At 36.0% G+C, this 144,179-nt stretch overlaps 11 protein-coding genes across 11 annotated transcripts; 5 read left to right on the forward strand and 6 right to left on the reverse strand.

Annotated features, from left to right (window-relative positions):
* Window positions 1–27,740: 27,740 nt before the first annotated feature.
* On the reverse strand, window positions 27,741–28,286 carry LOC137580607 (SAGA-associated factor 11 homolog 1-like). The gene has a single exon (XM_068294705.1). The coding sequence runs from the start codon at window positions 28,284–28,286 to the stop codon at window positions 27,741–27,743; it is 546 nt and encodes a 181-aa protein (XP_068150806.1).
* A 1,836-nt stretch (window positions 28,287–30,122) lies between these two features.
* Window positions 30,123–33,771, reverse strand: LOC137580608 (glutamic acid-rich protein-like). Its single transcript, XM_068294707.1, has 2 exons — window positions 30,483–33,771; window positions 30,123–30,145 (listed from the first exon to the last, which is right to left on the reverse strand). The coding sequence occupies exons 1-2, from the start codon at window positions 33,769–33,771 to the stop codon at window positions 30,123–30,125; spliced, it is 3,312 nt and encodes a 1,103-aa protein (XP_068150808.1).
* Window positions 33,772–42,392: 8,621 nt separating this feature from the next.
* On the forward strand, window positions 42,393–44,633 carry LOC137581084 (uncharacterized). Its single transcript, XM_068295251.1, has 6 exons — window positions 42,393–42,609; window positions 42,669–43,010; window positions 43,073–43,355; window positions 43,414–43,652; window positions 43,719–44,405; window positions 44,472–44,633. Exons 1-6 carry the CDS (start codon window positions 42,479–42,481, stop codon window positions 44,572–44,574), a joined length of 1,785 nt encoding a protein of 594 aa, XP_068151352.1. The 5' UTR covers window positions 42,393–42,478; the 3' UTR covers window positions 44,575–44,633.
* Window positions 44,634–46,985: 2,352 nt separating this feature from the next.
* On the forward strand, window positions 46,986–48,336 carry Cks30A (Cyclin-dependent kinase subunit 30A). Its single transcript, XM_068294599.1, has 2 exons — window positions 46,986–47,324; window positions 47,444–48,336. Exons 1-2 carry the CDS (start codon window positions 47,269–47,271, stop codon window positions 47,613–47,615), a joined length of 228 nt encoding a protein of 75 aa, XP_068150700.1. The 5' UTR covers window positions 46,986–47,268; the 3' UTR covers window positions 47,616–48,336.
* Window positions 48,337–50,992: 2,656 nt separating this feature from the next.
* Window positions 50,993–63,523, forward strand: Eaat1 (Excitatory amino acid transporter 1). The gene is made up of 11 exons (XM_068295307.1): window positions 50,993–51,196; window positions 58,554–58,920; window positions 58,986–59,081; window positions 59,135–59,302; window positions 59,370–59,412; window positions 60,496–60,538; window positions 60,612–60,795; window positions 60,855–60,985; window positions 61,053–61,482; window positions 61,544–61,640; window positions 62,120–63,523. Exons 2-11 carry the CDS (start codon window positions 58,736–58,738, stop codon window positions 62,180–62,182), a joined length of 1,440 nt encoding a protein of 479 aa, XP_068151408.1. The 5' UTR covers window positions 50,993–51,196; window positions 58,554–58,735; the 3' UTR covers window positions 62,183–63,523.
* A 16,848-nt stretch (window positions 63,524–80,371) lies between these two features.
* On the reverse strand, window positions 80,372–93,921 carry LOC137580896 (neural cell adhesion molecule 2). The gene is made up of 7 exons (XM_068295041.1): window positions 93,041–93,921; window positions 87,512–87,757; window positions 87,245–87,361; window positions 86,309–86,440; window positions 86,031–86,192; window positions 81,325–81,813; window positions 80,372–81,245 (listed from the first exon to the last, which is right to left on the reverse strand). The coding sequence occupies exons 1-7, from the start codon at window positions 93,096–93,098 to the stop codon at window positions 81,052–81,054; spliced, it is 1,398 nt and encodes a 465-aa protein (XP_068151142.1). The 5' UTR covers window positions 93,099–93,921; the 3' UTR covers window positions 80,372–81,051.
* Window positions 82,313–84,387, reverse strand: LOC137581143 (uncharacterized). Its single transcript, XM_068295322.1, has 2 exons — window positions 84,156–84,387; window positions 82,313–84,092 (listed from the first exon to the last, which is right to left on the reverse strand). The coding sequence occupies exons 1-2, from the start codon at window positions 84,178–84,180 to the stop codon at window positions 82,456–82,458; spliced, it is 1,662 nt and encodes a 553-aa protein (XP_068151423.1). The 5' UTR covers window positions 84,181–84,387; the 3' UTR covers window positions 82,313–82,455.
* Window positions 93,922–95,252: 1,331 nt separating the features above from the next.
* On the reverse strand, window positions 95,253–98,092 carry LOC137580811 (uncharacterized). The gene is made up of 2 exons (XM_068294934.1): window positions 96,292–98,092; window positions 95,253–96,214 (listed from the first exon to the last, which is right to left on the reverse strand). Exons 1-2 carry the CDS (start codon window positions 96,327–96,329, stop codon window positions 95,335–95,337), a joined length of 918 nt encoding a protein of 305 aa, XP_068151035.1. The 5' UTR covers window positions 96,330–98,092; the 3' UTR covers window positions 95,253–95,334.
* Window positions 98,093–100,219: 2,127 nt separating this feature from the next.
* Nplp4 (Neuropeptide-like precursor 4) lies at window positions 100,220–100,674 on the forward strand. Its single transcript, XM_068295670.1, has 2 exons — window positions 100,220–100,266; window positions 100,343–100,674. The coding sequence occupies exons 1-2, from the start codon at window positions 100,255–100,257 to the stop codon at window positions 100,526–100,528; spliced, it is 198 nt and encodes a 65-aa protein (XP_068151771.1). The 5' UTR covers window positions 100,220–100,254; the 3' UTR covers window positions 100,529–100,674.
* A 1,205-nt stretch (window positions 100,675–101,879) lies between these two features.
* LOC137581259 (cytochrome c oxidase subunit 6B1-like) lies at window positions 101,880–102,404 on the forward strand. Its single transcript, XM_068295463.1, has one exon. The coding sequence runs from the start codon at window positions 101,981–101,983 to the stop codon at window positions 102,212–102,214; it is 234 nt and encodes a 77-aa protein (XP_068151564.1). The 5' UTR covers window positions 101,880–101,980; the 3' UTR covers window positions 102,215–102,404.
* Window positions 102,405–111,328: 8,924 nt separating this feature from the next.
* LOC137581067 (cytosolic non-specific dipeptidase-like) lies at window positions 111,329–113,134 on the reverse strand. Its single transcript, XM_068295231.1, is given in 3 exon segments — window positions 111,329–112,121; window positions 112,123–112,742; window positions 112,798–113,134. Coding segments are annotated over 3 exon segments (1,533 nt in total). The 5' UTR covers window positions 113,036–113,134; the 3' UTR covers window positions 111,329–111,446.
* Window positions 113,135–144,179: the final 31,045 nt, after the last annotated feature.

Raw genomic sequence — 144,179 nt, forward strand, 5'->3', positions numbered from 1 at the left:
TGTATTAACATATTTCCATTTGGGGGTCAGTGTCATTCTTCTGCCCAACCATGCATGGAAAATTTCATGTTGATAATGTTATTAAAGAGTCGAACAATCTTCTATAATGTCTGCGGTTGCACTTGGGCATGGGATAAAGGGTCCTGCAAGGAAATGAGAGTCCTACTGTCAATGGCTTAGGCTAGAAGCCATAAATCTGCCATAGCAGAGTTTTAAGTGCAGCGCAAATATTCGCATAAAGTTTGTACTTTTCTGCTCTCTGAAGCTTTTGGCTATGACTTGAGCAAATAAATACACACAAAATACTATATATAAACTGATTTCCAACTATAATTTACTACCCTCTAGTCAATAGAAAGACAGAGTGTATCGAACATGTCGAAGGAAAGCGTCGGAGTAAGGTGTAATACAAGGCAAGGGGTATTTAAGGGTCGACCCATTAGGAAAGGACACGAAACTTTTCGTTAAAGTGTTATGCAAATAAACCAAAAGAAGGAAAAGAAAAGCGAGAAATAATGAAAAGTAGAGACATGGCCTAAAGGCAAAGTTTTCAATGGATTAAAGTTAGATAGATTTAATATTATTAAAATATTTTTAAAATGAAATTTTTTGCTATTATAATTTGATTTCTCTTTACGCACAACGAAATATGCAAATTATCAGGATGAAAGCCAGCAAAAATAACAGGACATGGTCCATTGGCCATGTTTCAGAGTAAAAGCTGAAAACTGGTTTGCGATATTAATTGCAAAAATAATAATAAAAAAAAAACCAAAAGTCATACATACATACTTTCCAACAATGCCCTAACATGGCATTTATTTTCGACCTTTCCGTTTTTCTAATGATTTCAAAATCCTTTATACAAGATCCTTTTATTATATACCTGTTAAAAGTTCAAAATTGAATTAAGAAAATATCAGTTACAAATATTAAAATCTTTTAGAACTATAATATTCCTAATAAATTAAAGTAATTCAAATCATCTAAGATAGAAATTAAATAAATTTGATTATATGTATATAAATAATCAAAAATTTATGGATATATTTTCTTGAAGAGTATTTTCAAATTCTTGAAAGCTTAAAAGTTTCTGGTAACCTTTTCATTACGCAGTTTTCAGTGAAATGTTTTAATAAATCTGCACACACACACACACACACCCTCGTAGGGAAACAGAAGTTGCCATAAAAAGCATATTTTTTATAGGCTTTTTCTTAACACCCTCAACTCCCAACTCTCGTCCTTGTGCTACCCCCTTGTTAATATACACCAAATGGTTAAATAAATGTGAGAAAAATAAAGGCAAGGCTGATTAAGAAAGGCATATTTTTTAACCAGGCTGAATTTTACGAGGCAACGGATGGAATGAAATGTTTAAATTGAAGTCCCAGTCGTAGTTGCTTTAATTAACAATTTCCTTAAATGAGAAAATGGTGCAAGGAAATGGTTGTCTGACTTGCAAATATATTTCATTTCAACTTTCCACACTCGCATTCGTCATTTTCTTTTCATTATTTCTTGTTCTGTTGCAGTTAACAGCAAGAAATTTCTTTTCAAATGCCCGCAAGCTGCGAGGTCGGCTTTTAGAGTAATTGACCGACTTTTGGAAAGGTTTTCTGTCAGCGGATATTTTTGCATTCACAAAATGAAACAAAATTATTGACAGGATATACCAAGAAGTCTTGCAAAGACCTTCTTAAGAACTCTTATCCTTAATAAAACAATAACTAACTTAAAATTATATCGATTACTTCTAGTTACTTTTATTATTTTTGAACAACTCATTTGGGCGTGTGTATACGTTTTAGGGGGTGTGACTGTGTATTTGTGTGTGTGTGTGTATATGTACTAAATGCACTTGTCCTAGATAATTAAAAATGTCAAGCAAGCTGTTCTTGCTGTGGCTGAATTTTTGCTTGGTTTTCTGTTTTTTTTTTTTCGTTGGTTGACTTGTTTTTCCGCTTAATTTTATTTAGCTTCATATTTGGTTTCGCATTTGGTATTCAGCAACTGAGCTCGCCCCCTTGACTTTTCATTACTTGTTAGTGGACTTTTTGATGGTTGAATAGTTTTTGCCAACATGTCAATTTGAATTTATTTATCTGTAGATTTTTGTTTATTTTTTAGGGATTTGCGTTTTGTGAGTTTGTGTGGAAAAGTAAACGGATTTCGGTTTATGTGCATACAAAATATTCTTACACTTGATTGGACAAGGATATGTATGTGAGTTGAATACGTTTGTTCTCTTTGCTTTATATTTTTAAGGGTTTTAAAGTTTCCTCAAGTAACTGTTTTGGATTATGGGTTGGTTTTTAATTTGAGTTTGAGTAACATTTATATGAGAACAAATTGAAAGGGTGGCGGACATAGATATTTGAAATATAGATTGAATAAGAGCTCTAAGGGAAAGTAAATTTACTGTGCACTAGTACCTATATTATTCAATGTAGAGGGAGTAAAAATATCTTTTAGACCAAGTCATAAAGTTAACTAATAACAGAGTGTTATAACACTTTAAACTTTGAATTTTATGTGCTAGCAAAGAACTTCTTAAATTTACTTAATTGCCTGAGAAACATCCTTAAAGCGAGTAAGCTGGTAACCAAATCCCAATTTATATAGTAACTCACTGTTGAGATATATGCTTTATGGATACGTCACCTGATAACTCATCTATCCAATTTGAGGGTTCTCGAAATGACGCAAATGCCGCCATTGGCTAGCTTTGTTAAGAAAGAAAACATTTAGGTATTTTTATTTTCTTTATCATTTGGCCATTTTTTCTTTGTTTTCATGACCTCATCCAAGTGTAATAGCCTCCCCATTTCAGATACTTCATTACACCAAAGACTATCAATTTGATGGTCTTGTAACCTCGAAGCACATTTCCCTTAATTTCTCTAGTTTCCCCCTCAGCCACAAGAGGTCGTGCGTCTCATCTCAGCAAGGAAAAACTATTGCCAGAATTTGTTGGCAAATGAAACCACAAAAAGCAAATACACAAACCACACAGATGAAACCAGCTCTGCTCCAACTTTCACTGCTCGGCATCTCCATCGCACCCCAATCTCCTTTGGCTTCACTCTTTTGCTTATCGCTCATGAAATTTACCAACTTGTAGCAGAGAGAAATTAATTGAAAGAGCTTGGAATGGGTGTTTGAGACGGTGGCATTTCGAGTTGGAAATTAATTTGCTCACGCAATGAATTCGTTTGAAAATTTGGCGCTAAACAAATTTCGCTTTATTCTCTGTCTTTCTGTTTAGTTTTGGTTTCGAGAAAACTTTTTCTAATGCCGCGGATAACAATTGGGTGTTAAGTGTTAGGGACTAAAATAGGTGCTCTAATTTTTCTCACCTCTAATTGAGTGAAGCCAAGAAAAAAAAGGGTAAAACCAAAAGGAGAAGATCCGAAAAGTAATTTGCATAATTGTTCAAAGAACATGGGCATCATCAACAAGATGACAGGTCACCGAATACATTATTTGGTGACGAAGGCGCGAGGTTAAGTTAACTGCAATTAATTTTAATGAGAATTAATGATTATAGAATTTGAGTTTCTGCCACCATTTTACGACAGGCTGCTCCTTGCTTATCCCTGACATACATATGTTTTCAAAGAGAAACGTGCCCTTTTACATAAACCCAACATCAGCACACTGTAAATCATATTTTCATATATACAGAAGGGTCTGGGTGCTTTAAAGCGACCTTTCTTTTTAACATTTCTACAAAAATTTAAAATATTTTCAGCAAGCTTCAACCATTTCAGCTGAATTTCATTTAAGTGAAATAGAAAAATCCAGGAACAATAACAAAAATTAATATTCATTTAGAATTTGGAGTAAACGTGTATGGAAAATGGCACTGAGAGATGAATGAGAGCAATGTCCGAGCTTTCTGGACATATTAAACGTATAATGTATAAATACAGAATATAAAAGAAATCGTCAAAAAGTTTTTCGATAACTAATCAGAGATTTAAAGTCAACCCCCAAAACAGTCGTTAAGGTTTTCCACAGTTGAGATAAGGTTTTCACGTGACACATGACATGTAAATTGCTGAGGCACCTCAGTCTTAATTAACAGAGTATTACAGAAAGTAGTTAATTGTTAATGTTAATGCTTTAAAATAAAGAAATAAGAATAAGTTTAAAAAAATAAGTTTTAACTTTGCAGTCCCATTTAGGCAACTGAACAACGAGGATCCGGGTTTAATCCCAGGCCAGTGTATAGATGTAGTTTTCATCTAAGCCGAAGTCCTTAGTTTAGCTAAATTAAGATTAATTCAATCAGTAAAGAATAAAAATCATATAGGACTAAATTGTCCCTCAATTGAAATCACCAAAATGTATATAAGTACTTATTTCGATATGCAATCCCTAAAATGCTCTTTATTAATCAAAACAATTTGCTATTGATTGAAAAAATTTAGGTCCATTAAGTAACATTTTGATAAACGCAAACATTTTTTTTAACCCTTTTGCATTTAGTCAATAAAAGCTACTATGGACATCAAAGATTCTTGACAATTGTCTGTAAGAGATTTTAAGTTGGAAGAAACGTTAAAAATGTTTGTAAAGTTTTAATTTTATTTGTTTTTTCATATCTCCAAGTTCAACAAATTTTCGGTTTTTCATCAACGAAAAATTTACATTGGCTTTCGTTATTCATATTTAAATTTCACTTAAACTTGCTGCAACTTTTCGAAAATCTTCATTCGCCTTCGCGTTGCCATTCTCTTTGCCATTCATCGTTTTGTCTCATACCAAAGAAGAAACTTTGCCAGGTCAGGCAAAAAGCGCAAAAGCAACCGCAAGATAAACGCGGGAAAATAAAACTTTGTTCAAGCCGAACCAAAGAGCCTTGGCAAACAAACAAACAAACCTGATCATTTTTTTTTTATTTTATAAAAATAAATCTAGACACGTGCCAGAAACAGAGGTCTGAGTTGGGTTGCGGTTACAGTGTGTCAAGCAGTCAGTGAGTCAGTCAGTCAGTCAGTCACTCAGTCAGATAGTAACTCAGCCTGAATGTCAAAGAAATCTCTGTGCCGACAGTTTCATTTCTCTCTCCCTCACTTTCGTATCTGTTGTAGCTCACTTGGCTGATAAAAATGCCCCAAAGAGGGAAAAAACTCATCCTGGCATGTTAATTAGTGTGACTTTTTGGCGAAAATGTAAGATAAAGTCTACGGCTTAAAGCCCTGGCTTTTGCATAAATCAACTCTGCCTGTCGCAACGAGTTCATTTTCATAATCAAACACAACAGCGAATTGAAAATCACACGGCACACGGCACAGCTACCCAGAGTTGATGGGCAAAGAAAAAAAAATACAAGGACAACCGAGCCACGTCAATTGCATTAGAAATTGCATTTAATGAGCGTTTGCTGACACAAGTGGAGAGTGAATAGCGGCAGGATGAACCGGGCGGGTGAAGGGAAATCAACCTGCCAAGCAAATGGCATAGAAAATGGCGACACTAAGGCGCCAAAATGGCGTACGTACATAGTTTCCATGGATGTACATACATACCAATGTACACGTACACGTTCACGAAGGCAGAAATGAAATGTGAGCACAAAAGGCTTAAGTACACGTTTCTCGCAATGCTCGACGACTATGCAAATCTAAATCAGAAGACCCTTCTAAGCAACTACAATTAACCGAAGTTTGTATGCTCTTTGAAGATAGGTACTTAAGTTACACTATGAACTTGAATTAACGTCCGATTTCAATTTGTAAGGGTAAACAAGCATTCGTATCTGCCACAAAAGCTTCGTATCCTGTTTTTTTGTGGAGTTTAGATTTTTTAACGCGCTATTTACTCGACTCAGCCGAGCAAGCCCTAAATTTAAATTTATCGAGCGAGTTGCATGGAAAGAATAAGAACGAACGAAGATGTTTTTGCTTAGTAATTTACTAAAATCTGTATTTGTTGCCCCCAGGGTTTTTACTCGATTATTTTAAAAGGTTTTTGTCAACAAACGCTGGTCAGGAATTTTTGCATATACATGCATACAATGTATATTCATTCATTCAATTGCAATGATAATGCACATTTGCCTCACCCAGTCGCCTCTTCTCGTGCCCCCTGTCTGAGCTGAAGCTCACTTTCTTATGGTGTATGGTCTCTGGTTCTCGTTCTAGCATTGTTGTCCCGCCAAATGTTATGCTGTCAAATGCCTGTCAGTATGCAATGTTTTCTGTTTTCATTTTCTTCCTTCAGTATTTCAGTATTCTCTCACCTGGCACATATCTCTGGCTCTTGCTTTTGCTTTTGCCTTAGCTGTGCGGCTCAGACATGGGCTCGCTCTCATTCATGCCCATTATACACACATCCAAGAAGTAAGTAGTAGTAGAAAGAGCAACAGCAGTGAAAGCAGGAGCAGGAGCAGAGCTGCCAGTTCTTTTCTCTATGCTATGTGCAGGTTTTTCTTCTTGTTTTTTTTTTCCTTTCACTCGCTTGACAATCACATTAAGACCCATGGACAGGCGACAGGCATGTGGCGGGCAGGGAGTCTGTGAGGCAAGGCAAGGCAAGGCGAGGCACGGCACGGCACGGTTCCCGACTAACAATGATTGCAATGACTGTGAGTAGGTGATGGGAGAGGGTATCCGCAGTCAAACTGTGGCACTAACCGTAATTGTCGACTATGTCTGCAATGTCTCTTCTGTGTTGCTTTCTCTCTCTCTCCATCATTCCCTACTGTAGTCGCTGTCATTTGTACAATTGACAATTGTGATTGCATATGTTATAATGCAGTTGTTCAAGGTGGGCGGAATCTGTCTCTCTGTCTGCGTTTCTGTGTATGTGTGTGATTGTGTGACTGTATTGTGGTTGTAGCTGGATTGACATTGAGCCATTGCATTTTTACTGATTACTGATTACATTGTGGCGATAAAGCTGATGATGTCATATGCAGGATGCTGTCAATTCAATAAACCGACAATCAGACTTTTGCACAGATTTATATTATACCATTAATAATCCTATATTCTGGATGCAAATCACCACATACATACCTCGAACTCATTTGCATTCCATTCGTCTATCCACTCATTCTTGGGCTCTGTCCCATCCCCGATGGCATTGCGGAGCACGTATTTTGACCGTTCGTCAGTGAACACAATGGCAATCCCCTTTGTGACCATCGACCGTTGCAATTTCGTTGGCTTTGACTTGAGAATGCGTTCAACGTTTGCTGTGTGCGTGCCGCGCCCAGACAGAAGGACATTCGACCCGCCAAACCCAATATGGGCAAACAAGAAAATAAGACCAAAACTCACCAACCAAGCCCAAAAATGGTCTAGGCTTGGTTCTGCCAAATATTCCTGGGCCATCATAAAATTCTTCTGCAAGTATCGAATCGCACTGTCCACTCCCTTCTGTTTGCACACTTTCTGCCAATTCTTGCCAAAAGCCAAAACTTGTGGCCAAAACATGGGCGTCCTTTCGAAAATTTAAAATAAATATACATAAAAGCAGAATATGTATGTAACAGAAATCTAAAGCCATGATAAGCACTAGACAACATAAATAAAATACTTAACTTTTCTTCGCACACTGAACATTCCCCAATTTTATTGTAATAACTTTTCCCAAATCAAACGTTTATAGTGTTTATCTAAAAAAAGTGCATATAGTTTAATAAAAATAATCAATTTATTGTGTGGGTTTCATTTTTTGGATTATTACCTACCGTTAATTTGAATAAATATTTTTGTAATAATAATAAACCTAAACTTCTTCATTAAGAGTCAAAAATTTGTAAAAATTTCTTCAGTATTGTTCATCTATTATTATTGGCATTTTTACAGGATATATTAACTTATTTTAATTTTATAAATTAAATATTTTTAAACAATCAATATTAAACATATCATATTTGCCTTTTACAACAATTTGTCTTTCGCATATTCTCAATTGATTTTTGCTTGAACTCGATTTGAAACTTGACATAATTTTAAAGAAATTTGTTAGAAAATCGATTATGAAGAGTCAGAAACTTCTCCTTTCATCAAGGATTCTAAAATTGTTTGTGAGTTTTGGTTTCATATTAAAAGTGTGTAAAATAAAATGTTATTTTAGCTTCTCCAAGTGTTACGCCCATGTGGCCATGGCAAAGTTCAATTTGTTCGCTCGGCCAAAACCGAAAAGTTTAGATCGTCCAATTGGCATAACTTTTGATGGAGGGTGCGGTTGGTGTTGGGGTTCTGCTCTCTAAGCATTTGCCACCAAACACACAAACACACACACCTGCAGAGGCCACTTTTCAATCAAGCCTTTTCATGCCCTTTGCGATTTCCAGGGACAAATGGAGCGCTAACTAGCCGCATTCACATTGAACTTTTTTTCATTGTTTGCCTTTGGTTTCGAGAGTTCCATTGTTGAGTGTAAGAAAAAGGTTGAGCGTAATAGTGGGCATAAGAACCAGAGAAGAAAATTTCATTTGCAGGCAAACACTTGAATCAGTAGAGAGAATAATAGAGGAAATTATGAAATTACTTTAAAAAGGATCGTGATAAACAGATTAGAAATAAGTTTGTTGGGGAATATTAAAAAGTGTAAAAATTGAAAAAAAAAAAATGTATTTAAACAATCTATAGACATCAAAATGTAAAATTATACGATTACAAATTAATTTTGTAGTGTTCAAAGGTTATAACTAATGGTATTTTATACTTAGCAATTCCTTTTTGAAATGATTTAGTTTGTTAGAATGGACTTTTTAACGTGCCACAACCACCACGAAGGAATCTTAAGCCAAAAAATTAACGTCATTTAAAGGAAGTAAAAAAAACTTTTTTAAATAAACTATAAAATCTTCAAATATTAATACGAAATTCAAACTTCATTTATTTCAGTTATATATAAATATTTTCGTGTGAAATTTAAAAGTTTTTGAATTGAGGAACACATTTGCCTTCAACACTTATTTCTAATGCCAGCCGCGTAGTCACGACAGCCTCCTTCAACTACATTTTATGAGCAAGCTACTTTAGTTTCTATTCTCCTCCATTTTTTCTAGTTTTCTATATGTTTTCTTCTTCTCTTTTTTTTCGCCAGCAGAACAATTGCTCACAAAATTCTTGACACATTTTCGTTATGGTCATGTAAAAGTCAACGGCTATGAGAAAATAAATGAGGACATGTTTCTTTTTTTCCTTCTTTTCTTTTATATTCTTACTCGTGCTGTAACAAGTTGGCAACAGTGTGGTAACAAATGTGATTACGTATACGCAGTGTGTGTGATGGGTGATTCGTGATGTTAAGAACAATCTATAAATATGTCTCGTGCTTAGCTTGATTATACATGTTTTTTGTTAACAAATATCAAAGAAGTTAAATTCGGCTATGCCGAAGTTTATATACCCTTGCAGTCCTTGACAATAATAATTTCACATGTTCAAAATTTGTTTTCTGCAACTCAATTCATTAATATACAAACAAAACAATTTTACTCTTCATACTATGTACAATTTGTTCTTCTTCTTCCCTCATTCCCTAAGCAAAGCAACGCACGCATACACATACAGTTTATGTAGCGTTGCGTCTGTGTGTGTATGCATGTGCTCTGTTGATTTGATGATGACGTAGTAGGCAGCAAGCAGAGCTGCCGGCAGCGATTGAACCGATTTATATAGACTGTAACTTGTGTTCTATTTATCCGATCAGGGTCAAATCTGGGATCTGAGATTTTATATCAAATTCTATTATATTGGTAAATTTCATGGGGATACTCCAATTTTTGCAAAAACTTTTGTTCCAGAGCTATATGATATAGTAGTCCGATCCCAAAGATTTTCATACTTTATCTCACCCGGGTAAAAAAAAGCTCCCAAAAAAAATTTCATCCCGATAGCTCTTAAGATGGCTGAGTAAAACGCGTACGCACCGACGGACAGACGGACAGACGGACAGACGGACAGACGGACAGACGGACATGGCTATATCGACTTAGCTTCTCATGCTGATCAAGAATATATATACTTTATGGGGTCGGAAACGTCTCCTTCTGTGCGTTACAAACATCTGACCAATTTTATAATACCCTCTGCAAGGGTATAAAAAAAGAGGACGATGAAGAAATTTTTAGAGATATAGAACGATTTAAATTTAATGACTTTAAATCAACATACATACATAAGGGAAAAAGAAAATAATTATAAAATTCCTTAAAAAATGTTTTTTATTTTAACATTTGTCTGCTGAGCATAAAATGGCAGGAAGAATAACTATCTCACCAAAACGCTTATTAAATGTAATTTAATATTATTTACATATTGAAATATCGCTGTCCGCCATTGATAAAGCCTTTCGTTCATTTGTTTCAGAAATGGCAATCAAAAGGTCCATAACAAGGGTTGAGAGCCAGTTAAGAGATGGTTATAAGCCATTTATTGAATATGCAAACTGACCTGTTACTTTTTCCTGTCTGTAATCGGAGCTGACTCGAGTTGTAAAACTGCCAGTGAAGGGGATAACACAATAAAAGCATTAGCTTTACGCTTGAACGGATGGTGGGACTTTAAAGTGTACGATTTCATACAAATCCCTAGGGCATTGTGGTCAATTTGTTATCGACAAGAACTTAAGTTTAATGCAGCAAATAATCTAGCATTTATTTGAAATACCATTGGCAATGCCGCATTGGCACTTATCAGAAGGTTGCCAATTCGGTATCATAAACTCAGTCGTTTTACTCTCCGCACATATTCAAAGCATTAAGCCAGACAGCTATGGCATATGCCATGTGCCACATGCAGGAATCAGAAAGCTACGAAAAACGGGCACATAAATCGCCTTGAAATCTGTGTCAGGCCCCGGTTAGTGAGTGGGTGGGAACATTGAACACGAAACGATTTTAAGCATTTTCCTTTCCTTTTTGTGTGTCATATGAAAATGGAAAATGCGAACCGCACAATGAAAGCCACGCTTCCAACTCGTTCTTATCTGCCGCATACCACCGACCCACGATCCGCCGACTTCACCACTCATCCACACTGCCAACTCTTGTCAGTTAAAGCCCTGCAGCTGCTTTTGGCATATTCAAATGTGTCACACATCTGAGAAGGAAGCGAAAACAGAAAAAAGGGTAACCGAAAAAACGAAAACCGTTGCCACAGGTGTGAAAAGTTGTCATTAAAAATAAAGTTGGTGAAATACCTGAGGAAATGTTTCATAATCAAAATTAAGAGACATTATTTCAATCCCATTGCTATAATAACACAGAAAAGGGTATCAAATTTCATATAGAAACCACTTCAACTACCCTTTCTCACAAGGGACATAATGACAATGCCGTGTAAAGTAGGCGAAGCGTGAGAACATATTCCTATCACGGCTACAATATATGTATATACATATCGAGGTATGTTTTTGTGTGTGTGTGTGTCCCGGGGTCTATATCCTCCGTGTTATGTTAAGTGAAATGGAAAGCTTTGGAATTGCAGAAAGGAAACGATAAACTAACACAGGTGCAGCACAGAATCTAATGGTGTCAGTGGAGGACTGCCTCAGAGAGGGATAGACTTTGATTTTATGCTGACATTTTATTGGCATCTCTTACACACAAACCTCACTGCTAGGTATATCCCATTTCTCTGCTCCCTCGCACTCTCTTTCTCACTCTTTGATACCAAACCGATATATACCTCAACTCATTTCACAGCTGAATGACACGAGGCTACATTCCATTCCATACTATCATTAGATTTTTATGCATTGCCTTCGAGCGAGTGGTATGAGGATTAAGTGTGTATGTGTGTGAGTGTGTGTGTGGGTGTAAATGCAAAACCAAATTCTATAGAAGACAACTTTCTGCATGACTTTCTGCAATGGGAAAAGTTGTAAAATTAAAGTTTCTTAATTACTTCAAATGTAGCTGGAGAATTTTTTAATTGCCTGTCCCCGGAGCAAGAGAAAAAGAGACATGGTTGGGAAAGGACGTAGAAAATATGAAAATTGCAGAAAAAAATATGAATTATTAAGCAAAAACAATTTAGTTAGTTTTAACTAATTTCAATATCAAAAAGAATTTGACTAAATATGTGGCCAACTTTATGTCGTTTATAGATACTTTCATTTAAGCTGCCCAATGTAGACAACAATTCCATTAAATACACATAAAGATTAATATAAAATCCAAATGACGAAAAGAAATATCTCCTTTAATAAACTTTTTAAGAATTTTTGAAAAATACAATAAGAACAAGCCTTAAATCGGCACAGATCAGAATTCAGAGAAGCATTTCTCAAAATTTCTTGCCAAGTTAGAACATGTGCAAGTTTTTGCTATGTGGTTGCGTATTTAAGAGGAGTGTTAACATAAGATCGTTTCATAATACTTGTGTACTGAAATCCGATTAAACATTTGAAGCAACACTCAATCAGTCAGAACCATACTCATTTAAATTCACGTTTCTTATATTTTAATGTTGTTCGACTGAGTGCTATATCAACTGTTGTATTGATTCAAATTCCGTTTTTAAAACTTTATTCATTTGCCTACCTTAAAATGTCTAATTCATGTTAATATCTATAGTATAGATTCTATACTATTGTACTTTTACTTAATGGATTATGGTCAGCAAATATTGAAGGTTAGTGTAGTTATCATGTTACCGAATCAACGTTGAAATTTTCATTCGATATACCTTTGGGGCCGTCAATTTGTTTGCCAAAGCGCAAAGCGGAAACCATTAATTGTCCGCCCCCAATTGCTCCTCCTCGTTTTGCTTGTTGGTTTGTTTTCCCTTAGGGTGAACCATTGAGGATGACATTGAAGCTTGACCAGCAACAGCAGCAGCGCCAGCATCATCATTAAGAACCAGCAAGGACAGCAACTAGTCTACCATCGACCTTGGCGTTTCATTTTAATTGTTTTTGGCCATGGAGCACGTGTTTTGCATGCCAAACGGACGAAAATTGTCGAGGCTTCTAATTTGGCATTGCATACACGTAGGCGCGACCGCCTTTTAATTAGCCAGAACTAGCCATCGTCAGAGCCATCGACACCACGGCTTAATTAACCTGGCCGAGCAGGTGTGTGGGTACACAGCAAATAGCCATATACTTTACGGTGTCAGCGCATTTTCTACACGCGTGTCGAGTAACAATTCAATTTTCTACTTCAATTTTCACACAAACGAAAAAGTTTCATGCAAATTCGTACAGTCACGCTAGTGGAGAAAAACTGAAACACTCGTTCAGGTACAGTCACTGCCAAAAGGTTAAATTGCACAGGTTTGACCTCGCTGGCCAGGTTAACCCCATTTTTTTCTCCCTCCCACACTTCTTGTTTTTGCGTTGCTTTCTTATTTTCTACAGCTTTGAGGCATCTTTTGTGGCTGCACTCAAAACTGCGTAAAAAATTAGCCAACTATACAGGAAACCTTACACTACCCTCGCCTGCGTTCGCATTCTTCCTCTCCTGCTTTCTCTGTGCGCCAATTCTCAAAATAAAGAAAGAAAAAAAATGTAGTTCTCTCTTTTTTTTGACTGCGCTTTTGTCATGATTGTGTGCGTCCGTGTGCGTGTGTGTTAGGATGTGGGTGGATGTGCCACATACTTCTCTAGGCGGTGTATAAAAAAAAAAAGCAGCTTAGCTTGCCGCACATTTTGTGGCTTTGGCATGTAAGAAGAAAAGCAGCGCAAATGGAGGTGGGAAAATGCGGTCACGGGAGGACTACAGAAGGGGGACATTGGCTAATAAAATCCCCGAAATTGTATGTGTTTGCTATTTTATAAGTTTTTTTTTTTTCACTGGCATTGGCCAGTCAAGCTTTCGCTTTCGATTCAAGAAGTTTTTCAGAATTGCCAGAACGAAGGGGGACAAAAAATGGCAACCATCTGGCAATGTTATTTATGAGAATTTTTTTAAAGCTTCTGTAAACAGCTAAAAATAAGTAGTAAAACTTTTGTAGTTGTAAAATAACGTGAAATTGTGTTTCTTTTTGTCTGCGATTGATCGATTTTTTGCCTGAGAAGACGCAAGATACTAGGGAATTCCTACTCCCTGTGGAGCAATAAAAATATTAATCAAAACGTAAATATTTTCCCCAAAAAGCTATTCTCCCAAAAAATAGATAAAAAGGCAAATTCTTTCAATCTAAGATGAGCATTTCGACTGAACAAGAATATATGAATTTATATTCCAACAGTGGCGAGAAAAAGTGAGTGGATGCTTGCAAGTGTCCTAAAAATGATTTAAATATACTCCTTACACACATACATATGTGAATAAAACGAAACATTTAACTTCAAACTGATGATCCCAACTAAGTAGCCCGTCAGTAAATAGAACACATTCATTTAATTTACTTTTCTAAGTGAAAAGTCTTATTCTTTGTTTAAGTTAATGTTTCTTCAAGTCTTTTGCTTTGTTGTTGAGGTAAAACTTTATTATTAGTAGCTAAAGTCTCTTAAGTAACCCTATCTGCTAATTAGTCCTATTACTTAAATAATCTTATAAATCGGGACTATCATTTTATTTATCTTTTATGCAGTTTCACTTTTCAACTGAGTTTATCAAACTGCAGAATTTTCCTTTACCATAATTGCAATGAAAGCAATCATAGCCATAACTAACTTCCCAGCCAGAGAAAATTGTAAATCAAACACACACGAACACACATATTGTATATATGTACATACACATATGTATGTAAAAGAAAGAATAAGAAAAAACCAAATGGTTACAGATTTTTTAGCCAACAACAACTTCACATGAACAGGGTCGTAACATTTGGGTGGGAAATTTTATTTAAATAATTTCATTTTTAACTTTTAATTTTAAAGTTAAGTTAAGTTCTTTAAAGTTCATCTTTAATGAAGTTTTCTTATAAGCTTTTTTTTGTCGAGTTTCTCAACTTCAGGTTCTTACTGATATGTCCTTAAATCGGACGTTCACATTTAGTGTAAAGTGTAATTAAGGGAAAAAATGTCAGAAAATGCCCTACTAACCCATGATTTAACTATAATCTTAAAACTATCTATATCGATAATAGCAAATTTATTTCTATCTATGTATATTTACCAGTGAATTGAACAACAATTATCGATTCATATTTCCATTTTTAAACTTTACTTGGATTGATAGAGTACTTGATTGTGAGTTCTAAAGAGTGTTTAAAAGAGTATTTCTTTCCCCCTTACTCCTTTTAAAGTTCCTTCTACGCCCACGAGGATGTGCAAACGTTCATACGGACATACATACTTGTATACACAGAACTGTGGACCCCAGAAACATAAAAAAGAGAAATCTGCGACATATTTGCCCTCGCTTCCTTTCACCCTCATAACCATTTCTCATCGCTTTCTCTCTCAATCTTATAGGGATTCAAGTGCATGGCGCGTACCTTTTTGCATACTCCTGAGAATTCGGAGAATTTCACCTGAAATCTCGTATCTTTATCTACCTCAGTGTGCGTGCGTTTGTGTCTGTGTCAGTGTATGCATATATGTGTTGTTTTTGCATTTGTCATCGAAAAATGTTCTTCAGCCAATTTAAAAGGGGAACTTTTCCTTTTCAGATGCTGTGTGCGATGAAAGCAAAATAACGAAAGCAACGAAAAATGAAGAAAACGTTACTGAACATTTATTGTAAACCACATACGATTTCAAAACGGTAAACAATGTGCCACAGATGAGCACAGAATCAGGTAAAAGGAGCAGAGCCATGGGTGGTGAAAGTTTGTGTATATGGTAGATGGTAGAAAGTGGGATGGAGATGATGCTGATGATGTGGGTGGGGTACACACGCCCTTGGGCAAATCCAATTAAATTTGTTCTGAAATGAAAATTGGACACACAAATTGAGTTTACCTGGACCTCAATGAACATTTATTTCTTTTAGTCCAGCCCTTGGCCACACACAATTCTCATATTAATTAGAATACAAGAGTAACGCAAAAACAAAACAAAAAAATATATGTAAAAATGTTTAAGTGAAAAAATTCTTTGAGGGCATGACCAAATTGATGAGGCAGTTTCAATTCAATCAATTAATCATTTATGAAACGAAAAGGTTCAATAAGTTGGGTCAAACAGAGATCAGTTCAGATCAGTTTATAAAAAGGAACATTATTTTGTTTATTTCTATTTATTATATATTATAGTTATGAAAGTAGTAAGAGCTGTCGATTCAATAAACCTAAACGACAACACACAGAAACCTGATTTATTTATATTCATTGATCAGTAAAACACAAATTTTAAAAACTTGTACAATTATTGCGTTAACATTAGTCGTTTTAAAAATGTCTAAAGTTACCTAACATGTCGCTCTTTGCTCTTTTTATCACGCCCTTTCCACCCATTCAATTCTCTTGGCCTGCTTTTGATTTCAATTTCCAATACCTTTATCGCAGGTCGATACGATGTTCAAATTGGTAAAATGGTGTTATGTGGGGCTTGATGGGGCTTTTGCTTGAATCCACACACAGGCTGAGTTCAGTCTGACAGAAAGCCTCTAGTAGCGTACACGAACAGACACACCTACACAGATACACGCACACACACACACACATAGAGTCAAAGGACTGCATATATACCAGAGAGAACAAAGAGAGAGGACATGGTCAGTCAAGTGAAAGAACAAAGTACTCGAGGCCATATAACCACTACACAGACTGCTATATATACATACATACCAGAGCCAAGGAATTTGAGGACACTTTGCTCTCGACTCCCACCTGAGCATATTGACATATATAAAGTAGCTTAGTGATTGACAAATAGACAAATGGCCAAATGCTTGGATGGACGCCTGGTGGCAACGAGACGGGCCACACCAAACACTGATTTGATTAACTTCTGATACGGCGACCCAAGCTAGATAACCCTAGGAAGTTACTAAGTAAAGAGTTGCAAATATTCTTAACCTTTTTCTTTTTGTTGTTGTTGTTGGTTCTTCTTGGCAGCCAAGTTTGATTTTTCCACAAAATTTTTCAATCTATTGTTGTTATTATTGTTGTGTGTGTGTGTGTTTTTCTTTCACATACTAGAATTCCCCTAGGCGTAGTTGAACGACTGGGTGTGTGTGTTGTGTGTGTTTATATATGTGCTCAGTATTGGCCACTTGGGCATAAATATAATTAAAAGCGGGATTTCATTTTGGATTTTGTTTGCCTAGAGTTTTTTCTTTTTACTTTCTTTAGCTTTAGCTTCCTTGGGAAAGGGTTAAGGCTGTTTGCCATGCGAACAACGAGTTGAGTCATCACCCAAATGCTTGAGTATGGGTCTGCGGCTCTGTGCGTGTGTGGAAAGCAAGAAGAGCAAGGAAGGATAAGGATCTTACATTCACCATGTTTGTCTTACATGTGCTCTGAATGGTATTCCCATAGTAATGAACCTAAACAGTTCCAGTCAGCTTAAACAAGAAACTTTCTGCTTCCAAATAGATAAAAACAAAGTCTCAACTTGATGAAAAGAAGAACGAACGATGCCAATGAATAGCTAAAAGAGGATTTCCAGTATTAAAAACTTGACCCAAAAAAGAAAACTAAAAATGTAAAGAAAATTAAGAAATTCCTTTTAAATGATGGCTTCTAGAGCAATTCATATCAAATTTATCAACTTTTGTTAATGTAACACACTGCGTATACGTTTTTTGTATAAATGAGTTGAATTGGTACTACTATCATTTATATTTAAATTATACTATGACTAATGCCAAACTATAGTTAACCACAGTTGCGTTAAAGCTGTGGTCCCAAGACCTGGACAGAAAAGGTTTTCAAACGATTAAAGAATTAGAATTGAAATAATAGCCCCATATTCCGTGTGTTGCCCCCCTAATCTCTCACATCAATAGATCATCAATATTTGTCCATGGGCAGAGTGGTCCCAGTTTCGTTTTAAATCTAATTATCTTCTACCAGCTTGCGAGTCACCCATGTTATATCTATGCCTATAAAAAGTCCGAAATGTAGGTCAACATAATATGTATGGAGAGCTTACGATAATTTTAGTCAAGTACTTAATGCAAATGTTCCACAATCTTAATTTGTTCTCCACCCTTAGCGAACTTATGTTTATTTCTTCCATTAAATGAAGAAAACTATGAGACGAAAAAAAAAGTATCAAAAAGAAGAGAAAAATGAAATGGTTGAAGAAGTTGAGAAGGACACTTTAGAATCTCGTTGTCGTTGACTTTTGTGGAATAAAGACGAGGCCCTAGCCCTAGCCAAAAGACCAAGCCAAGGCCATGGTTCCCACTCTCTTGTTCTCTTTTCTCTCTATCTCTTTCGCTCTGTATCTCTCTTTCTTTGCCTTTCACTGTGTCAGCCATTGTAGTTGAAGGCGCCAAAGCAAGATAAATGGCGCAGAAGTAAACACATTTGGTGTGAAAAGTGTGTGTATGGGGGAGAAGATGGTGAAGTAAAATCACGAGCACACAGTCGAAACAAGGGAAACAATAGTCGCATTGGCACCGACGAAAAGAAAAAATGAAGGAGCAGTCAACTGCCAGTACAAAGAAAGGAAGGAAAGACGGAAGGATGACGCCTCGCCAACAAGGAGCAGCTGCTTTTGATGCCGCTACTGCTCCAGTTGATGATGATGATGATGATAATGATGATGGCGGTGATGATGACATGACTGCCCCAAATGAGCCAGACAACTGTGTGGAGGTAGGCGACCACGCCCACTTTCTGACAAGTGTTGTGTGGCAGATTAATTTATTTTATAGCAACTTTTCTTTTAGCCAAATTTCGCTTTGCCGACTGCATCATAAATTACGCACATCGAGCGCATAAATATTTGTTGTTTTTTCTTTTTTCTTTTCAGATCCGGTGCTTTATCCTAGGCTATTACGATTTGAATGGCATCAACCATCGGGTGGAGCGAGATGCGATTTGGAGGGACATTAACTATATATGTATATATGTATTTGTATTTGGTATGCTTTTTGAATATCAATGCCATTTCAATTTCTGTGCAGCTGCACTCATGATTTATGACTGACATTCGTTAGCCGAAAGTCAGTCAAGATTAGCTAACCTGTCAGGTTTGTTATCCCCATTCAATTTTTAATATTTAGTTGTAGTCAATCGTTTTTTTATACTAATTGGTTTAAATATCTATGTACATATATACATACATATTTATATGTTAAATGATAAAAAGTCTCATCTATTTATTAATACATATATATAAATATAAATAAATATATCAAATATACATCTGAAACTATCATTATAGCCTAGAAAGTCCTTTGGACATCCTTCTGTCTTACTTTCTTTAATATCAAAAGGTGAAATTAACAAATGAAGAAAAAGGATTCCACATTGAATTGGAATCGTTTGCAGTCCATCATCATACAATGGATCTCATTAGAAATTATCTATCTATTTATAACACAAATTCTTCTTCTTCCAAGTGTTAATATTTATATTCATTAACACTTGGTTTTCGAACACTTATTCAATTAACTGCGATATCTTTGTAGAATGTAATACAAAAGCAAGTACATATAACTTATGGCTAAAACAAATGAATCTGTAGTATTTGAAACGCCTGCTAAGTTTTTAATAACACAATTTCTTAAATTAAAAAGCAAAATTAAAACCTCTCCACCAATTAAGAATCGGTTTATTTTGCGTTTTTAATAGCAAATTCTAATTCCAAAAACACAATTATCCTTTGATTTCTACAGCAAAACGATTATGGCCAAATGTCATGTGAAATACTAAATCATGTTGTTCATTTTCCCATTAGCTTGGTGTAGCCAACAGGCAGCTTTAAGCTTTGTCATCATAAAAATGGTTAGAAGCAATATCTTTTTATGCCTAATACAAGCTCTCTTAATGCTTTTACATACAACATTGGACGGCTAATAGCTACTTAAATGACAACCAAGTTTTATTGCCCACTAAACCACTAGTTAAACATGCAACAAAGCAAACATAAGCCACTTTCAGGCTTCTGAACTGCACTTTTATGTACATCATACGCTTTGGTGGGAACACAATAATCTATTGACATGGCTAATATCCACTAACCGAATGCCAGAGCGAGCTAGCATTAACTCGATGCAGGCAATGACTTTTGATACAGACACATCAATCAGTAAGTAGGACAATTTGCAGAGTTTTAAAGAGTCCTGAGACAAAATGAGTGCCACTGACAGTGATTTACTGACACTGTAGAGTAAGCAAGCATTTATATTTATTAACTGGACCATGACCTGGTCCAGAAATGCCTTTTCCACTTATACACAGACACATATGTACTATTTTGGTAGGTTTGTCTTTTTTTTTTTTATTTGGGCTACCAAAACTAAAACCTGACCTTGCCTGACGACAAATCTCACTTCAATCAAGTGGGCGTTGGGCCATTGGGGCGGGGTATCAATCAATAGCCATTGAATCGAATCAGTTTTGCTGAAACCAGGAACTGGTATGGGAGGCGTGGTCTCGTTGGCGCCAATTAAGTGCCCATAAAAAACGAGCTCAAGCACTAAGCAAGAGTGCGAGGGCACTGAAAGCAGTTGCCAGTTTCGGCGCTTGTTGCCTCTGATTGTCTCAAATATTCTCCATGTGTCCGTGTATACTGCGACTGTTGTATGTGTGTGTGTGTGTGTGTGAGAGTGTACCCCGGGAGCCCCAAGTAGCCGTTAGGGGAATACTCACGGAATGCTTCATGAAAACAAAATGTAGGATGTTCCAAAAAGAAAAATTAAATTGAAGAAGAAAGTAAATTTATGCAGCTTTTTACAATTTAGACAAAACCGAGCAAAATTTTTTAAATTGCTTTGCATTTTAGGCTCATCAACCTATCAGAAATTATAAATTGACTCACTAGATGACGAGGCAGTATCTTAAAAGACCATCTAACATGTAAAAAGACCATCATACGAAAATTTAACAAAAAGTCATATTAAAAATTGTTAACTCTATACAATATTACATAAAAATGAATTCAAAAGCAAATGCGAAACAATTTAACAACGACAGGATTCATTAATGATTATGATAATGTTTGATTACCGACACTAAAATATAAAATTATGGGTAATCAATATTAATAAGCTTATACTAAAGTTGTCCTTAATATATGTATATTTATCGCAGCAGATTAGTTTGAATGGAATGGACTCTTAAATATCATGGATGTTTTTAATTACCAAAAATACGAATCAATCAATTTCGTTTTCTATTTGAATTTCTTGTGAGAATGGATTACATAGTTATACAATATAAAAGTGAGTTTAAAAAGTTTATAGAATGTAAAGGATCCATTGATATTGACCTAAAAATCAGACATCAAATGTAATTGCATTTGGCTGTGACTTTCTCTTTCAATTTGCCATGACATTATATTTGTCTGTGTGTGTGTATATAGGATGTATAAGTAAGGATATAAATATCAGTATTGGTATACTAGACTGTACTTGCCTTTCAGTCATTTAACGCAGAGAGACAAATTCATTTTCCGGAACATGTCAAATGACTGACTATATGACTCCCCGCATCAGTCTAGCGTTAAATGCTTGCTCGAGCAGACTCTCGCCCTCAAGTGCTTCGCAAGGGGTGGAGAAGTAAAAGGGGAGCAGGACGAGCTGCAGAAGAAAAAATGGAAAAAAAAAACAAGTGTGTCAACCCGCATACACACCCCACAACAGAAACACCCACACATATGCACACACATAGTTAGTCAACATTAGCAGCATGTTGTGTAGTGTTGCATACTTTTTGGCGCCTCAACTGTTTGCTTAAGGCTGCTTTAAATAACTGTTGCATATTCGGTTCTCCCTGTCTCTCTTTTGGTACTTTATACTCCAACGAAATGTAAATGTACAAATGTAATTAGCAAAGTCATTTCAAGGGAAAAAAAAACCACCGAGGCAAGGATAAAAGAAATGAAAACCTGGCTCATTAGCCATGCGCATATGCAATGAAATTTAATAGCAATGGAAGCTGAAACAAAAAAAAAAAAAAAGACAAAAAAAAAAAAAAAAATAGGCGAAAATAATTGTTAAAGTATGCAAAAGAATTTGTAGATTTTACTTTATGGTCCTTTGGGAGAGATTTTGGCATTATTATCATAATTATGTGAATGCAGGGGAAAGTTAAGTGAATGATGGAAAATACTTTTACCTCAAGTTTCCTTGCCTTCGTTTGGGTAGGAATTAAACTTTTTGCCGTTCTGTCTGCTTAATTTATTTTTTGGTTTAAGGCAATTTCTATTATTTTCAGTTTATTTTTAGCTTCTATCGCCCTGAAGCCTTCCGTTGGCCTAAACCCGCCCCAAGGTTCGGGCACATTGATTTAGTTACCCTAAAAAAGAAAAACCAAAGCCCATTGACCTTTTCCTCTTTGACGGGTGGGATGACTGGGTGGTGGCACACACATACAAACAGCTTTCCACTTTGATAGGAAAAGGGACAAGACAGCCTGGACAGCTTGGTTTAACCCTCAGGTAGGTGAAAGAACGTAATTCGCAAATTGACTGACAATCAATGGGCGTCACGAAGCGTATAACACCTACTTTCAAGCAGTTTGCATTTCGGCCAAAAACGGAATATATCCCAATCCCCAATCAAATCCAGCTAAACTGGACCCTAAGCAGATTTGACACTTCGTTAACATTGAAGAAGGCCAGCTGCATAATTCTCGACATGCGAATGAACTGTTTTAAAGCCTCTCTAATCAGTTGCAATTCACCTCGGTAAGTCTTTGCTAACAAAAGAGGCGCCATCCCCCATTTCCAGCTTTAAGTTAATACAAAAAAAAGGTTGAAACTCCCTTTTTAAAGACGCCACAAAGGCGGGCAGGCCATTATGAAGCAAAACAGCGAAGAGAAGGCAAAACAAAGTCCCTTTAGGCAAAAGCATGCTACATTTTTATGGCAAAGCAGGAGAGAGACTGTCTCTCCTTCTTTCATGGCCTTTTCAGATTGTTCTCTCGGGCCAAAGAGAGAAAACTGTGTCTCTCTCTCTCTGGCTGTTACCCGGTTATTCGCTTCGTGCAACTAGAAGTGGCTCTATTCACCATTTAGGCTTAAAACTTCACTTACTCATTAAGATTAAACAAATTAACTCAAAATCATTAAAAATAAACAACGAGTAATAACAATTTTTAAAAATTTTTTAAATGAACTAAATAAGACAATGTCCCATAAACATTGTAAACATTTTTACAATGAATTCAAACAACTTATGGAATTGGCTAACATTAGCAAAGACACAAACCCAATTTCAGAATGTTATCTCTAAATTGTTGCATGCGAGAAATCTAAAGTTAACAGAAAAGATTGATATTTTTGTTCCTCAAAACTTTTAGTGTAAATATTTGACATATTTATTAACAAATCGACTTCCCAAAGTATATATATTTTAAAATAAAAATATTTAGATTAAAGACCATGTTAATACTTTTATAAAGTGTTATATTTTTGCAAGACAATTAAAGAAACTTAAAAACTTAACTCAAGTAAATTAATTAGAACATTATTTCTTTTATCTTTTGCTTAGAAATATTATATAGAAACATCAAACATAATTTAATGTTAAATAGTTTAGTTCATTACAGAATCCAGAATCATTCTGTGAAAATTGTTTAAGGACTATTTCACATTATTTTATTCACTGTTTGAATTGACCCGACATCATTCTAAATCCTTATTATTAGATGTGTAGGTTGGGTTCATCCCCGCATGGTTGTCCAATGAAAAGTAATTTAATTTACCACTCGACTTACTCATAACATTATTAATCCGACCAACAAAAAAAGTAAAGTTGAAAACAAAATGTAATTTCCTCCTTCATAATAATTATAAATAATATTCCAATTTTTCATACCCTTAATGGCTAGAAACCCTAACGAGCAAGAGTTTATCCCATCAACAAGCAGCTGTTGCTATCATCTACCTCTACCTCACCGCCCCCGCTGCCGATCCCGCCATCCACATCCTCTCATCTACTACCCACTTCCCATCTCATGTGCTGTGAAAATCTGTGAGTCACTTTGTTGGTTAGCTGATTTTTTGGCTTATGGTTTATATTTTTACGGTATTTTAATTTAATGCCTGTTGACATTTGGTTACACGCTTATGGCCTTGCCAGCGAGACAACAATGTCCCTTTTCACCTTCCGCTCCCCATCCTGCCGACCAACTTCTCACAAAAATTACGCAACTTCCCGAGTCTCAACCTCAACAGTTGTTGCGCCAAATTTACGTTGAGATAAATTGTTTGGTTTCCCTGTCATGGGCAGGACTAGATGATGAGAATGAGAACGAAAGACATGGCATGATGAGTAACAGGAGGAGATTGGAGGAGCAATTCCTGACTCTTAATAATGTTTTTCGTATGCATGACAACGACTCTAAATTGAGTTGCAACTGCAGGGAATGGTGGTGTAAGGAAGACACCAGGTAGGAACGATGGACAGACAGCTCATTAGACCAAAAAGTTGACTGAGTGTGTGTGTAGCTGAAATTTTAGAAACTTTATGTCTTGTAACTTTTGCAATGTAAGCAAGACAAATGGCAATTGTATGACAAGTATAATTAACGCTAACGTAGGAAGGGCATCCACTTTGAATAACATTGGTAAAAAGCAAAGAAATAGTTTACAGCAAATGGAAAGCAGGTACATCTTGGGTTCCTCCTTTCTTTGTTTTATTCTAGTTCGTTGAGCTGTGCTAATCTTAAGACTTCCTGAAGATGCCTAAAATGCTATAAATAAGGTAAACGTTCCCCAATTAAAAAGTGTTTCAGGCTATAATTGCGCAACATTTTCACATTTTTAATAATGAAAATCTGCAAGAATAACCATAGAACTCAGTCAAGCCGCACGGCATTATACATCAAAATTAAAAATATTGATTTAAAGAACTTTTATACATTTTGTGTTACATTTTCATCACATCTTAAGATGAGGAACTTTCAGTGCTGGTTGCCAACTCACTAGCTTCTGTGGTGGTTGTCACATTATCCAGGGGTATTGATGAATTAACTTCATTTGGTGGTAAATTCCAAGGCTGATTTTGTCCGAAAATGACTCCCAAGTGATGGTCATTGCCATTACTCTCAGTTTGATTTGAACAATTTGTTACATTTTGAGCAGCCATCAAGGAAATCATCACAAAAAGTATTATCAAATGAAAGCAACGCATTTTCTTCACGACTTTAAGTTCACTTGAAGCGAGGTGTAAAATTTTCTCTAAAACAAGTCTTTATATACCCGAAGACAACTTGATTTTTTTAAAGAAAAGTTCCCCATCGATAACAACTAAACTTAAATTTTCAAGATGTGCAAACAAAGCCAAGTCTACTCAATCAACAAAGTTGTCTCTATCACTGTTCAAAGTGCGTCATGGAGCAGCTGTTTAGTTAGTTTTCGTAATGTACAATAATATTTGTTCGGAAATGTTTGGGAAATATAAACACAAGAATGAGGAATTTACATTGCATGCTTTTGGGAGCGATACAAACGATTAAATTTGTGTTCACGGTCAACAATTTTTCAAGAAGTACTGGCATTGGTTTATAAAACACAAGAATCCTAATCAATATAATACTATGGTCGACTTAATTAACAGGTTAACTATAAAGATCAGTGCATAAATATTATAATAATATTGAATAATATATTATATAGTAAATAAAAGTAACGTTCTTGTTTATAAACCTTCAGTAATTCAGTATCATCAGCTTTGAATAAAGATGCTAGTTTTATGGTTCACTATAGACATGATTTGTAAGCATTCACTTTTAATTTCGGTTAATCAATGATATTTTTGTTGTATTACATTCAGGAAAATGAAAAATCGGTTGGTCCTTAACACATGACAAATTCACAGCTGATTCAAAAATCAATTACTATTATTTTCCGTCGCTATCTTAGCTACACATTTGGTTTTTTTCCCTGTATTTAGCTGAAAGCCCTGGAATCATTTCGATTAAAGGTGTCAATGCAACTCTGTGTGGTCAACTTTTATCGATAGGCTTATCGGCTAAAAGCGAAGAATATAAAACGAAAATTTCAACTGTTCAGAAGTATCTTAATATAAAAAAATAAATAAAACGAAAATAAAAGCGGAACAACATGGACTTATCTAAAGTATCGGCGACAGATGCACGTTTAATTCGCCAAATGAACGACCTCTTTTCGTTCCGCACTCCGCCTGGAAATTGGATTCCTTCCGGGAGCAAGTGCATTTGCCTCCGTCGCAAGGCCATTTTCGCATGCAGACACTGTCATCGCTCTTTTGAAGGACGTCTAGCAAAAGTTTGCCCCATCCATGTGCCGCTGGTGAATTCAATGGATTTCCGAGCTTGCCCCTTTTGCAATGGTCCACTCGATGGGATCAGAGAACTCAAGAAATGCTGAGACATGCTGATGCAATCAGCGAAAGCGATGCCAGAGAGATGGACAAAAAAACCTCTAAAGTATAGACTTTAGATTCCAAAATGAACTTACAAATGTATAGCAAAATATATGTTAGTTCTTTTCAAACCTAAATTAGAAATTTATATATGTATTTATTGGGTGAGAATGGTGATAGCCTCCGGGATGATAGTAAATTTGATTACGGACTTTTAAAAATGTTATGCCATATTGACCATATTTGTCACAAAAACATCGATCGAAAAAGTAATTAAGTGGAAGTTTTCACGAGATGACTCGAAGGTTCTCGGTGTATTGCCCCCCTTTAGTCACCCATAAGTTTGTCCAACTTCGTTTTGACTATTTAAGAATTCGGGTTTCGAATCGTTGAGTGGCCAAAGTGAAGGCCACCTCTAAGGGATTGAGGGAAGTCGGTCATTGCTTATGCCATCTTTAATTAACCTAGAATTATTATAAGGCGTTGGTGGCGCCCTAAAACTTTTCGGCTGAAGGTTTCGTGGAATCATTCCGATTAAAGGTGTCAGAGCAACTCTGTGTGTAGGTAACCTTTTATCGAAATGCTTATCGGCTAGAGGCAAGAAAACAAAACGAGAGTGTCAGCGAAGCAATATGGACCCATCTGGAGGCTCAGGGCTCAACGGCCGACTAACTAGCCATTTGGACGACTTCTATTCGTTCCCTGCTCCGCCTGGAGATTCGAATCCCACCGAGAGCAAGTGCATTTGCCACCGTAGCAAGGCCATCTTTGAATGCAGATCCTGCCATCGCTCTTTCAAAGGGCGTCTAGCAAAAATGTGTCCCATACATGTGTCGGTGATATATTTAATGGATTTCCGAGCTTGTCCCTCTTGCAATGGTCCTCTCGATGGATTGAAGGAGGTGAAGAACACTGAGGAATACTGATGTCTGACAAAAAATCTCCAAACATTGTAATTGTATTAATTCTGCACACAAAAAAAAAATAAATACATATATAGATTTGTACTAATACAGATAAACAAGCAGATTTTTCGAGACCAAATTATTTTGTTCGGATGGGAGTGGAAACTTTAGGCCTGAAACATTTGTTTCCATGCTTTCATCCTTTCGTCATCAATTGTTTTTTTATTGTCTGCAAATTGAAATTTATCCATGAGCCTCCTAACAAACTTTGGAAATGAGTAAATGACAGTAAAAACTCGTGTCCCCAAACTCTCAGCCCACTAAAAAATTTGACAGATAGCGAGTATTTCGAATATTTTCGTTCTGCTGCAAACTAATTAACATAAATTTGAATGCTCTTGTTGTATTAGTCGGCAGCTAATTAATGTGGACCCATCCCCCAGTGAGAGCGAGAGGAGTTAATTTAGTGATGGATTTTAAAAATCGTTCACTTATTTTTATTTATTTTTCTTGTTACGTGAGCTTTTAGTGGATTTCCCGTGACGAGTGTCCAATGACCAGTCCTCATCATCAGTGCTTTTTTCATTGGCCTGGCCGCCACCAGTGGATGTGGACGAAGACCTGGAACTGGTGGTTAGGCGGCGTAATGCAGTTCTCGATGCGGATCTACCCAAGCCCAGGCAAGTTTGCAGATGGGGAGCAAAGCGAACAGCCGCCACCATCCTGTCACAGTTGGGGCAGCAGCATTTGGCAGTCTTTTCTGCTGTTGACATGCCAAATATATCGAATTCGGGCAAATCGCACATGTCATTGGACTCCTCAACTGTACCCTCCAAGGCTCGCAGGTTTCCGTTTTTTTGCAGATGACGGGTCTCCATGAAAATGCCGACTGCGGCATCATCGACGAGTGTTTCATACAAATAGTTCACCGCCTCGTTTAATTTACCGGGATCCTTGATAAGGGCACGAAAATCGCTGATAATCTGATTCGTTGCTTTTGCCTCAATCGATCCAGAGGGCAACTCGTCCTGGTCATGTTTCATGACTTGATTCTGGTCCTTTACAGAAGTTCGAGGATTTCTTATTAGGCGATTCGTGGAATAGATTTATCGGGATTCTAATTTTTAGCTTAATTTTTAGAGTGACCGAATCCGGTATATTAAGGGTACTCACGTCAATGATTGGCTAAAAACTAATTTTCTATTTGAAATGTGTTATATCGACCTATTCCATCTCTTGCTTAAATTAGGTCACACTGAAATTTCTCTTATGTATATACCTTAAAGTAATAAGAGAAATTTCAGTGTGACCTAATTACCTTAAAGTAATAAGATTTCAAAGATTTATTCACTGTGATTCTTACTCAAACAAATAACTAAAATACACTTTTTTCATAATGTACATACTAAATGCATACATATATATTCAGTTTTTAAATTAATGGTAAGTTTTCCGAGGGGTTAAGTTTCATGCACTTCGTTTTCCTCGAGATTAAAGCAGAAAATTCTTTTGTCATCGCAAACAAACTTAAGTTAAAAAGAATTCCAATTAAAGGAAGTATGCGATCCTTCGCTTTTATCGTTCCAAACTTTATTTGTTAATTTCCTACAGAAAATAGAAATGACCTAATTAGTTTTGAGTGGGTTTAATTATCCATAAATTTGTTGACTATTTATGAGAGTTTCAGTTTATAAAATTCAGTTTTTCAATTTAATAATGTGTAATACATACATTTAGAAAGTTTTATTCCAACTCAAAATATTGGATTCCGATACAAATATAGTTGATAAGAGGTTTTCGGTTCATCCGAAACAGCTGCAACTGAAATATATAAAAATTTAAAACCTATATAAGTTCATATGAATGTCCCTTCAAATCATTTAGAAAGTTATAATATTCCTTTGAAAATGTTTTATTTGTATGCACATACCTTTTATTGATTCTGAAAATAAAAAAGTTAAGTTCATTGGGAAGTTAATTCCACAAAAATTTGTTTATGGGTTCGATGCGAATTTGTTAAAGATCTTTACTTTCTCGCAAAAGTCATTCCAAAAGTGATAACCCTCAACGGGATTAGGTCCCGTAAAGAGCTGTATAAAACTGTTATACATTTCTACCGCTAGTTTGCGTATTATTGCTGCCTTGGCCTTGAAATCTGTTTCATTTTCGGGACTCATTTTCCATTGCTTTAAATTGCCTTGATATTTTTGCATTCGCCGTATAACGCTAACACATTCCGGGTTTCGCAATAGCAACAATTTGGAAATATGAATGTCTTTTAAGTCATGAAGAATTTCCAAGCATTTGCCAACATTGGCACCGTTAAAGCGCAAACATTCTCGCAATCGTTGGACCATTAGGACGAAATCTTTCTCCATGATTAATGCATTATTTTCGGTGATCAGGTCTTCAATAAAGTGATTGGCTTCGTCTAGAGTCATCTCACGCCGTTTCGGCTCAGGAACAAGTCCATCTTGTATAGAGTTCAGTTTAATTTGCTCTGATTCCAGTTTAATTTTCAGCTCCATTGCCTTTTGAATAGATTTTTTATGCCATGCCCTCTTTTCATCGGCAGTTTTCAATGTATTTGGTTTGTTGCAGCTTATATCAATACCATAACACTTGGCTGAAGGCGTATAAACTAAAACCAAATTATTTTGGATAGTCTGAAAGTGGTAAAAAAAAAAAAAACAAATAGAAATTATAAACCTTATTTCCACATATGTACGGATAACAAGACCCGACTAGATCGATTCTTAGCTTTTAAATCTTACAATCTGTTGCAATATCCCAATCTAGTCGTGTCTGTATATCGATTTGGAAATCACTTACTGGTGGTACAGCTTTAGCTTTCTTCTGTTTACTGACTAAAGTCGCATTCATCGTCTTCGGAACATTTTCCCTAAAATTAAATGTATTCACCACAGCATCGACCTTCATTTTATGAACAATATCTTCTTTGTCTCTCCCGTTGAAAGCTTGATTTTGGAATTGTTCATCATCAGAGCGAGGTCTAACTTCAGCTTTCTCCGTTTTACTGCCTGATGACGACGAATTCGGTTCCGGAATATTATATATAAAATCAAAAGAATTCTCCCAAGAATCCGATTCGATTTCCTGAATAATATCTTGTTCTTTAGAAGCTTCGCTTTGCACGTCATCAGCACGTGGCAGATCTTTGACTTTCTCCGTTTTACGAACTGATGAAGTCTTCTTTGTCTCCATATTATGCTTCTTACCATCAAATGTGTTTTCCAAAGAATCGATTTCTATATTATCAACAACGTTTTCTAAGACTCGCCGTTTAGGAGGATTGTTTAGGCCTTGTTCGTCATCAGGACGTGGTACATATTTAGCTTTCTTCGTTTTACGAATTGACGACGTCTTCTTTGTCCCCAGATTGTGCATCTTACTATCAAATGGATTCTCCAAAGAATTGAATTCCATATCCTCAATAATGTCTTCTATGACTCGCTTTTTAAAAGGTTTGTTTAGGCCCTTTCCGTCATCAGGACGTGGAACATCTGTAGCCTTCTCCAGATTGTGCTTCTTACTATTAAATGGATTCTCCAAAGAATTGACTTCCATATCCTCAATAATGTCTTCTATGACTCGCTTTTGAGGAGGTTTGTTTAGGCCCTTTTCGTCATCAGGACGTGGAACATCTTTAGCTTTCTCCGTTTTACGAACTGATGAGGTCTTTTTTGTCTCCAGATTGTGCTTCTTACTATCAAATGGATTCTCCAAAGAATCGATTTCCATATTATCAAAAATGTCTTTTATGACTCTCTTTTTAGGAGGTTTGTTTAGGCCCTTTTCGTCATCAGGACGTGGAACATTTTTAGCCTTCTCCAGATTGTGCTCCTTACTATCAAGTGGATTCTCCAATGAATCGATTTCCATATTATCAACAATGTCTTTTATGACTCGCTTTTTAGGAGGTTCGTTTAGGCCCTTTTCGTCATCAGGACGTGGAACATCTTTAGCCTTTTCCAGATTGTGCTCCTTACTATTAAATGGGTTTTCCAAAGAATTGACTTCCATATCCTCAATAATGTCTTCTATGACTCGCTTTTTAGGAGGTTTGTTTAGGACCTTTTCGTCATCAGGACGTGGAACATCTTTAGCCTTCTCCAGATTGTACTTCTTACTATCAAATGGATTCTCCAAAGAATTGACTTCCATATCCTCAATAATGTCTTTTATGACTCGCTTTTTAAAAGGTTTGCTTAGCTCCTTTTCGTCATCAGGACGTGGAACATCTTTAGCCTTCTCCAGATTGTGCTCCTTACTATTAAATGGGTTTTCCAAAGAATTGACTTCCATATCCTCAATAATGTCTTCTATGACTCGCTTTTTAGGAGGTTTGTTTAGGACCTTTTCGTCATCAGGACGTGGAACATCTTTAGCCTTCTCCAGATTGTACTTCTTACTATCAAATGGATTCTCTAAAGAATTGACTTCCATATCCTCAATAATGTCTTTTATGACTCGCTTTTTAAAAGGTTTGCTTAGCTCCTTTTCGTCATCAGGACGTGGAACATCTTTAGCCTTCTCCAGATTGTGCTCCTTACTATCAAATGGATTCTCCAAAGAACTGACTTCCATATCCTCAATAATGTCTTTTATGACTCGCTTTTTAAAAGGTTTGTTTAGCTCCTTTTCGTCATCATCCTTAGCTTTCTCCGTTTTACGAACTGATGAGGTCTTCTTTGTCTCCAGATTGTGCTTCTTAGAATTGACTTCCATATCCTCAATAATGTCTTTTATGACTCGCTTTTTAGGAGGTTTGTTTAGGCCCTTTTCGTCATCAGGACGTGGAACATCTTTAGCCTTCTCCAGATTGTGCTTCTTACTATCAAATGGATTCTCCAAAGAACTGACTTCCATATCCTCAATAATGTCTTTTATGACTCGCTTTTTAAAAGGTTTGTTTAGCTCCTTTTCGTCATCGGCACGTGGAACATCCTTAGCTTTCTCCGTTTTACGAACTGATGAGGTCTTCTTTGTCTCCAGATTGTGCTTCTTACTATCAAATGGATTCTCCAAAGAATTGACTTTCATATCCTCAATAATGTCTTTTATGACTCGCTTTTTAAAAGGTTTGTTTAGCTCCTTTTCGTCATCGACACGTGGAACATCCTTAGCTTTCTCCGTTTTACGAACTGATGAGGTCTTCTTTGTCTCCAGATTGTGCTTCTTACTATCAAATGGATTCTCCAAAGAATTGACTTCCATATCCTCAATAATGTCTTTTATGACTCGCTTTTTAGGAGGTTTGTTTAGGCCCTTTTCGTCATCAGGACGTGGAACATCAGTCTTCTCCAGATTGTGCTTCTTACTATCAAATGGATTCTCCAAAGAATTGACTTCCATATCCTCAATAATGTCTTTTATGACTCGCTTTTTAAGAGGTTTGTTTAGGCCCTTTTCGTCATCAGGACGTGGAACATCTTTAGCCTTCTCCAGATTGTGCTTCTTACTATCAAATGGATTCTCCAAAGAACTGACTTCCATATCCTCAATAATGTCTTTTATGACTCGCTTTTTAAAAGGTTTGTTTAGCTCCTTTTCGTCATCGGCACGTGGAACATCCTTAGCTTTCTCCGTTTTACGAACTGATGAGGTCTTCTTTGTCTCCAGATTGTGCTTCTTACTATCAAATGGATTCTCCAAAGAATTGACTTCCATATCCTCAATAATGTCTTTTATGACTCGCTTTTTAAAAGGTTTGTTTAGCTCCTTTTCGTCATCGACACGTGGAACATCCTTAGCTTTCTCCGTTTTACGAACTGATGAGGTCTTCTTTGTCTCCAGATTGTGCTTCTTACTATCAAATGTATTCTCCAAAGAATTGACTTCCATATCCTCAATAATGTCTTTTATGACTCGCTTTTTAGGAGGTTTGTTTAGGCCCTTTTCGTCATCAGGACGTGGAACATCTTTAGCCTTCTCCAGATTGTGCTTCTTACTATCAAATGGATTCTCCAAAGAACTGACTTCCATATCCTCAATAATGTCTTTTATGACTCGCTTTTTAAAAGGTTTGTTTAGCTCCTTTTCGTCATCAGCACGTGGATCATCTTTAGCTTTCTTCGTTTTGCGAACAGATGACTTCTTTTTTGTCTCCAGATTGTGCTTCTTACCATCAAATGTGTTCTCCAAAGAATCGATTTCCATTTTATCAGTAATGTTTTTTAAGACTTGCCGTTTAAGACGTTTGTCTAGGCCTTGTTTGTCATCAGGACGTGGTACATCTTTAGCTTTCTTCGTTTTACGAACAGATGACTTCTTCTTTTTCTCCGGGATATGCTTTTTACCATCAAATGTGTTCTCCAAAGAATCGATTTCCATTTTATCAGTAATGTTTTCTAAGACTCGCCGTTTAAGACGTTTGTCTAGGCCTTGTTCGTCATCAGGACGTGGTACATCTTTAGCTTTCTTCGTTTTACGAACAGATGACTTCTTCTTTGTCTCCGGGATATGCTTCTTAATATCAAATTGGTTCTCCACAGAATCGACTTCCATATTATCAATAATGCCTTCTATGACTCGCCGTTTAGAAGCTCTGTTTTGGCCTCGTCTGTCGCCAGCAGGTGCCACACCTTTAGCTTTCTTGGTTTTACGGACTAATGATGACTTTTTTGTTACCTGAGTTTTCTGAATATCAAATGCATTCTTCAAAGACTCGACTTCTATTTGATTAATAATGTCTTCTACGATTCCACCGTCAGAAGCTTCACTTGGGTCTTGTCCATGATCAGTAAAAGAAACGGTTGTAGAGATTTCTACGTTAAGAGTATTCTGTAATTTATTCGCCGAAGAGTCTATCTCGACCAAATCATTTTCAAGCTCAGCAATTCCATTACGAAAGTTTTTACGACGCAATAGCTTATCCGTTGCGAATTTCTCTTTATGTTCCACGAAAGCAAAAAGATTGTCCATTGTAACCATGCCGGTCTTGGCATTTCCACAAAGGCGAACGTGGTATTGGTCGTTGTTCACATTGGTTATCTTTGCCGGCCATATTGAGTATCCTTTGAGTTTTGCAAATACCAGATCACCTACCACAAAAGACTTGGCAGACATTGTTAAAGGTTTTCCAATGGCGAAAGAATAAATAAACTTTGGTGTTTTGAGCGCTTGTGCTAGTGCTGCCAGATGTCTTGACCGTTGCGCCATATGGAAGTTGTGGTGTTGCCAGACTGGTTGAAAACTAATCGATAATTGACTAACGGACGAATCACGTGCCAGAATTTTTTAAGATGACAAAGTATGGCAAGTATTTACATACATACAGAATGCTTCTGAAATTAAGGATTAGCAACAATTACAAGAAATCTGTTCTTATCATCTCTCTTATCATCATCTCTTTCATCATCTTCGGCAAATACACATTTTTCATTGCCGGTTGATTATTGAGGTTCTTAAGTTAATCTTATTGATTGCGATTGATACTAATTTAAAACACATATTTTTCAATACTACAGTACATATGTATGTATAAGGTTTAATTATATGTATAGAAGGGCAAACATATTTCGGCATGTTCAAAATTAGTTCTAATTTTAATTAAAACCGCATAAAATGACATATTTATGATGAAATTGGCAAGTGCTTATAATTTGGTAATTTCCAAAATCTGTGTACAAATGTTTGTGTATGTATGTGTTGAATTGAGGTGAGAATTACATACATGCTTTGGGTCATAATTTTGATATTAATTACGCTCAATTAAAGCATTTTATACGCACACATTGCCAAGCTAAAACTGTATCGGAAAATGTGTGGTAATCCATGTTGATTCTAAGGGCAGAGGGAGAAAGGCAGGAGGATGAGGATGATGATGACGATGATGATGACGATGATGATGACGATGATGCGGATAACTTGTTTCTCAAATCCCTGGAAAAGCCTGGCTTCTATGCTTTTGGCTTTGATTTGGCTGGTCTGCAGCTTCATTAAAACGCATATAAATCAATTAAATGGCTTATGAAGTTAACTCCCATGTCCAAGAGCTGCCCTAGTTCTGGTCCTTTAAGCTAACCGACCACCTTTCCCCCATTCCCCTTTATGATGTTTATAGCTTTGACGTGTCCTCCACACATTCCCATGCGGTCGGCGAAAAATGCCAAAGGCCAGAAAGCTTTAGCTACCTCTAAAGTGATTAATTACGACAATTTTTAGCTTTATGGCCATAGAGACCAGAAGCATTTTCAACGCTTTTCACCATTTTCCATAGCCAGCCATAACATGACTTGTGCAATTCGCATCGGTTATACAACAATTTTCATTTTTTTGTGCTACTGTAAATTGAGACATTGATTTTATACTTCGAAAATAATGGAAAAAGGAACAAAGTATAATAACGACCATAAATTTTACCCAGAACTGCTGCAGGGATAAACAAATTAATCAACAAAAAACTTTTCTAAATGAGGGTTTTACTTCAAATTCTCAAATCGTCATTATTTTTGTGTATTTTGATCGAGGTATCCTTCAGTTTAGTCAAACACTTTAGCAACATTTCTATCTTAAAAACAAATATGAGAGACATAATTTAGAAAATATAATCTCATTGAGGAATAATCGACTTAAAACCGCAAAATACATAAAAATGAACTGACACTATCTGATCTTTGTTTGTTGTTTTCTCAGTTTACTCTCACACAATATACAAACCGCAACGTCAACATTTGACACCACAGCATTTACATATCAATATACATTATATATGTATGTACATATCTATACACAATATATACTCCTACCGGGATCTAATCCCGTGCCATTACCCATCCACACACACACACACCTCAGACAAAGATAAGCCGAAAGCGCCAAAAAGTATGCAGCTAACAAGCATCAACACCCACACATTCACAATATGCCAGACATGGCTGCCAGCAAAAGTAAAAGAAAAAAAAAAAAAACACACACACACACATAAAAATAGAGGAAAAAAGAATTTTATTTATACAGTTGCCAGTTTCGGTGTAAAACCAACAACAACAACCAATAACAACTGCTCGAACATTGCCAAAGAAACGCAAACAACAAACAAATGCAACACAACAAAAAAAAAAAAAAAAAACGAAAAACTACTAAAAGCGCATTTCGAAAATCGAAAAGACCCAAAAGAGCCACAAATATGTAACCGCATGTAGACCAACAACGAGAGACTCAACTGAACTTTTCTCCATGCATGCCACGCCCACTTCTCTTGCACCCACACCCACGAAAAACACACAGTCACTATATAGTCATAGTGTATGGCACGCAGCAGGACATGAGATAAATGCATGGAACGCGCACAATTAAATATTCAGAGCGAATATTTTGCTGGTTTTCTGGAAAACCAAAAAAAAAAAAAAAAAAAAAACAAAATGTGAAATGCCGAAAAGTAAAAAGTTTGCTTTTATTTCGGCCCCAGACATGAGCATGAACAAAAAATTTTGCAAAAGTTGAAGGAGTGGAAAAAGCAGAATTGGAAACTATGCCAGAGAACCAAATGTATGGCAAAACTTAATGTGTTTCAATTCAAAACGACATTAATTACAGAAGCTACTAAACTAGTGGTCTGAAGAAGTAAACCGTTGGCAAGGACATCTATGAAATGGGCTTAGAGAACAGAGTGATTTAAGATGAACTTTAAGACATTTTGCAATAACTTTCTATATTTCTACTCCACATAACTTCAACAGTTTATAAAGTTAAGAATCCTTTTCTGAAATATATTAATCTTGTTAGGTTTCAATACGAATCTCTTGACCAATATTGAGCTTGTTTTGAAATTCCCAATCGTTCGAACAGAAGTTCCTTTGTGTATTTTATCCTATTGGATAAAAGTCTTTGTGGGTGGGAAAAACATTGTATTCCCTTTCGAAGGACTTTAATAAACGAAAAAGGCTTCCAATCGGCTTGCGGTGGATTAAAAAATAAGCAAAAAAAAAAAAAGAGAACAGAAAATGAACAAAGATGGCCTGGCTAACGGCTGTCACAATGTGTGTGTGTGTGTTTGTGTCTGTGGCTGTGTCTGTGTGAGTTGTGTATGATTTTACTAGAGGCTCGCGAGGCTCATAAAAGTATCTGCGCCATGTTGTTAGGTATCTCCATTATGGCTCCCTTTCCAATGTCGATGTGGCATCCGTTTACCATCAACTGCTACTAAGCTGTGTCCATTTGTTGTTATCAGCTGTTAACATATAAAACTCTATTCGTTCATGTTGTTTTCGTATACATTTATTTAAAGTTTTCCCATTTAAATACGACAACTTCCTGCCACTTTCTGAATAAATACAGATACAGCCAAAGAGAAGTGGAGAGACTTCAGACACAGACACAGACAAAACGGGGAGAAGGTCAAATCGAGAGATATTCATTTTCCTTTGGTCTTATTGCTGGGCACTTAAGCTTTTTGGTAGGAAAAAAGTTACTCAAGTGCATTTCCGGCTACAAAATGTTGCATTTCCCATTTAGAAACTGGACAAGTGAGTGCAAAAAGGAAACTGCCAAGATAAAGTTTTAAACATAAACTTATTTTGATGATTACGTTTGGCAATTCTCTTTGCATGCATATCTTAGTACAAGGTAAATTTGAAGGATGTATGACTAGGAAGTGAAAGAGAGGTCGGATTTATGCCTTTTGCCTACGTATATTACAGTTTTATCGAAAAAATGTAGATAAAAATATAAAAATGACTGAAAAAAGAGTAAATTACCAACATTTAGTATCTCATCTAGACTTGTTGCGCACTTCTTACCATTATCAATAGACACTTTCTGCAGAGATAAAAAAGCAAAACGGATTCAGTCATCATATTTCAGCATTTTGTTACAATTTAATTTACAAAAATATATTTGTATCTAAATCAACTTATTCATTTAAATTTATCATCATACATCTATGTTTTTTATCTTTAATCAAAATTTCCACCATTTCTGCCATCTTTGATCAATCATATTTGAGATAAAGTGGTAATACTCTATTAAATTTTTTATACGGCAGAGAAAAACGAACTTTAATACTTGTCAACTTATTATATGGTATGAACTGCACTTTACCTGGTTGAAAAAATTTTAACTTTGCTTGTTATTCAAGCCAGAAACAGTTAAAAACTTGAGATCAAGGTTGAATTTTTGCAACCGTGTAACAATTGGTCGGTGCTTAAGTGATGCAACAATTCATTTCTAAATTTGAATCTCTGCCACATTTTGTTGGCTCTCTGTAGAGAAGAATATACCATGTATGTACATACTATGAGCAAGAATTTTCCACACTGTTTAATGCTTTAATTGCATTTTCCTAACAATCCTCGAAAACTCACAGAGGGTTGCATAACAACAACAACAAGAGCAGCAGAAATGCTGAAAAGCGCCTCGTATTTTCATTATTATTATTTTTCGAGGACTGACAATGGGAAAAGGGTCAAAAATGCATACACACACACACACAGAGCACTTCTACATGGGTAGTAAGATGAAGCAAGAGGTTGGGTGTTGGGTGGTCCAAGGGTCGTAGGTCCAGTTTATGGCTCCATCATGGCGTATACGTAATTTGCATTACAATGAACTCTTATGCGCCTCCCCATTCCACCGTCCTCTAGTCCACCAGTCCTCCAACCCTTCTGCATGAGCTGCAAGGTGTATAATTTTGATAGCGGGGACCTTTACAAAAACGAACCGCATGGCAGAGATATGGCAATTGGGGGGGACGGAACAAGGGGAACAGGGGGCCGCTGCATTTCAATTGAAATAACAATAATTGTTTGCAGCAGCCACAGCACAAGCAACTATACTCTTCACCCGCCAATCTCCTTTTGCCTCAGCCATACCGAAACGGTTCCCCCTTCTTCTTCGTCTCACTGTTTTATTGTATAGCTTTGTTTTGTGGCTTGGCAATTCTTGCTCTTGTCGGTACCTCCATATCCACCTCCATCTCTGTCTCCGTCCCCGACTGTGCCATAGTTTCGCCTTTCGCTTCCACTTCCTCCTCGCATGGAAATGGCATAAAGCGGATGCTGAGTGTCAGTGACTGCCATGCCCAGCAGCAACTCCTCCTTCAATCTCGTTTTTTGCCTATCTCTAAACCAATTGTTGGCTAGTGGCAACAATATGAGAAACTAAATAAATAACTTTTATTTTTCATATACAATTTAGTTGTATTTGCTTTAAACCTTTACATGGGTCTCTCTTAAGAAAATTGAATGTACACCAACTTTTCACTAGACAAATAACTTTTCTTAATTCTATAATCTAACAACGACTTTTAGTAAACATTTTTATATACATACGGAAAAAAATCAGTTTTAATAAACCACAACTTTTGGGGAATATTTTTTGCATTAACATTAACCCATCTCATTCGAATACGAACTTAAAAATCTAAATGTAAAGCTGCTTGATAATTGTTTTTCATCTTGTTCGTAAAGTTAAGAATGTTATTCAATACTTAAAAGAGTTTAGGGTTCGGAACTGTGTCCATTACCGACTCCATTTTACATACTTTTCTATCAAAATACCTTAAATACTTGTGTAGATTAAGATCCTAAGTTCTGTTTCCGAAAAGTTTTTTTTTTCTAACATTTTTGTTATGTTATGAAATTTTCCCTAATAATAATACTTTAACACATTTCTCAGCTAAAGATTATTTTCCTGTTGATCGAAGATGTTATACGAGTCCAGCAAAAGCCTGCACAATGATGTGTTTCCTATATAGACCCTTTTCATTTAGTTTTTAAATTATGTCGCATTATTAAAATGATGTGGGGAAACCCATATGGAAAATCTCTTTTAAATTGTGTACAACCAGCAAGTCTCATATAAGCAATTAAATAGTTTATCATAACTTGAGGGCTTCTCTCCTGTCCTCACCATATTCTATGGCCGTGATGAGCTGACGCTGCTTACTGCCTGTCAATTCCCTTCTGTACTTCCTCGAGTCCCTCGCTGCCCTTGCCAAGAAAAAACTGTTTTTTCTCGCTTCACGCTCAACGTGATTTTCAATTATGAAAGGCGACAGAGGCAAGTTGGTCTCCGTCCTCCAAGTAAGCTTCACCTGAAATGTTTTGCATGAAAAAGTTTTTAATTGCCATATGCTCTTAGCCAAAAAGTATGCAAGAGTTATTTTCCTTCTTATTTTGTAATTAGTTGGGCATAGTTCGGGCTTCAAATTATGGCATAATTATGAACCTGGCGACTGCTCTATTCACTTTTTGTACCTACCTTTTTTTATTTTGATTGGTCCAAAGCAATTGCACAAAATGTCGCCACAAAAATGGTTGACTGAACCATGAAGTGTTGACCCGTGCCTTCTGCCCAGGAACCCCGGTGGAAGTTAAACCACAACAATTGGCCAACAAGTTGTTGACGAGCCACAACAACGACCAACAAAATATACAAAACCAACAAAAAAGGACCACGAGAAACTGAGTAATATTTAAGTTTAAAATTAAATACTGCCTACTTGCAGGCGTCGCAGCTTGCCTGAAACTATGGAAAACGAAACAGTTGAGTGCAAATTGAGTGAAATGGAATGTTGGGAAAATCATAGCAAAACTAGAAATACAGAGACAGAGAGAGAGAGGGAGATAGAGAAGGAAACAACATCCGTGGAGCCGGTCCATCGTCAATTGCAGATGCCTTGTATTCTGGTCATAGAGCATTCTGCCCATTGTTGTTATACCAGATTGCAGATCGAGTAAATGCGGTGGATTTGGCGGAAAAGGCAATGAAAATAAGTGGGCGGGGAATGCAAAAGATGGAAGATGCCTTGGAAAAAGGTGGAATGTGTGTCTGATAAGCGTGGCAGTCATGCTGTCAAAGGTTGTGATTGATGCACAGGTTGTCGCTTGTCAGTTACAGTGAGGATGCGGATATAACTAAAACTCTTTTCACTGCAAGCGAGCGGGTATCACATAAATATATTCCACAGAAAACTTTTTAAAACGTTGCTAGTGAAGCCACAAAACATTTTCACTCTCACAGAATAAAACGAAACGTATAAAATGCATTAAATTCCAATGAATAAACAAAAAGTTATTTGCTTATTAAGTAATTAAGTAATAATCAATCAAGTAATTAAGTAATAATTAAATTGAAATCGAAAAATAAAACAGAAAAAAGGTTATTGAACTGTCAAAGACTAATTGCGTATCAACGGATATGAAATGGAGAAAGATTGCCCCCCAAAGTATGCAATTAAAAATACATATATGGTAAATATTAAAAAACTTCCGAATGTTCTGTGATTTAAAAAGTTTTTTGTCATAAAAAATTGATAATTGCCAAATGTTTTCGTTGATAAAATAAAAAATAAAATAAATTTGTCATCGACTGGAATTGTCTTTGCTTTACTTTAAACTAAGCTTCATAATTAATGTTTTATCCTGTACGACATCATCTCACACCTCTTGATGACTACATATAAACGAGTACATTCGTGTTACTCATTTGTTGTCTTATTTGAATATATTGTGAGCTGTACATTTTAAGAACCAATAGATCTGTTCCTCTTAAAACTTAAAAAATATTATTAGGATAACTATAATTAATTTTTAGATATTTAGTTTCTTCCAAATCCTGAACGTGCCTTTCTAGGATTGCCACTGTATTTCACAACTAATTGTCAATCCTGTGCGCCCTTTAGCCTGCAATTGTCAACGCACTAACTGTAAATGATGTTTTCAATACACCTATACGGTGTCCGGATGATAAGCCAGAGGAACGGAAGCAAGTGATGGGTGTGTCGTGGGTGCAGAATAGATTTGTATTTCACTGCATTTGAAGAGTTGGCACTAATGCCTTTTTCTTGCTCGCATTGTTTGTGTATGCCTTGCATACGCATTGTGTTGCTCTTTCACCTGACCGCCTTTGGCACTTTGTCAACTGACAACAAAGCAAAGTGCACTGTAGTATCGACAAAAATGCCTCCAATAACTAGCAGAGATGTTCGAAGAGGTAAGAATGTTCTTATCAATGCATATTTGTCTTTGTCTTTAATCTATAAAAAATTTGAAGGAAAAACATCACAGAAGATAAATCCAACTGCTCCGATGTTCAAATGCCATTGCAGTGTAAGCCATTTTAAATCTTTAAATAAAGATCGGGTAAACCGATATCTAGTATCAATTTTTCTATGAGCTAAATTTCAATACAGACTGTGATTAATTTAACAAATATATATAAATATACCCCGTAAAAACTAGGGAACTGATATATTTTAAAATTTGCCAAGATGTCGAAAAAACCCTGTGGCGGAGGGATAAATCCACCACCGATCTACCAAAAATTAATGGTAGAGAATCTAACAATGATACGTCCGCCTATGTTAAAGGTATATTTCTGGGAAAGCTTTGATATACCAGGGTAAGTTTTTCGTGGCTAGTCCAACCAATGATTAATGGTCTCTTTCCTTCACTGTGTAGCTTGAACAAGAAACTCAAATCGAATCGACAAGAACACGAACACACAATTGTGATACCAGTTAGGCAAATTCATAGTCAACCATTGAAAATGGTTTTCTGGGTGAAAAACCTTTCGTCGAAGGAGATTACATTGACACTGAAACGCATACAGAACTGTCAATGTCAGCCACTGCAGACACGTGTGGGTTTTAATCAGTTCCGACAACTATTCCATTGTCCACATCGTCGATTGATTCATGTGAGCCAGGAGTTACTTTGCATAAAGCCCGATGAGGTGGTGGCCCTCACAGTCACAGCCTATTTCTATCTGTATGGCGAGCATTATCTGACCTATGAAGTAGAGTAAGTAATCTAGGAGAAGCAATTCCTGTCCATTTGATTGGTATGTCTGTTGGTTTATATAGATCATCGGATAAACGGAAATTTCTTTGGCATTTCAAACTGGAGATTTCTGCTTTTGATCTAGAAAAGTGTTTGCTAACCAAAGAGCTTATACCGATTAATATAAAGAACTATCATCGTGTTACCCAACCGATTTGGGTTCAGAATATAACGATGAATCATTTGCCATTTACATTTTCATCACGAGATCGGGGAATGAAATTGCTGAATGTTAACCTTACAGTGCCTAGACAAAGTGTGTGGCCTCTTTTGGTGGACTACAGGCCCATGGACTATGAGAACGAGGTAAACAATAAAAGGAAGTTTCAAGTAAGAGTCAAAATTAATATTCTAATAATTTTAGGTCGAGGTCGTACTTACCTACGAGTCAACGAAGGCTCTTTATAAGGTCAAGGCCCGAGGAGTTCTCATCGATGACAAAGAGGAAACGGATGTACCTCTGAATGATAGGGAATGCGCTGACTTTTTGTATGTCATTTATCCAAATCGTTTGAATTTCAGTCAGTGCCTAAGAGAAAATCGCACTCAGATGGTTAATGTCCACAATTATGGCCAAAAGTGCATGGAGTTCCGTTGGCAAAAGTAAAAAAATCAACAGATATCCTTTCCTCGATATACCCCTGAAACCATTTCTTTGTTTTTTCGTAGTTATATCATCAGTGAATTCTTTGCTGTCACCTTTAATCCATCAGTGTTTCGTCTCAAGGGACATCATTCTAAGCTGTGTGAAATAAAGGTCTCTTCATTCGATAGGATCTTGAATTTCCGCCGTATACCCATTGTCCTGGAGGCTCATCGTATACTCGATCGAGCCACTCAAATAGCCAAAGCAGAATTGGCTGAAATCGAATCGATAGACGATCCGAAATGGAAGGAAGATAGTTATGTGGAGCATGTTTTTGTCCATCTGAATATAAAGACAAATGTAAAAAATAATCACGAACGAGATGATGATGAACCGAGCAATGTGGGTGATGCAAAGTCACATGATGATATATCGCCATGTGGGGGCAAGAATTCACAGAGTCAGGCCGCAGGGGATGGGGCCACTGAGCTCACGGAAGAGCAACGTAAGGAGATGGAACGTCTAGAGGTGATCAAACGATTGTCCAGTAAACGTAAATTAACCTCAAACGAAGTCATTGAACTGAGCATGGCCATCGATCAGAGAGTTACAATTTTCGAGAAACTCTACTGGAAATATCTATGCAAGACAAACTTCATGAGAATCTATTCGGATCGTCCAAAACATGAGTTTTCAAAGACCTACGAGGAGGTAATAAATCCCAACAAGGAGCCAACCAAAACAGAATGTACCACGGACATTGATCGCAAGTAAATAAGACTACAATGGAAACTTGTAAAAGATCTTTTACTAAAGATTTCTCTCTCTCTACACAGCACTGTCATGGAAATTTTAACCCGTCTCCTGCAAGAGGGCATATCCGATCTGGCCAAGAATTGGATGTTCATCCCTCCGCAGTACTATGATAAACCCAATTAATTTGCAATTCATATGTATTTGTTAAAGTATCAGACTAAAATTCATCTTATAACCGCAAATGTGTGCATTCCATTTCCCCCCCCGGCACAGTCAAACTTAAAGGCACGCCAACCATTTGTCTTGTCCACACCCACGGCAGTGAAATTTATGTAAGATTTCGCACGAGCCCAGCCGTTCTATGCAATTTATGTGTCTGACGGTGCATCGTCCAAGAGGTCCAAAAAGATGGCACGGGCAACGGCCGACTCTCCACCACTCGTACAATTTATTCGAGTTGGCCTTCTCAGTTTGGGCACTCAACGATTCGAAACCCGAACTTTTATATACATAGTCATAACGAACTTGGTCAAACTTATAGAAGACCAAAGGGGGGCACCGAGAACCTTCCATCTCCTGAAAACTTCCACTAAATATAGAAATTACTAATTTAGGTTTGAAAAGAACTAACATATATTTTGCTATACATTTGTAAGTTCATTTTTGAATCTAAAGTCTATACTTTAGAGGTTTTTTTCTGTCCATCTCCCTGGCATCGCTTTCGCTGATTGCATTAGCATGTCTCAGCATTTCTTGAGTTCTCTGATCCCATCGAGTGGACCATCGCAAAAGGGGCAAGCTCGGAAATCCATTGAATTCACCAGCGGCACATGGATGGGGCAAACTTTTGCTAGACGTCCTTCGAAAGAGCGATGACAGTGTCTGCATGCGAAAATGGCCTTTCGACGGAGGCAAATGCACTTGCTCCCAGAGGGAATCCAATTTCCAGGCGGAGTGCGGAACGAAAAGAGGTCGTTCATTTGGCGAATTAAACGTGCATCTGTCGCCGATACTTTAGATAAGTCCATATTGTTGCGCTTTAGTTTTCGTTTTATTTATTTTTTTATATTAAGTTATTTCTGAACAGTTGAAATTTTCGTTTTATTTTCTTCCCTTTTAGCCGATAAGCCTATCGATAAAAGTTGACCACACAGAGTTGCATTGGCACCTTTAATCGAAATGATTCCAGGGCTTTCAGCTAAAAACGGGGAGAAAAACCAAATGTGTAGCTAAGATAGCGACGGAAAATAATAGTAATTGATTTTTGAATCAGCTGTGAATTTGTCATGCATTGAGGACCAACCGACTTTTAATTTTCCTGAATGTAACACAACAAAAATAACATTGATTAACTAAAATTAAAAGTGAATGCTTACAAATCATGTCTATAGTCAAGCATAAAACTTTAACTAGCATCTTTATTCAAAGCTGATGATACTGAATTACTGAAGTTTTATAAACAAGAACTTTACTTTTATTTACCATATAATTTATTATTCAATATTATAATATTTATGCACTGATCTATATTTAGTTTATCCTTTTAAATAAGTCGACCATAGTTTTATATTGAATATATCGATTAGAATTCTTGAGCTTTATAAACCATTGCCCGTACTACTTGAAAAGTTCTTGACCGTGAACAGAAATTCAGTCGTTTGTATCGCTCCCAAAAGCATGCAATGTAAATTCCTCATTCTTGTGTTTATATTTCCCAAACATTTCCGAACAAATATTATTGTACATTACGAAAACTAACTAAACAGCTGCTCCATGACGCACTTTGAACAGAGATAGAGACAACTTTGTTGATTGAATAGACTTGGCTTTGTTTGCACATCTTGAAAATTTAAGTTTAGTTGTTATCGATGGGGAACTTTTCTTTAAAAAAATCAAGTTGGCTTCACCCATATAAAGACTTGTTTTAGAGAAAATTTTACACCTCGCTTCAAGTGAACTTAAAGTCGTGAAGAAAATGCGTTGCTTTCATTTGATAATACTTTTTGTGATGATTTCCTTGATGGCTGCTCAAAATGTAACAAATTGTTCAAATCAAACTGAGAGTAATGGCAATGACCATCACTTGGGAGTCATTTTCGGACAAAATCAGCCTTGGAATTTACCACCAAATAAAGTAAATTCATCAATACCCCCTGAATAATGTGACAACCACCACAGAAGCTAGTGAGTTGGCAACCAGCAATGAAAGTTCTTCATCTTAGATTAAATTATGTAAATTATAAAAATTAAAACTGTAAATAAAACGAGTTTTAAAGCTTTTACAAAAATGGTACTCGATCAATGTATTAAACTCACCGAACCAAAAAGAATATAAATTATTTATTTACACTGTGTTTAATATAATTAATAAAAAAAATAATAAAGTTTAATTACTAGTTAAGTCATGAGAATAATTCAAATATAGAAAAGAGCGCGCCAACATATTACCTAGGTGGCGCCACCTAACAACAGAAAAGTCAACAATGTGGCATCTCTGTACCCAGCCCTCTGGCGGAGAAAATTAAAAAGTGTGACCAATTTTTTGTTAGATTTTTGCCCCTATTTCGGAGAAACAAAACTGATGAAAAAAAATTGCCCCTTATTGTGTGCCGCGGCCGTCTGGCAAAAATTAAAAATTGCGACACATTTTCTTTGATTTTAATTTCAACGGTTAAAATAAAAACAACAATTCATTTATTTAACAAGTGAATTCCTGTGCCATAAAGTTGCTAAAGGCGCGAAAGTTAATGCGATAGAAGGAAACGAAAAGAAGAACCGCCATCGAAGAAGAAGCAGAGGACGCCAAACTAACCCATATTCCAACGACCGCGAATTTCAAGAGCAAGCGGAGAGGCAGATAAAAGTAAATCAAAAAAAATGAGCAAAGATATATATTATTCGGACAAATATTTCGATGAGAAATTTGAGTATAGGTAAGTGAAAGTGATGAATTAACTGTAAAGTGCATCTGGCTGTGTGGGTGTGTGTGTGTGTAAGTGTTAGTTGGCTTGAGACATTTTCCTTAAACCTTGTCGTTTTCTCTATGTTGCAGACATGTGGTCTTGCCAAAGGAACTCGTGAAACTCGTACCGAAAACACATCTAATGACCGAAACGGAATGGAGATCGATTGGTGTACAGCAATCGCGTGGGTGGATCCATTATATGATACATAAACCAGAGCCGCATATTCTACTATTTCGGCGACCGAAGACGGAGGAGTAGAACAGAAGCCGAGCCCAGGAGATAAACCTAAGCACCAAAAGATGAAGTCCTCGTTTGTCAAGGGCAAGAAGAAAAGGGGTCGTCTTTGCATAAACATACGCACACACATACACACACGCACACACACACACATACATATATAAGAACAACTGATGCACACAACAACACACTCTTACATTTACCGATTCACGTCCGGCAGCTGCTGATTCTGCTGCTGCTAAAACGGTGGTAGCTGAGGCAGTCAATGAAAAACCAACTGTTGCATGCCTACCCCAACCCCCGTCATCATCACCAAACAACATTTGATCTGTTTTCTCTCTCTCTCTTTATCCTTTCCTCTCTCCTTCTTGATCCTCCCCTATAACATACATTTGAAGAATTCCTTTAGTTTGCCTTTCATTTTGATACATACAAAAACACAAAAAGAATTTGGAAGATTCAAGTATTTTATGCCATATTTTCTACTTTTTGCCATAATATTATATATTTTATGAGAAAATCTATGAGAAAAAAGATATGTATATGAAAAATCGTGAACTTTTTGCATATTCTCTCGTTCATTTGAATTCTCAAAATAATGTTAAACGAAATCTGATTTGTGATCTTTGAAAATTTTAATCAATATATTACCTATGTTAACACATAATAATAATAAATATTAATAATGTAAAAACTTGAGGCGTTGATTGCTTTAAGTTTTTTATATTTTAAACAAAGAAAATCTTCTTGACCATATTTTGTTACAATTGAAAATGATATTTCAAGTTACGACTGAGAAATTGAGGTAAGTTAAGTCAATGTATTTTAAATCCATTGTATTTGTATATATATTTATTGAATTTATTGTTGATTTTAGTTCAGGAGGAAAAACGTGAGATTGAACTTGATGAAACTAAACTCCTCCATAGGAACAGCATCGGGAAGAACAGTGAAGTGTCATTACATATAGATTTCGGATCGGTTGAGACTGTTATTTTATAGCATTTCTTTTGGAAGTAAGATGTACGTCCTACAGATCGCAACAGAACAAAGGTCCTTAGATTTTGGTGGCATAGTCAAAAACACAGTTAAAATCTATTCAGTTAAATTGATCCAATTGTGAAATGGTTTGGTTAAAAAAGGATTAAGAAACTCTTCTATACTATAGAAAGATATCAAATATCAGAAATTTATCTTCTAACCATTTAGTAACTAAAAAAGAAAACTTTTTCATCAAAATGACATTATATTTAAATTGAAGTAAGACTTAAGAGACTTTAATTTATGGTCTGATTCAGAAAATATTTCTTAAGATGCTCCGATTAAAAAACTCAAGACTTCTCGTCGTTCATTATAGAAGAACTACTTAAAAATTGAACATTTCGGTAGATTTTTATTCGCTCTGGGTCCCTAATGGACCTTTCACGTAAATATGTATTGATGAATTCCCGAAATAGGAAATGAACAATGCTGTACTATAAATAGTACAAACTTTTAGTATATATTTTAGTATCAAACAAATGTAACCTCTATGTACATATAAGAAGAGTTTATTTCGATGGATCATTCCAACAGGGCGGGTGGAGTACCTGGAAGTCGGCCTGCAGTTCAGTGTTTCCGTTTGTATTTAGCCATTTGATGTACTATTCTAAGTTATAACTATTCTTGTACCCCCTCCAAAGGCTCATCCTCATTATGGCAGAAGCATTTTGCTAAATGAACTTTGCCTCACGGCACTTGCACACCCATACACACACCCGGGGAAAATGAGATCTCGACTTGGTGATATTTAAAATATCCAGTGTCAAAAATGAAGATCGACAGTTCCGGTCCAAATGTATGCTTACCACATACACACACATGCATATGCATATATACCTATATATATATATAATATATAGATTCAGTATATATATGAGAAAGAGTCGCTTGGTTTGGCACAAGGGTAGCGATTTTTACTGAACCACTATGCCAAGGGACTACGATGTAGTAAGCTGCTCCCCTTTCGATTCCACACCGAACACTGATGGCACCCATTCACATATTCATATACTCATACCCATACTCACAAGCCATTTCCATTTCCCATCAGCTAGAGAGAACTAGCCCCCAAGGCGAATCGAATTGAAACAGATCAAAGGCAGGCTGCAGCTGGGTTTTTGCTGATTTTTATTATTTTTAATACAAAAAACACAAAACGAATAGAAACCGGAAATGCCTAACTAACATTTTTTTTCTACACTTTGAGCATTTGCTCGCTCCTCGGCTATGTCACAACTTTCTTTTGTATGCGGGTCAAATGGACCTAATAGATCTCAAGTAGTCTAGGGTAATGGTTCCAATGAATAGTTTTTGATCTTCAAGTTGAGATCTTTTAGATAAACAAACTGTTTTAGAGTAATCGACAAACTTGACCTAGTTTAGGATGAGAGATAAGAGTTTCACGGGCTTAGAAAAGTGAAATAAGCATTAACTTAAAGACAAATTGATCAAAATGATGGTATATACTTGATAAAGATAAGAATTCAAATTCAGATTTTGGTTCAAGCTTCAAGCCCTTTGATAAGATAAAAGGGTTCGAAAACTTGAAATAAATTTCCTCTGTTTGTTTTGCTTGGAACACAATACCAGGCTAGCTTTTTGGACACACATACTAAAAATAGTAGGATCTTTAAAATGTTTAGGAAAATTCGATATTAGGAGTACTACTTTAGGTAAAACTTTAAGATTTTGGACTTGGAAACATTTAGATTTCTGATCAGAAACATTTTCTTGGGCAAAAATGCTTTTGTTGCGCCTTAAATATAGTTTTTTACTTCAAACTAGCAAAGTAGTATGAAAACTTCTTAAAAGTAAGTATGTTTTTTTAACTAATCAATTTGATAGAAGTATTAATGAACTTTTTTTTAATTTTCGCTTGCAGCAAATTAATCGAATCCTTTTCCGGGCTAATTGTGGGTTTTGATGTCTTTGGAACAATACACGGATGATCACAACGCAGTGCCACAATGCAGCGGCTAATGAGAAAGTATCGCGAAATGGAGGACAACCTGAAAACTTTGAACTACTTTTAAGCATAATGAATTCCTTTCAAGAAACATGGAAAGAAAGCGAGAACAAGGAGGTAAATTACGCGATGACAACGCGTCGTATGAGTTACGTGAGAAGAGGCAGAGCGCAGTGGGCAACATTTGATGAATGAAAGCCAACCAACGAACCCCGTGACATCTCACACCCCGTATACAATCGCATACACACTCACGCGTATACCCACACCCACAATACTGATGAGAGTTAGCTCTGCCTCAGCTGCTGTTGCTGCTGCTGCTGCAGTCGCGGTCGCTGGCTATATTTCGAATTTGATTTCGATTTAGTTTTTAGTACTATTTTATAATCAGACGAGTCAAGTTGTGTCTGCTCTCTCTCTATAGACTTTCGCTTTCTATGTGTGGATCGTCGTGGATGCCTGATCAGGTTGACTGACAAAACATATAGAAATAACGTCGCGTCCGAGTCGGAGTCTCGTGTGTCGAGTAATATCGAAGGGTTTTTAGACAAATACGCAAATCTGACATCTGACTACATGTGAATGCATCGGAATTGTAAGTGGAAATGCTGAAAGAAAAACAACAAAAATCAAGAGAAAAACCTGAAAAATATAAAAATAATTTTGAATTGAGACATCTGCCAAAAAGCAAAACACAAAAACCCATAAACAAAATGCTAAATGCAGTATAGAATAAAAGCAACGTTATTGAAAACTTGACAACTAATAAAAATCCAAGGAAAATCCAATGCTCTATAGTGTGTGAATGACTTGAAGGACTTCAATTACTCCCATCTGATACTGAAATCCTTTCAGTTTTGTATATTATTTCATGTAATATTAGGTTTCAATTTGAAACAATTTTCTCACATTTTATCTTGTATCCAATCGGTAAGTTTTCTGTTTTACCGGCTCAATGTCATCATCTGTTTAGTGATACCCTCTAAGATAATGAATAGACAGGGTAGTTCAGCATTTATGTTGACTATGTCTCAAGGTGTGAATAAAATGGAAAATTAAAACTTATCGTTTAGTGTATATTTTATCATTTGAAATCCGATAAAGTTGAAAAAGTATAGTATTCAAAACATATTATAAAGAAAATACTTCTTGAATCAATATTTATATCATATATTTGTTGTGCTAGATATATATTTATTGCACTAGAGTTAGGTGGATTCAAATTAAGGATTATATAGGATAGGATTTGTATACTTGAAAGAACAGAAAACTTTTCATTATGTTTGTATGAATCACATGACGAATACCTATATTTGTTTATTAACTTTCTCTATAATGGCGCTTTAAGGATATATAATAGTTGAGCTTATCCTAGATAAAAACGTTTTTTTCTTACATTTATTTTGCTTTTTTACGAATCGATTTTAGCTTCTTGAGTTGAAGAGAGGGAAAAGCGTGAATAATTTTGATTACTTGCTACTGATAAGAGAGCTCATGGACCACAGAATAAAGAGCGGTGGAGAAAAGGGTATAGATTAACCTTCAGAAGGCTAAAATCAAACTGTGGGCGTGGCTCTATGTTCATATATAAAGCAGACAGCGGAAAGTTTAGTTTTTTGTTGTATTTTTAGCACAGTTTTCTGTCGTATGCAGTTTTGTGTGTGTTTTCTCTATTTTGTATGCAGATAAAAATAGTTTACTTAATTGTTTATATTTAAAACTGATAAGAAATCTTGTACAAAAGATGCAATTGCTTAACCTGCCCTCGCCAAAAGTAAAAAACCACCGAAATATATAAAAAAAATTGTCTCACTCATAAAAATTAAGTTACCCATGCTTCTATTTATTACATGTGCGTGAACCTTTAATTAAGATCCAGTTCGAGAGAGGAGAATCTGTTTATTTAAGATCAAGATCTTTCAGTTTCTGCATTTAAATGGTATTTATTAATTATCTCTGTTGCGTGTTTTTTTTTCTGCCGTTCTTACTGCTTTTGCGGAACTTTTTCTTATTTGTTGATAAGCCAGAAATTTCAAGATCTCAAAATGGTAATGCCAAGCTTATAGATAGATAGACAGACAGACAGTCTAGATTAGCCAAGGTGACAAAGGCCGCTTGTCAGTCGCTTGTCAGAATCGAGATTCGTGCCGTCATCTAAGCATATCTATATATTTCTAGGTACATACAAATATGGGTTAATCATTCGATGTGTAATCTAATCAAACCCATGCAAATATTAATGCATAAGGGTTAATAATTCGATGCGAAATCTAATCAAAACGAGGCAAATGTAAATGCATTTTATTGAAGAGATAGAAACATTCAAATTACTTAGACTTCACGTCTAAAATGATGATTCTTAAACCATTTTGAAACAAGACAATAGTGAAACTATTAGCGATGGGGCTAACGAGTTAAGAGAGGATAAAAGAATCTGCGCCGATCTTTATGGACAAATTATATATAACATGATATAAAAAAAATAGAAGAAACTTCAAATTTATCAGGTTTATCCCTATGTCTAGAAGACCTTCTGAACCCCCTGGATTAGTCCAAAGGTTATAGAAAATATTTTCTACCTACGATTCATAGACTTAGATTTAAACTTCTGCTAACTATCTCTAAAGCAAATGAATTTTGACTGCAATAGTCGTCAAGAACATAAATTAATTTGGTTTTAAATTGAATAAAATAACTTTATATTATTATTTATACATCTTAAATATATGAAGGAAATTGTTAATTATATTGTTAACTATTTCAATAGCATTCAAATGGAAAATTAATCATCATTGTAGGTTTGTTCCTAGAAGCAGTCTTTTGTATAAAACTTACATATTTATATAACATTTTTCGATTATATAGGAATCTTTTTCCAATATCGAAAACATTTTGTAAACAGCATTAAATATATATATATATGCAAACCTCTCGAAAACAAATGACTTTTGAGCTCCATTTTTCCAAGACCTTTCAGATAGCCTCAGAAGAATGTTCTACAGAATCTAGTTAAATTCTACAATATGGTTTACCATGTAATTTACATATTAATAGATAGCTAAGAGGTTCTAATTGTAAGGTATCTTGCAATTTAATCTAATTACTATTAACATTATAAGATAAATGCAATTGAAGAGATAAAACTTCTACAAGATAAGAATATGGAAATTAATTTTACATTAACGAAAAATTATGTCGCTCACTTTGAAGCCAATTTTATTGTTCACTACTTTTAATAATTCGTTAATATTTATTGCAATGTTTTTAGTACTTGTTAATTGTGTTTATATTCATGAAATGTTTTAATTTGTATTTTATTAGGCGGTTTCATTCAGTCGAAACTGGTTTTCCGCACACACTTAATTTATTCCTTTCGTCTCAAAGACAAATGGGTTGGGTCCAGCTGGCCCCCCCTTACTTGCCCTCACCATACTCTAGTCACCCGAAGCGACCCTCTTGGCCATTAGTAATCAATTTGCATTGAGAATGAACATTACATATTTGCATCTCACACTCAGCCTCCTCCTCCTCCCACTCCGCGACAGTTCTATGAGTTTTAACTAACTACGAACTGAAAATGCATTAATTAGTTGAACTTGTAAAACAGATTGTCTTATATAAATACGTGTTTTGGAAAACTAATTTTTAGTTTTTTTTTCCTGCCCTACTGGAATTTCGTCTTTGTTTAATAACAATAATAACATTTCATTTGTTGATGTAAACTGTCTGTCAATCAAATCTTCTGAAAATATAAAATAATTTCTTTCAATTCAAACACCCACACACATAGCGGAAATTTTGGATTGGAAATGGAACTTTTGAGGAAATTAAAAATAATTAGAACTTTTATTTTGACGTTTAGCTGCTAATAAATACTTCGTTTAACCATGTGAAGTTCAAGTTTATTCAGAATTAACTTTCCGATATAACGAATTTAAAATGTTTAGTTTAAAAATTGATCTTTTAAGTATTCCTTTATTATGAGAACAAATTGATTGGACTTGGGATTTGATTAGATAAAATACTCATTTACTATATTTTTCAACATCCATTGAATTACAAAGAAACGACTTTCTAAGATTCCATTAAATATTATAATTGAACAACATTCTCAAGAATTTTTATAATTTGTTATAAAATTCCGACATTATCATATTCATGGTTTAATAATACTCATTCATAATGTCCGATTAATCTAAAGTTGAATCGTTTAAATTAATTTGACTTAAATATGCAAAATATTTTGTTTCAACACTTTAATCAATATGAATGAACTTGTAGTCGTAATTTTGTGCAATTTTTAATTGCAATAGTTTCCGGTTTTTTTCAAGTTCAGCATCAGATCCTTTTACACACCGTTCGAGTTCAACTTCCGCCAACATTTGACACACAAAAGCTCTAACAAATAGATCTACTTGCAGCTTCCGTTCAATTAATATGCAAACATAAATCGATGACAATGAGTGGCGATGGAATTATTTCAAATTTTTCACATGGAAAACAATTTCTGTCTGACAGATATGTGTAAACAAATTCGTTTACATGATTCACGGTCAAGTTCAGAATAGAATACACAAAACAGAAAGCGATATGCTTATATGTACATATACATATATGTATGCATATAGACAGACTGGTCAGTCGGTCACTGTGGCTGATTGTGTAACTGCATTTCCGAGCACATGCTCACCACTTATTAATCAAATTCATAGCTACTTAATTTCTTATCTCTCATTAAAAATTCAATTGAATCTCGAGTGTTAAACATTTCATTAATTGACTCACTCAACATTTTCGAGCATTGGAACTAATGAATTGAGTTTTCTATGAAGTAAGTAAATGTTATATCGAATGACGGAACACAAGGAAAAATAATTCGAATATATGATTTTTTTTAGAGTTTAGTCTAAGAAATTTCTCCTCTCAAATTAACTGTTATTATAGTAACTTTTGAAAGAAATTTGGAAAATCACTTGATGACAATCAATGACAGATATATGTACATATTTGGTAGCCATTATATTAAATTTAATCTAATCTAAATCTAAGCTGATCAAAAGTAAGTTTAGTACTTGTATACCTATAAGTTTTATGAGGTCCTATTCAAAGGATTGAATTAACATTTATATTTATAATATTTACAATTTAAAGAAAACAACACTATAAAAATCGAGCTAATAAAACTAATTCTAGGTATTCAGGACGGCAATTGAAAAATTATATGTTTGATATAGGAATAACAACTTCTAAGAGTCAGAAATGTCGAATACTTCATTTTACAAACTTCTAAACCTGTTAATATATATATATCTCTTTACAAAATAAGAGTCACAAAATAAAATATATATGCAATTAAAATTAATATGGCAAGTTGAAGATCTAGGGGCTACTTTTTGGAAAAAAACTGTTTCGCCAAGGTTTCTATCTAAACTAAAAAAAGTATGAAAAGTTTATCACGAACTCTAGTTTTTCAGCCGGACCAATTTCAGATTCAGAAAACACTTTTCTAATACATTATGGCGCGCCAAATTCGAAAACGTTCAGATTTGCTTTACTTTAGGAGAATTCTTAACATAGAGATGGTTTCTCTTCTGGAACCATCAACATTTTTGTCTCAGTGGAAAAACAATGATCTTTTGATCTTTAAAATCAGGCTAAGTTTATTCAAATGTTTTACCTTAAGTGCCAAAACACTCTCTTATTTTGAAAAAGTGCAAAGCTTAAAGCTCTTTTTTAGTACTTAGGTTGGCGCCAAAATTGAATTTAGGCCAGCTTTTGGTTTCAACAAACTTCAAATAGAAGAAATTCGCACTTAACGTGAATTAAGAATGGAATGTATTTTAATATGTTATGAAGTAGTGTATAGGTAGTTCTTTCTAAAATTGGAATTTAATTATTAAACAAGCTATAAGGTATCTTTACACACTTATTTCCATATGAAACTAATCTGAGGTGTGGGAGTTGAATTCCATTTTGAGCCAAGTCGCAATATTCTTAATGCCGTCATGCACTTGTTTTTCTTTGCTCACTCTTTGACAATTGTAATGCAATTGAGTAAACAATTGCAGTAGAAAAAAGTGATTTAATATTTTTGATTAAGACCAGAGTTTTTTTTTTTTGTTGTTGTTATACTCTATTCAAATTGGCTAACTAACCAATTGACAGCCCTCAATTTGGGTCACACATGATCTGGGAGATTGTATCATGATCGGTGGCTATCATTGGACCATGGATCTCATTGATTACCGTTTTGTAGGAGCATTTTGTGACACAGTTTTGATCATTGCCCTTGCACCGACTGCAAAATATTTCATTATTCATGATCGTTTATGTAAATTTATTTGTTTGCCACGTTTCATTGCTGTTGTTTTCTCTCAATTCTATTAATTGAGCTGCCTTTGGTGTGCAATTTGCTTACCCTCTACGGCTATAGGGCAGAGGGGGGTATTTGAATTGTTCAAATTTATGTGATCCAGATAAATCAAAAGTCAGGATCAGCAGTCAAAGCGATCTTTTGTGGTCCATCTAGTTAAGTTCCTTCCTTCAATTAAGTTTAAAAAAACCTTTTCTTTAATATTTACATTAAAAATTGGAAAACAAAAACTTAAGAATTCGATGATCCTTCGCCATGGAAATTACTGTTCTATTTTTTCTTCTATTTGTCTATTGATCTATCCTATTGAGAAATGGTTTCATAACTAATTTGTTCTATATATCTCTGATCAAGGATAATAATTAAAACTTAAAGAGCATTAGAAATGAACAACACGACTTTTTTACTTCTTTGACTTAATTTTATTTTGAAATTTATGCTTTCGGTTGACTTTCCTGAAGATAATAAGGTATCAAATATTCTTTGCGTCCTTTTCTCATGTTTCTGTCTTCACTTTATCCCAATTTTTTTGACATTTTTCAAAGACTTCCAAGTTACTTTATAAGTTTTATGAATGTTAAATTATATTCCAAGTTAATTCCAAAAGTCTTAGGGAAAATATTTCAAAAACTTTGAGCAACAGTGTAACAGGCAAAATGTTTGTTCTTAGTAAATCTCCCTAATTGTTTTATTTTGTTGCAAACCTTTCATTCTTTGATTTCCACAAACAAACACACAAAAATACAAAGAACAAACTCACAAGAAAAAAAAGAAATTGAATGAATGAAGCAAAAAAAAATAAACGCAAAACAAAGCAACTTCCGGTTTTGCGTCAAAAGTAACACCACCAAGTGTGTAATCATTAGCACGGGGGATTAAGGGAGAGGAGTCGAATGACAAAGGCAAAGCTCTGCCAGCTGCCATCGAAGCAATGCGGATCGAAATTGGACTCGGACTCGCATGCGGATCATACACAAATGTATATATACATATACATATAGGTATAGGGGTTGTAATTTGTTGTTTTTTTTTGCCACCGACCCAACGGTTTACGTTTTGTGGATGCGCAAAAGCTTTTGTGCGAATGTTTGACGGATTAGTCTGTGATGGTTTGTTGACCAGTGAGGAACGATCAAAAATTGTCTAGAAATTGCCACACAACCATTATCATAAAGCTTGTGACCAAAGAACAATGTAAAAAGTAACGTGCAAATGTTGACTCTGTAATTGTTATTTGCTTAAACTATAAATTACTTGTTTAAGGTAAATTGAAAATACATAAATTTCTCTTTCATGATGTCATTATGGTTCTATTGAAAGCTTGTAATATTAAAACTGAAATTTGTGGGAACTCAAATAAATATATAAAACCCAAATGACGTTTTATGTATATTAACTAACTGAACACACTAAACTATATAAAGTGAGTTAAAAAAAAAAAACATTTGAAACGATAGTTAAAATGCATAAACAAACACTTTTTGTTTACACAAAGCACATAGTGAATGTATTAAAGATTTTAATTAATTTATTATATTCAAAGTCTTATATTCCTGTCGTATTTTAATGCATTCAACAGATTCAATTGTACCGTCGTGTCTTAGACCCAGCTGTTATTAGTTTTGCTTAGATATCTATCTAAGTTATTGACTAAACTGCCAACGCACTTTTTAGTGCGTCGGGGCCCAAGTAGAACAGGAGTGGGGTCAAGGCCCATATAAACGTGAACCCCCGCCCACTGCCGACATTTACTTGGCAAAAATGACGCGACCCAAGCAAGATGATAACAAATTCAAAAGCTTCATGCAGGAGAATGTCCTTACCATGGCCACCGTGATTGGTGTGTTTGTGGGTGGCCTGGTGGGATTCATTATCAAGAACAGCACTGGCGAATGGACAAAGCGTGAGATTATGTATATATCCTTTCCGGGTGAGATCTTTTTGCGGTAAGTAAAAATATCTTATGAAATGAAAATCATAAGTATACTTATTTTTCTCCCTTTGCTTTTAGCATGCTGAAGTGTTTGATTGTGCCATTGCTGGTATCTTCGATAACCAGTGCCATTGGTGGCCTGGACTTGAGCATGTCCAGTAAAATTGCCACCAGGTGAGAAAAGGATGAACTTGGTTGAAGATCAATTATAATTGGTTTTATTTTAGGGCCATAACTTATTACTTTGTCACAACCATTTCGGCTGTCATCTTGGGCATTTGTCTGGTCACAACACTGAGGCCAGGACAGGGTGCCAAAATTGTCGAGACCCAGACGGAGAGCATTGACAAAGCTTCCAAGGTGTTGACACCCGACACCCTCATGGACTTGGTGCGGTAAGTAGCCCAAAGGCGAAAAATAATCAAATGATTTGTGATTGATTTGAGCTCTTTTTCATTATAGAAACATGTTTACGGATAACATCATACAGTCCACCATGTTTCAGGTATGCTCTCTCTCCGTCTCTCTTTCTTTCTCTTTATGTTTTTGCAAACCCTCAACCCCAATTCATTCTATTCCCGACTACCAACAGAGATCCGCTTCAATTATTCAATTGAAAGTCTTTGATTGAAACAAAGCGCGACACATTGCAATCAAAACTGACATTATAGAGGGATATCACAATTTCAGATGAATGTACAAGTTCACAGATTTTGTGTATTTAGGAGGGGAAGTGTTTTTACAATCACCCTAGTGACGAAAGCACACACACACCACACACATAGAAATACACACACACACACAACGAGCTCTTGTATGCTTAATTTTCAATTATCACATACAGACAGATCGTGAGGCTCCCCAGACATAAATTGAATCAAAGTACTTAGTTTGCTGTTGCTGATTGTAACTACTCATATACATATATACATATATATATATATATGTCTATATGTAGTCGTGCAAAATTGTATGCTGGCTTAGGTAGCAGTCCAAATGAATATTTATGCGGACAATTAGATTATTGTCGCTTTTATACGACTCTGACTCAATCAAGGGAAATATTAAGAGCTCGAAATTGTTTGTTATTTTACCTATAGATTTGCCTAACTGATCTATTTTCAGCATAAACATGTTGGAAGTACAGTAAGATTACTGGATAGTATAAGAATGTTTTTGAAATAGAAACTCAATTAATTTTTAAGAACTATCTTAAATTTATAGGTTTCCTCTTTACTTAGATAGTTCATGTTCAATTTCCTATTCGTCTCAAATAGTTCCTATTTATGTATATGGAATCGCTTTGGTTCCAAGATTTCAATTTAAGTTTTAAATTCATTAATATTTTTTCTAATAAATATATTAAATTTATGGTATCTTCATTATACTTATACCTATTTGTATAATCTTTCTAAAAGCTATCTTAAACTCACAATCAGTTAGTTTTAATCTTCTAAAACTTTTCTTCTAGTAAATGATTACAAAATTTGGCATTTCTTTTTACAAACTAGTTCTGAAATCCCATTTTATACTTGTTCTCAAAGTATAAAAAAGATCTGCTTATGACTCAAATACTTTATCATTTCAGCATCGCACAGAGATCTATGAAAATACCAGCATTAGCCCAGCTCGTAAGTTTCATAATTTTGATTACATTTCCATTTCAAAATTATAATTCCTGAATTTCTATGATATTTCTTTTAGAACCCATGGAGAATTGGGAATTTAAGGCTGCTCAACGTGAGGGTTCCAATGTTTTGGGTCTGGTAATGTTCAGTGTTATCTTGGGTACCACCATTGGACGAATGCGGGAGAAAGGACAACTGCTGCAGGATTTCTTCACCACTCTAAGCGAGGCCATGATGACCATTACGTCTTGGGTGATTTGGTGAGTCGATCAAATTGTTAATGGTTTTATTGCTTATTCATTATGCTGAACATTATTAGGATTTCTCCATTGGGCGTGGGCTTTCTAATAGCCGCCAAGATCATTGAAATGGAATCGATAGCATCTACTATACAATCGTTGGGTTGGTACTTTATAACCGTTATGATTGGCCTCTTCCTCCATGGATTCGGTAAGCTAGATGACATCTTAAATTACTAAACCATTGAGTAATTCTTTGAAATTGTTTAATTTATTAGGAACCATTGCCGTAATTTTCTTTTTGGGCACTAGACGTCTGCCATATCGGTTCATTGCCAAGCTCAGTCAAGTGCTGGCCACAGCATTTGGTACTGGCTCCAGTTCAGCCACTATGCCATTGACCATCAAGTGCTTGGATAATATGGGTATAGATCCCAGAGTAACACGCTTCGTTATACCCGTGGGAGCCACCATCAATATGGATGGAACTGCTCTGTATGAGGCAGTTGCTGCCCTCTTCATTGCCCAATATCGTGAGATGAGCTATTCCTTCGGCACCATTGTGGCCGTGAGTATAACGGCCACAGCAGCTTCGATTGGAGCTGCGGGAATTCCTCAAGCTGGTTTAGTCACAATGGTCATGGTATTGGACACTGTGGGTCTGGAGCCCAAAGATGTTTCTTTAATTATAGCCGTAGATTGGTTGCTGTAAGCAGTAAAAACCTCTTTTTCTTTATTGTATTTTGCTAACTGATAATTTGTTTTCCAGGGATCGTTTCCGTACAACCATCAATGTGATGTGCGACGCTTTGGGCACTATTCTAGTTAATCACCTTTCGAAGAACGATCTGGCTAGTGTAGATAGGGTAGGTATAGGTTCAAGTAATTGGCAAAGTAGTTAGTTATTGGGATGAAGCTTGGTATTCGAGCCATTTATAGTCCGGGTAAGATAAAGTTTGAAAATTATCAGGATCGGACCACTTAGTCATATAGTTTTATACGAAAAGTAACTGAAGCAGTTTGAGTATCGCTTTGAAAATTACTTATGTGATAATATTGGATATAAAACCTGAGATCGATTGTTCTAGCTTACGAAATGATCCGGTAGATTATCTGAATTCTGATATATTGGATATAAATAAAAGATTGTTTTAAATTTTGACCCACTATGGCTTCGATTAGTTACTAGAAGTAAGTCAATTCAGTCCCCACTGGTCGCAGACTAGAATCCTTGAGCTGGCCAACTTTCTAGCAATTTATTTCTTAGTAATTCTCAAATTTGTAAGCTGTTATAGTGACATTGAGATTCTTTCTACTTGATACGAAATATCTTTCTTACTTACAGTTGAACGCCGAGCCCCATGAGCTCCTCGAGCTTGGTGCCAATGGCCATGAGATGAAAGAATGAAGGCAGTCTTCGCTTGGCGCCTATAATCGCAAGCGATGAGTGGACTTGTCCAAGGTGTGGGCCTGGTTCCACATTCTCCCCAATAATGACAGCGATTCGGATGACGATGATTATGATGAATATTACGATCGCTATCATTAGGTGGATGAACGTGTGTGGACGTTGGACTGCACATCATCGAGTTTGTTGAATGGTGACCAAGACGCATCTAAATTTTCCGATAATATAATTTTTGCAATGCGGCAGCAGCAACGACAGCCCAAATAGGATGCTGCTCCAAGTACAAGTACTAAAAAGAAAAAACAAAAACATAAAAACAACAACAACAAAACACAAGAAGGAAAACAAGAAAACAGCAACGAATTTATATGAAATTGTTTGTTAAATTAGTATAAATGAAAAGTAAGACAAAAATTAAGACAGACAGAGAAGAAAGAGGTGAGCAAGGAACACATTTTTACTTCTAAATTCTAGAAATACTTTCATGGTGTAAATAATTTTTAAATATTTATAATTAAAATTTAATTTCAGTTCAAATTTGCATTACATTTTCATAAAATTAGTATTAATAAAAAAAAAAAAAACAAAACAAACACAAAAAAAAAAAGAAACACACAAGTAAATGAAAACAAAAACCAAGCAATTGCATTTTGTTAGATCGCAAATTGTTGAAACTTCACTTGAAATAGCAAACAAAAACAATGTCTAAAATAGATTCATTATTAGTATTTGTTAAACAGTTATTATGCACAACAAAGACAACAAATTAGAAACTAGAGAAATGTATCCAGAAAGCGAAAAGCAAACAAAAGAACATTCAAACCTAAATAAATATTCAAAAATCAATCAGAACAGGATTTATATGCCGTTACAAGTTCGTGTTCATAGTTGAGCTTTGTAAATACTTAATAGCTTAAGTATACCATAAAAATATATTAAAAACACAACAAATATATTTAAAGGAAGAAACAACACAAAACATTTAAAGCCAAAAAACGAAGGAAATTCCACATTGAAAAGCGAGAAGAGAAATTTTGAAATGACAATAATACCGAAATATATATTTTAGTATGCTTCTAATCAGCCAGTCAAATTTATACGTAACAATTTATTTATTACAATATATATTAATTAACTAAACTTAAATAAGTTCACAGCAACTGCAAAATTAAAACAAAACAAAAAAAAAAAGATAACAAGAATATTAAACACAAGTTTTTCAAATACAATAACAATCGATAAAATTAAAATTAAAATAATTTAAACAAAATGTTTGTAGTTGTGTGTAGTCTAAATATATGTTTACTAATAAAACTTTATGAATATTTAACGAGTATTAAATGAAGTTTCGAATCTAAAACGAGTATGTAAGGAAGTGCCATTCGAACAAGTAGGAATGCTCCTTACATATAGATAACCCAGAGACAGGGAATTTACTGAATCCTGGAAGAAGATATGGGTTCCATATGTATGAACACTAAAGAAAAATGTTGTTAAAGTTAATTTTTCCCCTGTCTGTTGTTCTAAAGTGTATTCCCATTTCGATTTCAGTATTTGACTGATGTATTGGAACACCGACTTAACATTAGCTTGGAAAAAACTCATTTCTTGGTAAAGTTTGGTTGTCATTAGTTTTAGCTTAGACTTAATTGTGAATATTCTGTCCCAGTGCAAAGAGATGTTAAAAAGACGGTACCTATCCAAGGAGGCATTGTTATGATATCTCATGATAGGACAAATCTATGAAATGATCGTTCCGTTGCTACAAGGCGCTTCACCTTCCATTCCATCACTTGATTACATATATCAATTATTAGCTCTATTATTAATATTTAAAAGGCATTTGAAATTTTATTTAAACAAGGCCAATTGCAAAACGATTTATTTGTCTTAGATACATACATTTACTCATTATTGAAAATTAATTTTTTGGTGTGCTTCGTGAATATGTCAACTACTAAGAATTATTATAACAAGTCTCTGAGATTTCTTAAAAGAGATCGTTTGACATACTCGGCGCATGTGTAATCCATATGGTAAGCTGGCACTCCTGATCTTGATTTTCGGTGGACCGGAAGTTGGAAAAATACCAACTAATATGTGAAGTATGTAGCAATTATCACTTTCATAGAAATCACAAATTACCGATTTGATAAAGCTTACAAACAGAGTCGGATTAGCCATATAACAGAATTGGCAGATGCTAAGGACCCCGCGCTGTTAGATAGTTTTTTTTCTATTGAAACGATACAAAAAACAGTATAATAATACAATAAACCTTTGTTTCCATGCTGGCTAATTTGTGAATTTGTTAAATTTTGAATAAAATAGAATACCGAGGGTTAGAATCACGTAAGAGAGATAACGGCTGATAATATTCTTTTGTTTGCGAATTTGTTGAATGATAATGAGTAATTCGTTTTCAAAGCAACAAAGTAAAGTGTACCGTGGCTATATATATTGTTATTTGTGTGGGTCAGTTTCGGTTTCATTTGATTTGGTTTGAAATTTCGATTTCGGTTTACTGAAACAAAGAATTACTCGAATGGTTAGAAGAAGGGGGAAGGCTGTGGGAGCTGCAAAACAACTGAATATGCACATAAGAACGAAGTCGAATGCAAACTGGCAGAAAGGAACAGCTGAAACCAAGTAGAAACACAAATCAACTGCAGTGCCAGTGCTTTCCATTTCATTTTCTCAATTTTCTTTGCTTTTTCTGCCAAACTCACAAACACACACACACGCACACACAAACGCACACACACACACACACATGGACACCATATGGAAAATGCAAATAATGTGGCTTCGAATGGGTGAAGCAGTGAAGGATATTCGTATCTATTCAGAGGCAAAGGATGTTTGCAACAAAAGCCAAAACGAATTATCTGCAATGCGGCTGGAGGTGGAAGATATTTAAGCAAAATCGGCTTATTATGACCATAGAACGTGGAGAAGGGGAATCTTCATTTTCGCATAGATATGTTCGTAGCTAGAAGATATCATTTCAAATGCCAACAAATTTGAGATTTAAATTGTCGATAGTCTATTGAGAAATCTATTTAACTCCCCAACTCAATGGAATTCCTGTTTGCCTTAATTGGACTGTAAATATGTATAAAATGTGATAATAAAGTTAAAGCTAGTTTTACAAGTGATAAATATGTAGGGTAGACTGTATTTCCTTTTTAATTGTTGAACTTTCCACAGAATGTTTTTGGAGCTTTTATTTTCAAGACCAATTGAAGTTATGCTGAATATATTAATTAAGGTGTTAAGAAATGTTTTTGAAAGATATTAATTTGGATAGTAAATTTAAAATTATCCTCATAAATTTTGTCAATTAAAGAATACAAATATAATGTTGGCATACAAATTATTTTTGCTGACATTTTTATGATATTTTTCATGATAATTTCATAAATTTGTTTGGATCCTCTAAGGTTTACTAGATTTGCATAATACAGAGCTTGACTTGACCACAATCCATCTAAGATAAACAACAGATAAAAATAAATAATAAACCTTGGTCTACACTTCCGTAAACTTAAGTATTTGAATATCCCAAGTACCTAAAGTAAGTAAAGTTTCTATAACCGAACACCAGTCTTTCATTTGATTTGAGTTTCATTTATAATTCAATTAATCAATCTTTTTGGCGACCATCGTACACATTTTTTTCTGAAAGAGAAAGTTCAGTAGCATAGCCTTTGTCTGGTTTGACGTGTCCTTAAAGGATATAGGAAAGTGGAATGGGCAGGGGAAATGTGATGGAGATTGAAATAATAATCGGATTAGGCGATTACCTTAATAATTTGGCCGTTTGTAATGTTAAATTAAATATACCTTCTCACTATATTGATTTTATATGCTCTGTACGATTTAGTATTTGTTTCGAAAGTTTCTCTACTAGATGAAAATGAATTTTTCTACAATTAGTCAAAAACTAGAAATGATAACCTTTAGATTTCCTGAAATATCAACACATAAATGAAAGGACATATGTAATTTTTCGCGATACTTGTGCAAAATTGTTGATGTAAGATTAAATATGTATTTTAAATAGTGAATTCTGCTTGCAAAACAAAGTTATTAATATTTCATAAAAACCAGAGGGCCGGGGCTAACTTCGACCGCGTCAAAGTTTGTATACCCTTGCAACTTTTTTGGTAACTTTATCCTTACCTATTAGCCATCAATGTGGAAGAACGTTTTATCTAAAAAGGCTTATGCTTGCGAAAGAAAGGCCTACAATCATAGGAAATAACGAAGATATTGATCAAAGTCACTGTTTTCCACCGATCGTTCCTATGGGAGCTATATGATATAGTCACCCGATCTTGATCAAATTTGGCATAGTCGCTTATAGGCATAGTAAACTCTCTAATATTAAGTTTCACGACAATAGCTCAGAAAATAACGAAGTTATTGAGAAAGTCACTGTTCGTGACTTGGCCGTTTGTATGGGAGCTATGTGATATAGTCACCCGATCTTGATCAAATTTGGCACAGTCGCTTATAGGCGTAGTAAACTCTCTAATATTTAGTTTCACGATAATAGCATAGAAAATAACGAAGTTATTGAGAAAAGTCACTGTTCGTGACTTTGGGGTTTGTATGGGAGCTATATGATATAGTGGTCCGATCCGGCTGAATCCGAGATATACAACGCCTGCAGTATATACAAGCCTACGTGCAAAATTTCAGCTCTGTAGCTCTTACGGTCTAGGAGGAGTTTGCGTTGATCCAGACGGACGGACGGACGGACGGACGGACGGACGGACGGACGGACGGACATGGCTAGTTGAACTCGTCTCGTCGTGCTGATCAAGAATATATATACTTTGTATGGTCGGAGATGCTTCGTTCTATGCGTTGCACACTTCTGACCAAAATTAATATACCCTTTTTGCAAGGGTATAAAAAGTCTTTAACATTGGCGTAAATTATTACTTCCTGTTGAAAGGAACATCTATTGATCGCCCAGACCGTGCTTGTATTCCTCTTCTTTTTGCCCATCCCTTTTTGGTGGTGGAATGGGTATATTTTTGCTTTCGTATGTTGCCTTGTATCTTGCTGTTTTCACTTCATTTACATGTGAATCTGCCGCATAAGGCATGACAGTCCGAAAGGGCAAGGCGAATGTGGAGCAAGTAAAGTTTTGCTCCACCACCTACAAGAGGCGCCACCTCCGAACCCGCCAAGCGCACAGCTGACGTTTAAAAACTTGACACAAACGCCGCATGCAGAAAGAAAAAATATATATAAAATACATTTATATGAAAATAAAAAGTAAAAGATGAAATGAAAATGAAACGAAATGTAGGCGGATATGGCCATGTCTCTGGCTATGGCTGCATATCATATGAGTATGCAGTTATGCATGAATGTGTGAGGGGAGGCGCCACCCAACCTGACTCCAACCCATGTGGCCTCTTCTTACATGGCTTGTAAGCCGCTGTGTCTGTACAGATTTCCTTTGCATAAATAGCAGCATGTGAGGATGCAATTTCTCTTTTTATGCACACCATTCTTTCCTCTTTTTTTCCTCATTTTTATTGCATTTAAAAGTAAAATGCAACTTCCTCCTATGCAAGTTGGCTAACTTTGCCTTTTTCGCTCCCTTCTTTAAAGCCACCCATCGACAATCGAACCATAAGTTGGCTTAAAAGAAAAAAACAAAAAAATAAAGTTCCTGCCATGCGGTTTGTTATTGCAAATAAATAACACTTGCCAGCGTCTCTGTCTTTTCTGCACAAAATAAGTAAGTATAATAAAATGTGTGCTTCAAAACTAGTTGATGATGAAACGAAACAAGTTATTTCCTTAACCAGCACACGATGTTTTCAAGAACTTAAACAAAACAATATGTTTATGAAATGCCAGTTTTTGGAAAAGGGAAAAACAACTCAAAGGACTTAAAAGAGGGAAAAGCATTTTACAAGAAGCTTTAAACAAAAAATACTACAAATTTACTTACCGTTTTTGAACTAACGAGAAAAGCAGCTTATGCACAAGTTTTATATAAACAAAAGTTAGTGATGTCCTGAACCAATTGTATTGTTAAGCAGAAGAATAGAATGAAGAAAAGACAATGTGAGAAATAGGACATAGTTTTATAATGAAATTGGCTACTAGTCAGACTGAAGTAGTTATGACATCATTCAAATCAAAAAACAAAATGTTGGTACTTAGTAAGGACTCCTATACAAAATTCATTTATTCATACAAAAAAATAATGTCATGCGGGGGCCCAAGTATGACTGGGGCGTGGTCAATAAGCTGCCATTGACAGCAGCTTTAAACTTTGTATACCCTTTAGTTATCATCAAATTAGAGGTTCAATATGTTTCTTAAAAGTGCAAAAGACAAAAGTATTGAATATTTTTCGTTCAATACTTTTCAAATAAGCGGCAATTAACAGCTGAAAGAAGGAACTTTAATAATGAAACAAACTAATGCAAATACTTTTCAAGGAATCAGAAGTTTCAAAACTCTTTGAATGGTATGCAGAGTTCGAATACATTCGATTTAAAATTTATGCAGTTATATATTTTAGTGCGAACTAAAAAAGTTGGTGAAGTGAAGTGCTTTTGGTGGCATCAGCGTCTAAACTTTATCAACTTGTATTTGCGAAAAAAAAAATTGCTGTGATTAATTATGAAAGTTAATAATTTGCTTATGGCATAAGTCGGAACTTGCATAATGGCAATGCATGGCAAATAAAGAGCAGGAAGAAGACAGTTGGAAATCCCATCAAGTTACAAGAGGTGTGCTTGAATAGTAATGTATAAATTTATAGTTCAAATTTTGTAATACATCCAATTTTTATAGACTTTATACAAGCTTTATATATGTTATAAATGACATAAAAACCTTTTGAGAAAATAACAAAAGTGGCTTTGTTTAAATTCAGATTTAATATAGTCCATGGTTCATACTCCACTTTCTATATCTTCATTAAATAATTATCCCCCAATAAAAAATTCTTGTGAAGAGTAAACTCGTTATTTTGTAAAATTTGCGATTCCTGGCAAAAAAAGGTAAGCCAAAAGCGTGTTCTTTTCCCTTGAACCTTTTTCCAAATGAAACGCACTAGTTAAATATTTAACAATGGCAATATTTATGTCCAACTCAGTTAAATCAATTTGTAGATAAACCTCATATGCATCCTTTTACTTTTTGGGTTTGTGTCCAAAAAATCAGATTCATTGTCAGTTTTCGCTTGCAGCAATCTTAATTATTTGTTGCCATTACGTTTCAAATGTTAACAGCATGAAAAATCCAACGAATGGCCAAAACGGTTGCAATGGTCAACATCGGTTTTTTTCCTGCGCGCTTTTTTCTGTTTACCTCTCACAGTTCTCCACATGGAATGTCAATTTGGTCTTGTCAAATGCATGGAAAAAAAGAGCAACAGGAACCATCTGCTGGCTGATGCTGACAGTTATGATATTGCAGAACACAAAAACAACGGGAGCAAACCGGAACAGAATATAAAGAAATCCGTTACGGTAATCAGAGTGGGTGAATGGTTCATGTTCACAGGATGACATGGAGGGGCGAAAAAAATAAAGCAGGAGTCAAGCTGAAATTGCGTTTCATTGCAATTAATCAAATGGTGAAACAGATAGCTTAATTTGTTTACGTTTTACTGGTCCTTGCAATGGATCCTGTTGCACAGATAGGAGAATGGAGTAATCATGGGGACCGGGTGGAAGGTGGTTGCAGGTTGCAGTTGGTGTCATTATCTTCATGATTACCTTTACATTTTTAATGCGATTTCATTTGTTTGCACACATGTGGCAAACAAATGATGATGAACATTTTTGTCCTATAGAAATTCGCAGCACTTTGTATTAATTTGCGTGATTAAAAACAAATTAACTGTAAATTAATTAAAAAATCATTTTTGTTTACCAGCGGCAAAGCTATAAATGTCTGTGCAAATTTATTGAAAATATAATTTTATACCAAGAAAATCTTTTTAATGGGACTAACAGAGTGATAGATAAAGAGGATATTGTTGGAAGAAATAGTTTAAAAACAGTTTTAAAAAGCAAATCGCAGCTAACAAGTCTGATATTTTCAGTGAAACTCTAAAATTTGGTAAAAAATATTAATATAATAACCATAAATTCCGGAAAAACTTGGTTGATGTTTGAACTGCAGTGACAATTCCTGACGGTTCTAGGTGCGAATCGCAGATTCAAATTATAATTTTCACTAAGAATAGAACAGTTTGCCATTCGGACATTTCTTTTTCACCTTTCTTTACCTGCTTGTCCATTCCTGATCTATTCAGCGGCTTTCAATATCCTTTGAACTGTGGCTACTATTTAACTACTTCCTTCAGTCACCCACTGACATGTTCTTTTTTTACTTACTCCCTTCTTTACTTAGTGACTCACTTGTTCATTGACTTCCTAGTTCAGTTTTCTTTGATTTGATTAGGTGATATGCTAATTTTATAATAATTAATCAAATAAGCTCGTAAGCTCTATCTATAGTCTGATATGCTTTAATCGTTTTAAACTTTCGACTTTTCGAGGATAAGAACTGTTCAGAATCCACAGGAAATAATAAAGTCATTACAACCTACACAAGTGAGTCAATAAGTCCATAGAACAAGTGAGTGAGTGAGGCAAACAGTCAGTGAGTGACTGAGTAAATGAACTTGTTTGCTCATTCAAAAGAAAGTCTAAATATTAACTTGATCTAATTGAAAGCATTATCATTAGACTATAATCTCACATGGTTAAAGAAATGTTGAGGCAGAAGGTATTAAGTCAGAACTCGTCCTGGCGGAACACAATTTATTAACTAAATACACTCTGACAGTATTTTTTACTTGGGTAACTTATTTGCGACATTTGCCAAGTTGATCATAAACTCTTAATCATCTATATATGATTGATGAATCGATTGTATTGATTTGCTACTTTCATTCAGCTAACCTTTTTCTCTCATTCAAAACTGTCAACATTTATTTTAGTCTTCAATAAATTATGTCTGCATATTTAACTAAAATGGCTTTTGAGGATATTTTGTCCCATCTTATTGTTTGTTTAATTTACCTCATTATTTGTTATGATACTAAAAGCAAAAACAAACGAACACTTACTATAGACTCCCTCCCATTACACACACACACCCCCTTTGTCCACTGGTATTAACAGCGCTAATTTCATCAGTTTTGTTTAAAATTTTGCAATATTTACAAAACACAAACAAAAACATGTAGTTGCAAAATATTTGGATATTTGAAATGCAAAATGCATTTGTGTTGGCTCTGTATCGAAATAAAATTATTGAATAAAACCCGGCCAAGTCAACCATTGCATTATACACACTCATACTCACTCGCACACATGGCGTATGCGTAATATTTAGTGCTTTTTAAAGAGCACATTTTGTTGATTTGCATAATGGCAAATGGCAAAATGTCGGTTCTATTTGTAATATTTTTTCGTTGTTGTGTGTGTGTATTTGTGTGCTCACGCATGTGGAAGAAGAACAGAGCCACAATTTGGCCCCAAACAAAATTGCGCAAAACTTAATAAAAACCAATGTGAATAGTTTTGCTTCGATGCGATGTAGATCCCAATTAAAATGCGTTGGCCGCAGTTTGAACGTTTTCCGTGTGTGTGTGTGTGTAAAACCAAAGGCCAAACAGGGCACAAAAACAACTCGTAAAGGGTTCAGTAAATAAGCGCATAATGTGCTACGATATTTAAGCAACAAATAATTACACATTTCGGGCCATGGCTTTAATAATTACCAATTAAAAACAACTGTATAAATGAAATTATGTATTCATGCCAACGGAATTTCAATTGAACTTACTAACTATGTGGAACTTTTTTTTTTTTTTTAATGCAATTTGCAATTGATATTTTTTTTCTTGTGTTTTTAGTAGAAGAATTTTTGGGTTTAAGCATTAGCATAAGCATCAATGCATAAATAGGTCAGAGTTGGCTCAGTGACAGATATATATAGGTAGATACATTTATCTCAATCAGTGTCTTAGTTAGCATCAAATTCAGTGGGGACTTTTCCGCAGGTTTTCTTTAGCTTTCGTAGAGTAATCTTAGAGGCAAAGAAAAGTGTAACTTTTGTGTTAAACAATCTTAATTCTGGAATACCCCTTTATAACACCGCTACTGATCTGTGCGAGATGGAGCCCCTCGAAATATGCCATTCACCAGTCACCAGGTAAGGACGACCTCTGTTCACTTTACCATATTCAACCATTGTCATTGTTTCACTGTAGTTTTTGGCACACAAAACTTTTACACCTTGTAACGACTTTTTAAGTGCCAAAAATGTAGAGCAAAATGAATATGTAACTCATCCTTCTTGTTCCATTTAAACGCGAGTAACACACACTCACACTCACACACACACACACATACAAATAGGTGAAATGCGTTGAAAATGAAAATAAATGTGAATATTTAAATGATTTATATGCGAGAACACACTTTTAGCACAGCAAAACTGTGAAATGAAATATGCCAGAGTCAAAAGGGGAAAATTGTAGAGACCATCAGGTGGCGGGGGGCTGAGACTGGTCGGAATAGGTAGCTAATGCCGATTTGGCTGAATTTTGCATATGTCAGTAAATGGCTTTCAGTAGTCTAGACAAAATATGCAACTCTCTTTCTTTCTCTCGCTCTTCGTTTTGAGTGTGAGCCGTCTGTTACATCCGAAATCCATCAAGATTAACATGGCGAATTGCCAGTTTTGCCCAAAAATATTGTCCAACACGAAATTGAAATACAAAATGGGTAGAAACTGCAACAAATTTTTGATGCGCTGTCACTGCGCTGATGATTTCTCAGGACAATTGTTGATACAAAACTGTAATTCCATCAGAAAGGTTTTATGTTTCAATTATAGCTGGAATTATTTTGGAATAATACATATCAACAAAAAGTGTCTTTTGTGTACGTACATCGAATTGTACTTTTACATTTTATGTAAAATGCCAACTAACGACATACTTCATACTAATATTAAATTTAATTACCGTTTTACGGAATTTCTCCGTAAATAGTTTATTTTTGTTTCGACTAGAAAAATATTTTAACAATCTCTTGTTATCTCAACAAACAAATAGTGAACAAAAAACAAATGTTCCCAATTTTTTCTATAATAAAATAATTTAATATTTACATAATTAAATTTTAAGTATGCATAAAACGACAAGGACCACATCGAAAACTGTAACCAAGAAAATGGGCCGAAAGCGAAAGATAGCTAATAGATATCTGATTCAAAGATATGAAATGGCTAATACACAAGATCAAAATAGGACAATTGACTGGGAAATTATCTAGATTAGGGCAAAAGAATTTCAAGATTCTATTACTATTGTTAATCAATCTCATTAAGGCCAATCAAATCAAAGAGTATATCTTGGAAAATGTTAGTCAAATGTTAGTTAGTTCTTAGCCATACAGCTGTAAGTTTTAATTTTAGGGATCTTTGAAATTATTGATCAATCCAATGAGAAATTTTATGTAAATTCACTGGACCTTAATGGATTAAGTCGAACAAACAAACCCACCAAAGACCTCAATCAATTTGAAATTTATCTACATCGGCTTATTTGCTTTCAGGTTAATAAATGAGTTATTAGGTATTTATTACACCTATGGGCCAAGTTTGACAAATCGTCAGCTTAATGATTTCTTGATGACTTGCCGTTTAATTATGCTTTTCCTCCTTTAATACATATATCGTATGTATGTATGTATATCTGGTTATATTTATACAGTAAATATAAAGTTTGCATAAGACATATTTGCATTTTGTATGCCATTAAGGGATTAGATATTCTTCATTAGTGCTTTGGAAAATGTCTTCAAATTAAGAAACATTTTGTAGGGATTCAGCTTTAGCAGAGAAAAAAATTAATCCTTACACGTGTCCTTTATGGTGCATTTAAAGTATAATGAACTTATCTTATTTTAGCACTTGACTTTAACTTTAAGTAAGTTAAAGCCGTTTATGTATTTGCATGAACAAAACATTTCCCTTTTACATAATAAAATGATTTTATTATTTTTGATCATTAAGACCAAATGTTAATTGCTTAATTATTTATGCACTGTCTGCTAATAATTTTGAACATCTATTGGCAGCCAAAAGCAGGGGCGGATCTGGGGATTTGAAATAATAAAAAAGTAGCTCCGTCGTACCCATAACCTAACTATAAACAACTTTTGAAATGTAGAGAATGTTACAATCATTTTAAAATATTTTCTTACGATAATCTATTGTATACTTTATGGAGTAAATGTCAGTATCCGATTCAAGGCGAGGACTGAAGCACTGGAAAAACCAAAATCTAAGTAAGCAAATTGGAACATCATCTTTCAATGTTGAAGTTAGTGTAAAAAATCGGTCAAAGCAGAGAAATTGTTTTAGTTTTTTAAATTTATTGTTAAATTTTTTAAGCCTTAAGTTTTTTCCAAGGACATATTGATAATACGACTTAAAAATAAAAAACAGTTGCTTTATTTGACTTTATTTCAGACAGTATTTAGGAAAATCTCAAACCTATTTCAAAAAGTTAAACTTTAATTCAAAAGTCAAAACAAAATTAGTTCTTGAAATTGAAATGCAGATTAAAAGGCATTATTTTAACTTGAGTTACTTTAAAAATTGACCATTATAAAATTAGGGCAACTTACGCTCAAATTCATAATTAAAGTTTTGTTGTGTTTATCCATATACTACCAAAATACTTTTTACTTCTCTAGTCCGCCCCATATTAGAATATGGATCTTGTGTTTGGTCTCCTCAATATGAGTTTTATCAAAACAAATTAGAATCTGTACAAAAACAGTTTGTACTCTTTGCCTTTCGTGATTTGCGCTGGGATCTAACTGTACAACTTCCATCTTATTCTAGTCGACTTCAGTTAATTAACCTTCCTTCTTTAACTAATCGTAGAACAATGCTTGGTGTAACTTTTCTTTACAAACTTTTGAATGGTGAGATTGACTCTTCCGAGCTGTCGAGCCAGATTAACATTTCTGTTCCATCTAGAAGGACCCGCAATTTCACACCGCTTATACTTCCCACTTGTACAACTAACTTTTCTCTGCATGAACCTTTTCGTATACTATGTAGTGACTACAACAGACTTTGGCACGTTATCGGTTCCGAAACATCGCTTCCGGGTAAAAAAACTGCGATCTTGTCTTTCCTCGCTCGTAATTAGTTGTAATCATCTTTATTTTAACCTATCCTGTTTTCTTTTTATATGTAACCTATTATCTCATCACATTTAATATGCTCTATTTCTTTAGTTTAATTTATGTTTATATATGTAATACGCTTATGCCCTTAGGTCGGAGTGGGTAGAGGTTGTAACATTAACTTTACTTAGGGTCATTCGTAACAGGCCCGGGCCTGGTGTCATACGGGCCACTTGTTCGTACTGAGCGTTGTACGACTACGTCTATTGAATTAAAAGATCAAAGTAACATAAGATAAAAATATAGAAATAAATCTTTATATTCGACTTAAACATTTTTTGTATTGCAAAGTCCAAGCAGGCCAATTTTGTATACCTCTACATTAAAAACTAATAAAATGTATTTTTCAATTATACAGTGAGCAAGACAAATCATAAATCATTCAAATGGAAATTTAAATTTAAGGTGGGAATTTTTTAGCTCTATTTTGTGTCAACAAATCTCTCCTTTAGTCTCTCAAACATTTTAAAACCCTCAAAAGATAGAAAATCCTTGATAAGTCATTTTACCAATTTAAACCGAGATTTTCAATCACAATGAATGAATGAATAAATGCAATGCTAAATGCAGCATTCACTTTGACAATTGACATTTTAGCTTTTGGTTTTTGTCATTGAAAATGTTGAGTGTATTTAGACAGAAACTGTCAGCGAATTCAATGTCAATTTTCAAGCAATAAATATATAGAAACACATACGTATCCTGGCAATCAACATCAATTTGCCATTTCATCAATTAAGATACTGACAGACATTATTTATTTATTTATTTTAAAAGAACAACAAAAATGTCAGTATGAAGAGACAACAAAAACTAACCAAAATGAATGAAACCAAGCAGAGTAAGAGCAGAAAATATATACCTACATATTGTTCGGTATATATTCAATCTGTGGCCGTAGCCAGAAATTACTTTTGCTGGAAATTATCATCAACATCGACATGCTACACTCGACCTCACTCACACACTCACACACACACTCACACACACACACATAACCACTATGTATGTAAATATATCTTAAATATATGGAAAATTCAATTTGATGCACATCAGCATCCATTCTGCATGCTGTAGTGCTGGTGCTGCTGATGTCACTTGCCCGACTCATTAAATATTAATTGTAAATTTTAATTAAAATAAACCGAAACGATTACGGTGTAGGGTAGTGGGTAGAGTAGGGCATTCAATGGATAGTCAAAGTGGTTGAATGAGTGGGTGGATGAATGGCTGCCTGCCTGAATGGCCAAGTAAACTAACTGTCTGCCCCTGATGGGCAGGTAATAATGTTTACCAATTCTTCCATTTTATCCACTGTTCGTCTTACCTCTCCCCTGTCTTTAAGCAATCAATGGACTACCATAGCCATTCCGATGTACATATATACATATAGGTATGTATATATTTTATCAGTGAAAAACCATTAATTGCCAACCAAAAGACGCACAATGGCCAGCAAAATAATCTGAAATAATGGAAGATATCGGTATGCACGTCTGATTGACTGACAGTTTTAACAATGAAAAAGGATTCTCAAGCAATCCCAATTCCAAGTTGACTTAAGCACTCTTTGTTTTTTATTATTAATAATATAATTTTTCTTTTTGCCTGTTTCGAAAGTTGGTTTAAAATTAACAATACGTTTGTGCTTTCGGATGTTAAATTATTACAGAAAATATTTACGTTATTTTGTGTACATGTGAAAGCACCTGGACTTTTACTTAATGTAATTAATAACCCTCTTCCAAATAAGCGAAATTTCAAAAGAAAATTATCAATTAATATATATGTATATATAATATATTGAATTACGAAAAAAATGAACCAAAATAATTTTAGGATTGTTTTAAGTTTTGAAATTGATAAGAAGCTGATGATCTATCTATGATCTTTAACATATAAGTAAGTAATGCGGCATATCTAGTTACTATACTTTGTCTTCAGTAGAAAGTAGAGCAAAAGGGGGGCTTAAGGTCTTCTTACCTCGAAAACAAGGCTATTAAAGGGACCTGTGTGATAAAAGTCGCTTAAATTAACTTCAGAGTCAAGAAATATTATAAAATAACTTAACTCATAAATTTATTTATTCTATCTGAAATGGCTAAGAATTTTTTGTAAAAAATATCAAGATATATTTAAACATTGATAAGAATTTTTAATTCAAAAGGTTATATTAAAATTCTTCAATACAAAAGTTATGCAGAATAATTTATGCTCCTGAAAGTATGCCACACTTTGAGTGTCAGACATTTTCATTGCCTTAAAAGCGTATACTCGAAGAGCTGAGGGGATTAAAATTTCTTGGCCATCGGACTCTGGAAGCTTGTCATTTTGGTCTAGTGAAAGAGCATCAGGAAAAGGCGAAAAAGGTCAGAGTCGCGATGGGAGTCAAAGCCGTGAAGTTGCCTGCACAGGAAATTGACAATAAATTGTGTTTTAATAATCTACGGTTACACATGCAGTCAACAGAGAGAGAGTGTGTGTGTGTGTCTGTTTGTGTTTGTTTGTCTTGTGGGCGTGGCACCTACATACAAACACAGATATTCACCCACACATATTTGCCCAATGAATTGGTTGAGAGGCAGCGTACAGATTTTATTTATTTTACGCCATAATTTCCTTGATTTTTTTTCGTTGTCACGTTTGCGGCCGGAATCGCATTGAACCGTAACATTTTTTTGGCTTTACAAAAAGCATACATATATATATATTTATTTATATGTAAAGCACAATAAGTTATTACGCCCGATTGCGTTAATGATCATTTATAGCTGAGCGAATCTCTAGGCTTATGTAAATGGCTCTGGGTGGATGCACAATGCTTAAGAGTCGCTCGAATTGGGAAAACTGAGAACTGGTAGCCGGTTGGGGACTGGTGACTGAAAACGGCAAGCAAAATGTCCATTCATGTGTCCTGTGGCGTATACGTAATATAAGTCACTGACATTGACTCTGACGACAAGGTTGGGGCTTCTTTTTCACAGATTTATGCTTAAGTGATGTAAATGTTTTGCCATTTGACAGTTTATTGACTTTTATGAGCTAGTTTATTATGGCCCCGTTTTTATTGCCAAACGTTTTTTTTACCCCCTTTGGGCAAAGACAGACTCCCAATGTTTGTAATTGGCCCTCGTGGCTGGCATAAGAAATGAGCCTTAACGCAGCGCGTTTCTCATGTTTCAGATTTTATGAGGCGAGAGAAGTGAAAGATTTGTTGTACTGATTAAAATTAACATCGTTTTACTTTCAAATGACATTTGAAGTAAATATTTATACTTTCGAAAGAGATTATTTAGTTGCCATTATACTTAGTAGATAAGACTAGTAATTTAGTTAAGTGTTGTCTTAGGCTGCCATTAAAAATTTAACATTTACCAGCGTACTTATATTAGGGTTTGTCTTGTTTTTAAGTTGTTTGTTAACAGTGTAAATTATTATTATTTTTTTATGTTGTTCATGTAGATTGTCCAAATAGATTTCATTTACTTTTGTAGGGCTATATATATTTTAGACAAAGTTCCAATATTAGTAAAGATTTAAGCCCAAAAGTATGTCATGGTAAGTCGGAGAATTTATTTTTTTTTTAAGTTTAAAGAACTACTGAAATCTCTTGCCTCTAACAAATTGTTAATTAGTAATGCTTGCACACAAGAAGTATATGTGTTAAACAGGATATTTTGAAATCTGTTAAAAGTATACAAAAAAAATTCTGTAACTTTCTATAGCATAACTTTAGGTGCCAACTTTTAAACGCCAGATCCCCTGAATTTACGAAATCTTGACCTAAAAGACTGAATACTCTCATTCCATTTGTCTTGTACTGACTGCTCTTGTAATACTTAACAAAATATTAATGATAATGCCTAATTATAAATCCTAGCATAACGATTTGTTTATTCGGGTCTCGTATTATTAAAAGGTATAGTATAAGGTGTTTGAAATGAAATAGAAGCAAGACATCGTAAGCAACTTTTGTAATTTCCAGATAAAGCATATTGTGTTCAATCTTTGCAATTTCTAGACTATTTTTATTTGTGAAATCTTTGAAGAATGAAAGCATAGAATTCTTTATAATAAGCTTCTGAAAATACTATGAAAGGAGCTGATATATGTGAAGAGAACTTTAAACTTTCTCCCGCCAGGCAAATACTCTTTGTAGAGTGCAACCAACCTTAAAGAGATTTGAGAGTCTTCAAGTCCTTGAATTAGACGGCAGAAAATGTTTCAATTAAATAATAATATTGTAAAGTATTCATAGCAAATTAAGCTATGAGTTAGAAAATATAAAAATTTAATATTTTGAACAAAAATGTATTAAAAATAGACCTATATTAAATAATATTTAGTAAGCTATTTATATGTAATGTCGGTACTGTATTCATAACATGCCTGATTAAGAGGCGACTAAATCAGATGCCTACTTAAATGTATTTTAACTTTATGTAACTTTTTATTGTTCAAAGTTGGTTAAAAGCCAACTATTTTTGTTGTTCTTGCTTTTTTTGATTTTTAAAGCACGGCAAATGTGTTGACTCTGTAAGGTTGAACAAATATTTGGCCAATGTTGGTAAGTCCCTTAATATCACTGCCTTAACATTTATTTCAATTATTAAAACTGGGCTTACAAAGTTTTAATAAAATATTTACATATTACATATGTATACATATATATGTCGTATAACTTACCTTTTCAAATTCCAAATTGAATTGATATGCTTTTATGTGTCTTGTACACATTCATTTGACTTTATTTTCATATTACCCATACGCACGGCTTACCAGCTAAACACATTTTTCATTACATTTTCATTTCAAAATTACCATTTCAATTAAGCTAAGTTAAATCCATTTCTATTATTGATTTGCCTTTGCTTTTATATTTTTTTAGTGATTTTTTTTATTATTATTTTATTCAATATTTTACTTTCGCATATGCATTTCATTTTATTTACTTTTCCCTCTCTTTTTCGTAAATATTAGTTTGGACTTTTGTAAAATTCATCAAAGTGAGTTTGTTTTTTTCTTTTTTTTTGTTGTGTTGGGGTTCTTGTTCATTGCTTTATGCTATGTGGAAAATTCTGAATTGCTATATGGCTTAGTTTTTGCTTGAACAACATTTATGTATGATAGAGTTAGGCATTTTTTTTTTTTTTTTTTTTTTGTGTATATATTAACTATAAGGTAGAGTTTGACAATGCATATGTATATGTTATGATTTCTCTATAAACATTTCGGTTTTGGTTTTTTGTTTTTCATATTTTCTTGCTTTATAAAACGTACAAAATCGATGAATGAAATGAAGAAGGAGTCAGCAAAATTCTTGGCATCTAAAATGTTGGCAATAGGCAGAAAATATCAAAGCATTTCTCTTCTTGTCTAGCCATCCTCTTCTTTGGGGTAAGTTATAAGTGAATTGCACACAAAAACTCTTATCACAGAAGATACATAATATAATATAATGTAAAAGAATATTAATAAATATTGATAACAAAAACTACACAAAGACCAACAGCAACAGGAACTAAGATCTACTTGGGTATGTGGATACAGATGACGACCAAGACAAAGATGAATCAATATATATATCAATCACAAAATCTAATGCCAAATCAATATAAGCCCTAAAAATGGCAATACCAAGTGACACCAGCATGTGTATACCCAACTGGAAGCCGCTGCTGTGGCAAAAATTTTCACATTACTCCAATCACTCAGTCCGGCCAAATTGCGGGAGGCGGCTCGCATCAAATAGGTCGTATTGCCCTGCAGATGCGAAATGATGAAACGTTGACCTAAAAACAAAACGAAAAAACAAACGAAAGAGTAAAGTGTTGCAGCTTAGATGATTTCTAGACATGTTCAGCAACTTACCGCGATGAAATGAAAAGTCTCTCTGCTTGGCATAACTCCAATTGCCGGCACTATACTTGAACTCATTCTCGCTCATATATGCCACACGATAGCCAAAGATTTGCATCTCATCCGATACGTTTGTCATACGCGGAGTACGCAACTCCAACTCGAAGGAATCGGCATGATAGCGTTTAATTTGAAAACGCGTTGGTCCAAGGGGCTTGGCCCCCGGACGTAATTTGATGACACGGTCTATGCTGCCCAAAGGATTCGCCACCTTGCATTTGTAGTCGCCAAACTGAGTGTTATTGCGTATATTCAGTTGAAGTGTGGCGCCATAATCGGCAACAAAGATGCGATGATTGAAGCCGACAATACCCTTGCCATTATGTGCCCAGGTGAACGATGGCGGTGGCTCGCCCATGGCATCGCAACTTAGATTGACAGAACCACCCACATAGGCATACTGCACGGGTAGTGTTTCGTTGTAGAACCAATGTGGCTTGTCTGAATTAGAGAGAGAGAAAGACAGAAAGAGAGAGAGATTGAGAGAAAGATTGGTAAAAGAGTTGAGCTGTGTGTGTTCTAAGCCCGCATGGTTTTAGACCAGTTTCACTTGGTTTCTGTTTGTTCACACCAGCACAGCTCACACAAACACACACTCTCTTGATGCTGGCTTAGATAGTGGGAGGAAGTGAAATGAGATTGGGTACCCTTTGTCTTTGTCCCTTGGTTAAATTCCCCACTGACACCGCACACGGCACATCAGTTACTGTTTTTGTTCGTTTTAGCTTGCATCTATTTAACCTTTACCATTTTCCATTGCACAGTGTTTTCACTATACTACAACATTTTGATTTACAAGTTTGATTATTTTACTTGCAGTAAGCTATATTACATTTGGCCTTTGGAGTTTTAAATCATTTTTACTTGGTGCAACAGGAAATTCGTTTTTTAAATAAATTCAATGTTATCCAATACGTTGATAAAATAAAACAAAAATCAGTGAGTTAAAAGTATTAACCAATTTTAATAATGCACTTCAAGTTTGGGAGTTATAAATATATCAATTAGTTGGGCATTAGATAGCCCTTTATTAAGAGTAACCAAAAATGGGAATTTTTAAATTAATTTTAATTAGTTATTGATTTATATTTGTTTCAATTGTTTGGGTTGATCCCAAATTATCTTGACTGTATCCTGAGCTGGGGGAGTCTCTAGGAACCGACATGACTTAAGATAAATTTCTATGGGCAACTTGCGCTCATTGTTTTTGTAGTAAATTGGCATCTTCCAAATGATATCGTCTAACAAATTTTTGGAAATCTGTGAACAACCCTCAAGGTTCACCTTCTGCAACTTCGGGCATCCAAGTACCAAAAGCGAAATGTTAGAATCGTTAATTTGTTTGCAGAATGCTAGATTGATGTGCTCCAGTTCTTTTAAGTTGGTAAACGCGCCCAAGACATCATTATCAATGTTCAGCGCATTACTGAGCGATAGAGTTTTCAATCCAACAAACTTTCCAATTTGCATAAGCATTTGCTTAGTAGTTTTGAGCGTTTCATTAAATCTTAATTTAATTTTTAGTTCTTCCAATTGCTCGGACTTAAAAAGTACTAGTTGTTCTAAGACTTTGGTAAAGTGAGAATTCTCTGATATGCCGTAAATGTAAATACTCTTCAGTTTAGGTAGATGGGCTATATCCCCGTATCGTCCACAAATGGAAAGGCCCAATCTTTCTAGTAAAGGGCAGCTGCCATTTTTAACCATACTTTGAAAAACCTCTGCATAGTCGGTATAGAAACCGCCAATATTAAGTTCTTTTAGTTGGGTTAAAGATATGCACATCTTAATTAAATGGCTTGACTGAACACGATCACAATACTCCAGGTTCAGGTTTTCAATAAGAAAGGGAAGCTTCTCCATATGAAGACCACTCAGAGGAGAGTTCAAGGCTAGGTTAAGTTTTTTTAGGCTCTTCAAGCTCTTCAAAGTTAGCAGCTTCTCATCAGTCAGGTTACAATGATATAATTTCAGATTCTCTAGCTTACTGGTACTGGAAAATATTTCAACCATGTTTTTTATACTTAAATCGACAGCCGATAGGTCCAAAGACTTCAAGTTGTTCAAGTTCAAGTTCCTTCCAAAATATTTAAACAAACGCTTGCCAAATTTTGAGTACTCGTAAAAACTGGAATTCAAATCCATCACATATGGTCCGGAGATACGAAAAAACTCGCGAATATCCCAAAGAGTCAAGTCTTCCAAATCTTGCAAATCGACCGATTTATGAATGGATCGTGTAGTTAATTGATAAACAGATTGAAAGCGCTTGCAAACACTATAAAAGTGGACTTGATCCGCCAATGGAAGCAATTTTAGAATCATTGATAGGCAATCATCAGGGAGCTTTAAAATATACGCCTCCCCTGACTGACCGCCGGCATTCTGGGGCTCTGAAGCCCTATAGAAATCCGGTTGATGCCAACTATCGGCCACAATGACATAGATTTTATGGCCCTCCACGTGATGAATCTTCGTTTCCAAAGCTTTGGTCGCAGCGCTTGCATTGGCAAAGAGCACGAATCCGAATTTTCGGTTAGGGACGGAAGTTCTTTTAGTATTGTCGAAGATCTTAACACTTATGACGTGTCCAAAACTAATAAAATGTTTAAAAATTGATTCATCCTTCAGAACTTCTGGAATATTGGTGAGAAATACCTTTCGGACTGGTATATTGTCTTCGGTGAACCACAACCCATTCTTCATATAGTGGGTTCGCACTGCAATGGGAATCCGCGTGAAATCATTGTGGTCGCTTGATAAATAACATTTTTATTACTTACGAGGATAGGTGTCCAATTTTAACATTATGTATTTTTCTTTGAATTCAAGAGCAATTCAGCTAAATTTTTTTTTTTTTTTTTTTTTTTAGCAGCACGTGTTATACGACAAATGTTCAGAGCAATTGAAGTGCTTGCTCCCTTTTTTTCTTACTTTGATTTCGATGAATCAATTCTGTTGAAATCTAGATGACAGAAAGCTCTACACGTTTTACGACTAGAAATATTTGTGTTGTTCGCCTCAAGTGAGAGTAATCGATTAAAATCTATTTCAATCTTTAGCGAATTCCACTAACTACAAGTAGATGGTAGTTAGACTCGTGTACTACGCTCGGTAGTAAAACCTTCCATTAAGACAGAGTCCTTATGCACTTAAGATGGCCTTAGCTTGCCTTTTGATTGAACCCAATCGAAATTCCCAACTGGTTAAACATGGAAGAAATGGTATGGCATAAAGATTTAATTATCAAAAGGTCATAACAAGCTTATAACAAAAATTTATATAGAGATTAAAATTTTATGACCAAAAATGAAAAATATATCTTGTTACTCGGTCAATAAAAAATTAATCAAAATTTTATGATCATTACAAAAAAATAACCCCACCTTGATTATTTTGGTTTGCTGTCTCTCTACATTTCCGGTTTTGAAATCTTTAACCACTGTGCCACGGTCAGTTCCCTAGACTCTTTACTATCTTCCATTCAAGCGTAAACTAATAGTACATTTTAGCATTTCGTCGTTGTCGTCGTCGCCGCTGTGGCTCATTGGAGTTTATTGCTGAGGAAATGCAAACATATATATATTACAGCATTTCATCTGGACTACTGTGCTCCTGATCCATCGCCAACTCTTAACTGCTGCTGCTGGGCAACAAATTAGTTTGGGTTTCCATGCGATGCTGTTTACTTTTGGGTCCCAGCTGCCCAGTTTGGTTTATGTTGGTCTTTGGGAAACTCAAACCATAGCAGGCAGTCATTAGTAAAATTTTGACGGCAACTCAATTGCATGAAGTAAAGGAGTATACATTTTAACTCCGCTTCTAGCCCCATCCCAAAGAAGAAGAAGAAGAGAGAAGTCCACTATGTGTTTGGATCTTATTTGCATGAAGGCACTGAATCTGAATGTGATTGATTAAACGATATGTTAGTCCTTTTGATATGGTAACATTTCATTAATTAGTCAAAGGAGATCAAATGGTAAGTGATTATACTAAAGATTTATTAAGTTTAAATTTTAACCTATTTGGATTCATCTTTACTCGAATGCCAAAGTCAATTAAAATTTGCATTTGCAACAATAATTTGCATAGTTTTTTTATTTTATATTTCCCAACATTTCCGCCAGTTGACCATGACAATTGGTATCATACCAAGGGAATCTGGTGGGAATCCCCAAAAGATTCAAGGCAACAGCAACAGCAAATTCACTTGCTCAGCTCAAGCAGCACCAAATCTCATTAAAGCCAACGAAGCATGGTCCAGAGGAATAGAGAAAGGAATGGCTTAAATAACTTTAAGCTGCTATCAGCAAAAGATTTTGTTGCAAAGTCTTGCCAATTTCCAAAACGAAATCCGAGTGGTGGGGGAATCGAAAATGCAATTGCCAACAAGTGCAGTAAAGAATAAATTCTAGATTAAATATTATCACAAAAAAAAGGAAATAAAATGTTGCACGTATCAAAAAAAAAATGGGGGAAAAATGCGGGTGACCACTCTCCAAAGAGAAAGCCAAATGGGAGAAAAGGGTTACTCCAAAGGCAAGGAAGAATTGCAGGCAAGTGACATTTGTCCTCATGGGTGTCTTGATATGTGATATGCGTGGGTGTGTGGGTGTGTGTGTGTGTGTTTGACCCCACATTGCCCGCATTGCACTTACGTTGTGTCCTTAGTAATATCGTTATTTGATCGGAATCCGAAAAAGTTGGTGTTATACGCATCGCACGACATGTATACTCGCCGGCATCCGTTTGAGTAACATTCCTGATATACAGTCCATTCGACAGTTGATTGTATTTCGATGACGATGAGTTAACAGATGCTAAAGCGGCAAGTCGCAAGAATAGTCACATAGTTAACAAATTTGCCCCTGACATGTACATACATACATACAAATGCATACAAATGTATGTACCCTCTTTCCTTTTGTCTACTCACTGTTTATATATTCGCCATTGTGCAGCCATGAGACTTCCGGTGCCGGCATTCCCTGGACAAAGCAATTGACCATAGCATCGAATCCTTCGCGTACCGACTGCACCATCTCCGTTTTGCCAAATGAAATTTTCTCTGTGTGTTTGCCAATTGGCAGTTGTAGTAGTGGATACAAGGAGGAAATTGTATAAATTGCTTTAGGGTACGAATGGCAGCAACTTTTGTAAATAGTTAGTCACGATATAGTTAGATAACTGCAATCTGTTTACATGGTCCCGTTGATGGACCGCCAACAGTTTGCCAAGTTCACAAAGTACACGCTGCAAACTTAGCAAGTCCCCAATCAATATGGTAATGAGAGCTAAAACTATGATGAGGCTTTGACCCTAGGGATATTTCATTACATTACGCATGTTTACTCATTTCTTCTCCTATTTTCGATTTCGATTGAACTCTATTTGGTTTGAAACGTAGCCCCAGCACAATTACTGCAAGCTATGTCCAAACTTTATTGATTTCACTTAACAGAATAGATGCAATATATGCAACTTTCTAATAAGAATACTAACTATGAAGGGGTCGTCTTTTAGTGGTAGTGGGAATTTTGATTTAAGTCGAATGTAAAAATTTCTTAAAACAAACAAAAAATTGCTAAAATATACCTTAAAGTTATCATTAAAAATTAAGGTGGAGCTATCCTTTTGGAACGCTTTGCAGCTACGTTCGTTGTGTTTGTAGAGGTATAAAGGACTTTCTTTGTTCCTTTGAAAAGCTGTTCTACCGGCTTTGTAGGACGAGCTTATCTTATTCATGAGTCGGCCTTTGCCATAAGAAAAAGTAGTCTATGCAATTGGCTTCATCTACAAACAGTGCAACTATTTGAAGTTCTTTTTTCTTCTGCCGTTCATACTTATTACTTTTATGGAGAAGTCAACTTACGATTTACAAGCAGCTCAAAGGATTTCTTAGCATCGCGCTCCGCATTCGCATTCACTTCGCAGGTCCAGTTGCCCTTGTCGTCCAATGAAATATGCTCAAAGACGAGGGCAAGCAAACCTTAAAAGAGTGAAAATGGAATATTCCAAGTGGCATTATGACGCAATGTGACTGGATACTTTTGCATAGCCTCCTGCGGCTACATCAACTGGCATTATCCATAAATATCTCTCCTGCTGCTTCTCTGTGTCTCTTGGCCCTTTCACTTACCCGTCTTCTTTTCAATGTGCACTCGCCCCTTGGTATTCTCTCGAGGCTGGCCGTTGGGATCACGCCACTTGGTGTCGATATCCTTTTGTACTGTTTTGCAGAAAATGATGAAGGAGTCATTTACAAAATGCGTTATTGATGGCGTCGATGGTGTCAGGGTAAGAGGAGGCAGTGCCAGCGGTAATGGCGTAAAAGAGTTGCCGCTCTCAACTTGACCAAGACCAAGGATTGCTGCAGTTGCAGCTGCTGTACGAAAAAACAGAAAGAATGCGAATTAAATTTATCACTCTTCAATGGAATGGCCAAAAGAAGTGTTAAGTGCCATGGCTAGTCGATAAAATGCTATAAATAACCACATCCACAGTTGAAAACAGAAAATAATGGAGCAATATGGGTTACTTTAAAATAATAAGTATTAAAGTTTGTTAAGGAGATAATCTTTGCTTTTGTTGAAATTTATTTTCCTTAAACCTAAAGCGAGCTTAATTTGGACAAGACAATATAAAATGTCTTCCTATTTTATTCTTAATCTATAGTTCCAGTAATTAATGTAGTAATTAAAATTTTTGTAATTACTTCATATAATTGTACGTTTGATCAGTCACCCAAAATCTTATTTATAAAATGATCAAGATAACTCATTGGAGAAAAATCACACACAGCCTTCTCACTCACAGCCTTCTCACTCTTTTCCCCCTTTTGAAGGGTATTATAAAACTAGTGAAACGTTTGTAATGTTTGGCCACGTTGAATGCTCTAATAACTAATTAACTTTTAAGTAGAAGGCGCTTTCTTTTTTGTTAAATTTTTGTTTTAAATTTAATTAAATTCAACGTGAAAGACAGCGTGTAAAATGAATTTTCGTTTTTTGTTTTACAATATTTCTTACTACTTTTATCTCACTTACTCTTTGGCTCTCTCTCTCTCTCTGTCTCTCTTTATGGGTTGCTCTTGTTTTTGTTTGCTTTATGCATTTTTAATAGAGATGCCTTTGCTGCAACTTGCATTTATGTTTAATGAACAACAACAACAAACGAACTGGCTAAGGGTGAGTTAGCCATGGCAACTTGCATTCTATTTAAACATTTTCTTAGCATACATTTCGGCGCACCTTTAACAAAGCAAATATTTTGAAAATCAAATTAAACAGGCTTCAAGTTGGGGAAGATTTAAATTTTTGGCGTTCTTTCATTCGATTAAAGCCCCGAAAAATTTAAGAGACCTATAGGTTTATCGTTTTCATTTTGTGACCCCCACGGGGCATGCATTTCGCCTCAATTCCCAACACGCGACGCTTTTTCCGCTAAAAAGGCACACCCTTTCGGAAAAACCCCTCGAAAACTCCATTTGCCTGCCCCCTACTCCTTGCCGAGTGCGCCCCGATTGGCGCCTGACTAAAATTTCAGTCAAACAATTTGAGAGCTTTTGTGCGGACAAAATTGAAAATAAATACCCGAAACTATTTGGAAAGGGATAAGAAAAGTTTTGCAATGTTTTTTTTTTTTTTTTGTTTTTTTTTTTTTTTTTGTATTTTACCTCGACTAACATCTGCCCAAAATAATTATTGGTAATTGAATATGGGCAGGAGCTCTAAGTGTGTTTCAAAGAGGATTTCATCTCTAAACGATAAACGAATTTATTTGTAACTTAATATTTTTCATGAAAAATAAAAACTTGTTGCTAATAAAGTTTGTGTGTGTGTGTGTTTTTTTAAGCTTTTCCTTTTTTTTTTTTTGTCAGTTTTGGTTTGACCTCATTTTTCAAAATGAATAGTAATTGAAAAAAAAAAAAATTATTCTATTGATAGACATTTTTGTAGCATTTTACAATTCTTTTTTTTTATTATTATAAAGTAGATAAATATACCCATGTCGATATAGTAAATTGTGATTGATTTCTCCGTGTAATGCATTTGCATAACTGTTTATATGAGATTTCATGTGTGTTCAGTTCGAATGAGGCTTAAATCTTTTCAGTTTGCATTATACACTCTTAATTGTTAAAATGTTAATGTTTAAAAAGTGTTAAAATATTTCATATTTTTATTCTTGCAATTTATCCTTTCCATGACAATTAACAGATAAATTGATAACGTTGACAATTCTAAATAAATTATATAAACACATATCCTATAAAAAGAAGAAAGGGTTGATGAGACTGTGGGGTAGGGGGAAGTGCAAACAAAATAAACCTTATATGTATATGAAGCTTCCCCAAGTCCATGTATCTGCACTCTGGCTCTATTTGGAAAATGCAATTGAATCCCCATTGATGCATAGGTTTGATTTATGGACGGATACAAGAGCTATTTTGATTAATACTCAAACTGAATATTACTAAGCTTAATTTCTTACGTTTCTTATCAGAAACCGCCAAAAAAAGATTATCTAGATCCGTCCATGGACTATCCCTGCTTTGAATAGAGTAACCTGAATTTGAGGGGTATCACTGGGTAAAGATAGGAAAGTGGTGGCTGAATGCGAATGGAGTATTGTAGGGTTCAGAAGGTCGTCAGGTTCTCATACCAATATTTTCACCTACATTTACGTTAGAAAAGAATATCATCAAGCAATAGCTTAGAAGGGTTCTTTAATGCTCGATGTCTTAAGAAATTGCACATTTTAAAGTCGCAATTCATGGTGTTACCATGAGAATGATATTAAATTTTTTTAAATATAAACTTTTCAAATTTTGTCATGATGTTATGATGTCACAATAATAAATTAAAAAGCCAAAACCTGCAACTTTGCTTAGATCAAGTTTAATTGTGTCATGTTAAGACTTAATAAAAGAAAATTTCACCTCATTTGTGCTCCTAATTGACATCATAATAAAGTGAGTCATTTACATCCGCTGAAATATTATTATTCCACCTTGCGATATATGAGTAGTTCTACCTTTTGACATATTTTTCTGAATCTATTTTATACTAAAACTATGTTTACTTTTTAGTAGAAGTAAAATATATTAAATGCTTACAATATTTGTTATGAACCAATTAGATCGGTTAGAGGAAAGTAACATTCTTACATTTATTTTGTCATTTATATCGACAACGCTAAGAAAATTTTAGTCTGCAAGTACAAAGAGCACACATTTATTTCAAAAAAATAATTCTTTACTTATGAAATTTTCGGCCGTCAAGTGAAAATGTTGCAAATGATGTCATGGTAATGGAAAATGGGCCTGGCTAAGACATGTGTGCTGGAAGACTAACTCTGTGCTAAAAATTGGTCACATGCCAGCTTAAAGATGAAACGTTTCTTAAGAATAATAAAGACTACCATTAGACATATATGAACAAATAACAAGGAATGTGAATTTCTTTTTCCAGGAAAACACTACAAATTGCCCAAGGAGATACCTACTTACATACGTATCATACATAAAAGATAAATTAAATGCTAAACATTAACCATGTTAAAGCAATCTCTTAGTATACGCATGAAATTTTCTTTAGATGTATTTGTGAATGTGAAAATTGTTTTAAAAATTGTCTGCTCTACCATGAAAAACAATTTTCTTTTTATTTGCAGGCATAAAAACCAGACGATTCATATGCAAGATCTGTGTGGCAAATGTGAAAATAAAACAAATTGAGTTGCCATTGTTAGATTTCTCTCTCTCTCTCTCTCTGTCTTCCATGCCTTACATTTATGTATATTTTTTTCCTGTGACTTCAATTTGATTGATATGCAATGCACAAAGTTACCAACAATCACATAGGAAAAGCTTTCGCTCTATTTAAAAGGGCACAAAACCTGAAAAGAATGTATGAAGGTACAAAAAAAAAAAACCGAGAAGGAGGAAAAAAAGTAGATAAATTTGAATTTTTATTGGATTTACTTCAATTTGCCATAGCCAACTCATGAAATATTATTAAATTTAATTTGATGTATGACGGAGCACATGTTACTTATGCTTAATATACGATATGTAAGGGCTAGTATTTGGCTTTTGATGTTTGCCATGGGAATTTAGAATCCGACGGAGTGAGGCTTTGAAATGGGTTTCAAAATCGACGATTGGAAGGAGAAATGGCAAAAGAAGAAGAATGGGCGTTGTAATAATATACCTAAGAAAGGTAATAAATAAGTATGGAATTCTAAGACATTTGATTTGATATTATTATTTAAATTCTGTAAACTGCTGAAGCTAAAGTCGAATTTAGTCTAATTAAAGTTAATATTGTCTAAGACAATCCATATAAATTATAAACATAAATATTGCAAATACTCTCTTTCGTTTTCTAGTATAAACATTCCTTATATACTAATGATTATAATGAAATGAAATAATTAACATAATGCCAAAAACAGACACGACAAACCCGATTTGTTTGGACAGGAAGAGAACAAAGAACAGCGGATCAGCGACGGGTCGGGTCAATAAAAGTCTTGATGAGAGATCGCCCGGTTCTTCTAGTATTATATTTAAGCCATGTACCAAATATTATATTGAATGATGTGCAAGTATTCGCATTATAAACTAGATAACCGATCGCCTTCGTTTGTGCGGAAGTCTGTATACTCTTATTAAAACCCCACCAACAGGTGGGAGAGCAGCTCACGTAGAATTTCATTCGTCTCTCATAAAATACTCCATTTGAAATTTCGAACTTTACAAGTAGTTGGAGTTAAAGTTAAAAAAGAGCTCAATGGTTGTTGATTTTCCAAAGGTAACAGATCTACGTAAATGATGTTTTAATATAAGACGATAACAGAACAGAAAATACAAAATTAATTACGATTTCTTATAAAGAGTTACTAGGGTATTTTAGCAGGATATGGAGTTAGTATTCCTTAGAAGTATTACAAAATATATACTAACTAATTCTACTAATATATTAGTGTTTGAATTCAGTTTGGTTCAGCAAACAATATAAATAATTATTTAATGTAAAACTAATCTTTGTAGAAAATATTTATTGCTAAAAATTAACTAAAGAGTCTTAGAAAGTCAAGTAAATTTAACTGACAAATTTGTACGACCTAAAAATATATTTAATTTTGTAAATAATTAAATTTAACACAACATTTTCTATTAGATTTATTTGCCTTCTCTTAAAAAATATGTACTTATGTAATATATCGTATCGCCTAACCAATAAGCAAATATTATTAAAGGTCACATGGGGTGGAATCACCAGTCCGTCTCTGGTCTAAACAAAACTAGTTAAGACCATTTCACTTTCAAGTGCTTTGTAGTCGTTTAAGATGCTGACTAGATAATTGGTGTATTTAGTTGACATTTTTTCTAACAAAGCTCGAGTAAGTAATTTAAATTTCTCTCTTCGTAAACAAAAGAAGTTCGCATATATTTTGAATAAGGTAAATGTTATTTTAAATCGTTTTTAGGTGACATCCATATGCTTATTTACTTATATATATGTATAGATATGGATGTATGCAAATTGTAGACTAAAATCGTAGACAAGCAAAATCAATTAAAAAGAATACCAGAACTCTTGTTGCTGTATAAATAAAGAACTGCAAACTAAGTCAAATGGCACATTTACAATTTTCCTACCATTATGGGAGAGGAGTAGCAGGAGGGTGATAGGACAGAATGGCATTAAAATATCCATTTCTCAGCTTTATTCCGAGTCCTTATTTTGCCGTTTTTAATTGTTGTTTCGCTAAGCTGTTGGCTCTTTTCCGCTGGAGGACGTAATCCTTAATGGTTAATTTAACTTGTCCGATTGTGTGAGAGTTTGTTTTGTTACTTATCACTCGATTCTTCTTTATTTATTTATAACTTTTTTTTGCACTTGATTATTAAACGACACAGTCACATGTCTGAGGCCGCAATGATTGCTCATGTGGCACCAAGAGCCGACATGGCCGAAAAAGCGACAGCAGCAACAACAACACTTTCACTTTGACTAGGATGACAAAAGCATGAGGATGACATCATCGTTATGGGCAATGCCAAAATCATCATTTTGTTCCGTTTTGCGCTTGTTTTGTTTCTTTCTTTCGTATTTTGCCGTTTTTCGCCTTTTCCTTATACTCGGTCTTTGTATAGTACTGTGAGTTGCGTGGTATGATACGGCAAGGATAACATTTCCGGCAACATATCTTTTTGGCACACACACAAACTTTTATTCTGCTTTTGTCCTTGCTGATGTTTGCGTTGTTGTGTATAGTCGTCCCTCACACGCCAAGAATCACGCTAAATTCCCGCTTTCACATTTGTGTTTACAACAAAAATAAAGGATTCATCTCGCGATTTGAGAGATCCATTGCAAACGGACGCCGAAGTTCGACTGAAAGTGCATAGCGGCAACTACCGACGACAGGATACGGAACCGCCGCTCTCCGGATGCCCACGAAAACGTACGAAGTTTACGCACTCATCGTGAGGGAATGCGAACAAAATTGGAAATAAAATTCGTTTTCAGCCGCTTCCCGTTAGAATCAGAGTGAAATCAGAAAATATACTGAAGTCTCTGGCTATCCTGTGCAATCCTTTATTTTCGTCCATGTGGTTGAAAAGGGAAACTTACAACTTCGGCTGGACGCAATGTTGACACAGTTTCCGGGTCCCCCAAAATGAGATGTTGCTACACAACAAACACTCCTGCCCTTGATTCTTTATATTCGAAATGTTGCAAATGTCCTGCCAGGGGTAAATGGACTAAAAAGCTTGTCCTTTAAGCTTATATTAGGAGAAATATGCAGCTTTCATTGGTAGAACAGTTTATAGCGAGTTTATAGGCATTTATCTCTATAACTTATTTATGGCAGCTGAGTTTATGGCATGTGTGTATCGTCCTGTGAGTAAAAACAGGATTCGATTGCTATAACTCTAGCATAAATAAAGCGTGTGTAAAGATATAAATATAAAGTTTATGGTTTATAAACTTTACTTGAAATGTTGGTTATTGTAGAAAAGATGAAATATATTTTGATATAAACTCCTTCAGCAACTTATAAAGGTTTGAGAGGTTTGAAAATCTTTCAATTTTTGCTTCCAACTTGATGTAAAGTTCGTCTATAATAACAAATTTATACTCATAAAGTTTTCTTTTTTATAGGTGCAACACAATCGTACTCATCCTTATAGGCACTCGAGCACTTTGGCGCCACTAGCGGCCAATTATTTTTATTAGATTTTCATGAAATTCGATAGGACGAAGACCACTGGATACAAAATTTGAACAAAATCATTTTACTTTCTTTGAGAGCAGAAAGCTTTTAAAAATGCTGGACTTTTTATTGGAATTGGTAAGGAGTAAGGGATGAATAATCAGTTCTCTCCTCTATTGTCCTTAATCTTTGGCTTCAAGCTAATATTATCTTGGTCTTTCACTTATTTCTTATATTTCAGAAACTTTCTAACTTCTTATTAGTGCATGAAACAGTGAAGAAAATATTATTATTATTATTATTATTATTATTATAAGTATAGGATATAGTTTTAAACTATCAACCTAACTATATTTTACAAGCACTGGCAACTAAGGCCTTCGGCTTAGACGAAAACTACATCCATACACTAGCCTGGGATTCGAACCCGGATCCTCGTTGTTCAGTTGCTCAAATGACTGGGTCACTTAGACAACTCGTCTACCGAGGACTGCAGTGAAGAAAATAAACAACACTTTTGTTTTGGTTAAATTAATTTAAGTATTTAAAGCCATAAAACGAAAGATTCAATTAAATTGGCTTTGTTTAATTTCTGAAATTGGCACCAAGCCTTTTAATCGATCCAGGACATGAATAAGTTCAAGTTTGGATTAAGTTTGAATTATTTTGGACACTTTATTGGACTTTGGGTTTAACTGGTGATTGGGGCTAAATAAACATTAATTTTGTTAACTAACAATTTTCAATCAATTCAATAAGACTTTGGTGTTCTTGTTGATCACGACGCTCTTCCAGTTCCAATTGCCGCGCGATTTTCAAAACCGGACACGGTTCTTGAACCCATTCATAGGTAAGCTCGGCCAGAAAATTATACATTATTTTGGGCAGTAAAGACTTTAGACAAATAGTTAGAGTCCTTGGCATAGCGGTGAGGGCAAATGCATCATTAATATATTGCATATTATGTACAACATTTGGATACAAAACTATTAACATTTTCAATTGCCGCGTGAGTAGCCCTATGGAAGTAATGAAATTCTTCTGGTCATCAAATGCAAAGCATTCAATTCGACAACGCGGTTTATTGGTTGAAGAACATCTCGGCCAGTTGTATTCCTTTCTCAGGAACATTTTAAAGGACAACAAGTCGGCAAACTTGAAAAATAATTTGAGATGTTCATCATGAGGGCACGATTCTAGATTGATTCCCTTAATAAGTCTACCAAAGAGAGAAAACGATCGTTTGAGATCTAATGTTGAGAGTTCTCCTCTAAGGAAAGCAATCCTAGCACTTGTTGATAACTTATTTTTAATGCCAATTGATTCGTCTACAGCGTTGCCTTGGTATATTTGCATTATGGTAGTATTGTCATCTGGCTTAGAGTCCATCGAAGAGGTAGAATCGCTGCTTGCCAGGATGTTTTCTAGAGTTGGAGGAGCAATTTCGTCACATGCCGATAGGTTATTATTAGCGCCAATTGATTCCTCCACAATATTTTCTTCATAAATTTGCTTATTGGATGTAGTATTATCGGGCTGAAAGTCCATCATGGAGGTGTAGGCACTACTGCTTGCCCGGATATTTTGTGGATAATCAATTACAATGTCTTCACTATAAATAGTTTGATGTGATGAAAAAATAGACTTATTTGTGGGAGTTTCGACTTCTTTTGAATAAGTTTCCCTTACCAAAAGTCCTGACGATGTTTGATCCTCCGCATTATCATTCATTTCAGCTATATATGTTTCCACAGAATTGCTTTGGACTTTAGAAATAAGCTTGGTTGTGGGAGTTTCAACAGTTTTTGAATAAGTTTCTTTTTCCAAAAGTCCTGACGATGTTGTTTGATCCTCCTTATTATTATTTACTTCACCTATATATGTTTCCACCGAAGAGCTTTGGATTTTAAAAAAAGCCTTCCTTGTGGGAGTTTGGACTGCTTTTGAATAATTATTCCATATCAAAGGTTTTGAGGGTGTTGCTTTGTCCTTAGAAGTAGAGTTAACTTTGGAAATATTTCTTTCCAAAGAAGTGCTTTTAGGTCTGTCCTTGATCTCTAATTTGACATTTTGAAAACAATTCACTGTCTGCCTAACCAATTTGTTTTTCTCCTTTTGTTTTTCACCAGCTATATGAGCTTTCTGACGATCACATTGAGCTCTCAGTTTTCTAGCCATTTCCAGCGTCATCTTAATGGCTTTTGAGTTCTCTTCAGGCTTTATAGTTTTCCCGAGAAAAACTTTTTTCTTTTCAGGCGACAAATTAGCTCTTTTAACATTTCGAACCAAATTTGAGTCGTGAACCACCTCATTTAGTTTGGTTTTCATGTTGTTGGCCGGACTATCGTTTTTCTTTTGAGGCATTGTTATTTCTCCTGATGGGCATTTCTGTAGTGACCCAATGGAACAAGTGCGTTCTTTACCAACAGAGTTTACACAATGACGATGATAAACCATTAGCTTGGGTGCGCGTCGTGCAAATCCAGGATAATCTAGGCGACGACATTGTGCCAAATTGGAAGTAGTGGAATGTTTCTGGCCAATGTTTTTGCAAAGACCCTTATAATTAATTGAACAGCAGACTGGCTGCTGATTTGAGTGCACTCGTATTTTGGGCTTTTTCACTTTGATAGGAAATGAATTGGGGTCGGGACTTACAGCAACAACTTCCTTGCAACTTCGAAAGCAAAGATCTACAGCATTTCCCTGATACCAGGCGCGGGTTACACTCTTTGAACGTTTTTTTGCTGCGCCAAATATTTCCATTTTAATTGGACTATTATTAACCAAATCCTGTAGACCAATGTTACGGGTACTAAATAGCAGAATAAAGTTTTTCGGGCTGTGATAATTCTCAATCAGCTCACGCTCCCGACTTGTCAGACTGGTTACACCCAAATGTCTTTCAGTGCTCATGTTAAAACAATGCATTTTGCATCGATCCGCAACACTCGCATCGTTTACAGGTGAGATTAGGATCATAACATCATGTAGATTATGTCGCCCGCATATTTTACTCAGCATTAGTTCAGCAAGCAGGTCCAAGCCAAGTTTACTGATTATTTTGGGTTTAACAAAGCATTTTTTAACCTCAATTGGAGATGTATTAACCACAATAGTTATATAGCGACCAGAAAAGAAGTAGGTTTCCGATTCTTTAACTTCAGGCTCTTTATGTTTATCTACTGGTTCGGGAATTTCATATGTGTTTCCAGGACTAAAAAATGGAGCTCTCAAATCACGAGGATCGCATACATCTTTGAGGAGTTCCTCGCACTTAATCTCCACAACATCTCCTGGTGCAACAAAATCGCCCTTCTCCGACATTGTATTTAGAAGGTAGAGTAGAGCACAATTTGGAAATCAATTTGGAAGAATAAAAAGATTGTTCCAATTAGATGACTAAAATTATGATGGTTGTTAGCTAAAAGGGTATTTAAATGGTTTTTTAAGAAAAAGTTTTAAAAATTTGGATCTTATATATTTTGAAAGAAGTCGTACGGCCATGTAAGTTTCTGAATTAGAGAAATGGAAATGTCTATATCGTTTGGTATTCAAAGGAGCAATATTCTTTTAAATATTCATAGTTTACTTTTGAAAGCTTTAAATGCACTAAAAATAAAACTGTAATTATTATTTCAATTCCAAAAAGAACTAATTATTATTTTCTATACATACATACATACATACTTGAAAGATGTATGAAATTTGTCATTTGCCTCCTTCATCGTATTCAGGGAAACTTCTCTGTGATGGCCTCTGATGACCTTAAGTTTTGTACTGGTTTTAGATTCGTAAAAATCAAAAAAGAGAGAGGAAAATATTGACAAACAGTTTGCTAAAATAGATGGGTGGCAATAAGCCGCTTAGCTTCAGTCTTTACCTTTCTCCTCGTCCTCTGCTATCTCCGCCCCACACTTTCTTTATCTCTTTCAGCCACTGTCAATTCAAAAAACGTTTATTGTGTGCCGTCATCGCAATGAGTGAGTGCACTAACGTGGCTTGGTTCCGTTTTGATATTCAATATGCATTCGTTAGACGAGTTTATTGCTTCATTATTTCACTTAACGCGTTCGCCTAATGACAGTCAAAATCGTTTGCCACAATCGTTAGCATAGAATACATACATATAAAAAAAAAAAAAAATCATATTGTTTCTTAATCCGTTTGCACAGTATATAGCGACGACATCATCGACATCATCACTTAACGTCCGTTTGTACTTTGTTGTTGTTGTTCGACTACCTCACTGTAAAACCCTCTGCTTTCTCACCCTCCTCCTAACAACCAACCACCCACCCACACACATACAAACTCCCCAATTCCTTTGCTTGGTGTTTTTTTTGTTCTTCTAACTCACTTTTTACCTTTAACCAGATGTTTTTTGTTGTCAGTTTTGGCCAGAGGCAGATTGTTTAGATCGATTTTGCGTTTCAGCCAACATGAGGTGGCACTTTTCAATGTCAATGAAAGACATTATATAAGTATAATAAGATTTTGTTCCATATACCCATATAAATTTCTTTTGTCAACACAAATCGTTTGGCTGTAAAAATAACTTGGCACAGACTTTGGAACCGATTACTTTCAATTCTGCGTATACAGAAATTATGTTTTTATCTAAGCTAAAAAGAAGTAAACTGTAAAAAGAATTTATTTATAAAAAAATGTAAACTATTTCTTTACACAATTTAATGGATATTCAACTAAAATTAATAAAAATATGAATGTAACTTCTTTTAGTCCAACATTTTAGGTATTTTATGAAACATTTAATGAATCCTTTAATTGAGGTGACTGATTCCGATAATATCTATCATTTATTTTTAGCCTTTGTAAGTTTAAAATGTGTCCTTTGGAAAAAAAAGACTGAGATCGAACCATTCTAGGTCCATTGTGTCTGGCTGGATGGATCCTGTTCATCCTTATTCCCCTGGGCCCCATTGCATTTATTCTCCAATTGCTCAAACAACTTACTCAAATCCTTACTAAACGACTGCATTTAATGCGAAATGTAAACTCAAAGTCAAATGTATTTTATTCTAATGGTCATTATTATTAACAAATTAAACATTACATACATTTTTGATATGCTTGTACTTATTAGTTTATTATTGACACTTTTGGTAAATCTTTTGTCGCTTGTGTCACTTTATGTCTGGTATTCCATACGCTTCAACAATTTGTCTACAAATCATTCATCACATAAATTGCTTTCAAATGCTCCACTCATTGGAATATGTTTAAGCCTTTGTTGGCCAATTAATATGCAATGAGCGTATTGAGGATTTTGTCTGATTTGTTCAAAAATCCAAATAGCCATCACGTTGAAGGTCAGTTTTATAGCACAACCGAGCGAAATGATTCCCTCATCGAGAATTTGCCAAATGCTTAATGAAAGTTAAGAAGTCATTAGAATGCGCCAAAAAACTATCAAGCAAAACAAAACCGAAAAATGACAGCACAAAATTGTCATGAGTCCAGAAAGTGGCTTCATAAATAAGTCATGAGAATCGGATCGGGTTTGTTTGTTTTGTGTTTTCATTTTTATTCTCAACAGTCTTTGGCTATATAAACGTTGAGCTCCGCCTTCAACAGCATCAAACCACAAATTGCAAGTGTTTCAGTAACATCAAAGCAAAACTCAACAAAATGTTCAAGCTCGTAAGTTGAGGCAGGACGAACACTTTCGAGGATTCTGGGCAAAAAGGACTTTAATTAATTCAATTCTAATCCTTAGTTGGTTGTCTTCTTCGCTGCCCTCTTTGCCGTTGCCCTGGCCAATCCAGCTCCGGTTCCAGTTCCCCGTGCAGCTCCGGCACCCATTCCCGTGGCCAATCCTAACCCAGCTCCACAGCTCTATTACGGTGCCAGTCCCTATGCCTATTCCGGCTACTATGCTTCCCCCTACTCCTACTATGGTTAAGTGCTGTCCGATGGCTTACCAATGGATAACTGACGGCAACTGCTAAAACCCGTAAATGGACTTGTGTGTTAATGGACTTTGGAATATGCGCGCGCTGGCAATTTTAATTAAGTGTTTTTAGTTATAAATGCTCAATAAAATGCAAAAAAAAAGAAATAAAAAACAACAACAAAGTAATCCAATTGAAACCCTACACAGTGAAGTGATTCTTGGTGTGTCTTGCACCTCGTAAATGGGTCAAATGCTGACTGGAAGTCCTTTAATCAGTATGAACATTGAATCCTGCCCAGTGAAAGTGTTCATATAAAATCCATTTAAATGGCCAAAAAAGCGAATGGTAAAGATATTGTGCTCCTTTCAAGGAAATGGGTATTTTGTTTGCATTTATGTATGTATATCCCAACGATGAAAATTTAAGATGGGATACCGACTCTAATTGCAGTAATCTTTGAGATCCTCTACAAGCTAACTAGGAATACAACAAATGTACAAAATGATACAAAACTAATTTCACAATACAAAGAAACTGAAAGGATATTTGCCATCCAAATGTAGAAAGATATCTACTTTCAATCGATTATTCTCAATGTGCCATTATTAGAGGCGAGCATAAATGGAATTCTTAACAAAAATTATTCCTGGGCGTATCTTTTGACATCTGTAGTTCAATTGAATTGATTAATCGAAATAAGTTAAAATAGGAATAATTGTTTAATTGTTCTGGAATTGTTCAAATTGCAAAGCAAAGCAAAGTGCATTGAAAACTCTATGACTAATTATGTTTTGGACGTCAGAACTGGAGAACTGGAGCACATCGATCTATCATACTGCATTCAAGTTAACGATTCTAACATTTCGCCTTTGGTACTTGGATGCCCGAAGTTGCAAGTTGGTCAACCTTGAGGGTTATTCACAGATTACCAAAAAGTTATTAGACAATATCATTTGGAAGATGCCAATTTACTACAAAAAGAATGAACGCAAGTTGCCCATAGCAATTTAAATTAAGTCATGTAGAAACCTACAGACTCCCCAGCTCAGGATATAGTCAAGATAATTTGGGATCAACCAAGTGAATTCATATAAATTTAAATTAACAACTAATTTAAAAATGTACTTCTTTGATTACCCTTAATAAAGGCTTATCTAATGTCGTCGTTCAATCCTTAACTCCTAAGAATAAGTTCGTGGGCCCTTTTAATAAATATATTCATTATTTGTATGATCGAATTAAATCACATTAAATTTATTTACAAAAACAAGTCATTTGAACAAAACTTTGACAGAAAAATTGAAAAAAAAAACCCATCAACATTGCTTAGCAATTTTCGATTTAAAAAAAAATTACTTGACATCAAAAAAAATAAGAATTGATATCAAAAGAAAACTAACAATTTCGAATTTCAACTTTAATTCACCTGTGAGTTACAAAAAAAAGATTTTTTTACCAAGATGTCCAACTACAAAATGGAAACGGCCCCCTTTGATCCACGTTTTCCCAATGCGAATGTGACTCGCTATTGCTGGCAGTCGTACGTCGATTTCCATCGCTGTCAGAAGAAGCGCGGCGAGGACTTTACACCTTGCAACTACTTCCAGAGGGTCTACAGATCGATGTGTCCCAATGGCTGGGTGGAGAAATGGGACGAACAGCGAGCCAATGGCACATTTCCGGGACGGATCTAAGTACCAATAAGCAGATTATAATCCACACCACCAACATCAACAACAATGGCAGCAAAAAACACTAGCGATCGTTGAGCGTTTCTTCTTCTTTGGCAACACAACATCATTCACTACATATGTACATCTTGTATTCCAATAAATGGAAGGGCGGTTTGAAATATATGTATATACATATATACATACAGATATACATATACATATGTGTGTTTTTCTATGGAGGTCAAACTATTTTCCAACAGTCAAATTAAACTTTTCCAAATATATTTTGAATGAGTTTGAGCTTATTTTAAGAACACACATTGGAGAAAGTTCAAAAATTTAAATTAGGACTTCAAAAATAAAACGAAAATATTAGCTTTTAGTCGACTCTTCTCTCCTTAGCTCATACTTTAATATTCTGCATTAAAGAAAATGTAAAAAAGCATGGTAATGAAAGGGTATTTTAAAGTCGCCATAAGGGTGGAAAAAAAAACAAGTAGATAAATATGGCATATCTTGGACAATCACCACATTTGGTTTTCCCATTGACTTAGCAAAGTTTTCCACCATCACCAGAAATGCTCAAAATGAGTTAACATTGGCCAACGGCTTAGCATGGTACAGAACGTTACAATTTCAAATTTATTTGTTAAGCAAAATACAACTAGTTCCAAATCTTAATAGTAAACAATTTTTTTCCAAAAAAATAGTAAAAAGACCCATTAAATGGCGATGGAAAATATATGTGGTATAGGAATTCTTCAGAGAATCATACAATACCAAGTGTTTCTCGGCTTCCTATACTCAAATTTAGTTTTGTTATAGACCATTTATTTAATTATGCACCTTCTTGATTATTTTGGCAGCGTGCTGAACTACAAAATTAAAGTTTTATTTTATTATAGGCAACTTGCTTGGCGGCCAATTAAGACGACTTTATTATTGCACTCGATTGCAGGTGTCACAGTTGGTTTCAACGTGTCGAAAACTTCAAGTGGCCACAACAGGTAAACTTGGACAATTGTATTGTTTTGTGGTTGCAATCGTATGCATTATTATACATAATTGGCTCTTGCTCTGCTGTCACTTGATTGCTGCCTGTTGACATTGGTTGTTCCTGATGTTTTCGCATTGATAAAGTAGACGAAAAGTGAAACAAGTTTCAATTGCAATTAGTCAGTTAATAAACCTACTGATTTTGCATGCCAGATATGCCATATGTATTTAAATATATGTATGTATGGGATCTGGATGTGCTAGTAAATATGGTTGAGTAAGTAGTTGACTAATGGAAACTTGTTTTGATTATTAATCTTTTTTCGTCCCCCATACCCGTTGAATACTTTTTCAAATTGCTACCGCAAGTTTATCTTGAAAAAATCTTTCAGATTCAAAAGAGATCAAGAAAACGCTCACTGCAGTTGGATGGTATATAGTATTTCCCCTCCGGCTTCTTATTATTAAAGAACCAGCTGGTTTCTAAGGCAATTTTTGTTAGTCATATACACTACACGATTGGTAGCATAGAAAAAAAAGGATGTACTTATATGTACTTCAATTGCATCTTCTGTATACAAACGTAATAAAAAATTTATCGAAATTAACTGAGTTACATATTTGGAAAGTTACGGACTTAGAGAATTAATTGAATATATTATTTGGTTAATTTTCCTGGATTTAGTAATTTGTCATTCCCTCATTAATTTATCTATCCGCCTAAAATTGATATGTGGGCACATCATTTAGTATGCATATAAACTAACAAAGATACAAAGTTTTTGGGAATTTCAAATGGTATTGAAAGAATAATTAATTTTTAAACTCAAGGATTTTGTTTTCAGTTTTTGGCCAAGCAAACGCCTAGTTTGAAGTGAAACATCATAAGGGATCCCAAAACGCAAAGACCTAACAATTATGACTAATCCGATTTAACCTTTTGAATATATGTATGTATACTAAAGAACTTTGCCATTGCTTTTTAACCTTTCTAGTTATAATTCCCAGATCATAGTTTTCTAAAGAGAGTACCTAATAGTTAAAGAAGCTTAATTGAGAACAAAAACTATATTCATTTACGCTTGCCAAATTATTCATTTATAGAACTTGAGTATGTACTTATGTATGTTAAGTCGTTTTACGTATAATTTAAAGGAGTAACAATAACAGATGTAAGGTAATTCCTCTACTCTAACACTGAATGAAATAATGTAACAACATTGGTGGCTGGAGGCTCAAGATGTTGTCCATCATTCATCAAATGCCCCAGCTTAGTTTGGTACAGGAAGAGTCAGCGATCGAGAGCCCACATCATATGTGTGTGGTGTTGGCACAGCAGGTGACATTTCGAGGTCCCCAGGAAGACAACACACATATGTAAGTAAGCAAATAAATGAACAGACAACGACAACACCCATATGAACATAGCAACAATCAGGCTGGCAATGGACATGGAAACAAGTTGTATATATGTTTGTTGTGTTGGGTACGTTGTTGCCTGGCTTGCTTTGATATACAAAACACTTTTTCATATCGAAATTTGTGATATGTTGTGATTAATGTAAGCGACACAAACACTTAATTTGACGCTGTCTGTCTCACAGTCCACAAGCAACGGGCTGGCGCCTTAAGGTGAAAGAGAGCTCTTCAAGCCCGAACGATTGTCCGATCAACCGGGCGATTGGCAACGGTTGCTGCTGTTTTTTTTTGGAGAAGAAAATGAACATACCTACACATATATACGTAAAACAAACAACAACCATAATCTCATGCAAGATTAATTATTGTAATCACATCAACAGCAGAGCCATGCGAACGGAATCGGGTGACTGCGGTCCAAAAAAAAAAAAAGAATGATCAATGATCATCAGACTGGCAGCAAAGGCAAGTTGAAAATTTCTGTTGATTTTTATAGCGAACTTCTTGGCTTAGGGTATTGGGGATACACATTTCATTGGCTAATCAAGATGCTAATTTGAAGAAGATTAATTTGTGTTGCGAGTTGTATTCGAGGCGAAGCGTTGCGAGCCTTCCTTACCACTATCTTTAACCGCTGCCTTAGTCGCTGCCGGGCATACTAGTCACAGATTCAAAGATTATAATCACAAGTAGAAACTCCCCAGATGAAGGCTTATTATTATTAATAAACAGGCCAACTTGGTATTTAATTAAATAACTATGCATAGCTGCCATTTAGCATTGTTTGTGAGACTCGGTGACAGAGAATGAGCGGGACAGAGACGGAGGAGAATGGAATGGAAAAGGTAAAGCTTAAGCTGCAGTGTAGTGACACGCAGATTAATTGAAATTTTATGAGTAGCGCAGACGTAAAACAATCAGCGAGACCACCTTTTGCCAGCCCCCTAAGGTCATAAGGAGCCGGCATCATTCCGGTATTTTTTTTCTTTCAGAGTATATCCAATGACTACATAGAGTGGAGTGAAGTTTGAGTGCTGTTCAGCCGTGTGCTGAATGCTTAAAAAAAAAAACACTGCAAAATTATGGAAAATAGACAAAAAACAACAACCATGGGCACAGTGGTTGAAATATAACTAAAACACATGTAGAATTTACCAAGAAAAGTCTATAAATATAGACAAACTGTGATAATTTAAATATAAAACTGGTTGTTCATTAGAATTATTAATTAGAAGTAGTATGATTAAAAGGAAATGTTTGATGGTAAAAACCAAACGAAAACAAAAACTGGCAAAAGATACGATTCATGGAATGGTAATCCGGATTTCTGCTATAAGGACAAGATTGATTTTGGTGCGAAATTTACAAAACTTTGGAGCTAAGCAAAGCAAATATTTCTTTCAATATCAATATCTTTCACACTAAAGTGTCTTGCCTCAAAGGATGGTCTCTGTTGTGAAAACTTATTGATTAATAAATATTTTCTTCAAGATATACTCTAAAGAAAACGTAAGCCACTGTTAAGTGTTTAGTTCCTAGCAAGAAGTTCGCCACGCTAATTGATAGACTGTGAAATCATTTAACAACGGCTGCAAAAGGGATCTCACTTGGTTGTTGTAGAGATCTGGCTCCAAAAAACCGAACACGTATCTTCAGCTCCAGCTTCATCAAATCCATCAAGTCGGCACACTTTGGTATGGTCTCGCACAAGAGAGCATTTACTCCTATACACTGTGCCCGCTGGCCACACACAACATCCAGCAACATGATGTTCATCATGAAGAGGGGAAAGTTAAGACCGCCTAAGTGAAAAGTGTTAAAATGTGCGACTCATAGCCACACAGTTATGGCAAATTTGAAGACAAATGAGCAGCAGCAACATCAAGTTTTTTTTTTTTTGCATTTTTGACATTTGCAAAATTTAAAATGTCAGCCAAACCAGCAAGGCTTTTGACGAAGGTTGAAAACTGAGCGGCGAAGGGTGTTGCCGTTTCGGATCGTTACGGTCAGAAGGATAAGTCGCGGGCATTTAAATTAAAACTCAGGTGAAAGGTTATTAATTTGCTAGTGAAACTGGGGCGTTGTGTTATGGTTAATGCTTTTTCCTGTTGTTGTTGTTGTTGAGGTTGTTTGGCTCGGCTCATTTAGGTTAATATGCTGAATGCGACATGGACATGGCTATGAACAGGAGGCTCAGATGCTGCAGCAGTCAAATGACATGAAACTGACAAGAGTGAATGCAACGATGTGACTTTTAGTGAAAACTGTAATGCACACTTTTCGATTTCATAAATTGAATCTTCTCATCATCTCAAAGATTGTTATCATATCATCAGAAGGCTAAAGCATTACAGAATGCGGTTGTGTCGTCGAATAAACTGGGATCAGGATTTTTCAATAACTTCCAAGCAAATACTAATCAATAATATGTATTAATATTGAAATAGTTTAATAGTTTGGTTTATTCTTTTATTGCAGGATAATGTTTTCAAATTAATAGAACAATAGAAACATAGAAACATCTCAATAAACTTTAATAAAAGTTCTATTAACCAGTTAACCAAATAACGTTAAGGACTACTTTCTTGAAATCTCTTTTTATTGTTATACCTCCTTTGATGCAATCTTCATTTCTTTTCAGTATCAACTAAACCTATCTCCAAATCTTTATGCAGTGCCTAATAAGTTACCGCACTTAGCTAAAGTTGGCTTACACATAGATTTAATACCCTTTTAATTTTTGTTTTTCTACCACTTTGAAGTACTTGTTGGGCAACATCAATGTGCAATCTGCAATCAGGCATCTACAATTGCTGGCAATTTGCGTTGTAACTTATGGACAACATCAGTGGCACAATTAAAATCATTTAGAGGCCAATTAAATTTCGTTAGCAGCATTAAAAATGGCAATGCCAATGGCCCACAACACACACACAAATTGGAGTTGGGTCACATGAGAACAATTGCGCAATCGGAGCGTAAAGGAAGCGGACTAAAAAAGTGGGGAAGGGTTGGAGAAGACAGAATGGGAATGGTCATTGACAATTAAAAGCATGAAAATGGCTGCTGATACATGGGATGCAACTTGAGCTGGGAGGTCAGAATCAGAGTCATACAGTCTGTTGTCCTGTTCCCATTCGGAGCTGGAACAGAGTGTGTTACCATTTTTTTTTTTTTTTTTTTGTTCATTTTCCTATGTATCCATGAGTGCGTGCTGTGACCAAAGTGCGTGTTGTTTTGCGATTTGGTTGAAATTGGCCTAGCCAGATTCAGATTGGGAGTGGGGCAAACAGCTGGGGTCCCCATTAGAGTGCCACAAAGCGATGAGCTTGGGAATTTCAATTAGGCAACACGATGTCTCCGGAGCTTAGAGTTGGAGAGAAATTTTCCCACCACTTGCCAAATTATTTCTTTGTGCCACTCAACTAGTCGTTGAGTTGCTGGCCAATAAAATAAATTCACAAAAAAAAAAAGGAAGAGAAAAACAACTACACATTGGCATCTGTGTGCCGCCTACGTGGTCATTGGGATGGCAGTTACCAATTGCCAGAAGATGTCGATCTTCAGGTGCTTCTGCTTCTGCCACAGTCTCAACTTCACTCTCCTTCCTCTGATGGGTAGGTGGCATTCAATTTTCTACAAATTTGCTACTCTTTCTCCCGTGCAGTTTGTTGCAACTTTCACAGCTTCTTCGGTAGAGAGTTAGTTTGAGTCTATGAAGTTTCTTTAGCTAGCTTCTCCTAGTCATTATTGGGTAGCAGAGTTTCCATTTTTTACGCCTCAAAATCGAATAATTTGCGCATAAGTTATGGTCACAGTGGTTATATTTTTCATATATTTTTTTTTTTGTGTGTCGTGCGTGCTGAATTTCCCTTGCTTACCGTTACCAACTGCTGCACATGGGCCACGGCTTGTTGAGGCGCATTTTCATTTCTTTAGCTTCCAGCTACCAGCTGGCTTAGTGGCTAGTGTGACTGCCCTTTGCTGCAACTTAACCAACCTCCACCTCCATTCGTTGGGTTCAACTATGTAAAACCACCTTAATCCTTAAGTTAGCCAAGCAAATTTCACACTTAAAGAATATTAAAAAATTGTTCATCTAGCCTAACGAAGTCTAGGTACTCTATCGGTGAGCTACAAGAAAATATCTTGATATCTCAGGAAAAATAAAATCTTAGGATAATAACATAACTCTTGGACTTTAACGTAAGTTGTCGATAGCGATTAAGTTGTATCGATATCAACTCTGTAATATTGGTAACAAATAGGGAGCCATTTCTGATGCTCTTCTCCCTTCTGAAAGCAACCGGTGCCGAAAGCGTTTTACCAGAAAGAAGTAATTTTACTTAACCTCATGTAGGATATAAAGTGTTTGAATGTGTTTATTAAATGCCACTCTATTTTAAAATAATTTTTACTAATTTAACTTAAATTTGGATTTAAGACTTTGTTTTTACTAATATTCTACATTTCATCTATCGTTTCCAAAGGGAAAGCGCAAAAGCTAAAAGTGGTGAGACTAAAACGATATACATAGATTACTACATATCGATAAATGAGAAAGCATTCATCGATTATTTAAGATCATCATAATTATATATCAAAGTTAAATTTATTGCAAAACAAAACACTTTTTCATTAGAACAAGTTTGTTGAACTGTCCGGATACGAAGGAAACATTTTTATCACTACCTAACAAACCAATCATGCTAATCGAGAATCGATTGTCTGAAGTGGTACTACTAAAGGCTAGGTAGGTAGTTCTACGACTACAAATCAAATAACATGTATGAGTCGAGAGTTTTGCGACTACAAATCAAATAGCGTATGACAACCCAAAATGCATTAACTAGATTGATAGCTTTGGAAAATTCTTAATAATATGTGGTATTAGAGCCAACTGAATACTTTTTATACCCTTGCAAAAAGGGTATATTAATTTTGGTCAGAAGTGTGCAACGCATAGAACGAAGCATCTCCGACCATACAAAGTATATATATTCTTGATCAGCACGACGAGACGAGTTCAACTAGCCATGTCCGTCCGTCCGTCCGTCCGTCCGTCCGTCCGTCCGTCCGTCCGTCTGGATCAACGCAAACTCCTCCTAGACCGTAAGAGCTACAGAGCTGAAATTTTGCACCTAGGCTTGTATATACTGCAGGCGTTGTATATCTCGGATTCAGCCGGATCGGACCACTATATCATATAGCTCCCATACAAACCCCAAAGTCACGAACAGTGACTTTTCTCAATAACTTCGTTATTTTCTATGCTATTATCGTGAAACTTAATATTAGAGAGTTTACTATGCCTATAAGCGACTATGCCAAATTTGATCAAGATCGGGTGACTATATCATATAGCTCCCATACAAACGGCCAAGTCACGAACAGTGACTTTCTCAATAACTTCGTTATTTTCTATGCTATTATCGTGAAACTTAATATTAGAGAGTTTACTACGCCTATAAGCGACTATGCCAAATTTGATCAAGATCAGGTGACTATATCATATAGCTCCCATAGGAACGATTGGTCGAAAACAGTGACTTTTGTAAATAACTTCGTTACTTTTAACGCGATTGCTTTTAAATTAAACATTTCTTAATTTAATATATATGTTAATGACTGTGCCGAATTTGATAAAGATCGGGTGACTATATCATATAGCTCCCATAGGAACGATCGGTGGAAAACAGTGACTTTGATCAATATCTTCGTTATTTCCTATGATTGTAGGCCTTTCTTTCTCAAGCTTAAGCCTTTTTAGATAAAACGTTCTTCCACATTGATGGCTAATAGGTAAGGATAGAGTTACCAAAAAAGTTGCAAGGGTATACAAACTTTGACGCGGTCGAAGTTAGCCCCGGCCCTCTGGTTTTCTATTATGATCAGGGAAAACCCTACGAATTACGTTTAGAGTAGAAAAAAAAAACAAAAAAAGAATTGCAACAAAGCGTTCAACGCCATCAAAATCCTCATCATCAACGACAGCATCCGCGTCGGCGGCATTCTCGTGGTTGTCTTTCATTTCCTTTGATCTTGTTGCGCCGATCAAATCGATCAAATGTAATTTTCGCAGCACGAACGTGCAGCATGGCCAACAGAGGCAAGACGAGGCAAGGCGAGACGAGACGAGTAGGAGACGAGTGCGCCAAGTGCCCAGGCAGTACTTCAGTCCTGTGGTTGAGGTTCTGTTGCGGCCAAGTACATTTACACCAATTGCACTGATCGATCTGGGTGTAAGTTATATGCCACGGCAGTGGTTGGTGGTGCTGGTGGTGTTGGTAGTGGTAGACCGTGCCAAATTCTTAATAGTTGCTAGCTTACTATGAGAGCAGACAGCACCTCCACCTCCACCGACTGCACACCGATCAGAAGGCGAGAGCAAACAACTGCAGATAGAAGTCAGCCAGAGACTGGGACAGAGAACCAGAGAGCCAAACACGATCGGCACGATGGCGTTTTGCGGTTTGGTTAAGCGAACTTCAAGCCAAAGTCAAAGTCGACTAAGGCGCACTCTGGCGGTTTCGCTATAATTAAGGACTTTGGTGTAATTTGTACACCTATTTAGGACCGCGTTGATTACAGGCCGGCGTTTTATTGCTTTTGACACCTAAAGGGAACCGGCTTCAGCTTTCCAGCGCCCATTTGGAAGCTGTGCGAAAGGAATCACACGAAAGACAGACAGACGGAGAGAGAGAGAGAGAGCCCTGCAGATTGTGAACTGAAGTGGATTTATTGGCTGACGTGAGTGTTTAGTGTTGACGGTATAGAACAAAGCAGTTTTGAGACTGCTTCGTGGCGATTGCTTTGACTGGGACTAAATCAAGGAAACTCAGACATGTGGCACACATTCCGGTGTCACCTCGCTCTCCTGAGACGGATGTGCGAATTCCCACAGAAAGTTTGCCATCAACTGAGTACCCTTGATATAGTTCATAACCGTAAGCCGCTCATTAATCGGACATCCACCGTTATCATTCTCGGTAATTGGCAGCACAAGGACATTTTTGCCAAGAACCTCTTGAAAGATCGATGGCGCCAACATAGAGCCGCCGTCACGTATAAAATTTGGTGTCACGTTGTAAGTTTGCTGTATGGCTCGAGCCGCTGCCTGATATTCAGGTGTATTACAATCTCCATGCCACGAGGGTATAATAAATTTCTCGCACAATTGCATCTTATTTGGGGAACCACGCTCTGTCCAAGCATTACCCAAATGCCTTTCTAAGGCATGAGTCACATCACTAGCCCGCTGATTGGGAGCCAAAGAAACGGAAAACTTTCCAATCACCTTGTGCGGTATAATGAAACGTACATCATGCTCTGCATTGGCCCCCTCAATGCCATGTATGGAGAGATGTGTCAATGCCCAGTTATTATTTAGAGCCGCATTCTTTTGTCTATTATTCGGCAGACTCTTCACTTGAAGATTCTGACCGTACTCAATATAATCGAAATCAGTACAGCGCACAATATTTGAATCCAAGGCGTAGGCATCGGTAGCCCCCCTCAACGAGTATTTGCATTTGCGAGTTAACCAAAGAGCTGAGAAGATACATGAGATCGGGTAGGGCTTCATATATGGTGCCTCCGTGTTCACAACTGCTTAAGTCCTTCTTGGCACACTGAACCTCCAGGTGATAGTAGACCAATCCTCGTGAACCGTATACAATACACGGCCTAAGGTCACTTTGCCAGCGTCGCGTGGCCATTACCACGCAGGATGCTTGACGGAAGAAACTTATACGTTGCCTCAAGACCGCCTCCAAGCCTAAGCTATTGCTATGGGCCATACTCTCAATGAGGAACACCAAATTAACAGGCAAACGGAGGCCAGCATCTTTGTACGATTGCAAGGCATTCATCCAGCACATTAGTGGACCTTTGTCCAAGGCCACACCTCGTCCGTACATAAATTCACCCAATTCGGTCAACACAAACGGATTGGTACCCCAGCCCTCCTTGGCATCGGCATCTTCTACATCCAAGTTGCCGTAGATCAATATGGTTGGTTTCTTTGGACTGGGCACGAAGACACCAATAATGGCTCTTGGCATTCGTACTGTGTGAAAGGAGTCGGCCATTATCTGCATTCCCATATGCTCTCCAAAGGCCACAACATCCAAATCTAAAGAAAGAAACAAAATATCATCGCATCCAATATGCCAAATTCACCTACTTACCCACCAATCGTTTAAGCATCCAATCTATGGCCCCTTCGATCTCCTTTCGTTTCTCTAGGCTTGTGGAAACTGTCTCGAAAGCCATCAATTCCCATAAATCATTGATATAGCATTCACGCTTCATTAAAATTATTTGCAAAATGCGATTCATTGGACTGTTTGGATTAAGTGAAAACTTTCTATGTCCTCGCGGCAACAATGTATGAAATGTTGGCAACGTATAACTAGAGTCTCCCATTTTAATTATTACTTTAAAAACCGATTTTTATTGTTTTTTTAACTTAAAATTTTTAAGTCAGTTTAAGTCGACAGTTTTTTCAAAAATTTGTTTCATCAATTATTTTAGATGTTTAGATGTTTTGCTCAAATTCTTGTCAAGTCTTTCAAATGCTATTAATACAATTGCTATTATGTCCTAAGACGATGTTGAAAATTGGCAATTAGTTGTAATACAATATTTATCATTTTGAACTAAGATAGGGATGGTTTCACTTGGTTTTATTCATAAAAGTAAGGAAGTGGTGCGATTGTTAGGGGCTCTAAAATGTAAGGATTTCAAAAACAAATATATTTCATCAGATACGGATCCATCTCCTACAGGATTACATATTTTGTTAAGAAGGTAAGAGAGACAAGAGAAGAAACTCAACTTCATTCCTGATAATTGAGGTCCAATTGTAAATGACATTAGATTTCGTACATCTTTTTTGACAGATAGAAATTAACCAAGAAAAAGCTTTCTTTAGTTATGAAGCTCATTGCCAAATAAGAAAAAAATTTACTTTTCTTAATTGTTAACTCCTAAAGTTTACAAACGAAGAGGGTTTATCATTTGCAATTACAATAAAAAATGAAGCAAGTAAGTCGACTCGGGTATACCATACACCAGGTGAAACAAATTTTTTAAATTTCGAAAACCAAATGTACATATGTATGTCTATTAAATTGTTTTTACATGCTTCATACTATGTGCTATCTCGCTGACTCTACAAACACAGCACTCTAGCGCCGCCACTAGCCAACGGCCAATTCTGGCCTTGTGGACCGCTTAGTAAAATACGTTCATACGCATATTTTGCATGTTTCTAGTCCGATTTCAATAAAATTTGGTAGTTTCGTAGAAATAGATAAGATTAATTAGTCTGCCGAATTTGAATGCGATGGTCAAAAAAATACAGGAGGAAATCGTTTTTTTCTTAATTATGGAGGCGGAAGTGGGCGTGGCAAAATATGAAAATATATATACTCTGCGCGCATACTAAGCCAGTATACATACTAAATTTGGTGACTTTAGCTTTGTTAGTTTTTGAGAAAATCAGTTTTGTTTAATTTGCGGGGGCGGAAGTGGGCGTGGCAAAATTTTTAAATAACCAGTTTCTGCGCGTCTATTAAACTAGTCTGCATACAAAATTTGATGTCGGTAGCTGTCATAGTTTTTAAGAAAATCAGTTTTATGTAAATTCCGGGGGCGGAAGGGGGCGTGGCAAAAAGTTTAAACAATTAGTTTCTGCGCGCCAATTAAACGAGTATATAAACCAAATTTGATGTCTCTAGCTGTTATACTTTTTAAGAAAAACAGTTTTATGTGATTCCTGGGGGCGTAAGGGGGCGTGGCCGAAATTCCAATTAACTCTGAACATGTGCATACTACACGAGTATACATACCAAATTTGGTGGCTCTAGCTCTTATAGTCTCCGAGATCTGCGTGTTCATACGGACGGACGGACGGACGGACGGACGGACGGACAGACGGACATGGCTAGATCGACTCGGCTATTCATCCTGATCAAGAATATATATACTTTATAGGGTCGGAGAAGCTTCCTTCTGCCTGTTACATACATTTTGGCGACTTTAATATACCATTTCACCCTATGGGTGTATGGTATAATAATATATTTTTTGCTTTAACTTTTTTTCCCCTCCCACATGGCAAAAATTGCTGCTGATCGTTAACACAAGTCACTGGCAGTTGGTAACAATTAAACGCTAATATTAGACCATAATTCATTATCGCATTTTGCATAGCAGACAGACATAAAACGGTAATTTGTCTAGCCGAAAACGATACCAAAATATAGGAAAATTTTGTTATATCATAAATAATTTGTCAGCAATTTGCCAAATATGAGACAGCAATTAGTTGCTCGTGGGCAATGTTAACACAATTTGGTCAATATTAAAAATACATGTGGGTTGGTGGCTGTTATTTTTTTTTTTTCGTTTGTTTTTCTAAATATAGTCAGTTGATGCTTATCAGGGTAAAAGTAGAATTGTTTCAGCTGGTTGGTCAATACATGAGATTGACCAATGAAAGCTTTATGTCGTCGAATTTCGGAGGTGGGGCATTCTTCCTGCGAATTATGTTGCCCACACGAATTCAAGTCCGATTTTTTGTTGCATTGACACTTTTCCATGGAATTGCTGCGTTTTAACGCAGCGGGTGATGCCTCGGGCTTAAGTTCGACTTCGACACTTGAACGCATCTGGGCAGCAGCTTGAAAAATTGCGGATATGTCACACGATTTTATGGCTATATAGCAAAATTCTTCCCAGCAAAGAAGTAACAGTCGTTGCATTGTCTCCCCCGGGGGGAAATGCTAAATCATCATAAGGAAATATGGCAGATCACAACATGACTTGTCCCCTTTTTCGAAGTTTGCACTGTGATTTGCTATTCGCTATAAACCAAAAGCTAGCAATTTCGAATTTAACCAATATTTAATTATTAATCAGAAAACAATTATTATTATTTATGGTTATTTGTTATTTATTGCTAATGCACTGTAATCGAGGGCTTTCGAATAGGTCGGTTACCACTGTGCGGCAACAAGCATTTGGCTATTTAGTAGGCATTCCTGCTGCTCACTTACGGCAAATGACAAGACGATTTCACACCTCGGGGAGTCCTCGCCTTTTGTGTTACAACTGGCTCTCTCCCTCGCCTCGTCTTGTATCTGCTGGTTATGGTTGTAACGAGCTTTTCCTTAGGCATTTTGGCTCGAACTTCTTTTTCATAGTTTTATATATGAATGTGGTACATGACAGACATTGCCATTGGACACACTAAAGATTATGAGTACGATCTGGCATCGTGCTTCAGTTGATGGGCCTCAGGGCTGATCATGTGCTTGTTGTTGTTTAGTTGCAAGTTGCGAGTTGCAAGTTGTGCGGTATTAACGCATTTATTAGCAAAATGTTTAAATTGCATGACACTTGCTCATTTAGAAATCACTAAGATAATGCTCTAAAAAGGAGTTCCATTTGGCGATTAACAATGCTCTAGTAATTAAATTTACTAACTTTACAATGTTCTTTAATATATTATTCTTATAAGTCACACTGTGCAGTATACTTTTCTAGTAGTCTTTAGATTAGAGTTTTGAAGGTTCAAAACCCCCACTTCCGTGAATTCGGCCCTGACTTACATACCAATCACAGATAGTTATTTCCTGATATCAACGCATTCTTGATTTATACACTTCCTTCAAATAACCTTTTCGGAAAAAAGGAAAAGCGTGGACAAAAACCAAGTTATCGACATTTTGTTGACCGCAAAAAGAACCTTCAGCTAACTATGAGGGATAATTTAAATTTACAAATGAAGTTTTTTGCGTTACAAAACTCAGTTGCAGTCGCAGTCTCGGTTTCCAGTCCTTGGCCTCGCTTCAATCAAAACACAATTTGCTGGTTGGGGTAAAAAAAATCAGGAAAAAACCTGTACTTGTTTGGCGGCAATCAGGCGAAGGCAACGCACTGATATCTTCAACCCACACCACTACACTGACGGCATCCTTTGAGCCTTTTTGCCAAATTACCGCGCATTTAATTTGAACTTTGATGTTGCATGCGGCAAGGGTTTTTTTTTTTTCTTCTCCAACCATCCAAGATGAGATGCGCTGAAACATGCTGCAAAATTGAACCAGTTGAGAAACGAAATATATCCAAAAACAGAAACATATTAGCATGCAAATTTTAGTTTTTTTTTTCTTTCCTCGGCTGCTGTATGAAGAATTTTTGATCAAAAACCAATATTGTATAAATTTAGTTTTTGGCCATTCTCTGAGTTGGACAAACAACATCAATTGTTTAAGCCGTGTTCTCTGTATGTTTGTGTGTAAGTTAAAATTTATTGACATTTTGTGAATGGCGTTTTGTCGACGTCATTTTGCCAGAGGGCATATAGACTTAACGCTCGTCAATTTGCTGGGAAAGTCATCATCATCATCCGCCTCGATGGGAATGGCGAATGGCTCTGACTTCAGCTCTGGCCGTTGACAACATGTTGTTGGCGCAATTCGAAAGCATTATGATAATTTTATGGGAAATCATTTTGTTTATAATTTTACAGCCAGACCTGAATGTTGTGTGGGCGTGTAAAGTGGGCGCAGCCACACAAAAAAATGTTGTGAATGATTATCGATTTTACATGCCAAATTGCAAAAACACATTTATTAACCTATGTATACATAAGTGTGATTTGGATAAATATCATAATTTAATACCTTAAAAACTCTTTGTGTTATTTATTTAATATGTAAATTTCTAAAATTTAAAATGCCGTCGGAAACTGCAAACAATTTCTCATGCTCTCCACTCGAAAAACCGGCCTCTCCACGCAAAGTAGGCAGTGCCATAAAAGATTCACTCAAAGAGACTACGGGGCGGAGGTCTGGTCCAACACTTTGATTTTTGGAACGAGCGCTAAAGAGCTGCTGAAGCTCCAAGAAGAGTCAAGAGCCAGAAAACCAGTTTAAGTCACTGGGGAACAAAAAACACACCCAAACGAGTTAACGACGAAAGAAGACGACAACGATCACGATCACATTTGGCAACTTGAACGAATCAGTGCCAATGAGATTGCTTGTGGTCTAAATCCAGACTTGCTGTAGTCAAAGTAACGCCCATCGAGCTCAACTCTCAAAAAAATGGCTGCAATTGTGCAAAATGCGCTTTGATAAAGGTGATCAGAGAATTCGGGACTTGTTTAAGTTTAGCCTTATGAAATGATATACTTGGTCCTATTTCAACAAATCATTTTCTAGCCAATAAAATATTTTAAATTTCAATATTTTTATGAAAAAAGGACACACAATGACTTCAAAATTTCTATATTTCGACATAGTCAAAAAATTAACTGAAATGATATTAGGTGTCTTCTAGATTATAAGAAAGTTCGGCAAGTTATCTGTCTGTAAAAGGACAATAGATAAACTTGATCGTTAATTTTCGGTTTATTCGACTGGAATCTCAACAGTTGATTCGTCTATTTGTACAGTGAATCATCGGTTAACAAACGAATAACGAATGCATTTCTTTTAAAGAAGATGCTCGAATTCAAACTCTTATTTTTAATGTTTTTATGAACTCTTAAATTTTAAACTCATTCAGACTCCCATGGGATAATGCATGAAAACATAGGATAATTTTCTATAGCATATTATGACAGAGCATTCCATTCTCATATTTGTTAATTTAATATGCAGAAAAATTATATATTTTTCATGCAATTCAACAGAAATTTTCCATGATGTACTTATGACACCAAAGATAATTTCAGATTTGTACAAAAACACTAAAAAAAGAGGATCAAGAGAAACGGAACCTCCCTATGAAAAATGAAAGAAACGAATTTCAATACTTCTCAGATACTTACATATCAACGACCAAGAAGACACATGTGGCATCGTTTTACATGAGATGCGTGCAACGCAGAGAAAAATTGAGCAGAAAGCGTGCTTAATTGTGAAAGAAAGTTCCATTTACAATTTTGGTAACGAACGAACCGCAGCCAAAAAAAAAGACGAAGAAAAAGAAAAATACGTCTTATATGCAACTGATGAGCTCAGACTCCGGAGAAGCATGGAAAATTGTGTGTAGAATGTGTAGAATGACACAGGATCCGCCCACCTTTTGCCTGCAACCAACCAAAAAAAAAATTGAAGGCAAGTGCAAGGCGTGAAGTAAGTGAAAAAAAAAGTGTGAAAAACCACACACACGACGAGTCGTTTTAGCTATATGATAATCCCATTATTAACGCAGACTACAAGTAATTTTAGTAATATTAATTACATGACTCACAAAACTAAGGAATTCAATCTTTTACTCAGTGCCGCATCATTGACTGCATTGACTGAAGTAATTTCAAATTCTGGAAACTGATCCTAAAATTAATTCCAAATATCTTGGCATACGTATTTATAATACTTAATATTAAAATCAAAGAGGCCTGTTGCAAATAAATTAATGAGAGTTCTCAAATCAAATAAATAGAATTACAATTACGACTTTGAACAGACATGATAATTGATTAGTCGTAGTAGCTTAACTAATCCATGTTCAATTTACAACTAAATGATTTCCAAAAGAGCAAAAAAATTGTTGTAAAAATTCGAAAGTTTCAGAGGCTTAAAATCGGTTTGCGGATGAAGGAAATTTCCTTACTATATCTCACCATGATAATCCACTAAGTAAGGATTTAAGATTCATTGAATACATGTTTTTAATGGCTTTGTTCTTAGTTAAGAAAAAAAAAAGACTAAAAATGTGATATGAAGAAAGGATCAAGAAGCTCTAGTTGCTTTTGAGAACTGGCCATGACTAAATCTCGCACCTTTATTCGATATCTGAAAGATGCTGCACTCTCAGTCGATACAAAAATCTCTGGCATCTATCCAGCTCTCCCTCTCTCTGTCTCTTTTATATAGTTTAATCTGACACTACCTTTGGTAAAGCTATAGGCATTGCCCAATGCAAATTATGCCCAATCTGCAGTCAACAATTTGCATACCAATTCCAACCCCATATGTCAAAAAATGTGAAGTTTAATATAGAAAATGTTCGAAGCCAGTATCTTGCCAAAAGGCATACGGCAGCCCCCATGCCGGGTTGAGATTCAACCAGACCAGAGAGTCCAAACCGAACCATTGACTGACAAGGACAAGTCGTGTGCGACAGTTGACAGCTGGCCAGGAGTAGCAGCCGCCACGGGATGCCATTGCACAGTAGTCGATGGGTGGCTGGTGGCCACCAACAACCTGGCGCCCAGCCAGGCCCAGTCGGACAAATGACAGTAAATGGCAATGGTTGCAGCAACTGATGAATTTATGCGGAAGCATCGATGAGAAATGCATTTTTCATAACAAATTGAAATTCTGGACAGAAAATCATACACAAACCTACATGCATGAGATTTTTTCAATTAAAATGCATTTATTTGTATTACGAAGAGCCGAGCCAAGCCGAGCAGAGCAGAGCAGAGAGCACTCCTTTTTGGCTGGCGTATCGCCGGTAGTGGGCCATAAATTTCATGAAGAAAACAAACTGTCAGACATTTTTATCAGCAATTAATCGTGTTAATCAAATGCCTTGTCAGCATCATTTACAAGAAATGGGATTTACGCAATGTGAAAAGCTTTTTTGAATGCACCCAAAAAAAAAAAAAAGGAAAAAACTGAAAAACTGAAAAAAACCAACAACAGAGACAGAGCAATGGGGCAATCAATCACTGACAGGTCGATGTTGGGGTTAATTTTTATTAGAAACACCATTGCATTACCTACAAATTGTTGAAAATTGAGCGCACGAGTCACCAAACATGACCACAATGGCCAGGCGTGAAAACAAGTCAAAGTCAAAGCCATGACTGAATATTCGATTTGGCGGCAATTGGGCAATGGCAGTGTGAGACAAAGCGATTTAAAAAGGTTTTTCATGCTCGTGCCATAGAAAGTTAGATATTTTGAAGTTGTTGGATTTTGGTTTTTTATCTCGTCTCGCATCTCAAGTTGTCATGTCAACGCTTCTGATTCTGAGTTTTGAGTCTTGGATGTCTTGAATCAAGTTTGAATCTTGCGCATTCCACACACACACACATGTCACGGGCCCTGAAGTTGATTTGTGCCTGAATAGCCACTTTGCATACATCACCAGGCTACTTACTCGATGTTTTGTGTTTTCGAGGAGACCCACTCAGACATTGTTGGCCACAGATTGATGCCAGACTCAGACACAGTTGGAGCTCTCTGTCTGTATGTTTGTATGTCTCGCTGTCCGTTTCTCTGACTGATGGTTAGGGCTTCTCGTGGCAGCCGCATCAATGTCAGCATCAGTCGACCAATATCATCAACAACGTCGCGTTCGTCAGCGTGATTAATTTGCTGGTCTTGTAACTTGTAACTGGTAACTGGTAAACCCCATGTGTCCCCTCTTCTTCTGCTTGTATGTACATATTACTACCTTTTTGGTCTATTGGCATTTATTAAAAGCGGATTTAGTTAATGGATTATTTTTTTTTCTTTATTGTTATCTCTTTCCATATGGCCCATAAATTATATTTTGTTTAATGTAAAGTGCGGGTCTTTCTGTCGACTTTCTGTTTGGGATTTACTTTGTTAATATGCAATGGTTAAAAGTGCCATTTGTTATTGTTTCAAAATTGGCAACGCCAATCAATTGTTAACAAAAATTTTAATATTTTGAGTATGAAATTCAAAGTTGATTTATTACTTTCAACGACAAAAGCTTCAGACAATGACAAAATACTTTGAATTTGTAGTTTAAAGTTTTAATTTTATTTCATTTAAATATGACTGATTAGAACTAAAATTTAGTAAAAGTTTAAGAATGTCCTTTAGTAAAAGAAACCCATCTTCTTCGGTTTCGAATGATCAGCAAAAAAGATCATTCACTGCATTTTGAATGCGTTCAATTGGCTCCCCGAATTCATAGATCCAACTGAATATACAAATTATGGCCAATGTGATGAAGGCAAATAATTTGAAGTGTGGTACATATGTTTTCCTCTCTTTGATTACCAACCGAGTCATACTGGGCATTATGGCAATCATGGACTTAAAGGACTCCACACTGGGTGACATTAGAAAATTTGCCTTTGACTCGGCCCATTGCAATTTAATTTGATTTTCTCTATCCAACTCGCTTTGAGCCTGTTGTTCTTGCTTCAGTTTGAGAAATTGTTGATCTACTGCTTGTTGAATACGGAAATCCAGCTCACTTTTAGACATTATGAACTTGCCAGACTTTGAGGAAGTGCTATCGGAAGAATCTGTGGAAATACTGCCATTGGTTTGAGATTGTTTTTCTTTGTCACCATCTTCATTTTTGTTGACAGATCGGATCCGCACTCTTGGTGATAGGAACACTATATTGAAGTCGTTTTGGCCTTGAGGTTCTGCTTCACTTTGACAGACTTTTGGTGTTTCTATTAACTCATTCTCTTCACTAGTCGATTTGCTGGTTATCTGGTTCAGCTGATTGAGCTTTAATATTCGTTGGTTGTGCCGTTTTTCCATATTGCGTCTTGTTTCGGAGTTGAGTCTACGACGTGCTATTACATTAGTCTTTTTCTTTTTTAATCCTGCTTCGGTTAGGTTAGTCTTTTTCTTCAATATTACTGGTGATTTTGGGTGAGACACTTTCTTTTTTAATCCTGATTTTTTGGAATTCAATTTTCGTAGCTGATTTTTAAAAGCTAACCGTTTGCGATCGTCTACAGTGATCGGTTTCTCTACCTTAGGCTTCTGCCCTTTGGCAAAACTCTCACGATCCACTTCAGACATAAACTCACTCGACGTTGGCTTTTGCACAGAATACACGGATAAAACCTTTTTCTCTTCAATTGCTTTCTTTAATTGAATTCGTTTCTTTGTTTCTATCCCTTGTTGATTTACTTTGTGCGACTTCTTTAAATACTCTTTTTTTTTCTCTAGCAGCTTTAGATTATTTACGTCCATCAGTCTTTTCTCCTCTTCTTCACATTCCTTTAGATAGAGGGCCAAGTCGAATTTGAATCCGCTTGACGACCGTCCATCGGAGTATACCATGCTTAGCGAATCTGATGAGTACAATCCTTTACTTGTGGACATAATGTAATGGGTAAAATGAAAAAAAGGATATTATAAGAACTTTTTCAAGTTTATAATGTGTAAAAAGTGTTTGGAATGTGTTTCCCTTGAAAAGTATTGAGTTCTACTGGGGACAGTTTAGAGAGTTATGTTCTATAAAAATTTGTATAGGTTTGACAAATTTTACATCGATCATTCTTTGTTTCATTTTTTGCTTTATACGTGTGAATCTAGAAACAGTTATCTATTTAGAGTAAGGATGCTAAAGAAAAGAGAAACTGCAGAAGTAAGCCAAAGTCAAGTTGAATGTCAGTTTATAGGGCAGTTTATGATTGGCTTAGATCGATTGCAGGGCTTATTATTGTAGGTTATAAACTAAAGTGTAAGTACTGTAAGCTATGAGACTTACATATATGAAAAGAAAAACCCATTCTCATATTTCTTAAACATTTTTTTTCTAAACTTAACATAAATATTTCTGAGTTGAGTGATTTTATAAGAAAAGAAAAGGAAATCGTAGAACTATAAACTCCCCAAAGATTTAAAATTCAGAACCACCAATGAATCGAGACATAATGGGTAACACATGACGATGCAAAAAACAGGATCAATTTGTCGAAAGGCATGAGACAGGACGAAACAAAATGCTGCAAATGTCATTTATTTAATGGAATATCTGCCAAAATAATATTTAAAATTAATGCGTTTTGTCCTTAAGATCAAGAATCGAAATGGAAATGTGAATGTGAATTCGAATGTTTTGTGTGCTGCTGCACCCACATGCTGAATTTCACACCTGTTTAGGAGGATGCCAGTCGCAGCCGGAGAATAATGTCAACATGTGGTCCTACATCCTGCTGAGCGCCAGTCAAGTAACAGCAACAGTTTCTTCTCTGGTTTTGCTGCCTTTGCTCATTTCTTGTTGTTCGGTTATTTGTTGTGTATACACAACAAAACGACGCCGCTTTGTCTCCAGTGACAGGGCCAGAAACAAACAACATCAAAATGTAAATCGACAAAAGAAACCACCGAAAATCGAAACGAAAGGCAAACCGAAAACAAAACAAAAAAAAAAAAAAAAGGCAAGCAAAGTGGCAATTTTTATGTACTGATTGTGAGATGTATGCATAAATATGGCTAGCCATAAGTATGGCATGTTTATGGTGCCCTATGGTGTGCATATATTCCATATCCTTAAAGGATATTTACTTATGGCTCTTTGCTTATTAATGACTTTTGCCTCAGCTATGTATGTGTGTTTACCCACTGATTGCCTAGAGACTTAAGCGATCTGCCTCTGGTCCATTGCTTGCTCTTTACTTTTGTTATTTACCGCCAGTTGGTTCTGTCCTGTTTGTGTTTCTGCCGATAAATTAACAGAAATAACGGTACGGCAGATAGGTCCTGGCCGTTTACCAAACTAACGGTACCCAACTGGCTACTGTGCGCGCGTCGCTTTTAACTTGGAATTTTTTTTGTCTTCTGCGGTGCCAGATTTGAGGCAGAAACTAAACGAAACCCCCCTCCGAGTCCCCAGAGTAAAATCATGTGAATGAAGCGGTTCGTTTGTAAGGCCAGCCAAAGTGTGAGAAAAGAAATATGCAAGTACTTAAGAATGTGTGAGGAAGTTAAGGAACAGAAGCTGTTTCCTTTATTAATTAGAATTCTTAATGTAATAAATTGTAAAAAATTTACTATCTTAGTCAAAACTATTTCATCTGGAAACAATTTTAAGTACTTCAAATAGACGCCTTCATATAAGAATTTGATTTGGTTTTAGCTGTTAAAACTTTTCCATTTTTGGATAATTCTTTTGTTAAACACACAAGTTCTTCTTCAAAATAATTTACCAATTAAAACCATTTCTTTGACAAGCCCAAAACTATATTCTATAGTTTTGCATTTGAGTGTGCTTATAATTCACAATCGGTTAAAGCTTTGGTAGTGAACTACAGCAATCTTATAAGGTAAACCTATTGGCACTAACCATAGAACACATAGATGGGACAAACTCATGTTTTTTTTGATTGCAAACGCTAGCCTAGTCATGGAACCCCAGAGAACTTCGGGAAAACCCGAACGTTCGTACTCTCAATGAGAGCGTAAAGTGGGGAGAGGGCCAAGCAGCTACGAAAATAATTTAGTGTAGCACTGACTACAGAACGACGAGGGCAGGCCTATGACGCTTGTGATTTCGTTCTGTCTATGTATGTGTACACTCGTCGGTACATGCTCAAGCTTCGTAGTGTGTGTGTGACGTGAAGTTGTACAACATCGCATTTCAATAGCTCGCTCGACCAAAATTTTTAATTTTCGACAAAACAGCGACAATGCGAATAGGATATGCCCCTGTCGAAAGAATATCAAGAAATATTGGCCTCAGCTTCGTATGTATCCCGGTGGCTGTGCCGATAAAGTGCTCGCTTGGCGATCGGAATGTCCCTGGTTCGAATCCCAACTCGTACTCGTTAAAAAGGTTTTTCTTTGCCTATTTTTTTATTTATATAAAAATATTAAAAAAAAAACAAACCAAAAAGAAACAAAATAAAAAAATAGACAAAAAAACCTTCGTCAACGATAATCGAGAGTTTATTTCTATTTTGTTTTTTTCCCTTTTGTTTATTTTTATTTTTTTATTTTTATATAAATAAAAAAATAGGCAAAGAAAAACCTTTTTAACGAGTACGAGTTGGGATTCGAACCAGGGACATTCCGATCGCCAAGCGAGCACTTTATCGGCACAGCCACCGGGATACATACGAAGCTGAGGCCAATATTTCTTGATATTCTTTCGACAGGGGCATATCCTATTCGCATTGTCGCTGTTTTGTCGAAAATTAAAAATTTTGGTCGAGCGAGCTATTGAAATGCGATGTTGTACAACTTCACGTCACACACACACTACGAAGCTTGAGCATGTACCGACGAGTGTACACATACATAGACAGAACGAAATCACAAGCGTCATAGGCCTGCCCTCGTCGTTCTGTAGTCAGTGCTACACTAAATTATTTTCGTAGCTGCTTGGCCCTCTCCCCACTTTACGCTCTCATTGAGAGTACGAACGTTCGGGTTTTCCCGAAGTTCTCTGGGGTTCCATGACTAGGCTAGCGTTTGCAATCAAAAAAACATGAGTTTGTCCCATCTATGTGTTCTATGGTTAGTGCTATTGGGTTATAACTTTTCTATTTCCCTTTACTTCTTATGCAAAGGTGTTGAAATCTTATCATATTTATACATTGAGGTTGAAATTAAAGAATATTAACCCAATATTAAGATCTGTTGATTATTTCAGGGGCAGAAAATTAAAGTAATCCAAAATATAATCAGAAGCCTGCATCGCCCCTTAATTTCTTTTTATGATTTTAATCCACTGTCCTATGTAATTCCTCAAAAGCAATTTTCAACATTGAAACACTTGACTACAATTTGGCTACTCTCTGGGCCTTATCATTCACAATTTATCAGGAATATGAGAGAAAGAGAGAGGGAAGCAACTTCTTTGTTTGTGGTGTCAAATTTGGGTGTTGACCACATGAGCGCGTACATGGCAATCAACGCCAAATTATTTCTTTTTGTATGCACCGCACTCGAGCTCCATGGTCTTGGGAATGGGTTTGGTTTCGGGTATAAGCCGCTTCCTTCCTTCCTTCCTTCTGCTGGCTGGCCACAGCTGCCCTTGCAATTATTTCAGGTAGCGGAATGCCAACTATCTGTCGTATAATTTTCGATGGAACTAACCCTCCGTTCAACGGAATGATGGCGACACCTTGCGTCAACATTCGCCGGGGTAGATTACTACTGTAAATATTATTAAATAAGATTACAATCGCCAGTGGAGACGGAACCGTTCATTAAAATTTTGTTTGGTAAATGAGTAATATGAATTTTGTGATGTATCCAGATTTCGTGTCTGGCCATTGTTAAATGAAAAAAGTTGCGCATGCGCAGTGCGCCGGCGCCGGAGGCTAACCCACAATGACAGAGATGGCTATAGATGGCAACCATTTTTTTTAGTTTTGTTGAGGAGCAACATTTTACGCGTAATTGACAAGCTTTCTGGGCCTTGCCACATTTATGCGGCATTTAAACCAACTAATTGCTAACGAAAAATTTCCCCCCTTGATGTGGAAAGTTTTTGTTTCATGTTTAATTATTTCCACATTTATGTAAATGTAAATGGCTTTTACCGAACAAAACCCTAAGCCCAGACCCAGACACAGTTATGTGCGCAATTAGGCCCGAAATTACTGCGTGTGTTTAGGTGCGCGTGAAAATAACAACAACTATATCTGGAAAAAAAAGAAGGCCAACAAAAAACAATCTAACTAAACAAAAGTTTTCCGTCCAATTTTGTTGTAGTCATTCTTTTGTTTGTTGCTACAGAGCAAATTCGTAAATTATTCAACAAACTGTCACGCAATATTCCCCTTCACAGCCAACCAACAAAAAAAAAAAGTTGTAAATCAAAGCAAGAAGCAAAAAAAAAAAAATAAAAACGTTTATTGAAAGTTGCCTTTACCAAGACCACACATTTAGTCAATTGATTGGCTATCCCCGCCAACCTTCACCCGCAGTCCTCCCAGCCAAAGCCCTCCTCTTTTACCATTGAACAAACACATCAGCACACATTATGGAATCGAGGCCTGACACTCTCTCAGATATATCTCCGTACACGCACATGTAAAATGTCCAACAATTTTTGACAATTAGCGGCGTTTTTCATGTTCATTTGGTCAACGTGGGGGGAATAGAGGGCGGTAGGTGGAAGGGGGAGAGACTCGGGTGTTGGGTGTGCTGTCAAGGTCTGTATCATATTGACAATTTAAGCGCAAATTTGTTTCAACATTCAACGCTGCCAAATGAAACTATTGCCGATGCTTACCCCCATGTGGCTTATAATCAGTTGGAAGTATATCTGGCCAAAATGTATTGCCATTGTTAACAAATCTAATTGAACACACATTGACATTTAAATGACATTTGAATTGGTTAGAAAGCAATTTACCTGGGGTGGTCGTCGGACATGGCATTTAAACATTTGTATTCCATTTCTTTTCATGTTGGTTTCTGAAATTGTTATTTACAAGAAAAGGGCATAACAAATTGAATTTCTTTCTTCCTTCGAGAGAAGACACATTGAAATGTTTTAGTTGCAAAATGGAGAAATCAATTATTTTGATATAGGTTTAGTTACATAAGTATCGCATCTGATTTAGGTGAATGTTATAACTTAATAACAATATTTTCATAAGCAATCAATAGTTTTTTTTTTTTTTTGGGTAGTGTAAAGGGTATATTAATATCGTTATAACTTCTTGACTGCAGTGGTCGAGTCATAAATTAATAGAATCACTATCATCAAGTTGTCATATATTAAAGTCTTTTGTTCAAAATATTCCCATTTGTTAAATAAAGATCCAGATTAATGAATACTTAAATCAATATAAAATTTTGTCTTTTAATTGTAAAATCTAATTCTTCTTCTCTCCTCTCAAATTTAAAATCAAAATGAAACAATTAGACAGTTTAAAAACAACTTACAACTTGTTTAAACTTTCAATATGCAAATATATAATCTTTTTCCGTTTTTTCTAATTCTCAACTAGTTTTCGCGTTGACGCTTTTGATAAAGCCATTGGAATTCTGTATACCTAAGGGTGTGTGTGGATGTCTATCAAGTACATTTCACTTATGAAATTTCTTATAAAATTTTGCAAAACTCTAAAATTTTAAGAAACATTACAAAGCAAACATTACCAAAGCATTTATAAATATTCTTTGTAATATTCTAATTTAGTTTCCCTGCCCAATTGAAATTTTACTATATAATTTAACCTAATAAATGCTAACAAATAAATTCGTTGCATAATCCATAAAAACGATAATAAACTTATAAAAACCAAATGGTAATCAAATGAGAACTCTCTTTCTGCCTTGATTGACGCACTTAAAGTGACTCAACGTAATTGGCCAATGGCCTCGATGGCGTAGTCTTCTTTCACTAGCCGTAAAATCAGAAATCATTAAAAATCGAACGCAAATCGAGAAGACGAAGAACAACAATGAATGAAATCACAGAGACGCCGATATAATGAATTTCAACAATTTCTTTTGAAATTTACTGCCAAAATGCTTAGGGCCATGGCGTCGATTTGCTTAAAGAAATTCCATTCAACGGGGGGAATCGTCGCACATGAAAAGCAACAGATCAAAGCGAACCAATTTTCAATTTTCGATTTTCAATTCTCCACGAACGGGAAGCAATTTGGTTTCGGACAAGTGCAAGAAAGTGGCATGGGTGGGGTATCAATAGGGGTGCGGTTAGGTATAGGTTGGGGGCGCAAGCTCCTGCTGCGTGTTTGTCAGAAAGTGCAGATAAAATTAATTAAAATTTAATTCAATTCAATTCACTTGCGCCGGCGCAAAAAGCAAAAAAAAAAAATCACAAAGAGATTTATCGCTGATAAACGCGTCTAGAATGGCCAACTCATTGGGCTTGGAGGTCGGCCAATGGGCGATGGGGGGTGACAGGGGGCGGTCCGATCAATGGAATGGCCAAGACTTTGCAATGGATCACGCTATTGATTAATTCGCCGTTGTTGGCTAGGCCGGCCATTAAAATGCCATAAAATTATTAATTAAGCAAGTGCACAAAAGCAAAAAGCCACTTGCCAGATTTATGACCAAGCAGTGACGATAAAGTGGTTTTCCTTTTCATTTTCTTTTCCGTTTCTTTTTTGTTTTTTAGCTGTTGTTTGCTGGTAGCCGGAAAATTGAAAAGTTAGGCGCTGATATGAACAGGCAGGCAGCTAGACGGAGCGCCGAGTGCGCAGCTTGTGGCCTGCTTTTTTCACATTTGAAGCATTATGGATTTTTAACGAGTTTTCAATTTATTTGCGCGCCAGTCGGGAAAACATTTCGAGTGCTTTTCATATAGACACTTGACCATCAAGTGTTTTTTTTCATTTACTTTCGAACAGATGACGTGAGGGCTATAGACCTACACACACACACACACACACACACACACACTAGTCGATAAAATATGAAATATTTCAAAATATATGCTGATCGATGACTGTTGGTCAGAATATTTCTTGCCTTGTTCAGTGAAAAACATTTACCAATTTCTATGGAGGTAAATATTTTGGTAATCACATGCAATAGGCTTAAGGAGATACAAATTTAGGTTGATATACGTTATATTCATGATCTCGAAGATCCTTGATACACTATTGAAAGAAGAATGATCGAAGTGCTCCAAAACAAAGCTCTAGTTAGACAAACTTAAACGAATTGAATAGTGTTTAACTCATTCGCAAAAGGACTTCAAACGCTCTGAAGTGGTAGAAGTCATAAGGGTCTCATTTTATGATCCTGTTCAAGGTTAAGACTTTCTCTCAGTTGTGAGAAGCTAAAGACACACAACTCAAAAATTCAAGCGAGTTTTGAAAGCAAGTCAGACCTTTTAAGAACTGAGTAACTCGTTTGTCCTTTTAAATGCATTGACCTAAAGTAATACAAACTTTATAATTTGCATTTGGATTAAGCTATTGAGGACATGTTAATCTTATAGCAAATATCTAAACCTAATAAAACTAATCGTAACTTTATATTTTTCTGCTAACAATGAAGTTTCCTCTTTTCTTTAAACATACGGCATCATAATTGCTACCAGGATGCTGATACGTTTTTGGCATTGATCGTATATAAAAAATCGTTAGTTAGTAAGACCAAGAACATGCAACAGCATACTATTTACAATAATCCCATGGGGCATAAACGTGCCAGGCCTGAAATTGTTGAGAAAGCAAAAAAACAGCCTCGAATACGAAAAGTTAAATACTAAGACCACAAATCGAAACAACACAATTGACGGGTTTTTGGTGGGTTTGCGGGGTCAGGCAAAAGCAACAATAGTCAATAAAACACGCGGCAAATCATGTTTATCGCATTGATTTATGCATTTTTAATGTGTTGCTGGTGCTTATCGGCAATGCGCCTAAATCAACGGGGACCGCAAAACTGAGCCCACTTTCACTGCATCCTCAGTCGGCTCAGTCGAATGCAATTGCTGGCAAACGAAAAACAAAGCAAAAATCAAGGCACACAAAATTCTTCTTGCTCTGAGCAATGAACGTTAATTTTTAAATCTCACCGCCTGATTAGTTTACTTCGCGAACAGAGAGAAGGCAGCACAAAGCAAAAGCAACAGCAACTGTTGCTGCTGCCACCATCTCAGCACCAGCAACACGGCGTTGCAATTGTGCGCCATCTTGATTAGACCTCTAGTTTTGGTACTGGAGTCGTGGCCATCTCTTTTCGGCCCCGGCCAAACAGCTTTGGGAACAAGCATCATCAAAGCCAGCCGACTTTGCCGCTGCCTTTTGTCTTATTAATAATTCACATTAACGCTTGCGAGTGCGACGTGGTTGCCGCCTGTTTTGGTCGTCCTCGTCGTCGTCGGCCAAGCGATGCCAGCCTCCCAAAATTATCGCTGTTTTTGCATCTCTCTTGGTTCTTGTATTTGGCCCAAGACTCGGGCTCAAATTCAAGAGGCTCTGTGCGTCAGGGCTCTGTTAATTTTCGGGATGTTTGACATAAATGCCGAAAGCGCACGAAACGCAAACTGAATGGGGGGAAACTGACCAATAAATAAGGTGTGAAATAGCAAACTGGGGCGTAACGACATCAAAATCGAGAGAAGCCGACCATTCGATACCCAGACAAAGATACGTTAGCCAAAACGGGAAAGGTTTGCCCTTTTTAATTGCTAGCCTCTAACTGCAATATGATGCGGGTGCCAAATACTCGATAGCAAGAGTTGGTCAATTGTTTGTCAAACTTTAGGCAAAAGACAAGAATTTGTGAAGAATGAAACCATCGAATTTGTCAGATTTTTTTCAGTTTTATTCTTAATCAAATTATTATCGTCCTTGGCTTGGAATTTGAAATCAATATTAAAAGTGCCCTAATTTCAATTAAGGATATTTTACTTTATTCCAATTTTCTTTGTTTTATTTTTTACTTATTTTGCTTACCTTTAAGCAGAATCTCTAATCAGTCGCATAAGGTGAAAATTTGTTGTAGAAAGTTGCCAAATTGTTCTAAAGTCTTCTAAAGTTTCACTCGATTCAGACATTTAAATCGTTATATAAATACAAATGGCATGTCTATTTTTTAGTATTATCATAGAAATAGATAAATAGATATTAGTGGAAACTTGTCTGAGAAGATCGACCCCTTCTGGTCCAATAGGTTGATGGGATTTACGACCTTTATATTTTAAAATGTAAGCGACAAAACTTTGTAAGACTTTATTGTCTCAGAGTAGAAGTGGATTAAATATAATTGTATTTGTGATTAAGTGTTTAAGACAATTCCATTTTATTCAAGATCACCTTCTCTTCTATACATTTCTCTTTTCTCTTCTTGATTTCATAGGTTTGATCCAAAAGAACCAATCAATGCCCAATGAAATAGAAATTCAAATATAATCAGAAAATATTTCAATTTATAAGGGAATTATGAATTTTTTCACCATACTTATTTTCATAAGTCTGCTGCATTAATAAATGTCAGTAATTTTGGTTTTTAATTCTACAAAATTGACTTGAACAAATAGAAAATGAATTATTTGGAATGCAAATTTCAGTGATATATTTTTTCTTTGGTTCATACCCAGACCAGAAAGGCAATTAGGTTTACCCTTCCTCTTTGTTTGAAATCGTTGAAAACTTTTGTGGCTAACGTCTGACACATTTGCACGCCGTTTGCCGTTTGTTTACTTAGTTTCATAATTGCAACAGCTACAAAGGATTAACATTGTCACTGCCCCTAATTTGCATAGGCAAATGGGAACCCGAGGATATCCTGTTGAATTATGACAGTGCCAGGACGCGGTTTGGTTGTGGTTTGTCTGTCGCATGTGTCAAAAAGTAAACAACTCGGCATTTGCATAAACAAATTAAAATGGCTCAGTGGTAGAGTTTTGTGTGTTTTTTTTTTCCAACTTTATGCTTAGTTCGAAAGGTAAACAATTTCCTAAGCATTATGTGGCATTATAAAGGATATTCATTCGGTTCGAAGGTGTAGCATACTTTGATGCGCGAACGCAGAACGTGCTTCAGGCTGCCGGAAATTTGATTGGTGCACCGGGGTTTTTATGGCAAGGCAAGGCAAGGGAACGGATACGCTTAATTGCCAGCCGTGAGAGTAATCAAAGAATGGGAGCCATAGGGATACACGTGTGTTCTTTTGATTAACAAAGGGTTTTTGCGGATGTTGCATTTTGCATGAGATTCGCTCGTAAATCTCACCCAGAAGCGAAGCAAATTAATACAAGAGCAGGCCAAGCCTCTGAGCTGATTTCATTGCTCTCCTCCACCATTCATTGCGGTCATGTAGCATCTTAGTGGCATATCCCTTAAATGATGTATAAAAAAGTTGGAATGCTAACAAAACCAATGCGACTATTGGATACCTAGTAAAAGTGCATTGAATCCAGTTTGTTATAGAAAACTATTATACTTAGAAGCTTAGACTAGACTAGATTGCTTCCTAATAAGAAATGTAATTATGTCTTGTTTCCTAAGGATATTTTTGTTATCATTTATCCAATCTACTTCATAAATGAATGCATTATTGAATGCGCATATACCATTTGACACCCTCTACAGGTTACGAAGCGATAAAAAAACGTCACTGGAAAAAAAAAAGAAATGCCAGCTAAATGGTAGGAAAAAAGGCCAAACAATGGCCATAAATGGATCAACTCGCCGGCGTGCGCACCTGAGGCCACGCAGGATAACAGAGCAACAGCAAAGCAATCCCAACCCCAACTCTATCATCTTTCCTCCACCTCCAGCTCTGAATCCTACTCCTACTGTTCTACCACCAACTTGAAGCAATAATAGCCACAGAGAGTGCCGCCGTTTTATGGCCGAAACATGCGACGCAGGCCATGTCAGGGTTCAGCTTCAGCTCCAGCTCCAACTTCTGGTTTGGGTTCGGTTTCAGCTGCAACAAATCAGTGCAAGGATTTTTTTACGATTAACTGCGTAATTGAGTCGTTTCGCCAAAGACGCACACACACACACACACACACTCACACAGACGGCCCAGGACCTTTTGCCAGGACCAGGGTAAATTTAATTAAACTGTAATAAAGCAAATCCAAGGAAGGGCGCGCATCAAGTTGCCCATACCGACCCTTCGCTTCTTAGTTTGGCGTAATGAGAGCTAAATCAAGCTTAAGCCGCTCCACAAACTAACCGCCCACTAGGTAAGAAGAGAAAAATTGACATGGAACTTGTCTTTCATGAAGTGAGTGTAGAGGGGTTGGGGGGTGCGGTGCGGTGCTATGGATTGGGATAAAGGTAAATAACGCAATAGGCCAGTGCCACGCCCATACGATATGGCAAATTGAGGCAGATTTATCATAAGACATTGGGTGCCATAAAAAAGTTTATGTCTCAAGAGTGGTGGGCGGAAGGCGGAGGTGAACACGAAGCGGAAAGAAATTGCGGATAAGCGCCAAAAAAAAAAAAAAGGAAAAAAACGACAACAAGATGTGCAAGAGTAGAAGGGAATGCAAAGTACTAGTCAAGACACTCGAGAGTGGGTGGATGTGGCAGTTGAGGTCGTGGTCGAGGTGGAGGTGGAGCTGGAGCTGGAGCAGTTGCCGTGGAACCGCAAAATGGCTGCTAAACTGACAAGCGAACTTTATTATATGTATTTCTTTTCTTTTTTTTTTTTCTTCTCTCCTCCTTCAGTTTTCCTCCTCTCGTTTTGTTTTCCATAAAGTTACCAGAGTTTTTCCACCTTACGCCACTTTTGTTGTTAGACAGCCACAGCTTATGGCGCCTTCAATGTGCTGTCTTTGCTTGGGGATTGGATGGATATGATGAGGAGTAACTGGAACATGGTGGTAGGACGCAGCTGCTTTGACTAAATTGCTTTGTATGCAGTACTTAAGTGGAAAGTGAAGACGTTGGCCCTGTCGGGGTTGATGGAGATTAAGGTGGGCTGGGAGTTTGCCAGTTCAATTTGCTGCGAAAAATGGCAATGTGTTTATGCGTAAAGATGTGTGTGAAGCGAAATGGCAACACAGGACAACAACAACAAGTATGAGTGAAAGAGATAGAGTGAGAGAGAGAGAGGGAAAGCAGGAGGCCACATAGTTATGTTGGAATGTTACACTCCAAGATTTCCATATAATAATTGAAAAACCTTTTGATTGAATGCCAATAAAACGGAACTTTGTCTACAACCTGCAACTTGTTGGGGTTTATGAAAAGAATATTTCATTACGAATTAAGACAAATGGAAAAGGTTTTAAGCAGTTTCTACAATGACATAGCAAACAGCAATAAAGTCAAGGTAATTAAAGCGTAGTTAGGGCCTTAAATATTATTGTTTTCTATGAATTGAACTTTTAACCTTACTTGACTCTGCCTTCCTCCATTTCTAATGTTTGTAGAACATCGTGTTTTCTTGGTCTTTTATCTCTATTTATTGTTGACAATATCCTTTGCTTAGTTTCTCCACATGTTCTAATCAAATGAACGTAAAAAATTAAAATAATCTGTGAGTCATATTGCTTTTCAAGGTATTCATTCGGCTAAACAATTCAAAATTACTTGGCTGAAACACAGAAATATGTATATATTCAAAACCCAATATAATCTGATATACATTACAATACAAACTCGTGTGTAGTTTTAGGGGCATAGATTGCCCTTCGTTTATAATTTAGTGATAATTTAATACTAGCAATAGTTTCTAACTCAAGAAGTGTCAGAGAGAATAAGTTTTATTAAAGAATCTCTCTCTCTCTATCTTTAGAAAAATGTGAAAGCAGCTAATCCAACTTAATTGGTCTATTAATGTTCTCTAATAAGTCTTTATTCTCAGTGTCAAATCAAGTCATCTGTTGGCATTGTTGAAATACCAAGTGCAGAAATAATGTTGGAATTGTTTCTAATTGCATAGATATTTTTTGCATCTGAATTGCCTTTCCCTCGGTTTCAAGTGAACCCACTGATGCATAATGGACTATTAGCTTTATGGATCTTACTTCACCATTTCTGTGTAATAATTTTGTACGCTAAGTTGGCAACACTTTGCAGCTTTCAGTTGTTTCAGTTGTTCGCTCTTGTGGTCTTGCAGTTGCCGCCTGCCACCTCGTGTGGCACTTGCGGCTAGATGCGTGTGTCGGCTGCATTTTAATTGTTGTTGCAACGTTTCAATGGAAATGCAACTAATTACAGGCACGCAGACCGGCAAAATTGTTAATAATTAACAGGTTTCCTTCAAATGCCACAAATATACACACATATCATTATGCATTGCCAGCGGAAATTAAATATCCAAGTTGCCTTTTCTTTCCTTTGTTTATGCATTTTTCTCCTTCCTTTTGCTGCATTGCAACAACAATTTGCACTCTAAAGTGTTGAAAATCCATTTCAAGTGCGTTTATACCAATCTTCATATTAAATAGTTCGCAGCGGTAAAATTACCAATCAGCCAAATGGAAATTGTAGGTTACTCAGTTATAATGATGGACTGAAAGCTAACTTTATCATATTATGCCAAATAGATATAGAATGGATTATAAAGAAAGAAATCATGTGAAATAGATTGACTTGGATTGAATTTCAAAGCATTTCTTTCTGTCAATTTACACAATATTTTCCAGTTAACTGAAACTGATGTCAGAAGTTATCGCGTTGTAGTGATTGCCCTTATAATCTTCATCCTTTCAGTCCTTTTAAGTCTTTTTTTAAAGTACAAATGATTTTCTCTTTAATATTTAATTATCTGGTGTGTGAGAAAAGAATATAGTAAGTACTTAAATTGGACTCTAAAAGCTTAAGATTTTTATAGAAAGAGTCAAAAATAAACAAGACAAACAATAAAACAATAAAATTTTTAAACAATATCGTAAATGATAAAATCAAACAATATGTGATCGATTGTCATCCAATTTACCCTAAGTTGATATTGTAGTCAAAAATTATTACCTGAAAAAAGGTAACAAACAATCGAATGTCAAATTCATATAAAAAAGAGGATAATTCGAATATATGTAAGTGTGATATCTTTTTAATAATATTAAGCCGATTGTTTTAGGGTTAAAATGGGTAAAGTATTTTGATCTGAACAATATTTTAAAAGGATAGTCTAGGGCCTAGACTTGACTAGACGAGTCGAATTGTTTCCGAAGTGCCATTGCCGAACCTACACGAGCATTTACAGTGTATGTGAGACGACAGCGCTGCGGCAGATCTAGGCCCTAGTCCGGGGAATGGGCCGTGCCGACCTCTGGTCTAGGCTAACAAAGAACTTAGAAAAAATATACATTTTGAAATGATATGTCTTCAAAAACTTACTATTTGTAGTTTTTCTTACTTTTTGTTGTATTATTTATGACCGAAGCTGAATAAAACAGTTCTCTGATCTGTAGACAAGTATAAGACTCAAAAATTCTTAACAAGATTAATGTATATTTTACATTTGTTAAGAATAAAAAAGTTCTGGTATTTCCTAACCTACGAATTTACAAGTTTCAATTGTTGGAAGAAAAGAAACAAAAAGCTAAACGCGACGCTTCCATTGAAAGCATATCAATCAGTTGGCCTTAGAGAAAGTCCATTAAGAGCAAGTGGTCAACAAAAATTCCTTTTTTTTTTTTGCCCACGATGCCCCTTGGGAATCATTTCAAGAAATATTTTGTCATAGTAAATGAAAAACAGTTCAAAAAGCTAATCAGTGTAGCCCTCATCCAAATATTTTGCATAATTTTCCAAAGTGCATGCAATAAAAGAAAAATAAGCCAACAACAACAAACAATAATAAAATATCTAGTAGAGAAAAACAACTTTCGGACAAAACGTAGCGCCCATAAACTTCAACTTTCGCAGTGCTTATCTTGAAAGTCAAGCAGAGGCAATGGGCTGGATATGGATGTGGATGTGGATATGGATATGGATATGCAAACAACGGACAGCAAGCAGAGTTTTCCAAAACTTAATGTGATTTGCTATTTATGGCATTTTTTAGTGGTGACTCTCGGCTCTGGCTCCGCCCTCTCATCCCCCCTAATCACCATGCTTAGCTTCAGTCTCAGCTTGAGCCTCAGAAATTCTCCATGCCACACGTCGCCTAATCCAACATATGGACTTGCGTAAAAGTTTAGCATAACAAAAAAAAAAAAAAAAAAACAAACAAGAAAAGCCAAATAGAACAAACAAACCTCAGCACCGACTCTGACCCCCAAACACCCCCCTAATCCTGGCATATGGTATGTAAATCCTGAAGAGATAAGGCGTCGGAATAGCACAATGACAGCCGCAGGAATTGACCAAATCGCCTGCACAGGCAAACCCAACAGACAGGATGTAGGAAAAAAAACCACACCAAAATGTTGAGAGGGGGAAGAAGTGGGGGATATATGTCAGATAGATACACGTAAAGTAATTTCATAAGTTTAGCAAATCACGAACCCAAGCAACAAACAACAACCTCATCCAAATAGATGCGACGGCCAGGGGGGAGGCAGCAAAAAGTTTCATCTTTTTCTTTTTTGCCCAAGTTTCGAACAGTCCTGCGGCTGCTTATTGGTCCAGACATGGGACACATATGTTATATAAACCATTCTCTTGTTTTTCCTATTCTTTCTGCGGTGATTTAACATAAAAAAGGTAAAACAAAAGAAAAAACAAAATATACAAACAAACAAACGAATGAAAAGAATATAAGAAACTTTTGTTTTATTAGTTTTTCATGCCGGTAAAATGTCTTTGCTGCTATATTATTAGAGAAAGGACCTTTGCTGCAGAGAATAAAGGACTAGCCACTAGCCACACATGACTTGCAAGTTTTCTGCTGACCAATGTCATAATGCTGGAGATGGGTGGTAAATCGGGTGGTTATCGGGATGGGGGGTGTGCCTTTTGGGATGGTGGCTCGTGTGCCTGTCATGCGTTCAATTTCGAAATTGTTTCGCATAATTTGCAAGAGCACAAAACACCCAAGTCCAGGTCCCACACACACATACATATAGCAAGTCCAAGGCGGTGTCCTTTGCCATTTTGTGCTCAAAATTGCGTATAAAATCCATTTCAAAAATTACTTTTATTCTTTTGCTTCATAACTATTTATGTGTTTGTTGTTTTTTTGTGAGGTTTTCTTTTATGTATGATAAATTTACATGATTTGATTAAGTTTTGTTGAGACATTTGAGACTTACTACTTTTGTTAGTTCAAACAGCAAAACGCATAAGGTACACATAAGGCTGACAAAGGACTAGATTTACTTTTTAATTTACTCAGAAACTAAGTGAATGATAAGAAGCAGAACGTATCATAAGAAAAGTCTCAGAAATATATATAGGAGATAATGTGTATTTGAATGCTCCAAAAATTTGTTTCCCATTTTTTGTTAGCATCTCGTTGATCAGGCAATCTCAACAGCAGGCGTTCATTCTCATCCCAGGAGCAACTAAAATGCTTGAAGCAAAAGTTAACAAATTCACGCCAAGTCACCTTAAAATCAGCAAGAGACCACCCAGCTGATTACCAACGAACATAACTGACCGGACTCGATCTCGAATGCTGTCTGTTGAGTCTGGCCAATTGGTAATCCAGCAGGCAGACTGGCTGACTGGCTGCCATATAAGGTCTTGGAGTCTTTCAGTCTTCACTCTCGACACGCATTTGGCCTGGCATTCTGGTATTCATATATCAGTTTCATTTCCATTCGTCATGGCTGCTTAATGAGGCCCAAAGTTGATTGAACGACGCGTCGTTGCCATATAAATACCATAACATAACATGATATACTATGTATGCATAAATATATATGTATATATGCCGATGCTGTCTCGAGCTTATAATCTTTTTTTAATCATTTCATTTTTGGGCTCTTTGCACGGACACCTCTCTTTTGTTAGCAGTTGGCAGTTGGAAGCTGATGCTGTGTTGATTGACATATCGCATTTAAATTTTTGCATTTCATATAGACAGAAAGAGAGGGAGGGATAGAGAGAGAGCCAACAACTGTTTAGCCAAGAAGCCAGTTGGTCATGATCCTGCCACATTAGTCAAATAAGTCAACATGCATTGGGGTAGGGTCAGTGGTTAATGTGTGGGGGTTGATTCTCTTCATCAGATCTACTACTTTTCACGCTTTGGGTTCCCCTCTATTAAGTCTGGTATTTAATTCTCGTTTAATCACTGTCCAAAACAAAAACAAAAATACTGAATATCTGATGGCTTTCCTGCTGTTCTTCTTGCTAAGTTGACAGGCGCAGTTCAGTTGAGGATCAGGACTTATTAATATCCAAACATGCCCCATAACCATGTTTGTGTACAAGGCCTGTCAAATGAAAATTTCATGGTAACCGAAAGAAACAAAAGGAAATTTCATATCAGCTGTAGGACAGCAAAAGAATTTCATATTGAATGAGAAAGTTAATACTGCGCGCCCACGAGTCATTTGACAAATTAGACTCATTTGTTGTAAGAGAAGACGGTCAACAAATTGAAGGGACGCGGCCGAAAAGGATCGCCGAGGGTCCAAAAAGATGCTGAAGTGAAAACGGTTAAGGCTTCTGTTTAATATGAGTAGGATGGGTTATCATTATAATTGAATGTGTGAGGTCGAGAAGTAAAATGAGTATCAGTTGTAAATATGTAAGATTCTTTAGATTTCTCTTGATTTAAATAAATCTCAAATATCCTGATCCCCTGGTTCGTGCCATAGAAAGTCATGAGATAAACAATAACTATATGATAAATGAATCTAGCATGCTGTTCATCGAGTACCTATTCATTGTATTCATTGTGGTTACAAAAGCCAAATGTTGGTTCAATGCGATTTTCGGCCTTTCAACGAAATCAGCAGCCGCCTGAGAAGGACAGAGCAACTTTTTGCCAGTTTAACACCTTTTGAGCCAGACATTTGGCAAGCTGTGTCAATAGTGCAAACAAGTTTCCTGTGAATTTTCATAGAGCCCTGAAAGGATCCTTCCATTTGCACTAATGACAAAATGTAATAAAATCAACTAGAGACCAGACAAAAGGGAGCAAATGCAATTGTTTTGAATTGTGGTGCAATTGTAGCCTAACCACATAAACAAACACACACACACACACAACAAATAAACAGGCAACACACAATATAATAGGCCCTAGCCCTAGGGGTTGCAGAAAGGGGAGTGACAATATGTGTCCAGTTTTTGGAAAACACAAAAAAAAAAAGTACTGTTTATGTTCTCGCTTGATTTGTGAAGTTGCTCATAAATTATCCAGAGGTTCGTAAAATTCAAGAGGAGTGAGAGAGATTCCATAGCCGCATCCATATCGATGTCAATATTCATTGCCAGCTGTAGTCTCATATCTGCCTTAATTAGCCCGGCATTTTTATTGTTTTGACACACCAAAATAAACGGCTCCTCCAGCGTCCAATGCCAACTCATGTTTCAGGTTACAGCATTTGTAGCGCCTTCTGCCTTCTGGGCTCAGCTACGCGTTGTGGTTCCTTTTCAATAAGGCGCCGCCGCCTTATGCAATTCGCGTATAATCAAAATGGAGCAACTGCCTCTTCCACCGCCTTCTGCCTATTTATGCGTTGACTTTTGCCTATTAACTTAGTTATACATCGCACATTACACTGATTGGAGTGCCGCACCGCTATAATTATACTTACATACCATAGACCCAATCGTTGCTAGTACAACGAATCGATAAAGAAGATGAGATACTCTATCTATCTTTATTAAAAAAGGATAATCGACTAACTCGAGTTAAATCAGCCTATTAGCTTCGATTTACAATTGACTGATGATTTCACTTCATTCACTTGAGAGATCAGTCGGAAGATCTAGATCTAAAGACTTCAGAAATGATATGGTTATAAGTTTTAGCATAGCTTCAATGCGTAAACTAGTTGAGAAATATAACTAAATGAAAAATTGTTGACTAGAAAGAAGAATTTTGTGTATACTTTCGCCATCTTATGCTATCCTTTTTAAAAGAGGTTTAAGTTTGATATATTTGCAAGTTTGTGTCCAGAAGAAGTTGTAGACAAACTCCTTGTACCCAAAGATTGGCAAGAGTATCACATATGTATAACCAAAGTGTGGACTGAGGTCGATGGTGAGGGGTAGACAAATTTACAGTGCAATCAGAGTGCAGCATGAGCAAGTCAACTTCTCAACTTCAACACGCCGCGGCGTGGAGTTTAAGATTAAACACATTTTGCATTTAATTTGCCATAATTATACTTAACAGCAAGCAACCGGGCAAGGGAATGGGGTAAGAACGAACAGTTTCCCCCACTTTAAGCCACTCATCCCCGCTCTCTCTCTCTATCTGGTTGGCTAGCCGTTGATGGCGCCAAATTAAGTTGTAAATGAAGTTGGCTGCACATTGCACATTGGTTAACTATTGCAACTGGGCAAGAAATTTTGCGAAGGTGCTTCTGGCCATGTTTGGTAAAGTCTGCTTTTGGTTGGCTGGCAATCGCATGTTGGCATGACCAGCCATACCAGCGGCAATTCTAAGCTCACGTTTAACAACTATGAATGAAATAACCTTAATTTCAACTATTTTTGGTTATTAATTTGCCTTCAGTCTTGTGCATTTCATGGACAGTTTTCGTTTGCCAGAGAATTAATGGTGGTCAATTAATTTGCGCCACTAAACGCTTTGGTATTTTTTCAGTTTTTTTTTTTTTTGGTTATTATAATTTATGCACTCTAGAAAACAAAAAATGTGTGTTGTTGCGGTTGCCGGACCAGCATGTGTGTGGGCCACCACTTTTTCATTTTGTTTATTTCTGTTTTTCCTTTTTTTTTTGGGGTATTTTGACAGCTTATTTCGGTTATGGCATTCAGCGGAGACAAATCTGTTTTTGATAGGTGTGTAAATGGGCCAAAACCAAATTCATATGGGAAATGGATCTCTCATAGAATAGAAACTGGTAAATCAAAAATCCAAGAGATCATCTATTTTTTATCTCATTTCTTTTTAGGCTTTTAAGTGCCACATTGACACGCTTCTTGGGGGGGAGGGGATGGAGCGGCCCCTTTACTCTATACAAATTGACAATCGAATACGCAATTTACGCAGAAAGGACTGCCAAATCAAGCAGGACCCAGGACTCTCTCGTCTCTCGGACAACCACTCACATGAGTTTTGGGTTAATAGAAGACCAACGAAGCGTTGAGAAAAGGCAGTTAGGAGTCAAATTGTTAGATAGAAGGATACAAAAATAGTTAAATCGCAACCAAGGCAGAACAAAAGTAAAAAGAAAAGGACCAAAAAATAAAAGGGATGCCTCTAACGATGAGAGCAAACTCTTAATTTAAACAAATATTTTGCCAGCGTGTAATATTGACTACAAATGCATGTGCAAATGTTGCCACGGTTTAAAAGGATATATGTATATAGCCGTAGCCGTTGGAGAGGTTCCGGTTTGCGTGCGCAAGGATAACAGCGGCTGGCAGGATACTCCGCCACCTCCGCCGCCTTGCTCAAATCAAACCAATCTGAAAGCAAACCAAACAAAAAACAAGAAAGGAGCAAAAAGACAAAGCAATTTAAGCCCGAAAAGGGTGTCACATGTGCCAAATGACTTTTGCGTGTGGAAATGACAATGATTTCTGCTATGTAGGCAATAACGAAATGCAAACAAAGAGCAGGCGACAGAAAGGACATATCACAACACATCAGACCACACCACACACAGCCACACCACACGGCAAAGGACTTCATAGAGAGCGTCATTTGCATTTGCTGCCTGCCATATTTGTAAATAAAAATCCTAGGCTTTGCCCCACCTCCACCTTCACCTCCAACTCCGACCGCACAGTCTGTCTGAAACTTCAAATTAGTTTTTTGGCCAACTATATTTTGTCGCTGCCAAAGGAAATGATTAAGCTCCAAGTCGAAAATCCCTTGCCTGCCAGGACGACACATGTGTTGGCTCATAAAGCTGTCACAAAATGACTTTACAACTTAATACACGAGACCCAGCCGTGGCGGCAAGCCGATCATGGTCCCAAGGCTTGACTCGCGGGCATCAAACTGGAGACATCAATCACATTGATTGCCACAAATAGTATAAATGTCAAGAACGATGCACTGCTACTTCCCCTTTCTTGCCATTTGCTTGCAACTTGCCCAGCCCCGACAACTGACGCCACATGGCCACATACATATATAGGGGAGTAAAGTGGGTGGGTCGGCGTCTATCATTAGGAAGTGACATTATTTTGACCGCAAAGTGCAAAGTTTTTTTTCTTTCCTAAATTGCATTTGGCAGCTGTCTAAACGTCTCGCGGACTTTTCGCGACAGCTTCAAACGTTTTTGAATTACGTGGAGAGCCACCATTGGAGGAGCCCATCCAAATGGCATCAACCGCAGCCAAAGTCTACGCTAATTTGACAAGACCATCTTCTGATGACATTTGATCAGAGGACCGATTGAAAAACCACAGAGTTTA

Source organism: Drosophila tropicalis, unplaced genomic scaffold (genome assembly GCF_018151085.1).
Source record: "Drosophila tropicalis isolate 14030-0801.00 unplaced genomic scaffold, ASM1815108v1 contig_845, whole genome shotgun sequence".
Classification (NCBI taxonomy): domain Eukaryota; kingdom Metazoa; phylum Arthropoda; class Insecta; order Diptera; family Drosophilidae; genus Drosophila; species Drosophila tropicalis.

Excerpts from the sequence above, each read along its gene's own strand:
- LOC137581143 (XM_068295322.1), bottom strand. The coding sequence starts at position 84,180 with ATGTTAAAATTGGACACCTATCCTC. Across the intron at positions 84,093-84,155 it reads AAAATTGGACACCTATCCTC|TGCGAACCCACTATATGAAG; the intron begins GTAAGTAATAAA and ends TTCCCATTGCAG.
- LOC137580608 (XM_068294707.1), bottom strand. The coding sequence starts at position 33,771 with ATGGAAGTCGATTCTGTGGAGAACCAATTTGATATTAAGAAGCATATC. Across the intron at positions 30,146-30,482 it reads TTTGGAAAACACATTTGATG|GGAAAATGTTCCGAAGACGA; the intron begins GTAAGAAGCATA and ends ATTTAATTTTAG.
- LOC137580607 (XM_068294705.1), bottom strand. The coding sequence starts at position 28,286 with ATGAAACATGACCAGGACGAGTTGCCCTCTGGATCGATTGAGGCAAAA.
- LOC137581259 (XM_068295463.1), top strand. The coding sequence starts at position 101,981 with ATGTCCAACTACAAAATGGAAACGGCCCCCTTTGATCCACGTTTTCCC.
- Cks30A (XM_068294599.1), top strand. The coding sequence starts at position 47,269 with ATGAGCAAAGATATATATTATTCGGACAAATATTTCGATGAGAAATTT. Across the intron at positions 47,325-47,443 it reads GATGAGAAATTTGAGTATAG|ACATGTGGTCTTGCCAAAGG; the intron begins GTAAGTGAAAGT and ends TCTATGTTGCAG.
- LOC137580896 (XM_068295041.1), bottom strand. The coding sequence starts at position 93,098 with ATGGATATTTTAATGCCATTCTGTCCTATCACCCTCCTGCTACTCCTC. Across the intron at positions 87,362-87,511 it reads GCACATTGAAAAGAAGACGG|GTTTGCTTGCCCTCGTCTTT; the intron begins GTAAGTGAAAGG and ends CACTCTTTTAAG. Across the intron at positions 81,246-81,324 it reads AGACTTTTCATTTCATCGCG|GTCAACGTTTCATCATTTCG; the intron begins GTAAGTTGCTGA and ends TTTTGTTTTTAG.
- LOC137580811 (XM_068294934.1), bottom strand. The coding sequence starts at position 96,329 with ATGATAATGCGGAGGATCAAACATCGTCAGGACTTTTG. Across the intron at positions 96,215-96,291 it reads AAACATCGTCAGGACTTTTG|TGAAGACATTGTAATTGATT; the intron begins GTAAGGGAAACT and ends AACTATTTATAG.
- Eaat1 (XM_068295307.1), top strand. The coding sequence starts at position 58,736 with ATGACGCGACCCAAGCAAGATGATAACAAATTCAAAAGCTTCATGCAG. Across the intron at positions 59,082-59,134 it reads TCCAGTAAAATTGCCACCAG|GGCCATAACTTATTACTTTG; the intron begins GTGAGAAAAGGA and ends GTTTTATTTTAG. Across the intron at positions 60,796-60,854 it reads ATTACGTCTTGGGTGATTTG|GATTTCTCCATTGGGCGTGG; the intron begins GTGAGTCGATCA and ends GAACATTATTAG.
- LOC137581084 (XM_068295251.1), top strand. The coding sequence starts at position 42,479 with ATGTCGAAAAAACCCTGTGGCGGAGGGATAAATCCACCACCGATCTAC. Across the intron at positions 42,610-42,668 it reads GAAAGCTTTGATATACCAGG|CTTGAACAAGAAACTCAAAT; the intron begins GTAAGTTTTTCG and ends TTCACTGTGTAG. Across the intron at positions 43,011-43,072 it reads TATCTGACCTATGAAGTAGA|ATCATCGGATAAACGGAAAT; the intron begins GTAAGTAATCTA and ends TGGTTTATATAG.